The following is a 131825-nucleotide window of genomic DNA, read 5'->3' as shown; positions in this document are numbered from 1 at the left end:
CAGGCCACAGGACTACTGCCCGGACAGCCCAGAGACTAGCAGGGACGCCTCCGACTCTCGGCTGGGAATTTACGTCCTCCGCAGATGGGAGCCAGTCCACAGTGTCTGCAGATACCCCACTGGGGTGACATGCCCCTGTGGGCGAAATGTGACGAGGCACTCAAGCTTTGGTTTTGTTTTCTTATTTTTTTAATTTATCTTTATTGTTGAAAGTATTAGAGATGTCCCTTTTTCCCACTTACCCCTGGAGCCCGCTCCCTGCCCCTCCCCAGCCTTCCCCTCACTATTGTCTACCCCTCACACGCATAAACACTATCTTCCGTCCCTCACAGGCATGGACACTATCCTCTGTCCCTCACGGGCATGGACACTGTCATCCGTCCCTCACGGGCATGGAAACTATGGCCGGTCCCTCACGGGCACGGACACTATGGTCGGTCCCTCACGGGCATGGACACTATGGTCGGTCCCTCACGGGCATGGACACTATGGTCGGTCCCTCACGGGCATGGACACTGTCATCCGTCCCTCACGGGCATGGAAACTATGGCCGGTCCCTCACGGGCATAAACACCTGCAAGTTCATTGGTGACTCTTCCCTCCTCCCTCTTCCCTCTGAAACCCGTCGGTCTGACGCTTTATTTCTGAAGCCTTTTTGGACCTGCCTTAGTTAAACATAACTATTACTCACGATGCCACTTCGAGATTTAAAGTTCTCCCAGTGACTCTCCTACTATATTATTTCACCTGTTGTTTGACCCTTTGAGCCCCACGCACTGTTCCGTCCACGACTTGTCTGGGAGGATGTGCTGACAGTCCCCCGGGTGCAGCGCAGCCTTCACCACACACGACCTGGGTACTGTTCATCCTGAAAGGGGGCTGACAAGGGAGGGCGCCCACGGGCCCAGGAGAAAGTCCGCGTCCTGAGCACAGTCTGGCGGCAGGAAGGCCGGGTCCGCCCTCAGGACCTGCGGGCGCTCGGCTCTCCCAGCTCCTGCGGCGCCCGCGCCTCACCCACGCGGGGGAAACTAGCGGGAGAAACCGCCCGCCGCCGAAGGCTTCTTGACAGACACTCGCAGGCCCCAGAGCAGCCAATCACCGCGCGGTGGGGCGGGTCCTTCCACAGGATGCAAAGACCCGCCCACCAGGCGCGAGCCCAAGATCCTGACCGTGACTGACAGACAGGCTCCAGGCTATGCCCCGCCCTTTCAGCTTCTTCTGACCACCCATTGGCCCGCAGGGCCCTGTGATCGCAGCACTGATTGGTGGCTTTGCCTGACGCCTCTATAAGGCGGGAACCTAGCCCCGGGCGCCCTCACTCCTCCTGAGGGCAGGTAGCGCGAGGGGCTCAGAGAGGGCGCTCAGCCAGGGTGGGCAGCGCAGCAGGAGAGCCGGGACACTGACAGGAAAATGGGGACCTTGCTGTACGAAACCCTTAGCCCGAGGCCTTCGAATTCCAGCCCAAGACCCTAGATGCATCTCCTCCTGAGATGCTCCAAGTCCTCTCAGCATTGAAGGACCCCAAGTCTCCTCACCCAGATAAACACTAAACCCCCCAATGCTCACATCCCCAGACACCCTGAAAACCCCATTCCCCTCAGCCGGGGGCATTCTAAATACAGCCCAGAAAGACCAAATTTCCCACAACTCAAACCCTAAATGCCCCCATCCTGGGAACTCAATGTCAGGAAGCCTGAAACCCCTTAATGAGAGACCCCAAATCTCCTCACCCTCAGAGGTCCCAAATCCTGTCACCCCGAACATTCTAAATGTCCTTGACCAGAAAAACCCCAGGTCTTGTCCAAGTCTCCTCAGGCTGAGAAGTCCCTGCCCCTTGGAGACTGCGCCTCGTTATGCGCAGGTTTTTCCAGAATGTCCAGGTGGAATTCCCTCCATTGTCGCCGGCACAGCCCCTCCTAGCTGTCAGCGCGCCTCCAGCCTCGACCCTCAGGACCTCCAGACCCCAACTTTCCCCTCAGGGCCCCTCAGGACCCCACGGTCACCCCCCAGGCCCCTCACACACCCCGCCGCGCCCTCCAGGGCCCCTCAGAGGCCCCAGCTGAGCCCCTCAGGGCCCCTCAGGACCCCCACGGTCACCCCCCAGGCCCCTCACACACCCCGCCGCGCCCTCCAGGGCCCCTCAGAGGCCCCAGCTGAGTCCCCCAGGGCCCCTCAGACGCCCCGCCCCGCCCCCCAGGGCCCCTCACACACCCCTGACCCGCCTCTCCAGGCCCCTCACCCACCCCTAACCCCCGTCCCCAGGGCCCCTCAGACGCCCCTGCTGAGCCCCCCAGGGCCCCTCAGAGGCCCATGAGACAGCGAGGCGGGAGCTGCGGGAACGAGTCTGCTTCCACCGGCGGGTCTGCATGGCCGCGTCCCCGTCCCAGCCGTGCCCTGGTCGCAGCTGGGTCCCACGTCTTCCCCTCTGGACGCCCTGCCCGACGGGGAGACGGGCTGTCACCCTCTCAGCACCTTCTCGTTCCACAGGCACCTTGGCCTCAGGCTCAGGGACTCGGGGTCGCAGCACCATGAACCCCGACAGGTGCTCGCAGGGGAGCCCTGAGGAAGAAGCGGGGAGAGCGGGGTGGAAACCCAAGGTGAGAGCTGGGGGTCCGCGGGGAGCCGGGGAGCAGGGCTGGGTGCCCCTCTCTGCGCATGGGCAGCGCGGAGGCCGGGAGAGCCCCCCAGGGGTCAGGGCCGGGTCAGGTCGCGGCGGGGGCACGAGCGCCAGAGCGGCTCAGGAGCCGGGACGCGACGGGCGGGGCGGGGGACAGAGCGCTTGGTCCCGGCCCCGCAGAGGCCACAGAGGCCTGGCTGCTCCCCGCGCGAGGCGGAGCGAAGGCCCCGCGGCGAGTTCTCCCGCAGGAGTGAGTTGTCGACGGAATCTATTATCGTCTCCAGGCCAGAGACGCCTTCAAAGACATTTCCTTCTACTTCCCCCGGGAAGAGTGGGCAGAGATGGGAGACTGGGAGAGAGCGCGGTACAGGAACGTGAAGAGGAACTACGAGATGCTCCTCAGCCTAGGTGACCACGGTGCTGGGCCGGGGGACCCGGGACACGGCGCACGGGGCTGTCTCTCCTCAGGCGCTCTGCCTGCAGCGCCCTCCCGGGTGGGCACCAGTCCCGGGGATGCTGCTCCTGCGTCAGTGCAGAGCTCTCAGCACCTTGTTCTGGACTCTCCCCTCCCCTCCCCTCCCCTCCCCTCCCCTCCCCTCCCCCCCTCCCCCCCCATCCCATCCAGTGGCACCGGCTTGTTGGTGTTTGTTCCTCCTTCAACCTCTTCACTTTCAGGACCAAGATTTTGTTTCCTTCCAGGTCTCAGAGCCCCTCGACCAGCTTTCATGTGTCACCGCAGGCAGGCCACCAAACCCCAGGCGGAGGACACTGAGGACTCTGATGAGGAGTGGACCCCCAGGCAGCAAGGTGAGGGGCCTGGAGAACTCAGAGGTGCCCTCCCGGAATGGACCTGGGTTTAGGTCAGGCTGCATCTCAGGAGTTACCAAGGGAACTGTGTTTGCTTGTTCAGCAAACAAGCAAGATGCAGAACTGTTATACAGTAAGGGGCTATTCATATAAACTCTTTCAAGTATAAAAGAATTATATATTTTTATTGTTGGCACTATTACAGAGGCCCCCATTCCCATATATATTGATATATATATATATTGAAAGCACACCCACGTCTTTCTGCCCCCCCCTTCTTCCCCCACAGCGTACATCTCCTAAACGCTAAAGGACCTCAGGGGATTTGCAACTAGGGAGCAATGAGCATCAGCAGTTTGTTCCTGGATAACCCCCTGAACCTGTCTCCAAGGCCCTTTCTCTGTGAATTGACAATGGGCCAAAGCAGCCCCGCCTAGGCTGATTTCTTCGCTATAACAATGAGCCAAGGCAGCCCAGACTAGGCTCTCCTGCTCCTTCTTCTGTCCTAAGCCCTTCCTTGTTTCACGGTGCCCATCTTTAATAAACGTACTCTCAAAATAAAAATAAATACATAGCTCTGGCTGGGTGGACCAAACAGTTGGAGCATCCTCCCCTACACCAAAAAGATTGCAGGTTCGATTCTGGGTCAGGGCACATACCTAGGTTTTGGGTTTGATCCCCAATAGGGGTGCATACTGATCAATGTCTCTCTCTCTCATCAATGTTTCTCTCTCTCCCCTCCTTCCTCTCACTCTAAAATAAATAAAAACATATCCTTGGTTGAAGATTAAAAAACAATAATAATAGCCCTGACCAGTGTTGCTCAGTGGTTAGAGCATCAGCCCATGGACTGAAGGGTCCCAGGTTCGATTCCAGCCAAGAGCAGGTACCTTGCTTCCAGGCTCAATCCCTGGCCCCAGTCCGGGTGCATGCAGGAGACAACAAATCAATGTGTCCCTCTCACATAGATGTCTCTCTCTCTCTCTCTCTCCTTTCCACTCTTTCTGAAAAGCAATAGAAAAAATATCCCCAGGTGAGGATTAAAAGGACAACAACAATAATAATAGACACAGCGTGGAGGTGCAAGAGGGTATAGGGGGGATAAATGGTGATGGAAAAAATAAAAGAAAGAAAGAAGGATAAATAAATATATATTTATAGATAATTAATAAGCATTAACTATATATAAAATACAAAAGTGAGTAAGAACTAACTAATTCAGAACAGCTGTCATCACAGAGGAGGAAGGTCTGGCAGGTGAGCGGTGCTCTAAGACCTGGCTGCCTGTTGGCTTGCATAGGGACATGTGAGAAAAATTATTAATCATGGTGATTAAGGGGGTTGGGCTGTGGGCCAGGGTAGAGAGTAGTTCATCATTTAATCAGGTCCTGATGTCTGCCATGGCGTCATTCTGTCAACTTTCATGAAAGTGTGGTCAGTAGGGTCGTCCCGCTTTCATGGGTCTGGGGTTTAAACACAGCTGAAATCAAGATGTTATCTCTAACTTACCCAAAACTCTGTGTCTATGGCCAACAGCCCTGAGTCTTTGTTCCTAAGACTGTGTGATGCTTACCAGAATCTAATGATTAACAAAGGGGGTGGACAGCCAGTACATGCAAAGGTGGAAGGACAAGAAAGGAAGGAGGCAAAGTAGTCACGGTGCCATTGGACTGGACAAGGCCAGTGTGAATCAAGAAGACAGAAAGGAGAAACAGAGTTTGTGAATGGTTACGTGGCCTTTATTACATTTCTGCCATGAATAGGCCAATTTTTTACCTAAATGTAATAGATACCTTATAGACATAGGAGGAAGTAGAGATGATGCTTTGTCTTTTTTTTTTAACATTCTAAGATAATTGGTTGATGTCCCCAATAGAATCATAGGCCTTAATGAAACCTCAGAAAACATTTTCCAGTTATCCTTGGACTATCTTTGTATTACTCTCTGATTTAGAATTCTCTGTCCCTAATAAGAATCTCCAGATTTTGGAAAAAATTACCAACCAAAACACTGATTTCTCGTCATCTTTTAGTCAAACCTTCTTGGGTGGCCTTCAGAGTGGAACAGAGTAAACACCAGAAGGTGAGTATTTCCCAAATCCTGTTGACAAGAAAATCTTACTCATGGGTGCAATTCAGGTAAGAGTAGGAAAATGCAGAGAGTATCCTAGGAACCGCTGCCTTCCTCTGCTGATCTCCTCAACACAATGTCCGATATTATCATCTTAATAGTTCATGACAACAGCAACAAGAGTAGCTACCACTCATTTTATTTTCACAATGTTTCACAATTTAAGAATTCAACATGAATAAACTCACTTACACCTTACCCCACTCCTATGAGCTAGGTACTATAACGACCACCGTTTCTGATGAGGAAACCAAGGTTTCAGACATATAGAAATGTTTGATTTTTCTGAGATCACAGTATCAGTGGTAATGCAATATAATCCACAGCCTCTTCTCTAAACCACTTACAAGCTCATTAAACCAGTCATAGTTCTATACATTTTACCCTGTCTTATTCATGTATCACTACATCATTCATCTGACTGGTGATTCCAAACTCAGCTCTTTTCTGCTATGCTTCAGTGAGAGGTGCACTAAGACCCTCTAACTAACAGAAGCTCACTGACGTATAGGCAGTTTGTGCAGTGGGTGGTCCCAGATGAAGAAGGGCACAGGATCCCCAGTATCAGAGCCTCCCACTCTAATAAAAGAAAGCATCTCCCATCCCTGAAAAGCTTCAGGTTTGATGACTGAGGAACAACAAATAAATAATAACGTGACTTAAGGACTTCATCTATGTTACACACTATTCAATAGAAACTTATCCATCTGGAACTGATTTCAAAGGTCCACTCCTGTAGGAGGAAGTACCAGTTTCTTTCTCTGACCTCTAATTAGGCCACTCTCATCTTGTTTGGAACCATTTGTTCAGCCTGCCTGGCTCTGCATTGTGAGCTCTTTGAGAGGCTGATTCTTCTAGAAGTCCCAGGCTCAGCTCAGGGTCCCTGAGGGTCCCCGGAATGTTTGCTGAATGAATGATTTCATATTTACAAATTAAACTAGAGGAAGGTCAATGAATACTAAAGATAATTAATGTGCAATTTCAAATATGGAGATGGCTGAGGGGTAAACTGATAACAGGACTGTAATCTCAGTCATAATTTATTAAATAGCTCACAAAACACTTTGGTGTGGACATAATTATATTTCATGTTCACTATAACATTAAGAATGAGCATGTTATCGATCAGGAAAGTGAAGAGAACTAGCTAGTGACACAACCTTACTCAAACATAATTGATGGGAGCAAGCTAATCTAATCACAAATATTCTTTCCAAGATATAGCAATTTGCAAATTTCAACACCACTTTCTTTATTGTTTAGATATGTTTCTGCCAACTATTTCTTTTTTCTCTCCCCAATACCCCTCACTTTCACTATTGTAGAGAAAGCTGAAAGGAAAGAGCCTTAAGGCATGGGTTCCAATCTTGGATTCACTACCCACAATGGCCCTTTCTTTTCCCTCTAATATTCATACTTCCCAGGTATTTCCAAGGGTTGTTGAAGTATTGATTAAAGTCATGCATGTAAAATATATCATAAGTCCTAAAGAATTAAAGAAATGAATGTTGTCTTTTAACGTGTGACTTTTACATTGCAGGCAATGTCCAGGACACCATTAAGTAATGATTCCAGTTTGAAGGAATTGTCAGGAACAGCAAATCTGCTGACCGCAAGTGGTTCAGAGCTGGCCCAGAAACCAGTGTCCCCTCCTGGAGAAGCAAGTACCTCTGGACAGCACTCTAGACCAAAATTGGGTAAGAGACAATAATTTGAAGGTTTCAGTCCCACGAAGTCCTCTAGAAAGGCTGGTAAGTATGGCCTATGTATGTGGGGTAGACTGCAGAGGCCTGGATTGAAGCTGGACTAAGCTGAGACAGAAGGTAGCACTGGAACTTTGGGAAAATCTTATAAACTCTGAGCTCCTGAATGCTCATGTGTAAAGGGAACATAAGGATACATAACTCATATATTGTTTGAGAGCATTACATTATATTTAAAGTAACTGACACATGCAAGTTTTCCAATAAATCCATCTGTGATAATGGCAACCATACTTTCTTGGTGTTGTACGCCCAAGCCTTTACTCAATACCTAACACATAATGTGCCCTCAATAAATATTTTATGAATGAATAAAGACTGGGAAAAATTTTCCCTGCTAATGGGAAAATCTAGAAACTAAAATTGAATCGATCCTCAGTAGTCTTTGTGGAGTCTTAGTCTCTCTTAGTTAACAGAGGAAAATACCAGAGTATATAGAAGAACAGGTAATAATTTAATGGGAGGAGATTTTGTGTGTTTTCTGACAAAACAGGGACCAGCACTCCACACCCCACCACCCTCTCTCACCTGCTCTTATCCAACTTAGAACTCAGGAGGAAGGGGATGGAAGTGCAGATGTACAGCCTACGAGAAAGAAAGGGCCACGTGTACCAAGAGGTCAGCGAACCCCAGGACGACGACTACCTCTGTAAGTGACCCTCACCAAGAAGCATGTTATATCTTGATACAATAATTTCATCTGGTCATTGGGTGCCCAAATCATTCCCTTCCTCTAGTGACCGGGAGTACAGGATTGAGGCTCAATTCTGTGAGTGCCTGGGTTCTCTCTGAAGCTCTTTATGTCCGGGAACATTCACTACACCTTTCCTGATCCCTGTTCCTCTTGCCTCCAGATTGTGAGAAGTGTCAGAACTTCTTCATTGACAGCTGTGCTGTGCATGGGCCCCCTATATTTGTAAAAGACAGTGCAGTGGACAAGGGGCACCCCAACCGCTCAACCCTCACTCTGCCCCCTGGGTTGAAAATCAGACTGTCAGGCATCCCTGAGGCTGGGTTTGGAGTGTGGAACGAGGAATCGGACCTGCCGGTGGGTCTGCACTTTGGCCCTTATGAGGGCCAGATCACAGAAGATGAAGATGCAGCCAACAGCGGATACTCCTGGCTGGTGAGAAGTGTTTACCTCTTCCTCTGTCCTCTGGCTTCACATATCCCTCCTGTGTGGGACCCCACCTTCTACATGCTAGATCATGGGTGGGCATAATATGGTTAGCTCTGTGTACTGAGTGGAGTTTGTATGAACAGGGAGCTCCTGTTTAAGGATCAGATGGTGAGTGGGAGCAAGGTGGTACAGACACAAAGGAGTGGCTCCTCCCTGTGAGACTCCTGCTCTGAGTGGACAAATGGACTCAGACATGTAGATGATTAGTCAGAAAAATATCGTGTGGTCACCATGAACAGCTGAATCCCCAGGCAGGCTGAAAGAGCTTTGATGACAGTAGAGTAAAATAATTCTTCTATTACCTCTCCACCAAGAAAAAAAAAAGAAAGCCTTTAACTTCTTTTCATGAAATGCAGATCACCAAAGGGAGAAACTGCTATGAGTATGTGGATGGAAAGGATAAATCCTGGGCCAACTGGATGAGGTAAGGTCAATAGGTTTCCAGGTGCCAGAGAGGACACTCATCCCTCACAAGCCCATATGTCTTTCCATGTCATCACACCTCCCTCAGTGGTCTCCCTCAGTCCTCTCTTCCTCTTTTTTCTTCATACAGTGTTCTTTCACATCAAGAGACATTTAGAAAATAAAGAGATAAAAGTATAGCACATGTCCTCAAAATACAAATCTCTATGCTAGTCAAAATTTGGGTACTGGGAAAAACCTTGAGGACCCTGGATTACCCTTTAATTTATCTAATGAACATTAATTAAGCACTTACTATGTTCCAGTTTAGACAAAGGAATTCATTGCTTAAACCTATCACACAGCCCATGTCCTTATTGCAGACAGACATGAAAAAATTTATTTTAGAAATATTTAACTGTAATTTTCCTATTTTTTGAGAGGTACACACTGCCAGCATAGCTTAAACCAAGCATAGCCTAAGCCTGCGAGTGCAGCAAATCATCCCAGCCTCAGTTCTAGAACCGAGTTTTGAAGCCTGCAGAGTTATAATGTCATAGGCCCCTTTTCTGAGGGGCTCTCTTCTATCAGGGGATACAGGTTGTAAATAAACTACTATCGTTCTATGTTATTTTTCTAAGACAAGGAGACCTCCGGGTTTCTGTGAGAACCTGGAGGAGGCACGTGAATGGTGCCTTAAATAAAGTGTGGGAAGACAGGAGAAAGGCCTCTCCAGAGGAGATAGACTTGGGGCCGAGTATTGAATGATATGAGCTAATCTAGAAGCAGAGTCCTAGATCAAGCACCAAGCTCTGTGGTATGAAACAGAACCTGATTTAGAGCTTATAGAAGCTAGAGGTCACTGGGTTAAGTCTGGAATCGAGCTTTGGGAAGTGGTATTAGGCAGGATGAGCATCGACTGTAAGCAGGACTTGAAGATAGGAATTCACATGACCTTGTGACAGAAGCTCAGACATTGGACAGAAGGTTCCCCAGGAACATTTGGGAGAGTGGATGACATCAGAGTCTGAGGGCCTTAAGCATCAGGTGAGGAGCTGGACATGAATCTAACAAGTAGTGGGAAATCATCACCTGTGGTTTTCTTTCCTTTCATCTGCCTCAATCCCAGGTATGTGAACTGTGCCCGGGATGATGAAGAGCAGAACCTGGTGGCCTTTCAATACCACAGGCAGATTTTCTACCGAACCTGCCAGGTCGTCAGGACAGGCTGTGAGCTGCTGGTCTGGTATGGGGAGGAGTACGGCCAGGAGCTGGGCATCAAGTGGGGCAGCAAGTGGAAGAGAGACCTCGTGGCAGGGAGAGGTAGGCACACTCTTCTTCCAAATGGAAAGACAGAAAATTCTCCTTAGAAATTTTCATGGTCCAACTCTTAAGTAGAATATATATATATAATGTTTTTATGGATTTCAGGGAGACGATGGATTTCAGGGAGAGGAAGGAAGAGACAGGAACATTAATGTTGACAGAGATTGATCGGCTGCCTCCTGCACGCCCCCTACTGGGGATCAAGCCCAAAACTCGAGCATGCGCCCTGACTGGGAATCAAACCCTGACAGCCTGGTTCATGGGTCAACACTCAACCACTGAGCCCCACCAGCCGGGCCAATTTGTAAATTTTTAATTTTTGTTCTAATTTTTCTTTTTTTTACATATGTTTTTGTGGATTTCAGAGAGAGTAAGGGAGAGGGGGACAGAGATAGGAACATCAATGCACAACCCCTGCTGGGGTTCGAGCCCGCAACTGAGGTATGTGCCCTTGACCAGAATCGAACCTGAGACCCCTTAGTCCAAGAGCCGATGCTCCAACCACTGAGCAAAACTCAGTGGTTGTTTCTTCTTAATTTCCTCCATATTTCTAAATGAAATGTGTATGTTAATATGTATTCATTCATTACTTCAGTTAATTGTCATGTGAGTTCCTACTCTGTGCCACACAGGGTTCCAGGAGCTGAAAATACAGATTAACATGATGATCAAGTCACTGCTGTTGAGCAGCTGACGGGTGAAGGAGAGAAAGCCAGGCATACACGCGTGCATGTGTACAATATTACACAGTGATTAGTACTTTGCAGAAAACAGATTCAGGACAAGTGCCTGGGGATCAGTGTGAGGGAAGGGTACATGTGGCAGATTGTCAGGAAAAGGTTCTCTCAGGAGATAACATTTACAAACATCCCTGTGGGCAAAGGTTCCCAGCATAGAGAGCAGCAAGCACAGGTCTTGGTCCCAGTAGAGGGTAAGAATGGAGGTCAGATAGATGCCTACTAGCCTGGAAGTGCAGTGCCTACAATCCAAGCTGAGACAGGGGAATTTCCTGAGTGAGGTGGGACAATTGTGCAGTTTTCAGCTGCAGAGTGGCATGTTCTCTGTTTTAAGATTGTTTTGTTAATTTTGGGAAAATAAACTTCAGTGGGGAATCCCCTCAGAGATCACTTCATCTCCAAGTGAGAGAAGGTGCCAGACTGGCTGGAGAGGGATGGGAGCCAAGCATGTAAGAAGTACGGTTGGGGAAATATTTCTAAACAGGACTTCCTATTGTATTTGAAATGGGCTAACACTGAATGGAATCAAGCATGAATACTTGGTGTGAGGCTTGAGGAAGGATATATTTTCATTTTATGATTTGTGGAAACTGAGAGAGAAGTGATTTCTAGTTGGGGCCTGTGATTTTTATCTTTAACATGACAGAAGATACATGTATATAAAAAGTCACTGCAGGTCCATCCATAGAAGGAGTGAAATGGCCCCTGATGCTCCCTGAAAGTCCCTACCTAGTCTGGCAATACGTAGAAAAGACCTTTGATATGGGCTTTCTGGATTCCTGAAGAAGATGCAGTGCATAAAAATGAAAAGTAGATTATGAAAGAACCCTTTGTGGGAGACTGAGCTTGCATTGTCAGCACTATAAGAATGATTTGTGGGATGGGTCCTATCAGGAGACAAAGCCCAGGCAACCTTGTCAATACTTGCCCTGACTAAAGCTTACTCTTTCAGCAGAACCAAAGCCAGAGATTCACCCATGTCCCTCCTGCTCTATGGCCTTCTCCAGTCAGACATTCCTCAGCCAACATGTGAAATGCAATCACCCCTCTGAGATTCTGCCAAGAACATCTTCAAGAAAACACCTCCAATCAGAGGAACCCTGCCCAGAGGATCAGAATCAGCAGCAGCAACATACAGATACACAGAGCTGGAATGACAAAGCTGAAGGTCAAGAGGTCAAAGGAAGGTCCAAATCTTTGATAAAAAGAATCAAGCAAAGGAGAATTTCAAGGGCCTCTTTCCAACCTCCCAACAGACAAATGGGGAGCTCTAGTGAGCATGAGAGAATAATGGAGGAAGAGCCCAGCAGAGGCAAGAAAGTGAATCCAGAAGACACAGGCAAATTATCTGTGGGAGTAGGAATGTCAGGAATTGTAACAATCAGGTATGGAGGGTGTGGTCAAGGCTGTGAGGATGGGTCGCATCTCATCAGGCACCAGAGGACACATTCAGGGGAGAAGCCCTATGTTTGCAGGGAGTGTGGGCAAGGCTTTGCATGTAAGTCCTATCTCATCAAACACCAGAGGACACACTCAGGGGAGAAGCCCTATGTTTGCAGGGAGTGTGGGCAAGGCTTTGCATGTAAGTCCTATCTCATCAAACACCAGAGGACACACTCAGGGGAGAAGCCCTATGTTTGCAGGGTGTGTGGGCGAGGCTTTGCATGTAAGTCCTATCTCATCAAACACCAGAGGACACACTCAGAGGAGAAGCCCTATGTTTGCAGGGAGTGTGGGCGAGGCTTTGCACAGAAGTCAGCTCTCAACAGACACCAGACGACACACTCAGGGGAGAAGCCCTATGTTTGCAGGGAGTGTGGGCGAGGCTTTGCACGCACGTCACAGCTCATCACACACCAGAGGACACACTCAGGGGAGAAGCCCTATGTTTGCAGGGAGTGTGGGCGAGGCTTTGCACAGAAGTCAACTCTCATCAAACACCAGAGGACACACTCAGGGGAGAAGCCCTATGTTTGCAGGGAGTGTGGGCGAGGCTTTGCACAGAAGTCAACTCTCAACAGACACCAGAGGACACACTCAGGGGAGAAGCCCTATGTTTGCAGGGAGTGTGGGCGAGGCTTTGCACGCACATCACAGCTCATCACACACCAGAGGACACACTCAGGGGAGAAGCCCTATGTTTGCAGGGAGTGTGGGCGAGGCTTTGCACAGAAGTCAACTCTCAAAAGACACCAGAGGACACACTCAGGGGAGAAGCCCTATGTTTGCAGGGAGGGTGAGTCATTAGCATTAAATCATGTCTCAGCAGCTATAGGACAAATGTAGCCACCACACACTTTATACCCCAGCTCTGAGGAAACTTCAGAGGAAGTCTCCTGGCCCCTTACCCTCCCCGAGTGCAGTCAGTACGGAAGTAACTGGTTAAACAAATCCGCCACTTTCATGACAAGAGATGAGACAGACAAACAGTTCCTTAAGTGCTACAGGGAGGTCAACACCAAGCTCCTCCACAGTTATTTGGGTTTTTTTGCCTCCTGTTTTAATAAATTTTGTATCCATAAATATCTGAAGCCCACGTACTTCATTCCCCTCTTATCACTGAAAGCAGAGAGTTCCAGGAGGGCCACAGAGAACTTGTACTCACAGCCACAGAAACTTGACCCCTGAAAGGTGTCACTCTGGAGTCAACCTAGTTAGGTTACTGCCCAGAGAGAGGGATTTGAGACAGACTCACCAGGGAAGGGAATTCCCTGGACTCCTGGGAAGCGGGACCTTTTTTCCTACTAGGTTCCCCACCCCCTCCCATGACTTCTCTTGGCTCTCCTACTGGTTTCCTTCAACCTCCGTAGCCTCAGAGGTGAAAGTCAGGGAGGGACCGGGGTGTGTGCATGTAGTTGTGCCTGGCTCAGCCTGGGCACCTGGTCTCCCTCACACTCTCCTTGCTGCTCCTTTAGGGCCAGCATCTCGTGGTACATAGCATGTGGACTCCAAATCAGTCCACAGTGGGTTTGAGTCTCAACTCTCCCCTTACCGGGTGTGTGACCTAAGGCAAGATTCTCAACTTCTCTGTGCCTGTTTTCTAATCTATAAAATCAGAACCCCAGCCTTTTGGGTGAACATTCAAAGTTGAGTCAGCACAGGCAGAATCTGGCAGAGGATGCCTGAGAACACAAGTTTCTCCCTGAAGAGCTTTCAGTGCCCACATCGCCCAGGTCTTTAGTGGTGGACAAGGGGAGATAGAGAGAGGATGGGGCCTGGGACCCAAATTCAGCGGCTGAGCACACACTACTTTCTCCGCTTGGACTCAGCTGCCCTAAGATAAGGAGGCATGAGGTCAGGGATGCACCTCCCTACAGATCACCTCCCTCCCACTGAGCATGGGCAGTCTCAGGGCCTACCTCAACCCAGGCCAGTGGCACTGAAAATGGCTATGAAACAAGACTGTCCCCCACCCCTTGCTGAGAGCTGACTGCGTGCACCTCATCTGCGCACGGTGCTTGTGAAGCCCACCACACAGCAGCTTCTGCAGTGGACTCACCTGGTACGTGGGCCAGTGTGATTTGACACCACTGACACCATCCCTAAATTCTTTTTTTTTTCTTTTAAAATATGTCCTTATTGATTTCAGAGAGAAGAAAGGAGAGGGAAAGAGAGATAGAAACATCAATGATGAGAGAGTCATTGATGGGCTGCCTCCTGCATGCTCCTGGCTGGGGATGGAGCCCACAACCTGGACATGTGCCCTGACCCGGAATTGAACCCCAACCGCCTGGATCCTAAGTCGATACTCAACCGCTGAGCCATTCCCAGCCTGGCTCTAAATTCTTAATTACCATATCGTTAATCTTTGTTAAGTGAAGCCTGATGGGACAATGGACATGCTATGAGCAGAGCAGATATGCAATATTGGTCATTCCTGGGCCACCCATTCACAGCTAATGTCCACAGTGGCCCAGGAGCACAGAATTCCCGTGGACCCAATGGGTGGGAGTCCGGTGAGATTCCAGGGAGAACAGGGTAAACATCTCTGGGGAAACGAGGGTGCTGACAGCTCCCAGAGACCCCACTTTTCTTAGAACCAGAATGGACTTCAGTACAGAGAGAAGACAAACAGTGAGGGACCCTGTCATACCTTCTCCTGCCTCAGGGAGACCTAAGTATAACACCGTTCCTGCTGGTGGGTTCACGAGAGGGGGACGCCCAAACTCCATGACCTTTCTGTCCCTCCTCCGATGCCAGACTTGTGAGGAGTCTACATAAACTTTGTGGATTTCAACTATATCCCCCACTTTTTTTCATGCTTTTTTAAAGGAAGGACAGTGCAGATTTAGCTTTGTTTCCCTCCCCTGTGCAGTACCCCCCAACCACCCGGGAGAGAATGCTATAAACTTTCAATATTCCGTGGCTTCTGCAATGGGCCACGGGACAGGGGCAGATCCTGGCACAATGCTGGCCGAGAAGCTGGAACTGCAATAGCGTTGGGAGGGGAACCCACACACTGTCCGTGGTGGTCACCTGCACCCCCAGCAGGACTGACCCTGGGCCTCTCCAAGGAGGATGAGAAATTCAAGACAGGTAGAGACAGGCCTGTTCCCTCTCCCTCCCCTTCAGCAACAGACCACATTCCCGCTGTGGCCAACAGCCTCCAACATGTCCCCAAAATTCCACCTCCTGTCACCTATGCCCCTGTACAGTCAGTCCCTCCCTCACAGAAAAGGGCTGACCTTGCTGTGAAAATGGCGGGTGGCTCCCAAAGCTAAGTCATAGAAAGGCACTGTTGCTTCAGCCTTGCTCCCACAGCTCACATGGTCTCAGGTTACCTTCTGTGGGGAGCTGGGAGTTCACACACCCCTGGTTTTGAAGAGGAGGCTTCCAGGAGTGAGTACAGCCTGACTTCTGCTGGATTCTGAGTCTCGTGTCCCCTGACAGGCAGCTGAGGTCACTGTCCTGTCCTTATGACATCTGGTGGGCTGCCAAGGCCACTCCAACTACACCTGCTGGCTTCCCAGCCCCTCCACCTGACAGTGTGAGTGCCTGGAGCAGGACGGGCTGATAGTCTGGGCAAAAAGGACCTCAGCAGCTGAGGCAACAGGATAGCCTGGCCTGAGGCCTCCGTCACACACTCCACCCTGTGACCCCAGCGGAAGATGCAGGTGTTGCCAGCTCCGCCCGGCTTCTGCTCAGCTTGTCTACCACCCAGGTTAGGGGACTGCTGGCTTTCTTGGGGACCATAGTAGGGCAGGTGAGGGGTCACTCCCCAGAATGGTCAGCCAAAATCCAGAACAGCTGACTGCCCTCCACAGCTGGGGTCAGATAAGCCTTGTCTGAAACTTGGCAAATTTGTCTTGATTCCCTGACCCTGTCCCGTCTGCCCCCCATCTGACACTGGTCCTAATTACCCTGGACAGCGTCTGACCCAGCCTCTGAGAACTGCCCTTGGGGAGGTATGTCATCCACAGACGCTGTCTTCAAAGACTGGACTTCTTAAAACTTATTGAAGAATGCTTTTTTTAAAAAAAAAAATTTTTTAAAGAAACAAGATGGTGTAGGTAACAGCTGTACCTGCCGCCTCCCACAATCGCATCAAAATTACAACTAAAGAACAACTATCACTCAGAACCTCCTGAGATCTGGCTGAACAGAAGCCCTACAACCAGGGAACTGAAGAAGCATCAAGGCCGGTAGGAGGGGTGGAGACGCAGGTGGTTCAGGGCTGAATCTTGGAAACGGGGTCACGGGCCCACACCCGGGGCCGCGTGTTAAACCCGAGAGGGAATTTCCGCAGCGCAAGTCTCCCAGAGGAGTGAGGGGTCCCAGCCCCACATCCCAAGGCTCCAGGGCCGGGAAGAGACGTCTCCACAACTTGGGGCTGTGAAAACCAGTGGGGACTGTGGCTGAGGGTCTCGGAGGCTGTGCGAGCCCCAGGCAGCTCCTCTTAAAGGGCCCGCGCACAGACCCACTCAGACGCGCTCCCTCTGAGCCCAGCGCTGGGCAGCAGCTTGAAAGAAATGTGGGACACTTGGCGAGGAACTGACTTGCCTGAAATCGGGCGAGAGGTGGAGGGGCAGCTTTCTCCCAGGCAGAAGGGCTGGCGGAGGTCATTGCTCCTTTGAGGAGCCCTCCCCACACAGAGCTGGCAGGCACCACATTTGAATCACCAGCACCTGACTGACACCTTTGGCCCCGCCCCGTGATTCCAGGAGGCCCCGCCCCTCCCCACCTGCAGCTCATCCAGGCCCTTTCCAGTGGATTTCCTGTGCAATTGGCCTCCTGAGCCTTATGCTTAGGACTTTCCTAAAATCTCTCAAACAAGCAGCAGCTGCCCCATACAGCTTGCTAAGGGGCCCCAGGCCTGGCACTAGTGGCAGCCTGCATTGGCTCATAACTTGGCCTCAACTGGACAATGCCAAGCCCAGCACAAGTAGCAGCCAACTACAGTTTGCTGTGTAGCTCATGCTGGGGGGCCCTGGGCAGGGCACAGGCAGAGGCTGACTTTGCACCTCCCAGGAGGCCTCAGAGACAATGCACCCAGTGGTCAGACTCTACCACACTGGATTATAACCCTACCACATCCACGACTGACACACTCAAGGGGCGCACTTGGTGAACACCAAAGCTCCACTGAAGTAAATCCTGCTCCATAGGAGTGTCTCCAGCACAGCAGCTCTTTGGCTGTAGTTGCAGCTGGTCCTCACAGCCAATTGGCCAGTGGGTCAGTTCCTCCCAGGGACACCAACAGCAACCAAGGCTCAACTACAACAGGACAGTGCACACAGCCCACACAGGGGGCACCTAGAAGGCCCAGCTCAGGTGACTGGGGAGGCTGAGCCACTGGACCCTACAGAACACCTACTACACAAAGCCACTCTACACATTCCAGGAGACATAGCAGCTCTACCTACTACGTAGAAACAAACACCTGGAAGCAGCCAAAATGTGGAGGCAAAGAAACAAAGGAAAGAACAGAAGAAATCTCTAGAAGAGGAACTAAATGAAATAGATCCAAGCAAGCTAACAGATACAGAGTTCAAAATTTTGTTTATAAGGATGCTCAAGCCTATTAATGAGTATTATGAAAACAATTGAGAAAATCGATGACATAATAAAGTACCAATTTGAAATGAAGGCTACATGAACTGAAATGAAGAATAATTTACATGGAATCAACAGTAGAGTAGAGGATGCTGAGAATCAAATCAGCAATTTGGAACATGAGGAAACAAAAAACACCCAACCAGAAGAGCAAAAAGAAAAAATAATACAGAAATATGAAGATAATATATGGAGCCTCAGGGGCAACTTCAAGAGGTCCAACATTTGTATTATTGGGGTGCCAGAAGGGGAAGAAAGAGACCAAGAAATTGAAAACCTATTTGAAAAAATGATGACAGAAAACTTCCCCTACCTGGGGAAAGAAATACACTTATAAGTCCAAGAAGCACAGAGGGTCCCAAACAAGAGGAACCCAAAGAAGCCTACAGCAAGATACATCATAATTAAAATGCCAAAGGTTAAAGACAAAGAGAGACTCTTAAAAGCAGCAAGAGAAAAGCAATTAGTTACCTACAAGGGAGCACCCATATGACTGTCAGATGATTTCTCAACAGAAACCTTGCTGGCCAGAAGGGATTGGCAAGAAATATTCAAAGTGATGGAAAACAAGAACCCACAACCAAGATTGCTCTACCCAGCAAAGCTATCATTTAGAATTGAAGGTCAGATAAAAAGCTTCACAGAGAAGAAAAAGCTAAAGGAGTTCATCACCACCAGACCAGCACTACAGGAAATGTTGAAAGGTCTTCTTTAAGAAGAAGCTAATGAACAAAAGAACCTGACAAACGAAATAGATCCAGAGACATTCACGCATGCAAAAGATGACCATATTTCAGAGGGAAGAGGGAAGGGGAGGTGGAAGGTGGGAAGAGATTAACCAAAAAAGATATATGCATATATGCATAACCCATAGACACAATCAATAACGGGGTGAAGGCCTGGGGAGGGGGTGAGAGCGAGATGTAGGGGGTCAATTGGGGAGAAAAATGGGACACCTGTAATACTTTCAACAATAAAGATAAATTTTTAAAAAACAGAGATTGTTCATCTTTACCCAGAGAAAACTCTTGTAACATTTTGAAATTTGCACTAATATGAAGTTGTTGTTTAAAAAAACAAAAAACAATAACTTTGGGAAATAAAGAAAATAAAACCATAATTCAGAGGCTCCACCCCTACACACACACACACACACACACACACACACACACACACTTTCTCAGCTGCCTCTTTCCGATACAAAGTATCTCAAATACCTTCCCTTCAATTTTCAGTTACATTGTGTCCCACTCCAGGGTTGGGCTGTGGTTTAACCAACCCCCTCTCCTTGGACATGAAAGTTGTTTCCAGAAAGACTTGGCATAGCACGTTTTGGCCCAGTTGTAGTACAGATTAAAATGTGCAGTGTGTGCAATGCATTCAGGGCTCAAGAAAGTTCTCCAGTTTCCTGGATTTAGGGAGAACACGTACATTCCACCTTCAGGCCTTGCAGGATGTCAGTGTCCTCCTTTCAGCCATCTACTCCAGAGGAACGGGTTTTGAAATCCTTGAGACCATGGTGGGGGGCATTGTTTTCTGGGTAGCAAAGGAGGAACAGTACAGACTGGTGGCATAGGCATTGTACCAGAGCCTGTCCTCTGTGTCCTAGACTACATCAACAGCTAAATTCACCCACAGCAACACCAATCCGCCCCACCCCACCCCCCACAATCTTCATCTAACCTTGTATAGCCGAACTGTGTTCCCTCAGCCTGATCTTGTTCAGCTGGGGCCAGTGCATGTCTCATGAACTGTATTCCCCCAGCCCAAGCAAAACAGGCTGGAAAGTGCTGGGGGGGGGGGGGGGGCGGAGGGAAACTTGGAATAGAAATCTGGGCAAGTGACCAATAGCTCCTGAATATTCATGATGGATAGAAAGAAAGCGAGTAAGGGAGTGACTGAGGAAAAGCCTAGTCAGAGAACATTTTTTAAAATATTTTTTATTGGTTTTAGAGAGAGAGGAAAGGAGAGGGAGAGAGAAACATGGATCAGCTGCCTCCTGCATGCCCCCTACTGGGGACCGAGCCTGAAACCTGGACATGTATCCTGACCAGGAATCAAACCAAAGACCTCTAGGTGCACAGGATGACACTCAACCAACTGAGCCATACCAGCAAGGGCGCAGAGAACATTCTTTATTCAAGCAGACACGTGGTACCAGAGAGAAGATTTTTTTATGCAATGAATTTAGGAAAACCTTCAGTCGAACTTCTTCCCTTATTGACCATCAGAGTCCACACCCAAGAAAGGCCCTTTTGAGTGCAATGAATGTGGGAAAGCTTTTACCGCAGCTCACTGCAAGCACCTCCTTCCCCCCTCCAGAAAAGCAGCCATTATTTGGAACATGCTAGATTACATGTATGTGGACAAACTCCTTCCTGCAGGGCTTCCTCAGAGCTGGCGATGTGCCCTGCAGTTTCAGTGGGGCGTGGAGGGGATATAAAGGTTGGGTAAAAAATGCAACATTTCCCAAACATATTTAGAGAATCATTGTTTTAGGAGCATCCAGAGAGCCCTTTTGGAATGCCAGCTGGAGGAGCCATGCCCATCTTTGAACCGGCTGTCCACTCAAGACTGCATGTCCATGAGGTCTACCTGGCCCCACCTCCAGCCACCATGAATGCCACAGCTTCACCACATTCTTGTACTTTTTGTTCAGCTCAGCCAGGTCCCTGTGCTTCCCACCAAACCCAATGCTGACATGGGCCTCATGCAGCACATGGAGCATGTCCTCCCACCTGACAGAATAGCAAAATCGGGTGTTGCCTTTCCACAGGGGCACAGCAGACGACACCCAATCTCTTCAATCAGCAGAGCTACAGGGAGGACTGCCTCTCCCCAAGTTTGGCATATCTCACTTCTCGTTATCCTTGTCTCTTGTGAAATACACAGATTCCTCTTCTTACTTTTTAGACAGTAAAAGGTTTAAATGATGATAAAACTGTCGGTTGACGTCATACACATGCTCCACTCCGGACAGGTTGGGAGCTGCGGTGATGGTGGGAAGCTGTACCCGCTGGAAACTGTAACGCAGGTGCAGAGAAGGTTCCAGTTGCCGACAGTGCTCAGGTCTCCCAACCAGGGCAGCTGGAGGTGGGCCACACACCCCATGGTCATCTACTGTCATGACTCTTCCCTTATCTGATTAATAGGACCAAAGGTGGTGTTTAAAACCTGTCTCTCATCTGACTCCAGTTCTACACGGATTAGTGTGAATAACCAAACAGGAGGAGCTGACCAACAACCCTGGGATCCTAAGTGGCCCATGGTGGCCACTCCCTGCAGAGCCCAAAGCTTCGCGTCACCAAAACAGCCCGGGAAGAGTCACCTGCTAAGGTACATGAGGCCCAGCCAGCAGGAAATGCTTGCTTCATGTGTGATCTGAGATCAGGTCTGGGTGTACCTCACCCAGGTTGTCAGGAACCAGCCTGAGAAACGAACAAACCTGAGTTCAAGCGGTGGGAATGAAAGAGACAAAGTTATGGGATCAGGAGGACTGCCCTCTGATGAGGAGCAGCCCCAAATGGCTTCAATGCCTTTATTATATAGTAAGAGACAAACAATTGGTAATGAGGTGAGCGTGATACAAAGTAGTTCCTTCAAGGCTGCCTGAACACCCTTTCAGAGTAAAAACCCTGCCTCCTCAAGGGTAATTGTGGGGAGGAGCCAGTCCCTGACTCCAGACCCTCAGGTGGCGTGGACCATGTCCAGACACGTCACTGGCTCCCAACATCTCCCCCTTCTTTACTTTTTCTTTTCTTTTTTTCTTTTTTTACATATATCTTTATTGATTTCAGAGAGAGGAAAGGAGAGGGAGAGAGAGAGATAGAAATGTCAATGATGAGAAGATTATTGATCGGCTGCCTAGCCCACAACCTGGGCATGTGCCCTGACCAGGAATCGAACCCTGATCGCCTAGATCCTAGGTCGATGCTCAACCGCTGAGCCACGCCTGGCCGGGCGCCCTTCTTTACTTTTTAATTTGAGCCAGTGGACTCCTGTCTGCAGCTCTGAGATGCTCCGCATTCCTGCTCGGACACAGGCTGGGAATAAACAGGAATATGAACACTACAGCCAACAACATAACACCAGAATAGAATAATGAGGATAATCTATGGCCAGAGATAATATTAGAAAATTTGTCAAACAGTTCTTTTGCTAAGTCCGCGGGTGAGGTATCCAGAGGAGGAGCAGACTCTATAGCATTTATATCAGCATGTAAGCGGCAACATCAATAGATACATTGTCTTGACTCCATATCCCCATAAGATGGTTTTTAATCCTATCCCACCCCCATTCAGAGTTAGTATATGGTTTCTTAGTAACACAAATCCATTGAAACTGAGCATGACACTGCAGCAACATTCTAACCTTCACACTTTGAATTTGATCTCCTATAAGTAACACAGCTTCTTCTAAGGCATTCAACTTATCCTCTAATTTTTATCAATTCTTTCTTGAGCTCCCAAAGCATCAGATACATTTTTTTGCTAACCCATTAACAAAATTCGCTGTATGTATTTCTTGAGTAAGAGCAACTCCAGCAATAGCAGCTGTGGCAATAATAGAAACTAAAGCAGCAATACCAGCTATCAACAGTCCCAAGAATCTTTCAGGGCTCTCCAAAAGTTCATTTAATTCTTGCGATAATTCAAGTCCTTCATTAGTATACCAATGTCCTTGCATCTTAGCCGGAAGCATTACAAATGCAGGTTGGTGCAATACCAACAAATCTAGGTTTGTATTAGCACTAGATACACAATTTGTAAGGTTACAATTTTCACAATTAATAGTATAATAATCAGCTAATTTCTTAATCAAAACCTTACCTACCAATAATACGTAAGGAGGGACACAGGCTAAACCTCCTTTAACAGAATAGTTCTCATCTGGATGGTTTTCATCTTTATGTCTCACTATGACAATGTCCGTGTTTGCTACTAACTTCCATACATTAGGTTGAACTCGTCTGTGCTCTGTTGTTAGTAGAGTCTCTACAAATCCTCCAGGAGTTTCGGTCAGTTCAAATGTGAATGTCCTGCAGGGTTAGGCTTGGACCAGTCATAAACTGCCAAAGAGTTCCTTCTATGGGATGTTTCACGGCCATACCATAGCTACATTGTCTCCAGCTTGGACAGTCTTTCATTCCATGGGCAGCAATTCCACATGTAGGAACTTTATTTCCTCAAATGAGCACCAGCACAGATTGGAAAGACGACAGAAACAATGCACTTTTCTCTAATACTGAATCACTATGTACACATATAGGAAAAGGTGAAGACAAATTATTTTGAAAATAATTATCTTTGTTATTAAAGCAAAGTGACCTGAAAAATGCCAACAACAACAACAACAAATATATAAACAAAAGAAAGAAACAAAATCCAAACCCAACAAATAGTCTGTAAACACGAGCATAAACAGGTTCTGTATTCAAAGAGAGTCTCTGCAGGTTGGAAAGGGAATTCTCACTCTCCCTGAAATGTTACACAAAGACATCTGGGAGATAAAATTTGGTAAAATGAGAAGAGCTTGCTGCTTCTTGGCTTTACCGTTCGCAACTGGCAGATTTCATGCCTGTATTTTAATTTTAAAAATTAAACATCTCTTTCCTCTACTTAGACCATTAGCAAGTTTTCTCACTTGAGGCAAACTTTTAAAAAAACATGTGAGTTGATTGTGTTCAAGGTTTGATATCTCTGCCTTTTCCTGAACCTGAGGCAATCTGACCTTTAAAAAAAACAGCTGTTTACCAAGGTGTGTGCGTTATTTTATACCACATTATTTTCAGCCCAAACCAGTCGATGTTTTCACATGTGGCTTCTATGACTGGAGCCCTGGGGTCTCACATCTCAGAAACACAGATTTGACTCTGCCTGATCTCCGCAAACAACAGATTTCCTCTACAGTGTGGAAAAGCTGAGCACACAAAGAAAGAAAACAGGATAAACCAGCAGCAGCTCCACGCTCAGGAAAACAAGGCCCTCGAGGTTTGTGTTGCTGGTCCACTCGCATGAAAGAGGAGATAAATCCTTCTGTGCCCAAGGTGTAAACCACAGGTATAGTGTCCACAATAGAAAAGAACACATGAGACACAAGGCAAAGTGCTTCACACACACACGCACTCACACACACAGACAAGATTCCAATTTTCCAATTTGTTTCACTCCAAGTTGTTACTAAATTTATTTGACTATATTTCTTTTCTTTTCTAGCCAATACTGGTGCAAGAAAAGAATTCGGATTCTCAACCTGCCAATGTGTACTGTAGTGTCTACTCCATTGGGGTTACAGAGAGGCACCACTTCACTGCCTCCAGACTAATGTGCTAGAGGTCTTTTTTTTTTTAAATACATTGGTGATCACTGTTTCCCTTAAAATATACTTCAAGATATGCAGAAAAAAACATAAAATTTAAAAATGAAAATTAAAAGTGCTCTCAGAGAATCTGAGAAAACAGCACCAAATATATTATTTAAAAAATTAAATATTATTTACAAAAGTATAGATTCACAAGCAACTTTCTTTTATATATATCCACTTGAAAATCTTTTTATAAAGGGGATGACTCTTTTTCACACTGACCCATCCTATTTTACTCCTGAATATAAATCAAAATGTTCCTCTTACCCCAATTCTTTTTCTGGAGTGCGCCACTCACATATAGAGGAGTTCCTCACCTTACCTTAAGTTGCGTCTCGAGTACTCAGGCTCCTGTTTGGGCGCCACGTGTCAGGAACCAGCTTGAGAAACGAACAAACCTGAGTTCAAGCGGTGGGAATGAAAGAGACAAAGTTACGAGATCAAGTTTGCCCTCTGAGAGGAGCAGCCCCAAATGGCTTCAAAGCCTGTATTATATAGTAAGTGACAAACCATTGGTAATGAGGTGAGTGTGGTACAAAGTAGTTCCTTCAAGGCTGTATAAACACTCTTTCAGAGTAAACACCCTGAGCCCAGACCTTGGTATTTCCTTATCTCGGATAGCAAACCTCCTCAAGGGTAATTGTAGGGAGGGTCGAGTCCTTGACTCCAGACCCTCTGGTGACGTGGACCATGTCCACATGCGTCACTGACTCCCAACACCAGGTGTTCACAGATGTGTATCACAGGCAGATGGGAAACATCTTTGCTCCCCAGCAAAACCTTCAGACCAAGTTTAGCCCCTGACCAATCCCGGGAGCTAGCCGCCCCAGGTAGGCTCAGGTAAAGGCCTTCTCCAGCAGGGATCCACTCACCTAAGGGCCAACACAAACCCAAAACCCACGTCCTCACCCAGACACGTCACACCTCCTATGGGGCAATGGCACCCCCAGTCTTCCCACATGGGATCCGGAGCCTGGTCTCAAATGCCACCAGGGCCTGGAATGAACCTATGTCCAGGGGAAGAAAAGAGTACAAGGGGCAGGAGCCAAGTGGAAACCAGTGGAGAGAGGACGCGCAGGGTGGACAGAGAGAGAATTAGCCCCAGGTCTGCCCAGGAGACACCTGCATACATGAGAACGCCCCACATAGGGGCTGCTTCACTAGCCCACACACCATGAAGTCTCTCCCTCTCCCCACTCAGCCAGGCACAGCCTCATCTCAGAGGACAGGACAGGGTGACAAGAAGCACCCAGGGCCCTGGAGGAACAGAGCTGAGAGGTGTGTGGGCAGGAACCCCTCCCACCCAGGCCTACTCTCTAGACGGGAGGCACTTTGGGGCTCCTCTGGGGTCGGCCTTTGCTCTATGCAGGGCCTGAAGCCCAGCTGAAGGGTGAGAGGACCAGAAGAAAGCAGAGCCCCTCTCATGACTGGATGTCCACCCGGCTCCAAGACCCACCTCTGAACACAGGGACAGCTCAGTGCAGCGAAGACAGGTGCCAGGAACACGGGTGCTGGGGAGGGGGGCGAGGTTGCCGCACAGTGAGCCTGGCTTTCTGACGGGCTTCCATTAGGAAATTGGGTTCACTTGGTCCAAAGGGCCCAGGATGCAGTAAAATCACACCTGAGGGTTCATCAAGAATTTTAAAACCATGTATTTGAGAAATTCACTTGAGATAATAAATTACTTGCTGATAAAAGGTAACCGGGGGAAGACGATGAAATGGAAACATTCCGACCAGGGCACGCCCCGCGTGAGAGATGGCACAGGAACCGCTCCGGGTGCCGCAGCCCCAGCGCCCTCGCCCCCGCCCACCGCGGGCCGCTCCTCCTGGGGAGGCTCCCGGGAGCAGCCGCGCTCCAGGTGGAGATCGTCGGCCCCGCCTCCGGCCAGCGTCCAAGTGCATCAAGGCCTTGCCCAGTCGTCCCCGACTCCGGCCAGCGTCCAAGTGCGCCAAGGCCTTGCCCCGTCGTCCCCGACTCCGGCCAGCGTCCAAGTGCATCAAGGCCTTGCCCCGTCGTCCCCGACTCCGGCCAGCGTCCAAGTGCGCCAAGGCCTTGCCCAGTCGTCCCCGACTCCGGCCAGCGTCCAAGTGCATCAAGGCCTTGCCCCGTCGTCCCCGACTCCGGCCAGCGTCCAAGTGCGCCAAGGCCTTGCCCCGTCGTCCCCGACTCCGGCCAGCGTCCAAGTGCATCAAGGCCCTGCCCCGTCGTCCCCGACTCCGGCCAGCGTCCAAGTGCATCAAGGCCCTGCCCCGTCGTCCCCGACTCCGGCCAGCGTCCAAGTGCATCAAGGCCTTGCCCCGTCGTCCCCGACTCCGGCCAGCGTCCAAGTGCATCAAGGCCCTGCCCCGTCGTCCCCGACTCCGGCCAGCGTCCAAGTGCATCAAGGCCCTGCCCAGTCGTCCCCGACTCCGGCCAGCGTCCAAGTGCGCCAAGGCCCTGCCCCGTCGTCCCCGACTCCGGCCAGCGTCCAAGTGCATCAAGGCCTTGTCCAGTCGTCCCCGACTCCGCCGGCCAGCGTCCAAGTGCGCCAAGGCCCTGCCCGGGGCTCGGCGGGGAGCCGTCGGGGGCTGGAGCGCTGTGCTCGCCGCTGTCCCCCGCGTGGCGCGCCTGCTCCAGGGCCATCTGCCGTCTGTGGACAGGTCGGCCCTGTGCCCCACCGGGTCTGCTTCCGCCTCCGCCCGGAGCCTGCGCTGTGCCACAGCGCCAGTGTCGCGCTGGCCTGCGGGGGCTTCCACGCGCGCACCGCGGGCGCGGTGCTGGACACACTCGGGCCGGTTTCCACCAGGCGGTTCAGTGTGGCGGGCGGACCTCCGCCCGGGGCTCGGCGATGTCCTAGCGGCGTCGAGGACACTGCAGTCCCGCCAGACGTCGAGGACCGCCGACTGCTCTGGCTCGCCCCCTGCCCGGGCTGCCAGCAGGCGGAGGCCCCCGGAGGCAGGCCTTAGGTGGCAGCAGCGTCCTGGCTCACCGGCTGGTGAGGGCCTGGTGTTCTTGGGCAGGTACTCTACATGCACATGGCCTGAGAGGTCGTCCAGGCTCCTGGGGTGACCAGGGCACTGTCCAGGACGAGGGGTGCCTCCTGCAGAAGGCCGTGCTGGGCGCAGTACTTCCCCACAGCCGACCTCAGAAGTGCACCAACCGCTCCTGGAAGAGGCCCGTGGTCACCCCGGCTTCTTAGGCGGGCACCACCGTACCGGCAGGTTGGGTTCTCCGAGGGGCACACCAGCAGCAGCTCCGGCCCAAGTCACCAGCTGGTTCTGGGCCTCGACCCGCAGGCTCTGCCTCCGCTCCACGTTCCCCATCACCAGGCTGCAACTGCGGGGGGGCCGCCTGAGAACGCCCTCGGATCTTGTCCCTGTTGTCACGAATGGTGGCTGTGGTGCACATGGACAGCCCAGCGCCTGCCCAATCCTGCTGAGCTTCTCTCCAGCCTCAAGGTGCCACAGCACCTCCAGCTTCACCTGCAGGCTGATGGCCTTGCAGTCACGTTTGGTGCCTCCTCAATGGATTGCTCCCCGCGGCCTTTTCAGGCTGGAAACTGGAGGCAGGGCACCTCTGTCCTCACCATTCTCTCCCGACATCACGAAGGAACATTTCTGTTGCTGCCCTGAGCCTGCTGTCTTCAGTGCCGCTGCTGGGGCCCTGACCCATTGTAAACCCAGAAGACAACGCTTACTGGTGTGAAGTGCCCACAGGCTTGGGTAAAACCCGTGAGACCCCTGTCCAGTCTACCTTCAAGTAGGACTGCAAGGCCACATTGGGCAGGAGCTCACCTGCTGCTGTGTGAATCCTGGCCCCCACACCCTCAGGAACCAGTAGGGGCTCCCAGGTCTTGCAGTGTCTTAGGAAGCCGCAGGACGGCCAGGGTGTGAGCCACTTCCTTACACACCAGGGGTAAGATCCTTGGCCAAACCCTTGGTTGGTCGGCCCTGTGTGTGTTCCTGGGGAAGCCCTTGGGTTACCCACCAGGACCACACACACAAAAGTGCCCCATGACAGACAAAAGGCTTTGGTCCCTAACTCATGGGCAGGGCCATCCCAGGGGAGACTGCATGGCACCCAAGACCCAAGAGGCCCCTGCATGAAGGAAACCCTGGTGGGAACGGGAAGACAGCTATTGCTGTGACGGCCGGGGCTCCCTCCCTGGCCAACAGGAACACCTCCACAGGGCTACCATGAGGCCTGAAGGTGACACAAGCTTCCCACTGCCCAGCACCAAAGCAGGGGCCCCAAGGACACCCTCGAAGCTGGAGGCTGCAGGTACTGCAGAGCACAGGCAGGCCCAGAGGTGGGGGAGGTGAAGAGGGCCCACAGCTGGGACAGGGCTGTGTGCCACAGAGGAAAAACAGACAGTGGCCTACATGCTGCAGAGGACCCAGGAAAACAACTCCTGCAGAGCCCCTGAGGAGACAGTGTGGAGCATGACCTTTGAAATGACCAGTTTCGCGATTGTCAGCAGCACCCCCAAAAGATGGAACATCACCGCAACCAATTGAGCCAAACCTGCTGGGAGTTCCCTCTCTTCTTGCCATCCCTCTAGTCCCTCATTTCAGGAAAGCAAATGGCCTCATCTAACCTTTTCCCCAGCACCCATACCTGTCATGTGTTGACAGCAGGCCCATCTACTACAGGTGTTAGCTGGGACAGAGGTAGCAGAAATCATTTCTCGCGTCTTTATTTCTTGGCATGTGTGCACATACACAGACACATGCAAGTACCCATGTTGAATGGAATCCACGAAGCCAGACATCCCTGTCTTACCACCTGTGGCTCATCCAGCTAAAACACAGAAACACTTTCCCTTGCTGACATTTTGGTAGCCCATGTGGTGTGTAGGCAAAGTCAGGTAGACACCTTAAAATGCCTTTATCTTTTAACTATATCTTTATTGATTTTGGGGAGAGAGAGACATCAATGATGAGAGTCACTGATCGGGTGCCTCCTACACACCCCCTACTGGGGATCGAGCCCGCAACCCAGGCATGTGCCCTAACCGGCAATGGAACCGGGATCTCCTGGATCCTAGGTCAATGCTCAACTGCTGACCCATGCCAGCCAGGCCAGGATGCCTGTTTTTAAAGTGTGGGGGGACAGGAGAACAAGCTGGAATGAGGAACCTATACAGGGAACTTGTCCATCACAATCAGAGCTGTGGGTCTAATCTCAGGGAGAGGCTGGCCTGCAGGCAGTGTACTGAGCTGATTCTGAGGTGCCCACTGAGCCCTTAAGAGTGGATCAGATTTCCCAAAGAGAGCTAGACCCAGGAGACCATCAGTCAAAAAGGTCCAGCCTTAAGAGGCTGGAGAGATCCACAGAAACCCAGGAAAGAAAACACCTCCAAATTAAGGAACTGGACCCTGATATCAAAAGCCACAGTGACTGCCCTGGGCAGATGGCTGCTGGTCGGGGCATCGTCCTGTTCACCAAAAGGTTGTGGGTTTGATTCCCGGTCAGGGCACGTTTCTCTCTTACATCAATGTTTCCCTCTCTCCCCCTTTCCCTCTAAAAAGTCAATAAAAACGTATCTTCAGGTGAGGATTAAAAACAAGAAGTTAAAAAAATAAAATAAATAAAATAAATAAATAAATGATAAAGTTGCGTAGGACAGGTCACCAGAACGGTACACGGAGTGGTTAGGGTTGGCGAATGGGAGAGGCTGGTCTCAGCCCTGGCCCCTCACCACAAGGAGGATGGCCCTGGTGGGTTGTGCTGGGCCACTAAGGTGCTGCAGGGTGTGTCTGTCATGGGCGAACACTCCTGGACCCTGCAGCTCATCTGCCAGTAGAAGAACACCACTCTCCTTCTCCCCAAGCCTGGTGGGCTAAATGTCACTGTGAAAAAAGAAAAAAAGAAAGAAAGAAACCACAGAGCATAAGATATGAGAACCATGGTGAAGAATGTCCTCCAGAAACAAAAAATCATCAGATGGGTCATCTGAGGTCAGGCCCAAGCCCTAAATCACGCAGGATGGCTGCAGAGGTCTGTCCTTCAGGGCCTGTGACCTTAGCCACTCGCTCACCCTCTGTAGGCCCCACCTGAGGTGAGCACAGGCCTCCTGCCAATTTCCTCGTGGCCACCATCATAGGGCCCCCTGAGGATGCAGCCAACCGAGCCTGTTGCCTCCTTTCCCGGTGCAGTTCTCGGAGGCGGGCAAGGGCACAGTGGACACCCCAGGACACCCTCAAGCTGCGCTCCTGGTTGGGATCATTCTCTATGAGGATCCGCAGGCCAGTGGTGAAGTGGGACAGGGCCTGGGCCAGGTGCTCAGAACTCAGTGCATCCATACCGGCTTCCTCAGTCCCTGTACCCACCACAGCCTCAGTGAGACCTGGTTCTAGTATTTTGCAGGCCAGGCCTTTCCCTGCCTCCCAGGGCATCCCAGAGCCACTGACATCTCTATCCTCAGCATCCTGGGGGATTCCACAGGGTGTGGGTTCCACATGGGCCTGCAACAGGCGGGCAACACTGGCTTCTGCTACGTCCCCAAGGCCCACGTGGCTGGCCAGTGCCACAATGCTGCAGTGGAGCTGAGGCACAGTGTCAGGCTCCGAAGTGCTGGTGGACACGCACTCAGGCCAGAGCTTCCTCCAAGCACTGTTCCTGATGGTGGGCTGCAGCTCTGCCCAGGCCTGGGCAATGTTGTCTGCTGCGGTCATGACAGTATAGCTGTGCCAGAACTCCCGCATGGAAGGCTGGTCTCTGCCAGCCTTCTCCTGGACCAGCTGGCTAAGTGTTCGGCGCAGGTAATGGGCCTTGAAGGTGGCAATGATGCCCTGGTTCATGGGCTGGATCAGGGCTGACGTGTTCTTGGGCAGGAACTCAACGCACACGTGGGCTGAGAGACTACCCAGCTGGGCAGGGTGGCAGGGTGCACCGTCTAGGAGCAGCAGGGCACGGTGCGGGAGGCCATGGCTGGTGCAGTAGCTCTCCACAGCAGGGCAGAAGCAGCCAGTAAACCACTCCTGGAAAATGCTGGGCGTCAGCCAGTCATTGCGGTTGGAGCGCCAGACCATAGGCAGGCTGGCCTTGGAGCAGCCCTCGAGGGCACACGGGTTCTCTGAGGGATACACAAGCAGGGGTTTTAGCTTGAAATCACCAGCTGCGTTGCCACCCAGCAGCAGGGTCAGGTGGTCCTTAGGGGCCTTGGGCCCAGATGCCCCCTCCAGTGCCAGCAGCATGCGCTTGGGCAGCCGCTTCCAGAAAAGGCCCGTCTCGTCCACATTGAAGACTTGGCACGGTGAGTAGCAGCCCTCCTCCAGAATGGTGCGCAGCACTGAGGAGTAGCAGGCAGCGGCCTGGACATCAGCCACAGCTGGTTCATCTGTCAGCAGCACATTGTGGCGTGCCTTGAAACGGGCAAACCAGCCATTGCTGGCACCAAAGGTCTCAACCTGGGTGCCATCACCCTGCTCATGCTGCACCTGTGCAAAGAGCTGCCGTGTCTTGTCCTGGATGAGCAGCGTGCTGACAGGCAAGTTCCGATGTTTCTGCTCCTCAATCCACAGGCTCAGGAGGCGTTCCATATGACCCATCACCACACCCCGGCAGCGGGTCAGCTGCTTGGCACTGACAGGTGTAGATGCCTGAGAATTGGCCCAGATTTTGTCCTTGTTGACATGGATCGAGGCAACTGTGGAGGTGGCCCGCCCCAAAGCCCGGGCAATCTGCGTCAGTTTCTCACCCTCTTCAAACCTCCGAAGCACCTCCAACTTCATGTGGAGAGTGATGGACTTCCGGTCCCACTTGGCACTGTGGCGGAGGCCAATCCCACCAAGGGGTGCCTTCCCCAACACCGTAAGGTGGGGGGTTGTCTTCATTTCGCCTCTTGTGCCATGCACCTTGATGAGCTCTGTACCCCTTGCCCCTCCACAGTAGTTACCACTGTGCCCACAATGGTAACCTCTTGACCTTTCTGTAAGAGGGGAACATACAGGTATTAATATGTGAACACATGGGAGTCCCAACCAATGCCCTGCTCAGAGGCATGCCTGGCCCTTCCCTCCCTACTGCTACAAGCATTGCACAATCACTTCCAAGCATTCTTTGTATCTAAAAGAACATGTCGCCAGGCTGAGCATGGCTCAGCGGTTGAGCCTCGACCTAGCATCCAGGAGGTCGGGGTTGGATTCCGGGTCAGGGCACATGCCCGGGTTGCGGGCTAGGCTGCCAATCAACGACTCACTCATCATTGATGTTTCTATCTCTCTCCCTCCTTTCTTCTCTCTGAAATCAATAAAGATATGTTTAAAAATTTTTTTAAATAAATAAAAGAACATGTCACTTAGTTTTAGCTCATGAAATCAAAACACAGATGAGATTTCACCCTTCCTCCCCCTCCTCCCACAAACCTCCTACAACCACAAGTGGAAGCCAAGAGCATCTAGAAGCCATGACCCACCTCCCAGACTTGCTAACTATTCTGGCACACCTGTCTCCCAGGGTCTGGCTTCTTATCACGTACTCTCGGTCTGAGCAGAGATCACTCTCCATTGTCTTTCTTTCCGTCTGTTCGCATCCTGGTGGAGTCTCTACCCTCGCAAGCTCTGGGTCCCCCCCCGCCCCGCCCCGGAGTCAGTCACTCCTCTCCCCCCGGCCTCCTGCCCTCTACCCCACCTCTTTGTCCCCACTCCCTCATCCCACTGCCCCAGAGCTTTTCGGACGCCAGTAGGTACCTCGGGTTGCCCTGGAGGAGGTGCTGGAGACCAGAGAGCCGGCCCCACGGGTTGCAGGCGACACGCACAGGCCCGCCCGCCGCCCGCCAGCACCCACCGCCGTCAGGATGCGCGCGCCCGCGCCCGGCCGCGCCTCCCAGCGGGCGCCCGGCGCAGCCTCGCTGTTCCGCGGTCCCGGCGGGCGTGAAAGGCGCTCCTCCCCCAACCTCCGCGGTTGCCATGGAGGCCCGCCGGACCGAGTCGTAGCCAGGGCCGTGATTGGTGCGGAACCTGCTAATCCTGAGGCCGGGGCGGCGGGAGGGAGCGGGCGGGAGGCATGCGCGGTCGGGAGGCGGCGCTGCTGTCCGGGGCCCCGAGAAGCTTGCGCAGGTCGACGGGGGCCCCGATGACTGGGTCAGAGGCGGGGAGCGCGGGAAGAGGCGGCCGGAGTGTGACCGGGCCGTTGGGAAGAAGGCCACCCCGGGGAACAGGGTGCAAACAGGCGAGGGTTGGGGAAGGGCAAGGAGGCGCTGCGGCTGCCGCACGGAGCGTCCCGAGACACGGCCCGGCCGGGGAGGGCAGGTCGGCGAGCGCACGGGCTCGGGAGAGCGGGAGCGGCCCACTGAGCCGAGGTGAGGGCGGAGGCCTCGGCACCGGGAAGGCTTGGGCGGGGACCGGGCGGCGGCTCGGACTCGTGGGGTCCGGCTGCCCTGCGAACGGGGAACGCAGGACCGGGCCCTGGGCACACTCCCTGCAGGCGAGCCCGGCGCCGTCGCCGGGGCCCGTCAGTCCCTGCGCATCGCCCCGGCCACAGGCTCTAGGGGCCCCGCCCCCGGTTGCCACGGCCGCGCCCGGACCTGCGGAGCTCCCTAAAGCGGAAGTTACCAGCCAAAACTTCTGGTAAATGTGGTTCAGGAGCCTCCGCGGGGCCCTACTTTCTCCGAGTTTCGGGCTGACCTGGAGCCTCGGGGAGCGGAAGGCTGGCTCACGGGACTGGGCGGCGGCCTTCGAAATCGAATGCGCTCGCTTATGGGTTCCTTCTCAAAGCCCGCGTCTTACAGCTGCGGGAGCAGCGGAGTGGGCGGGGTCGTTCTTATTTGCATGTGAGGAAACTAAGATTCACAGAGACACAGCGACCTGCCAAGGTTACGTGGCAAATAGGCGAGACCAGACTCCCGGTCCAGTGGTCGCAGTACCTTTATGGCCCCTGGAAGCTCCCCCATCACCTCCTAGGCCCACCTAAGTCAGGAACCTGAGGAGGCGATGATTTGCATGGTGTGATAGGCAGGGCCCAGAGGATGGGGCTGAATTGGGCAAGGATGCCACCTGGTGGCTGAGCCACGCACATGACTTTGCACGGGTGATAGGGGATGCAGGGAAACTGCCTTGTGGAACCAAGATGGCAGGGGAACGGTCTGAGACCGCGTGGAAGAGTGTATGGCCCAATAATGGGCTGGCATGGGGGGATGGTAGTGGTGCTGATGCCCAGGTGGTGGGTCTTGTAGGTGTCATTCACCTGTGAGGGGGAGAGCTGCAGGGCAGGGATGAGGTGGTGAACAGAAGAGCAGGACTTAGGGGAGAGAAGTGACTTCTGAGCCTAAGAATTCTTTGGGGCTGGGGCTACCAGACACTCTGTAGACCCAGCCAGAGAGACCAGGGTCAGGTGGCTCATCCAGGGCTTACCAGCCCCACAGGTCCCTGGCCTGTGATCACCTCTCTGTGCTTCAGTGTCCTCATCAGCCTTGTCCCCAGGCAGGTCTGAGGATAGGACAGCAGAGCATACGGTAGGCACTCAATAAGCATCCACTCCACTGTCCCATTTGTACCCCAGGGTCAGACACTAGCCTTAGAGCCCAGGCCATCTTTCCAATGAGGCCCACAGCACTGGGCTCCCCAGGGCATGCAGTCCTGGAAAACAAGAGACCCATCACGGTGAAGTTGGAGGACTCTGAGGAGGAGGAGGCCACCCCATGGGATCCCGGCCCCGAGGCTGCACGCCAGTGTTTCTGGCATTTCCGCTACGAGGAGGCAGCGGGGCCCCAAGAGGCCCTGACTCTGCTCCGGAAGCTGTGCCGCCAGTGGCTGCGGCCCGAAGTGCACTCCAAGGAGCAGATGCTGGAGCTATTGGTGCTGGAGCAGTTCCTGGCCACACTGCCCCCTGAGGTCCAGGCACGAGTGCGGGGGCAGCAGCCAAGCAGCCCTGAGGAAGCCGTGGCCCTAGTCGAAGGGCTGCATCAGGAGTCAGGAGGACCCCGGAGATGGGTGAGTCAGTTGCCCTGAGTAGGTATCAGGGTTAACCTGGGCGGTGCCATGCTCAGCTAGACACTTGTCCCTTGTGGTATGGAAGTAGTCACCTGCAGCAGGCCCTATGTGAGGGTCATGCACACAGGGAGGGATGCAGGGTGGGTGTCAACACGGGAGCAACTGTAAAAGGTCCCTTCACCCCCTACTCATTCCCTGGGGGATGGGATCCCTAGACCTAGTCAGTCAGAACCCCTGGAGTCCTGCAATGGGGTCCAGCCAACTCCCTGCCTGGGCCCCTGATGGAGAGGGAGCACCTCCCCAGGTCACAGTCCAGGTGCAGGGCCAGGAGGTACTATCAGAGAAGATGGAGCCTTCCGACTTCCAGCCCCTCCCTCAAACCAAGCCTCGGAATACAGAACCTGGGCCTGAGACAACCTTTGGGGCCATGCAGAGGTCACCACTGAGCCTTCAGGTGAAAGAGGAGCCCGAGGTTACAGAGGACACAGGTGAGGACAAGCAAGGTAGGCAGGGCCCAAGGCCTAATTGGATGGACCACAGGAGCCTGGCCTGAACAGCCTAAAGCCCACTAGGCCGGTCACCTAATGGATGGAACCATTCCCAAGCACTGGGGCCCCCATCCCACCCAGCCAGCAGCTGTCACAAACCCTAGGACACCAATCCTGACTGTCACAGTTTTCCCATGCTCTCCCCTGGCAAGAAACAAGCTGCTGGGGTTTCCATGTGTGGGAGGCATATGGGGTTCATTCCCCAAGGAGATCCATTGGGGACGTCAGCCAGACACTGGGGAGCAGACAGCAGGCTGGGGTATGGGTGGGTGCAGATGAGGGAGAACACCAAAGTGTTGGAGGCCTGCCCCTCCCTTGTATGCCTCCTAGGCAGGTACCACAGCTGACCACCTATTCCACCACTCCAGTGTGGTCCCTTGAGAGATGCCCTTCTCCTGCCCTCACTGCCCATATCCCAGGTCTGATGCAGACATGCAGGGCACAGGCCTGAGCCGCCACCTCCTGCCACAGCTCCTTCTTGGCCTTCCAGGGGCCATCCTTTGCTCCATCCTTGAGCTGGGCCCTTGGGAGCTACCCTGCCATGCCCAGCCCCAAGCCAGCACTTAGCTCTCACCCCACCCAAATCCTAGCATCTGGCACACCACTGAGGAGGGCAGTGGGGTGGGGACAACCTTGGGCCACCTAACCCTATCCTTCCTCTCCAGAGTTCCTGGATTCTGGGCCTCTAGCAAGCCCCCATGAGGCCACTTCCACTTTCCTGCCTGAGGAGGCCCAGGTGAGCCACACACAGGCTAGGAGCCTTCATGGGTGGTCGGGTAGGTCCCTCCTGGGCCTAGCAGGGCAGACAAGCAGGGACCACTGTGGTTTCAGGGCTGTGGGATGTTGCTGGACCAGGCCTCTCCCCACAGCAAGACTGGGCCTGAGTGTCCCTCATGGAGCGAACACCCTGGGGCCCTGTGGCAAGAGGAAGCTGGAAGCATGTTCTCCCCAGGTAAGACGGGCATGGTGGGGCTGCGTCCTCTGCAGTAACATATCTGCCTACTCCATTCCTAGCCCTGCTCCCCTATTCCCTGAACCATCCCTTGCAGTGTCAACCTTCAGCATCTCCTGGCCTCAAAAACTAAGCTCTCCACTGACCTCATACCCCTCCAGCTGCTACTCCCCACCACAGTGACACCTTTCAAGATGACCCTATGTTTCCCAAATCCACACCTCCCAGTGGCACCTAAACTCTGGGTGTCAGCATAGGGAGGGTCAGGAATAGCAAGGAGAGCAGATTAGTAGATGGGGTAGGTGGGTAGAAGGGGCCTTGATAGTGAGGATCAGGCAGGACAGCAGAATTCTGACCAATCATCCTGGGTGACTCAGCCCTACGCTGGACATAACCCTGGTCTCTCTTCCTCCGTTCCCTGGACCCCTCCTTCTTGGTGGTGGATCTTCCTCTGAACTCTGGTGTTCTGAGACATCTGAGACTGAAGTTTGGCTGGATAAAGAATTCATTTTAATAACTCAGTCACAAACATTTTTTATCACATTGTTGGTGAGCCTTTTCCATTTGGAAAGTACATTCAGTCTTGGGAAACTGCCTGGAATGGTTTATTTCCTTCATTATTTTGTTCTGATTTCTAGAATGCCTGCTCCTTGGCTGTTAGTCCTCTAACGTTCTTTTCACACCAATCTTCCATCCCTTTGTGTTCTGTTGTCCAGAGAAGTTCGTCAGCTGTACCTTTCAGACCTTCTGTTGAGATATTCATATCTGCTAGCATACTTTTAACTTTCCAGGGGTGTTTCACTCCCTGAACATTCATTTTTTATAGCTACTTCCTGTTGTCCTTACAGTTATAATGTCCTTCCTTATTTCTCTGAGAATAGCAATAATTTGTTTAAGTTTTCTTCTCTCAGTATGGTCTCTTGCCTCTAAGTTTTCTGCTTATGTGTAAGATGGGAGACCACCAATCTGGCATCTCTAAGCAGGTGGGTGATGGGCTGGGAAGGACTTGGGGGATCACTCTCCAAGTAGACCCACATCTTGGGGTATGTGAGTGGGTGGGGAGAGTATGTGCCAGTGAAGGATCTATAGGGTACTCTGGCTGGGCTGTTTGGGGCATCCCTTGCTGTGAGCCTCTTCAGGTCTTTCCCAAGCCCTCCAAGAAGGCCCTTCCAGCCTTTTGCCAGTATCCTGGGAGAAAGGCTGCTGTCTCAGCACAGTGACTCCACTTAATCCCCCAACTTCCTCAGTGTGGTCTCCTGCCTCAACCCAGACTTTTGCCAAGATGGGAGGAGACCCAGAATCCAGGCTACAGCAGTGCCCACCATTTGCTCAGTATTCTGTGCAGACAGAACCCAGGCCTGGTCCGTGTGGTCGCCCTGACCAGCTTCTGCTTCCAAAACAGCCTCCCCCACCTGCGTGGCACCCCTACCCCTGCACAGCCAGAGGTACCCAGCATGTCTGACTCCTAAACTTTCTGAGTCTTCTTTGGGGTAAAACACATTGATTTTTATTTTTTTGTTTCCCCACTGCTGATTTAGTGTTCACCTTCTCCAACAGACTACACAGTCACCTGACCATCTGCTTTCCAGAGTAGACAATGTCAGGGGCCTATTTGTTTCCTCTTCATCTTTGGGGATTTTTTGCCTTTTAAAAAAAACTTGTCTTATTGCTGTTTCAGAATGGAACAAACTTAAATACTATAGATGCCATGGTTTCCCATAAGTCACCATTTGCTGTGTTATCAATAAGGATCCTAATTTATTCTTTTTTCATAATGTCTCACAAATGCTGGTCCCTTCTTTGAGGATTTGGAAGTAATTTAGTTTCCCTCCAAGACTGGTCATTTAGCTCCATTTGCTTGGCTGTGAGTTCTCCCACTGGCAGCTTGCCCGTTTGGGCTGTAGGAACTTGTTTGTCCATGAACTAAGCATCAACCCTAGCTGAGGGACAGCCACAGGGTCCTTCAAAACCCTAAAGTGAAGGTTCATCTGGACCCCAGGCCATTCAAGGAAGATACCTCTGCAGCTCAGCCAAAAGCAAGCAGGTCATTCCTGCCCAGGTCTGGGGGTGGTATGGACTGACCCAGCCCTTACTTATCCTCAGCCCCCAGCTTCAGTCCCTACGATTTAGAGCTCACTCTACCAGGCTGTAGATCCCTGAATCTTACCAGCTGGCCTTTCTTACTTTGGAGTTGCCCAAGGTATTTTTAAATAATGTTCTGCATGTTGGAGCGGAGAGCAGGATCTGGCATGTGGCCCTCTGCTATTTAGTTTTTAGCTGCCAGCCAGTCCCAACCTGTGCCATGTGGCTGACTACTCCCTCCAGCTGGGGCCTGCTCCTCAGTTCACAACCCTTCTTTCTCTAGCCACACTGGCAGCACCACCTTGGGTTCCCCGGTGGGTTCCTTCTTTGCTGCTCCTTTCCCTCCTCAGGCTCCACTCCCTATAGACAACCACAGCTCCCATCTTCAAACACTAATCCCTCAGTCACCTTGGTCCCCCCATCAGGTCTCTTGGCTGCTCCCCTTGTACCTCAACTGAACATTTTCTGTGTAGCCTGTGTTTTCATCATGAGAATATTCTGAACTAATGCACCTGTTAGAAAATTCAAAAGGCACGGAGGGAATACACAGTGAATGTCCCTCCCTGCTCCCTCGCAGCCAGCATTACCAGTTTGTGTCCTTCGAGAGCATGTGTGTACAACAGCAAACACAACCAAATGCATGCTCATTTCCTTTCTTTACAGCATCCTGCTCCACACTTGACATTCCCTATGTAGCAAGTGCCCTGTCCTTGGACAGCTGCAGAGCCCCACCGCATATACACTATTGTTTGTCCATCCAGGCTCCTGCTGTTTCTTTGGGTTCCTTTTCAGTGAAGAACTGAGAAACCTCATATGTAGCTCACTTCACACAGAGAGAAACACAATTATTAGACAAGTACCTAAAGAATTGCTGGATCAAAGTGTGGGAAATTTGCCATTTTGATGTATCTTGCAATACTGACCTCCCATTTATGTTCACCAGCAACGCACACAAATGCCTGGGTCCCTGCAGTGAGGGTGTGGAAGTCACAGGTGAGCATAGCTCTTATGTACAGTGTTCTTCCTGGGAAAGGACTATGCATATTTTATGGGATTTAAGTGAAATTTCCTATCCTGTCCACATCCTTTGCCCACATTGGTCAGGTTGTTGGTCTTCCTCGTTGGTTTATCGGAATTCTTAGGTAGTTAATTAGACCTTTGCCCCTGGAGAGTTTCTCATTTGTTTTTTTGACTCTTAAGTTACTTTTGCTGTGCACAACTTATTTCCTTTGATATAATTTATCTGCCTTTCCATAACTTAGGATTTTTCTGTCACCCTTTGAAGCCACTGCTATGTCCCCTTGATTTTACTTCCTCTGGGCTTCCTATTCAGCCCTGCTTCTCAGTGGCCTTTGCTTGCACCTACTCGGTCGCCCAGCATCTACTGCTGAGCTCACAATGTGGCTGGGGACTGCTCCTTTTCTCCAGACACCCCTCCACCCCACCCTGTGTGATCTCATGCAGGCCCAGGGCTCCATATGCCATGCATGTCACAGCACCCACGTTCATGTTTCTATGAAGACTGGGCCCGAATCCTGCACCCCACAGCCTGCATGTACTCACTGTCCCTTGGATGCCCCATAGGCACTGAGCAAGGCACATCAGACCCACCCACTTCTGTGCATTTGTGGAAATCACTCTCACCTACCTGGACAGTGCAAGAGCCACCTTGCACTATAGCCCTTCTAAAAAGGTGATTTTATTTTTTCTGCAAACTTCAGTAGGACCTGGGAAGCTTGTCCCAAGCTTCTAAGTCTTCCTCTTCATGCAAGATTCTGTCCGCCCCCCATCACCTCCTGGGCAGGCCTGCACAGATACAGTCCCTGTCCTTTCCTCTGCCCTTCTGTTTCCCTACTTGGTCGCTGTCAGGAGCCTCCAGTTCACACTGCTTACCCAGGGCTGGAATTCTCCAGGCATACAGTGGGTTCTGTCACGAAGGAGTGGATCCCTTTGTGCAATGCAGGGTTTGCGCTCCAGGTGGACAGCATCTCTGCTAGCCCGGACACTGTGAGCTCCCACCTCCACATCCCCTGGGAGTTCCGTGTGGCTGGCCTCAAGGGCCAACTCCAGTCACCCTCCCAAGAAGGTGGCTTCTCACATACGCTCGTGCTCCCCAGCGACCCGAGAGGTGACCAGGACTGCACAGACCAGGATCTCCGCCAGGACGCGGGCCACATAATGGCCACTGCCCACTGGCCAGCCCCCAGGGGTCGGAGCCAAGGCCGAGGCCGTCCCAGCACAGGCGCCGGGGCAGTGAGAGGTGGCCGTTGTGATGTGTGTGGAAAGGTGTTCAGCCAACGCAGCAACCTGCTGCGGCACCAGAAGATACACACAGGAGAGCGTCCGTTTGTGTGTGGCGAGTGCGGCCGCAGCTTCAGCCGCAGCTCACACTTGTTACGCCACCAGCTCACGCACACTGAGGAGCGGCCATTCGTCTGCGGTGACTGCGGCCAGGGCTTCGTGCGCAGTGCACGCTTGGAGGAACACCGGCGCGTGCACACGGGCGAGCAGCCCTTCCACTGCGCTGACTGTGGCCAGAGCTTCCGGCAGCGCTCCAACCTGCTGCAGCACCGGCGCATCCACGGCGACCCTCCAGGCCCCGGAGCTGGGCCCCCCACGCCTCCCAGTGCGCCCGAGCACCCAGGCCCCTTCCCATGCAGTGAGTGCTGCGAGAGTTTTGCACGCCGTGCCGTGCTGCTGGAGCACCAGGCCGTGCACACGGGTGACAAATCCTTCAGCTGCGTGGAGTGCGGTGAACGCTTTGGCCGCCGCTCAGTGCTGCTGCAGCACCGGCGAGTGCACAGCGGCGAGCGGCCCTTCTCCTGCACCGAGTGTGGCCAGAGCTTCCGGCAGCGCTCTAACCTCACGCAGCACCGGCGCATCCACACTGGCGAGCGTCCCTTCGCCTGCGCGGAATGTGGCAAGGCCTTCCGCCAGCGGCCTACGCTCACACAGCACCTGCGTGTACACACTGGGGAGAAGCCCTTTGCCTGCCCTGAGTGCGGCCAGCGATTCAGCCAGCGTCTCAAGCTCACGCGACACCAGCGGACGCACACTGGCGAGAAGCCCTACCACTGCGGTGAGTGCGGCCTGGGCTTCACGCAGGTATCCCGGCTCACAGAGCACCAGCGCATCCACACTGGCGAGCGGCCCTTCGCCTGCCCCGAGTGTGGCCAGAGCTTCCGGCAGCACGCCAACCTCACACAACACCGGCGCATCCACACAGGCGAACGGCCCTATGCCTGCCCTGAGTGTGGCAAGGCCTTCCGCCAGCGACCCACACTCACTCAGCACCTGCGTACCCACCGGCGCGAGAAGCCCTTCGCCTGCCAGGACTGTGGCCGGCGCTTCCACCAGAGCACCAAGCTCATCCAGCATCAGCGCGTCCACAGTGTAGATTAGCCAGCACTCACTGACCCCCTGTGTGCGTGCACCTCGGTCCTCTGTGCGTGGGAAGAGGGGGACATAACACCTACCTCACAGGGTTGTTGTGAGGCCTGCCATTGCATAGGCACAAGCAGGCCCGACTCAGGGCCTGACCCCCCAGCAGATGCTCAATAAAACAGAAGGAACCTGGGTCTGGGTCTCCACACACGCAATGCAGCCCCACCTGCGTGGGTCCCTCTATGACATCCGCACATATCCACCACTTCCACTGCAACTTCGTGGTTCCTGAGAGCCATGACTCCCTGAAGAGGTGACTCCTGGCAGCACCTGTCACCTGAGTTGGGTGCCCCCTCTTGTTTTGATTCCTGTATAGTTTGTCTTCAACGCACACATCCATGGGCCAAGCCAACTGCCAGGAGAGGACCTGGTTCTCCCTAGCCAGCAAAGACCATCGGATGCGATAGAAGTAGCAAACTGGTGCCCAGCAGGCCAGATATGGCCTGGGATGTGTTTGTAAAACTTTAAACCTGGGAAGACATTCATTAGGCATAAGGGTTGGAAGGTTTTATCCAGAAACAGGCATTCTTTCAGGACTTTCCCCCATTCTCGCACATTTACCACCAACAGGTGCTGAGGGTGGGACCCCTTCTGATAGAACTCAAGCCAGTCTGGGAACAGAGGTCAGTGGCAGGCCCAGGGCCAGTTCCCCAGCCCTCTAGTGATTATTCCCATCCCATGGGCTGTATTCTCCTCCCACCCTGGACCCATGCACACTGGGAGGTCTCCATGAGGAGTGTTTTCACTGGCAAATCACAGGAAACATCCTGGCGGGTCCAGCATCCTGCATCCTTGAGGGTCAGCCCTTTTCCCATGGCACTGCCTCTTTTGCCCTAGCTATCTTTCCCTTCCATCCCATTGTCTAGGCCCTTGACATAGCCCCCACCACATAAGAGGGGATGCCAGAAACATGGGTTGAATGGCAGTGCCAAACAACAGATCTTCATGCAACAGGGTCTCTGACTTGGGACCTAATCACACTCTGGGCCCATGTCGGCAGCCTGCCTTTGGCCTGGAGGTTCCACGCCTGTGAGACTTTTATAAACAGAAATAAAGAGAACAAGAAAGCTCTCATGTTTTGAGGCCTATGTGTCCAAGCTTCTTCCAGAGGTGCAGTTGGACTTTCTTCTACTACTTTGAGTCACCCTCATCTACCCCTGCCCCCCGCGCACACACTCACACACACACACACAACTGGAGGTCTGGTATCAGGGAAAGAAGACAAGCCAGCCTGTGCCAATGGCTTCTCACTACCATGCTAGAAAAGGCATGTTCCCTGCCCTCACCCTCTTTCTCCTCTCCATTACTCCTCCCCTCTCCCCAGCCAGGACCAGGGCCACTCTGGCATCCTCCACATCTGGCAAAGTCAGCAGCTCTCCAGGAAGGGGCACTCCTGAATGGCACAGTCAGGGAGGGGAGTGTCCCCTGGGCCCTGTGACAAAACTCACTGTCCTCTCAGACCACAAAGGGGACTCTGAGGACCCTGGTCTGGGACCTGCAGAATTAAAAGAGAAGGTGGTCAATGGGCCCCTAGACAGAAGCTAGGAGAGTCAGGTAACGGAAGGCACTGGAACACTGAGGTGGCCAGTGCTCTCAGGTTGAAGGAATGTTGCTAGAACTTTATAAATCCTGTAAGAGATTTTACAAGCCTGTGTAACTTTTATAATCAGAAATAAAGAGAACAAGAAAGCTCTCATGTTTTGCTCACGTTAGTGTTGTGAAGAATATGCAGGAACATCTGTACAAACACAACTACATAAAAATACAAAATTCCACTCAAAAAAATTACAACATGAAAGGCCAGGGCCCCAAACATGAAGCCTTGAGAAGTGTATAGACCCACCTGCCAAACCAGCCTTCCAAGAAGAAACGTGAAGAGCGATGTGAGAGCCACCCCTGAAAGAAAATTTCTGCAATTGGCTGGAGATACAAGCCGGCGGTGAGAACCCAAGTGTTACCGTACTGCCAGCAAGGCTGAGGGCCTGGACAGAATGACCACTTAGCCACATTTGGCCGGAGCCAAAAGAGGAACCCAGGAGAAGAAAGTCCAAGGCAATGGTCAACTGGTGGAAGCTACAATGCCCAGCCAGCCTGTCCCTGGATCATCTGTGCCTGAGCCCATAGGTCACTCCCAAGCCCAGTCTTCCCATGCCACATCCATCCAGTTATTCCAACCCCAACCCAGCTTCCCAAATCTGTCCACTTCTCTCCCCATTACTGCTGATTCCAGCAGCAAATCTCCACTCTGGAAGTACACAGCACTTAGCCACCTTTCCCTTCCTACTCCTGCCCCTGCCATCCCAAAATGGAAACTATCTTTCCAGTGCCAGCTCCCAGGGGCTACACTAACAGCCCCCAGATGCACTTCCACCCTCACTCCTCACCCGTCATGTTCTGCCCAATCCCTCCAAAGCTCTGACCCCAGCTTCCCTCAGGGCCTTTGCATATGCCAAGCCCTGTGCTGTCTCCCAAGAGTCTGCAGGCCCAGGGGTTACAGGCTCCCTCAACACAAAAACCACCTTTGCCCCTCTGTCACTTGGGTGGCCACAGGGTGACAAGTCACAGCTGCACCATTGCCAATCCAGCCCCCTGCCTCAGTTCGGCCATCCTCTCCCTCCTTGGTCCAGCCTCCATGGCTTCCATTTCCCAGCATTTTTTGCAAAGTTAAGTCTAAGACGTTAGAGACCACGCAAGTCCAGCTTTCGCCAATCCAGCGTCACCTCTCCAAAAAACCTATACCCTATGCCTGGATGAGCCCTCAGCTGATGGGCCTCAGCAACTGGCCTGAAGATGGACACATGGGGCAGGCTGGCGAAAAGGATGGTAATCAAGCCTCGTTGGAGACATCTTTTACAAAAGTAACCAGCAAGAGCAGAGCAGTTGACAAGAAAGGCAAGGAAGGGTTAGAGAAAGACAGAGCTGAGTCTGGAAGGCCCCCCTGACTCCCAGGACCAGTCACATCTAAAGCCTGAGAACGCTGGCATGGCTGCAAGTATGTCAGTCCCAAACCTGACCTCTTCGAGGCTTCTGAGGCCCCATCCTCACCTCAGCACATCTCCAGCAATCAGCTCTCTTGGGACTCAAGAAAGAATGCTGGGAATGTAAGGCTAGGACAGCCAAGGGGTTGAAGGGGGCATGCGGATTGGCAGCATTGAGGATGGAAAGGCCGGAAGGGGGAGCAGTTACAGAAATACAGCTGGGCCCAGTCCACGGAGCCCAGGAACGCCAAGGGTACCTGGCACTCCCACGGCAGAGCCTCCGCGGAGGCTGGGATCGGGAAGGACGCCAGACCACGATCGGATGAGGTGGAGGCGACTCGCTGGGTTGAGGAAGGTGGCTGGGGTGGACCCCAGGTCCGGTCCAAGGAGGCGCTGAGGATGAGAGGGCGTCAGGGTGACTCGCGGTGGTGAGAACCACGGGCCTGGGCAGGGGTCCACGGCGAAGAGCACGCCTGCCCGACCCCAGCGCGGCCCCAAGTAGACCATCCGAACTGCGTCTCCCACAATGCTCCGAACGGTTATCCCAAGTCTAGTCAGTGGCCGGAGCGGACAAGCTGCGGGAGCCGCCCTCAGACGCAATAGGCCAGAGCGTCAGAACCCCCGCTGCCTACACCCGCCCTGCCCTCGAGACCTACCTCCTCCGCGGCCAGACGGTTCCCGCGGTAACAGCCGGAAACGCAGAACCGCCCAACGCCGTTTCCTCCCGCCCTCGGGAGAACGCTGAGCTGTGACTGGAGGAAAGGTTGGACCCGCCCACAACGTCCCGCGCGCCGCCGCTGGAACGCCGGACCCACGCCGAGAGCGGTCCCGCCCCCCCAAGTTCCCCCAGCATAACTCTCCGTAATGCTGACCGCCCTGTGAGACATGTTTTGTTTACCTCAAATAGAATCTCCGCGAGTGGGCTGTTGGGGTTTGCGATGGGACAGGAGGGTGCTCCACCCAGTATTCTCTAGACGATCCTGGCCTCATCCCAGGATCCGACCCGCCGCAGTCCCCATGCCTGTCTGTCACCTCTGGGACAAGAGCCTCATTTGACCAACCCACGCCGTGGTTTGCAGTAGGGCAATTGGGAATGGCTGGACCGCGAGCGGAGCGGCATGCATCTGCCCCACTTAAACATGGCGGCCGCACCGTACACTGCCTGGACCCACGGGTTCCCGGAAGTGACCGAGGGACGCCCCGCACGAGCGGAAATACTCGAGCCCAGCCGAAGGAGCCCGAAGTCTAAGCCCTAAAGCTGAGCAACGCTGGGCGGAGACGGCTGCGCAGGCGCACAGCGCAGGCCGGGCGGGAAGAGCCGAAGCTGACTGGAGGCGGAAATATCCGAAGTGGTGGGGCGCCCGAGGCCGTTGCGGACCTCCGCGCCGAAGCCGCTGCTGCCGCGGAAGCCGAGCCTTCTCCAGTACACGGCCGCCACCACTGCGGTCGCCACTGCCTCCTTCCACCTCAGAAGCCGCATCCTCTTCACGGAGGGAGCGAGTGAGCGGGCAGGCGGTGCGGCCCAGGGAGCCCGCAGCCGCAGCCGGGCCTGAGAGACCAGAGCGGGCGAGGGGGCGGAGGGAGCGGCTGGGTGGGGGCGGGCTGAGCGGACCGAGCACAGCCGAGTCGGCCCGAGTACAGCCGAGCGAGGCCGAGGCGCCCCGCCAGGCCGGAGCCGGACTACGGGAGCCGACGCGGGCCGCGCGGTGGGCGCGGAGCGGCGCGGCAGGCCGGACGGGCCGCGGCAGCAGCGGAGGAGGCCGCGTCGGCCGGTCCGAGTGGCGGAGGCGGCGCGGGCGGCGGCGGGGGGCCGGGTGGCCGGGGTCCCGGGCCCCGCGGCGGCGGCGGCGGCGGCGGCAGCAGGATGATCAAGCTGTTCTCGCTGAAGCAGCAGAAGAAGGAGGAGGAGTCGGCGGGCGGCACCAAGGGCAGCAGCAAGAAGGCATCGGCGGCGCAGCTGCGGATCCAGAAGGGTAGGGGGTCTGGGGGGTGGGGGTAGGGTCGGAAGTCAGGGCCTGGGGTGGGGTGCAGAGGCAGTCAGGAGTGTGGTACTGCGCTCGCCGTGGGTCAGCGGTGTCAGAGATTGGGAGGCCATGGATGTGGGGGGTCGGAGGTCAGGGCGTGAGCTTAGGGGTGATGGAGGATCAAAGGTGGGGTAATACAGTCACTGGGGGTTCAGAGATTAGGGGCACAGGATGGGGCATTTAGGATATTCAGAAAGTCAGGCGTCTGGTATTAGAGGCTGGGAGCTGAGTCTGTTGGTGAAATGGGAACCTGGATGGCAGGCAGAGGAGATGGGGATAGGAGTGGGAGAGAATTTCAGGTATGATGCTGGGGTACTGGGAATCTGAGAGTCAGGTGGGGTGCAGTAGGTTTTGGGGCCTGGGATTCATGAAGTTTAAGAGTTTGGGTGACAGGTGGAGGAGGAAGGGATAGTGGGTGCCAGAGAGAATCAGACAGGAGTGGTATAGGGTGGCGGCCTGGGGATTCACGGGTTTGGGGTGACAAGGAGAAGAGGGATGGTTGGGACCCAGGATTGGTGAGGGGATGACTTGGGGTATGGGGGCCAGGGTCCTTGAGTTTGGGTGCACAGGTGGGAACTAGCAGAGTCCACTAGATAGTGGAGGTCATGGCTGGGGATCCTGGGGTTTAGGATAGTCAGAGGTTCTTGGGGACCACTTTGGAGAGGGGCTGTTAGGAGCTGGGTTAGGGGACCTAGCTGTTGGTTAAAGGGATTTGGGGCTGTGGGTTCAGAAGAGTTGGAGTTTATCCTGGGGCAGACACTAGAGCAAAGGCACAATTGAATTTGCATGTTTGGGGTGTGCTGTGGATCCAGAAGATCCTGCTTGGAGACCGGGGAGCCGAAAGCAGGGAGAGGGCTGGGGATTTGGAGCACAGTCCAAGACAGAGCCCCGGGTTCTGCTGATCCCTGCACCTGCTCTTGAGCCCCCTCCTCTCCTACCCCTTACCTCTCTTTGTTCCCCTTTGCTGTGCAAAACCAGACATAAACGAGCTTAACCTGCCCAAGACGTGTGACATCAGTTTCTCAGACCCGGACGACCTCCTCAACTTCAAGCTGGTTATCTGTCCTGATGAGGTGAGGGTACACTCAGCTGGACTCCTGGGCACTGGCTAGGCTGTGGCCCCATCTTGAGGAGACCTGCGGAGATCCTCCACAGGATGGGAGCCTAAGGCCTTCCTCTTCTCTCCCCTCACAGGGCTTCTACAAGAGTGGGAAGTTTGTGTTCAGTTTTAAGGTGAGTGCCAGGTGGGCAGGGATCCCTGGGCTGAGTAAGCAACAGTTGAGGACCCAGCCAAGCACTGCTGGGGCACCTATCCACCTCCCCTCTTTTCCCGGAGCCAGGTGGGCCAGGGTTACCCGCATGACCCCCCCAAGGTGAAGTGTGAGACGATGGTCTATCATCCCAACATTGACCTCGAGGGCAACGTCTGCCTCAACATCCTCAGGTGAAGGCACTGGCCCTCCACTGCTTTCCCAAGCCCTGCCTGCCAGGCCCCTTCATGGCCTTGCACTCAACCAGTGTCCATCCCTTTCCTCCCCCTGTGGTCTGTGTTCCTGTGTCTCTTCATTTCTACGTGTCCTTCCTCATGGCTTGACCTTGGCTTTCTCCCTGGCCTGTGCTGCTCTGTACCCTCCCCCTGGCCTCACATCCACTGTCCTGGGCCTGACCTGTCCAGTCCCAGCAGAGCCTGTGGGAGCCACCCACCTACCATCCCCTAAACCTGATGCTCTCTACCCACAGAGAGGACTGGAAGCCAGTCCTAACGATAAACTCCATAATTTATGGCCTGCAGTATCTCTTCTTGGTGAGTAGGGGTGGGTGGGTAAGGCTTGGAGAGGTTGGCCCCTCTGACCCTGGGGCCTGTTGACCCCCACCCGTACTGGCCACAGGAGCCCAATCCTGAAGACCCACTGAACAAGGAAGCTGCTGAAGTCCTGCAGAACAACCGACGGCTGTTTGAGCAGAACGTACAGCGCTCCATGCGGGGCGGCTACATCGGCTCCACCTACTTTGAGCGCTGCCTGAAATAGGGTCAGCGCGCACCCACCCCTGCCAGGGCCACGGCCCTGGCGTCCCCTGCAAATATTTATTGGGGGCCACAGGTGGGGGGATTGGGGCAGCAGGTGAGGTAATCCTATGCCCTAGCCTTGCCTCCCCTTCCTGCCACCAGCTCCTAGATATTTTTTTTTTAACCACCATGTGATTAGGTCGGCGCTGCCTCCTCCCGACCCGCTCAGCAATGGGAAATGAATTGGCTTGTCTAGCCCCCTGCTGGGTGCTGTCCAGCCTCCCACTCTGGGCTCTGGGGTGGGTGGCCACGGGGAATGGGTGGCTGGGGCCCCGCCACCGTATTCCTCCACCACTGGAGGTCCCACCAGGCTATTAAAGGGGAATGTTACTGCATGGCCTTCGCCTCTTCCTTCTGTGGAGTGGGAGGGGCTGGTAATGTCCACCAGGGCTTCTGTGACAAGAGTGTGGTCCCAGGTGGTACTGGGGTACCCCTCAGCAGGGTGCCCAGGGTTGGAAGCTGGGTGGGACAATTCCACTCTTGGTGAGGAAGGAGTGGGATCCAGTTACCAGTGGCTTTCTGGCTGGCAAGCCAGTTTAGGGGAAGATCCACACGGACACCCCCTTTTGCCACGGGTAGGCCAGTGGAGAACCCAGCCTGATGCTACCAGGTGCCTGAGACATGTGAACATAAGGGAGAAGTCAGAGCCCCTTGAATGAACTGGGCCATCCAGTGTGTGAAGTGGTGGGATGTAGGACCTCCGGGTTCCCTGGGGCGGGACTGGGACCTGTGCGCATCGCCGGGACTGCCGAGGGCAACCGGGTACTACTGCGCATGTGCCTGGGCTCCGGCCAGTTGCAGGGCGCATGCGTATGTGCGTTCTCGCCACCTCCCCGGGTTCCGGGTGCAGGCGGGGCCTGTGACGTCAGGCCGTTTAATCCGGAAACGGCGGCGACGGCAAAGGCGAAAAAACCAAGGGGCAGTCGTCGGTGGGTGCGCCGGGATCCGAGCGAGTAGCTCGTAACCCGGAAGCGGAAACGGGCCCCCGTCCCAGCTTCGGTGAGTGGACCCTGCCAGGCCTCGGGTTCCGGTGGGCGCGTGGGCAGCCAGGTACGAGGGGAGCCTCGCCCTTCCCGGGATTCTGGCCTCACTATCAGGGTCCCCGTCGCAGCTTTGCTCTCGGAGCGCGGGACCCCCACCACCCTCAGACCCTGGCCTGGGTGGACAAGCGCCCCGCCGCCCATCCTCCCGTCGGTGAACAGGGGGTCCCCGACGGCGCCGTACCCAGGTTCCCTCAGCGTTCAGGGTCCCCCGATCCGAATGCCGTCCATACACTGTCAACTTGGAACTCAGGGCCTCCACGTATTTTGCTCTCCTGTAAAGAACCCCCACTACTGCCCTGTCTGTGGCGCTCAAGGTCCCAAGTGCCCCAGTGGACCCCAACCATCCACCTCCAGTCCATCAGAGACAACAGGGCGTCACCCCCGTCTGGAGAGGGAGTCCGAAGCCTTGAGCCTCCGTGGGGCACGAAGGAGATGGGGCTGGTGTGGGAGCGCTGAAATAGCTTTCAGGCCTGGCTGTCCCCACTGTGTCCCTGGGGCTATCCCGATATTTCGGGCTGCACTCACGCCTTTCCCTGTTCACCCCTTCCCGTTTTTCACACCCTCGCCTGTCCCGCCCCTCCACACATGCTGCCTCTTGCCACCTTCCTGGGCCCCATGCCGACCCGCAGCTAGGCTTCGCAGTTGTCCCAGGCCCACCGGCGGGCTCCTGCCGCCATGGACCTATTGTTCGGGCGCCGTAAAACGCCAGAGGAGCTGCTGCGGCAGAACCAACGGGCCCTGAACCGCGCCATGCGAGAACTGGACCGTGAGCGGCAGAAGCTAGAGACCCAGGAGAAGAAAATCATCGCAGACATCAAGAAAATGGCCAAGCAGGGCCAGATGGTGAGCTCAGTTGGGCCGGGGCTGGGACACAGGGACACAGGGCTAGGTGCTATTACGTGGTCAGGCACTGCTATGAGAGCAGCAAGCAGCACGGACAGGACACCAACACATAGGTGCTCTGAGGAAAATGGGATAAAGGGTGAGCAGGGCCCCCCTAGTCTGGGGTTCCATAAAGGCTGCCTCCCAGGTGATATCAGAGGTAAACCTTGAGGAATGAAGCTAGTGGAGACGCAGGGAGAAAATGTTAGAAAAGTGATAGGTGAGCTCAGAGGAAGGGGAGGTGAAGCCTTTACTGCAGGAGACATGGCCTGGAGTACACCGACGTCTGGGCTGAGGAGAGAGCCTGCCTGAACCAGTAGTGAGCACAACCTGGGGTGGGTGATGAGTTTGGGCCTAAGCAGCTGGGTTGAGGTGGGTGGTGCCATTTCCTGGGATAGGCATGGCCAGGAAGAGGTTTGGGGAGTCAACAGCTGAGGTTTGGGTATGTTTAAGGCTGTCAGGCCTGTGGTGAGGTGGAGGGGGAAAGGTATATTCTTTGGCCAGGATGGAAATTCAGGAATGGGTGTCATCAGAGGAGGGACTCAAGACAACAGTCAGAGAAGTGAGCAGCTTGGAGCCTGTGGAGTGGCTGGAAAGAGCACTGGGCACTGGGTTTAGCCACACAGAGGTCTCTGAAGTTCTCTGTGGGAATGGCGTTTCCCTGCCACCTTTGTCCCCTCAGGATGCTGTGCGAATCATGGCAAAGGACCTGGTGCGTACACGGCGCTACGTGCGCAAGTTTGTGCTGATGCGGGCCAACATCCAGGCTGTATCCCTCAAGATCCAGACACTCAAGTCTAACAACTCAATGGCGCAAGCCATGAAGGGCGTCACCAAGGCCATGGGCACCATGAACAGACAGGTGCGTCTCTCCCATACCCTTCCCTAACGCCCAACCTCAGGGACCACACTCATTCTCCCGCCTTGCAGCTGAAGCTGCCCCAGATCCAGAAGATTATGATGGAGTTTGAGAGGCAGGCGGAGATCATGGACATGAAGGAGGAGATGATGAATGATGCCATCGACGACGCCATGGGAGACGAGGACGATGAAGAGGAGAGGTGTGTGGATGCGGGAGGGAGGGTGGGCACAGAGGCTTGGCCCCCAGGGGACTGACCCACCCAGTTCCTCTTCTCTTCTCAGTGATGCTGTGGTGTCCCAGGTCCTAGATGAGCTGGGACTAAGCCTGACAGATGAGCTGTCCAGTAAGTGCTTCACACCTTGGGCCTTGGCCCCACCCCCGCCCCACCCCCTCCCTGCACTGCTGCTCCCACAGGGCCTCTAACCCCCTCCTCCCCCTGCAGACCTTCCCTCCACTGGAGGCTCACTCAGTGTGGCTGCCAGTGGGAAGAAAGCAGAGGCCGCAGCCTCGGCCCTGGTGGACGCTGACGCAGACCTGGAGGAACGGCTCAAGAACCTGCGGAGGGACTGACTGCTCCAGGCCCCCAGGGGCCCAGTGGATGAGTTTTCACTGTACCCTTTCCTTTATGTAATAAAAGAGATTGAACACCAGTTCCTGGGCCTGTGTGACTGGCCTTGTGTAGGCGACTGGGGTCCCTTGGGTAGGAGTCACTCAGGGCTTCTGTGTTGGGCCAGTCAGCATGGCTGTCAAGGGACCAAGTGCCAGAGAAGTTGGGTATGGGCTGGGGAGAGCAGGGATGGATTACCCTTTCCCAGCCTCCAGTACCTCAGCCTCAACACTACCACCCCTAAGGTGGGTGACTGGGTGACTCTAGAGAGGAATTCAGGCCTTTCTGCCAAGTATATATAGTGCCCAACTCAGCTTGGCCCAATGGGGGGCTCAGCCCATCAAGCAAGCTCACAGAAATGATTACAACCATGTGCAGGAACACAGCCTCCAGTGTGTGCACCCTCCCAAACACCTTAAGTGCTCCCCATATCACAGGGGCCCAAGCAGGGGGCTCCTCCCCACTCCCTGGACACCAAAATGTCTGTGAACAAGTGGCCCCAGCCCTACTCAGCTCACCAGAGCTTGGGGAGGGATAGATGCAGGCAGAGACCAGACCCAGGAAAACTGTCCCCACCAACCAAGGCCTGAGGAACTCGTGAAGTTTTTATTAAATCCACAGAAGTAAAAACCATATTGTGAGGGGCTGGGGAATGGGGCTACCAAGGAATGGGAGCCAGACCAAAGGGGAAGGGCAAGGGGTGATAGGACACACCCAGGCTGAGCTGGCTCAAGGGGCCCAGCTTCAGGGACCATCACCAGGGCCACTGGACAACTCCTGGGCACTCAGGCCAGCACCAGGGAGGTTCAGTGGCGGGGGCTCCACCAGCACAGCAGAGAACTTGGTGTCACCAAAGGCCTCATTCATGCGAGTCTCAAAAAAACGCTGCAGGCCGATGATTGACTGCACATCTGCCTTGTCCTGGACAGGCAAATTCAAGAGGTGGGTTCCCACTCTACCCCAGCCCCAGCCCCAGCCCCAGCCTATCCACAGACTCACCTCCGTCAGCTTGTTAAACTGCTTGAACATCCGGCCCACATCCTGGGCAAACTCTTGAGGAGAGCTGTAGGGGGGTGACAACTTCTCCTGGAGGCGGGCACGGATCAGGGTCAGGTCCAAGGTGCCACCAGGCTGATCCTACAGGCAGAAGCCACAGGCTGAAAGTGAGGCCAGGCAGCCACTGCCCCTGACACACACACACTCCCAGGTCCCAGGACTCACCACAGAAAAGCTGGAGTCGGTGGCCAGCTGATGCAGGGGCCGGCAGGGCTCATGGCAGAACAGGGCCAGCAAGACACGCTCACATTTCTGTGGACAGTAGGAGTAGGACTTGTCAGGGCTGCGGGGGGGGGGGGGGGGGTGTGCAGCTGCTGGGCAGCGAAAGGAATGATCCTACCCTCACCTGCTGGTTGGCTGGTGAGAGCTTGGCCACCACACCACTGCTGTCACCACCATCCAGGCTCAGACTGCCATCCTCTTCCTTCAGGTCAGGCAGTACGTGGCAGAGCGAGCAGCTCCACTCCTCCCTACAGCAGGCAAGAGTGAGGAACTGTGCAGGACCTGTTCCCCCCTCCCCCCACATTCCACAGCCTCGCACCCTGGCACATCCTGCAGGGCCGGCAAGTGGCAGTCCAGGTGGAAGCAGAACTCGCACTGGTTGCACATGACCAGATCACCTGGCTTCTGGCAGACGCGGCAGATGGTGGCACTGTCATCCAGGGCACCTGGGCCGCCAGAAGAGCCTGAGGTGCCCTCTGGAGCCACCACCTCCAGGCCGGAGCTGGTGCTGCCACTGGGTGAGACCAGGCGGGGGCCCTCCGCGCCAGGGCCCTCCGCCAGGGCCATCAGTACAGGCTTGGTCTCAGGGCCCTCAGTGGCAGCAGGCGGGGCTCCGATGGCGGCCTCTGTCTCTTCCTCCTGAAAGGAAGTGCTGAGGGCTCAGCAAGGTGCAGGCTTCAGCAGATGTCATTTATTTACCAGCCATTACCAATTGGGGACAGACTCACCTTGACAATGGCCATGCCAGGCAGGGGCTGGGGACCAGGGGCCCCAGGCGCAGTCCCAGGCTGTCCAGCAGCAGCAGCTGCAGCCCCACGCTCAATGACAATCAGGTTGTAATCCTCCGTGGTGCTGCCTGGGAAGACTTTGAAGACTGGTGGCTGGCTGTCAGCCGTGAGATCAAGATCCAGGCGCTCGAGGCTCACACGCGGCACCTTTCTCATGAGGCCACTCACTTCGCCCTCACTTGAGCGGGACCTGTGGGTACACCTTCGTGTGAACACCCTTATCTCTATGCCCACCCGGCACCAAAGGACAGCCACACTCACCGTTTCATGCCTGACACATGGGGCTCTGCACTCATGTAAGGATCATCTGCTCAGAAGACAGAGGAGACAAAGGAGACAGTGGGTAGGTGGGTAGGTGGAGCTAGCACACTGGAGTCCTCCCACCTACCAGTGGACCAGACCCACTCACCTGACACAAAGCCATAGCCTTCCTGAACATCCATGGGCTGCGGACAAAGCAGGTTGGACCTCAGTGGGCAGGTGTCCCAGAGGACAACCACCCTCTCCCCGCCCAAGGGTCCCCTTCCCCTGCTCACCTGGCTGCTGCCAGAGCCCTGCTTGCTCAAGGGCCCTGGAGCCCGTGGAGGGGCCATGGGTGCAGGTCCCGTTGAGTTGGTGCCAGGACGCTCTGCCACGATCTTGCCTGCAGGAAGACAGACATAAGGCACAGTTCCTGGAGGGATGGCAAGGTGCAGCCAGTGGAAGACAAGGACCCACCGAAGGCCTCGGCGCTCTTGGTCCAAGCGTTGAGGTCCCACTGGAACTTCATCTCTCCGTGTGGTTCCACAGGGTCCACGATCATCTTGAGGGCACGGTGCAGCTGGAAGTAGATCTGGGGGAGGGGCAGTGCATGAGCTCACAGGTAGTGAAAAAGGTGCCTGCAAGTCACCACCGAGGCGCCCCAACACACACCAATTTCTTGGAAAGCAGGAGAGCTGTGTTGTTGTCGCTCTCCAGGGCCCACGAGGCAAAGCGCAGAATGTGCTCCTGATGCTTCTGGATCTTGGTCATGGTCCAGTGCTGCCGCTCCAGGCGCTCCTGCTGCCCCTCGGTTACCTTCTGCAGGTATAAAGGGGAGGTGTCGTCAGGAAGGAAGATGGCCCAAGGGCCCCTCTCCATTCAAGGACGGCATGAGCAATCAAAAGAGGGTGTCAGTCCCCAGGACCCTCCCCACAGGTGTACCTGGGCATCATTGACCAGCACTCGGCCTCGCTTGTTGAGTTCCTTCATGATCTGCAGAATGGCCATCTTAACATCCACCTGTACACGCTTCTGCACATCGGACACTTGGCGAATCCTGGGGGAAGGGCGTGCCAGATCAGGTCAGGCAGGCACTCACCTGGGGACACCCCCATGGCCCTGGCATCCACTTACGAGCTCCGAACCTCCTTGGTGTTCTTCTGCAGTGTTGCATGCTTGTCGCCAAGGCGCTTCACCAGCGAGGCCAGGAGCTTACGCTGGTTCCTCACTGCATCCTCCAGAAACTGGTATCTGAGGGCAGAAGGAGGTAGGCCTGGGTGCTGAGCATGGGAACAGACAGGGCCCCCGTCCCTGCCTCAGGACTCACTGGTGGTCCTTGTGGGCGTTGAGCTGGCAGTCCCGGCAGGTGAGGGTGTCGCAGCTCTCACAGAACAGCACGAGGGGCTCGTGCTTATGCACGTTGCAGTACACTGTGCGCTCGCCATCTCGGGACTTAGCCGGCCCTGGGGAACAGGTACTGTGAGGACAGAACCCATCCCCAACACCTCCAACTCAGGGGGCCTCACTCCCTGCTTGTCCTGCAACCCTGGACCCTACAGTAGTGGCCAGGGAAGAGCACAGGCCCCAAAGGCCAGATCTTTGCTCTCAAAACCCTCTGCCCCGAGCCTAACCAAGAGACAAAACCCCAATACCACCCATGTCCATCCCACTTCCAGCTTTGAAGCTGACAAAGTGTGAGGATAGATGATATTTGGCAGGAGACCTCCCCCTGCTGTTCCCTCTACTGGAACCTTCTCCAGGTGGACACTGTAGAGCTCCTCTGCTTCCAAACCCCCCACTTGCTCCCCCCTCCTTTCTCCTCCACTCACACCAGGTTTTGTCCAACAGAAGAGGGGCTTCTGGCTACTGTGGCATCTCAGCACAAAGAATATTTGCTTTCTGGCACACACAGAAACCAAACCAGTGTTTCCTCAGGAGGCATGCCTGGTGACTTCCTTTCTCTCCTCTGAAGAGAAGGCCTTGGACCTTACAACCCATAGGCCCACAAGCAGAGCCTCTCATGCTGGGAGAGATGAGATATCAGACCAATATCCTCAGAAAGGTGTCAGGCCCCCTTCCTGTGAGGGAGGGTCCCAGTGTTCAATTATACCACCCAAACAACAAATATACCATATGGACACCCTCCTGTCCCAACCCCAGAACCTGTCACCATTAAAAAGTTGCTTAGGAGTCTGTTCCTCCTTCCTCCCCAAATCCAAAAACATCCCAACTACACCAACCCAGCCTGAGACCAGGCCTCCAATATTGCCTCCTCCTGCACCTTGACCTCTGCCTAAAACACAGGATGCCCTGCAGACCTCTGCCCTTCCCTCCTGGCACCTCCTGCCCCACAGCCACCACCTCCATTTTCATTTTCCCACCAATAATGTCCTCCAGGCTGAAGCAGCCACAGCATAACTACCAAAAGGCCACTTGTGAGGAGGCACATACCAAAAACCAAGGTAAACTCAGAAAGCTATCAAACCTGTCTTCATATCTAACAGCACATTCACAGAAAGCTACAGAAACCCAGCTGAACTTTTAGACTTCTAAAACCAAAAGATAAAACACTTCCAGGACTCATCGTCCATAACGGCCTGAGGGCTCTCACAACTTGTCAAGACACTGTGTTATGGCCCTGAGGCCTCTCTCCTAGTTTTAAACCAGGTGCTAGGCAACCCCAGGTCAAGGAGGCCCTTCACATCCTTTCATTGTCTGCACATGCCAGTTCTTCCACCACTGGGGCCTAACTCCTACCTGGGGGCTTCCCTGAGCCTTGTGTGCACAACACTAACACACTGAGGTCCCCTTGTGTACTCCCCAACCCCCTGCCTGTGGCTTTTCCCCTCCACCTGGCCTAGCAGAGCCTGCATACCAGAGCCCCACCATACCCAGTTCTGCCACATAGCCTTCCAGGTAGTGCCCCTAGGAAGGTTCCAGGACCCATCCACCGTCTGCAACCACATCATAAACAGCTGACAGCACATGTACAAGGGCAGTCAGAGCCTCCCCTTCCACTTCTCGTACCAGTGGAGCGCACAGTGTGGTCCTTGGTGTACTTCACCCGCTGGTGTGCCTCCACACAGGTCTCACACAGAGGCTCCGAGCATTCCACACAGTAGCTGGTGGCTGGGGCATTATCCTCACAGCTGGTGCAGCACTGCTGGGCAAAGGCAGAGTCAGGAAACCCCCACCAGAAAGGTCTGCATTTACACCCCAAAAAACTTAAGATAAGGTGGTTCCTTCACAGCCTGCCCAGCGCCTCACAGTGCAGGGACAGTAAAGCCTGGAGTCGGTAACATGTCCCTGAGCTGGTGTCCCTCCCCATGGCCAAGGCCTCCTGGGATTGCTAAGGCAGGACATACCTGATTCGCATCCTGGGAGTCCGTGGGAGCCTTGCTGCCACTGTCCCGCATAAAATAATTCTCCACAATGTCTTTGGAGAAACACTGCTGCTTGCACACAGGACAGTCCACGACTGCTAAGAGTAGGAACGAGTGAAATCATTGCATGCTCGCATACAGGATATAACCCCATCCCCCCACTGGACCCCAACCTCGGTCCCATGCTGGGCCAGCCCCTCCCCTCCCCTCCCACAGCTGGACCCAAAACCTTTTACCAAACTGGAAGCAAACATCCCATCTCAGCGCACACCCGATCCAACCCAGCGCTCCCTGGTCACTATCACTACCCTCTCCACCAGGCGACCCCCACCAACGCCACGCTAAGAACGAGCCCCCAAACTGAGCGCATAGAAATCGAAGGCCGCCGGTGGGGGAGGGGCCGAAAGGACTTACCGGCTCCGTCGCCCGCCGCCCCGGCGTCCCCCGAGCTGTTGGCGGTGGATGGCGCCGGGGGCCCGAGGCAGGCGTTGCAGGCCGAGTGCAGGCAGGGCAGCAGGCGCGGCTCCCTCTCGGGCCGCAGACGCTCCCGGCACACGCCGCAGTGCTCCAGCAGCTCTAGAGCCTCGCCGCCGCCCCCAGCGGGCGACGACGCCGAAGCCGTGGCCGAGGCCGAGGCCGAGGCCGCGGCTGCAGTCGAGGCCGCGGCCGCGGCCGGGGCGCGCTTTTCGCCGCCCGCCGAGCCCTCGCCCGGGCTCGGGCTGCTCGAGGCGGCTGTCGCCGCCGCCGCCGAGGCCGCTGCCGCGGAGGCCGCCATTCACTAGCCGCCGGGGGCGCCCGGGGGGAGGAGGGGCTCGGGGCCCGCCGCGCAGGCGCAGACGCGCTCGCCGCCAACGGCTGGGTCGCCGCCGCCGCCGCCGCTGCTGCGAGGCCGAGCGCTGCGGAGCACCGCCTGGGCCGCCGCCCGCTGCGCGCAGGGCGCTGCCGAGGCGCGGTCGGCCGCTGCCTGCTCGCGTCCCGCCGCCGCCGCCGCCCGCGCTCCCTCCTCAGTGGCCGCCGAGACCCACTACACGCGCCACGCTAACAACCGCTCGCCCGCGCGCCCACTCGCAGAAAGAGCCGAGGCCGGGGGGCGGGACAGAAATAACTGGCGCCGCCGCCGCCGCGCACGCGCACAGGGAGGCTTGCCGCCGGGGGCGGACCCCAGGCCAGGCGCGGCGAACCAACGCGCGAGTACGCACGCGCCTGGACGGGACCCTCCCCTTCGCCTACACCACGTCGGCGCGGCCGGGAGGCGGGGCGGGGCGCCTGGGACGTCACCGCCGCCCTGGCCCGGGGGCGGGTGCGCGCGCCGCCGCTAGTCTGGAGCGCGGTGCCCCTCGGCTCTGCCCCGCGCCCCCCGCTGTTCCGCGCGCGCCGGCCGGCGGTCGGGCTCCCCTTCGCTCCCGCCCCTGCGGCGGCCCGGAGCGCCCTCCCGTCCCTGCGTCTCGGGAGCGGGGCCGAGGCCCGAGGAGAAGCCGAGAGGGGCGCGGGGGCCCCATCCCGAAGGCAGTGCGGTCCCAGGAGGCTGACTTTTGGGCTTTAACCTTTTTGTCTTAGCGTGAAACACACTGAAACCTGCGTTAGCCCAACAGTTCCCTAGAGGCGACAGAGCAGCGGGTCTGCTATGCTTTCTCGGGCGGGCGAACCGAACCTCCACGCTGGCCCAATTCTAAGGAAGGAAGAAGGTCGAGGGAGACTCCGGTCGAGGGGTCGGCCCTGGGGCGGGTGCAGAGCTGGGGACCTGCGCGCCCAGCCCCCGGCCCTGCCCGCCTTCCCGGGCTTGCACACGCCGAGGCCGCGGCGGCCCCGCACGGGCTCCCAGGGAGCCCGCAAGTGGCGGCGGAGGCGTGTCCCGCGCTCCAGGGCCGGGTGTGGCCTTCGTCGCGGGCGGGGCGGGGGGCCGCGGGGCTTTGTCTCCGCGCGGGCCTTTGTTCCAGCCCCGGCGCGGCCCCGCCCCTTAGGCAGCGGGCCCGCCCCTCTCGGCGGCGGCCCCCGGGTCCTGGAGGGGCGCTGGCTTCCTCCCTCGGATAATTAGGGAGGAAAGGGGATGCCTGGCTCCGCACTGGGGGAGCTGTGGCGTCCTTTAGTAACATAGGCTGGACTCTTTCCACGGCCCCATCGCGCACTTGGCTTCAAAATCACGGAAGGTTGGAGGGGTCAGGAACCAGAGTGTCAAAATAAGTAGGTAATAGTAAAGAGTGTCCGAGGGGACTCCCCTAGGGGCTTCCCCCAAACACCGGCAGGAAGGACGGTTCAGGCAGAAAGACAGAAGTGCAAAGGCCCTGAAGCTGACCAGGCACTTAGAGAGCAGTGCAGTTTCGAGTGGTAGAAAGTTCGTCGAGGGGGCTGGACCCCAACCTGGTTTCCCCTATTACAGGCCCTTCACTAGACTAGCAACTGGTCCTGTGGTTTCAAAAACCTGCCAGGACGCATGCTCCTCTCTAAAACACACACACACACACACACACACACACACACACACACCACCCCCCACCCCCCACCCCCCACCCCCCGTCTAGGCCCAGGACCTTTCCTTCCCAGTGCACAGCAGCCACACAAGCAGAGTGCCAGCAGCAAGCCTTGGAGAGTCTTCTTACCACCCAGTACTGGGTCACTGCCAGGTCTTTGTCTAAATGGGGAAACCAAGGCTTCTGGAAATGCCAAGACAGCATTAGGGAAGGGGTGGGTCAACTGGAAACCAAGCTCAGGCAGGCTCAGGCGCACAAGGGGGCATCCCAGGACTGGCTGAGCTAGAGTGGGCATAGCCAAGGCAAGGCCAGGGGAGAAGCCTTGCTGAGGTTGTCTCTGAGGAGTCAGCCTATCCATACAGCCTATTGTAGGTGTACTGCGCCACTCAGGTACATCTTGGCTCTGCCCCTGTAGTAGGCCACACTGAAGAGCAGTCAGTATCACTTTATGCTCTCATTCCCCATGCTCCTGTCCACGCTTTGCAGCATCTCACCCTTCCCAGTCCTGGACAGACTAGAAACAGTCTATATTCTTGCTTTGCAGGCAAGACTTCAGGGCTGAGACAATATACAGGAGTCACTCAGACGGAACCAAGGTCCTGCCCACCATCCCTTCTCTGCTGCAGGCACTACCCTCAGGCTGTCTTCCTTCTCTACACTCCCCACCTGCACCTGGCTCTCCCGCCAACCTTTGGGTGTCACCCCCAGAGCTACTTCCCAAGGAGGTATTGTGACTACATCACTCCAATCTCTTACTCTGTCCACACAGATTTCATTCACGAACTAGACAGGTGTGATAGTTGCACATCAGGAATGTACTGATTGCCACTAAATTGTACACTTCAAAATTGTTAAAATGAAAATTCATGTTGTATTTTACCACACACATCAAAATCAGGTCTTGATGACACCCCGACAGCTATGAGGTCTGTCCACTGGGCTCCAGCCATGAGGGCTAACCTGTCATTCCCACCTCAGCGCCTTTATACTTGCTGTTGCCTCTCCCCAGATGCTTCCTCTCACCTCTCTTTCTGGCTGGCTCCTCTCTTTCTTCATATTGAACTACAGAGAATCACAGAGATGGGAGCTCCAGATTGCCTGCACTCACTGCTACAGCTGCCACACCCAGCCCGGCCACCCCACAGCAGGCACTCAGTAAATGTGCAAAAGGAAAAACAAATGCTTGGGGATGATGACTGCCTTGACCCTGCCAGTTCTGGGTTTTTGCTTTTGTTTTTTAATAGAGGAGTTTATTTGAGCCAAACTGACAATTGCCTGACAGCAAAATCTCAAATGCTCCCTTGACCCTGACAGTTTTGTAGACTACAAGATGAGATTCGGATTCTACTACTTTTAAAGCTTTTTTTAATAGACTTAAAATTCACATAACATCAAATTAATCATTTTAGCTCTTTTAAAGTGGAATTTCGGTTTTTTACCTGGTATTTTATGCATTCACAATGTTGTGCAACCACCACCTCCATCTGGTTCCAGAACAATTTCACCTACCCAAAGGAAACCTTGTATCCATCAGCACCACCCCATTCCCTCTCCCACTAGCAACCACTGTTTGCCTGTTTCTATCAACTTTTTAAGCTTTTTTTCTATCTCTAGAACACACTCCTGAACTGAGCACTGCAAACTAGGGGCCCACATGACTCTAAAGAACTTTTTAACCTTTTGATGGAAGTTTATAATACATAGAGAAAAGCACACCCATCTTACATACAGGGAGCACCCTAGGTAATCAGCTATGATAGGAGAAACAAAGAATGTCTCTGGCTCCCAGCAGCCCTCCATGCCCCTCATAGCCAGGGCCATCCTGAGTTCTCCCACCCCAGATACACAGCGGTGCTGTTCTGTACTTGGAATCACACAAGGTTTGCACATCAGCATCTGGCTGCTTTCCTGCGTGTACATCCGTGTGGCTCTGTGTGGCCATTCTTGTGTGGGCCCCATCACACAGATACCCTTCTGCTTGTGCACACACTGCCTTATGGGTTCGTGCAGGAGGCAACCACTCCCTGTGTCTCTCTTTCCCTCTCTCTCCCTTCTACTCTCTCTGAAAAGCAATGGAAAAAATATCCTTAGGTGAGGATTAAAAAATAAGCAAGTATTCCTGGGGGGAATGGATGGGTGAGAGATGGAAGGCAGAAAACAAGCTTTTTTCAAAATTTTATTTATTGATTGATTTGAGAGAGAGGAGAAGAGAGAAACATGTATTTGTTCCACTTATTTATGCATTCATTGATTGATTCTTGTGTGTGCCCTGACCAGGGATTGAATCCCAAACTTTGGGGTATGGGGATGACGCTATAACCAACTGAGCTACCCGGGCAGGGTAGAAGGCAAGCTTATATGCAGGCAGCGTAGAGAAGGCACCAGATCCTCTCAGTTGCCCTTTAAAATCACTATGGTCCCTTCATCAGTTTCCTGTGGCTACTGTAACACATTACCACAAACTTGATGGCTTAAAACAGAAGTTTAATTTCACAGTTCTGAAGGCCAGAATTCTGAACTGAAGTGTTGGCAGCTTCCTCTCTGGAGGCTGCAGGAGAGGACCCTTCCTCGCCTCTTCCAGCATGTTGCCTTTGCCTTTCTCTCCTAAGCTCCAAGGGCCTTCTTTTGCCTCTGTAACTTGTTTCCAGAGCCCATGCAGCCCTGCCGGGCGTAGCTCAGCGGTTGAGCGTTGACCTGGGATCCAGGCGATCGGGGTTCAATTCCTGGTCAGGGCACATGCCCGGGTTGTGGGCTCGATCAATGACTCTGTCATCATTGATGTTTCTATCTCTCTCTCTCTCTCTCTCCTTTCCTCTCTCTGAAATCAATAGATATATTTAAAAAAACAAACAAACAAAAAAAACCAGAGCCCATGCAGCTGGCTCACTTCTTTCTACCTCTGTAGCTTTCTAAACAAACGTTCACTGCCGGCCAGTGTACTCAGTGGTTGAGTGTCAAACTGTGAACCAAAGGTCCTGAGTTCGATTCCTAGTCAGGGCACATGATTGGGTTTCGGGCTCGATCCCCAGTAGGGAGCGTGCAGGAAGCAGCTGATCGATGATGATGTTTCTCCCTCAAGATGTTTCTATCTTGCCTGGCCAGCGTGGCTCAGCGGTTGAGCATCGGCCTAGGATCCAGGAGATGGAGGTTCGATTCCCAGTCAGGGCACATGCCTGGGTTGTGGGCTCAATCCCCAGTTGGGAGCATGAAGGAGGCAGCTGATCAATAATTCTCATCATTGATGTTTCTATCTCTCTCTTTCCCTCTCCCTTCCTCTCTCTGAAATCAATAAAGATATATTTAAAAAAAAAAAAAGATGTTTCTATCTTTCTATCCCTCTTCCTTCCTCTCTCTCTAAAAAATTCTATTTAAAAAAATATAAAAAAATTAAACATTCACTTATAATTTGGGGCAGGGGAAGGCCAACATTTTCACACAGACTTTTCCTCTGTGTGCTGTTGCTATGGACTGATTTGTGTCCACTGCAACATTAGGTTGCAGCCCTGCCAACGAGATAGTATTTGGAGATGGGCCCTTAGGGATATAATTAGGCTTAGGTGGGGTCATGAGGGTGGGGCCCTCATGATGGGATTAATGGTCCTCCTAAGAAGAGATACCAGAAAGTTTGCTGTAATCACAAACAGGGATCCTGTGAGCAAACAGCAATGTGACATCCTCCTATAAACCCAGAAAAAAGGCCTCAGAATGTAACCTACCTGGCTGGCGCCTTGACTTGGACTTCCCAGCCTCAAGAAGTATTTCGCTTATTTAGGCCTCCCTGTCTGTGGTATTTTATTATGGCAGCTGAGCAGACTAAGACAGTTGTCAAATTTGCCTCTGCCTTGCTCTTTCAAGGGTACCTGTGCATTTACATTCAGAGCCCACCCATGTAACTCAGGATAATTTCCCCACTCCAAGATCTTTAATTGCTAAGAACCTTTTTCCTTCTAGGAAAGCACTTCCAGGCTCCAGGGGTTACAATGTATATAGCCTTGAGGACCATTTGTCAGTTTATTGCAATCCACGTTTCACAGAAGGGAAAACAGATCCCCAAAGAACAGAAGGTGCTCTCCAGGGCCCCACAGTCTGTGTGGGTTCAGCCCAGTCCTGGGCTCAGTGAGTGCCCTCACCCCTTCCATTTGCTGCTTCCCAAGAAATCTGTGGTCCCCAGGAGTGACCAGGAGGGAGAGGATGGGAGATATCCAAAGCCCAGAGGGCTATTCCTTCCCCTGTAGAGAGAAACCAGAGGAAATGGCTGATTCCAGAACCACAAAGGGGAAGGCCTAGGCTCACCTGGAACACCTTGTTATGCCGCAAAGTGAGAAGTGCCCAGCCTTGGCTGGTTTGGCTCAGTGGTTGGAATGTCAGCTGGTGGCTCCCTCTCTCTCTCTCTCCACCCCCTTCCACTCTCTCTGAAAAGCAATGGAAAAAAATATCCTCGAGTGAGGGTTAAAAAAAAAGAAGAAGAGTGACAGGACATACTACAAGGACACAGGAGCCAAACCTGATGACATTCCTGAAGCATCAGGAAAAACAATGACAGGCCACAGCCGGGTGCCGCAGTTGGTTAGAGTGCCATCCTGATACACCAAGGTTTCGGGTTCAATCACTGGTCAGGGTACATACAAAAAGCAACCAATGAATGCATAAATAAGTAGCACAAAACAACAAACAGGTGTTTTTTTCTCTTTCTCACCCTCTCCAAAAAATTAAAAGAAAAAGATAAAACAATGACAGTCACTGTTCTTCCAATGAATCCACCCTATCCATGAATCTGTAAAGGTTCTCAGAAAAGAGAGAGCCAGAAAAATAAGGCCATCTGTCAGCCTATGACGCCGCCTTCAAGCCAGCCTCTTGCTCTGAGAATTCAGCACAGATCCTGTCTTCCCAAGGGGAACTGTATTTCAGAGGAACACATGGTCCCAGTTCTGGTTTAGATAATTACATGCTAGAATTTCAAAAACATCATTTCCCAACCTATAATGAGATTCCTGAACAGCCCAGGATTATCTGTGTAGATATTCTGGGGTGAATGGGGGGTGTGGTGTCATGTGGCCATCTGAGAGTGGACTCATGAGTGGGCAGTGGACAGTCAGGCTGTTACTGCCCCCATATTAGGGTTAGCAACACTGAGATCCAGATGGCACCCACCCAACCCCCTTGTGAGGGATTCTAGCCTGAAAGCCAAGTTCTTAACCTAACTTTCCATTAACGGGCTATAAGGAGATGTTGGAGGGAGGGAGAGAAATAGCCAGCAAGTCCATCCTGAATGGGGATGTCCCTTATTAAGGGTCCACTGTCTTCCACCAGACACCAGATTACTGACTGCTGGGCTGGAGCAGAAGCGGACACAGATGGCACAAATGTCCTAAAACTGGACTGTGCTGATAGCTGCGCAACAATGAATGTTATTTTACTAAAAGTCTTTCAAGGGTACCGCAATGGCTGTATTTCATGGCATGTAAATCAACTGTTAGAAAAGGGGGGGGGGGCGACCAAAGCAGATGTACAAACAGCCTGGACAATAGCACAGGAAGGGGAGGGGGTGGAAAAAGGGTAAAGGGGGGATAAACGTGATGGAAGGAGACGTGACTTGGGGTGGTGAGCACTCAGTACAGTGCACAGATGGTGTGTTGTGGAGCTGTGCACCTGAAACCTGTATAATTTTGTTAACCAATATCACCCCAATAAATTCAATAAAAGGGGAAAAATCAGCACATGAAAAAACACATCATTCCTCACCAGGGAAATACAAACCAAACACTATGAAAATGATCGATACCCACTTAGGATTACTTTTTATTCTTTTTAAAAAAATATATATATACACATACATATGTATCTATATATTATTGATTGATTTGAGAGAGAGAAAGAAAAGAGAGAAAGGAACATCAATTTCTCACCCCATTCTTTGATTGTTTCTTGTATGTGCCCTGACCGGGGATGGAACCTGTAGCCTTGGTGTATCAGGAACCACACTCCAACTAACTGAGATACCCAGTCAGGGCCCATTCTTATTTTTAAAAGCTGCACGTGTCCGGCTGGCACGGCTCAATAGTTAAGCATCAACCTCTGAACCAGGAGCTCACGGTTCAATTCCCAGTCAGAGCACATGCCTGGATTGCTGGCTCAGTCCCCAGTAGGGGGCATCTGATCAATTACTCTCTCATCATTGATGTTTCTATTTTTCTTGTCCTCTCTGAAATCAATAAAAACATATTTAAAGAAAAAAAAAGCTGCACAGAATGTAAATTGATAATAATAATAATAATAAAAATAAAAATAATAATAAAGCTGCACCCAGAGGTTAAAAGAGGAGTTCGTCAGTGTCTTGAACACGAAGAGGGCTGGGTGGAGCAGGGCAGTCCTTATCATGGGGGATGGGACTAGGTCAGGGTGCGGCCAGCATGGAGAGCAGGGCTGGGGGGAATTCTGCCTCAGTTGCCCACCCAGGCCAGCCAGGAAGTGTTTTTCAGACCAGAAGCCAAGGACAGAGCTCTGGAATGGAAAACAATCTAACTAGACATAATTCACAATCTCTGGGAGGTACAGGAGCCAGAAGCACAGTGACTGAGACCTCATACAGTGGGAGGCCATTGGTATTAACTGTGCAGCACAGGCAAATCTATATCGACCTTGGGTTAGCTGTTGCCTAGAACAGGGGAGGGGGCAGGGGATCCCAGTGAATGGTCGGGTCTCACTGGAGATGATGGAAATGTTCTAAAAATGGAGGGTGCTGCCCTGGCCGCTGTGTCCCAGTGGTTAGAACGGTTAGAGCGTGGGCCCTGCACACTGAAGGGTTTCAGGTTGGATTCCTGGTCAAGGGCACATACCTGGGTTGCAAGTTCGATCCCCAGCCTGGTCGGGGCACATGCAGGAGGCAGCCAATGTGTCTCTCTCACATCAATGTTTCTCTCTCTCCCCCTCGCTACCCCCCCATTCCATTCTTTCTAAAAAAAAAAAAAAAAAAAAAATCAATGGAAAAAATAACCTTGAGTGAGAATTAACAAAACAAAAAAAAGGAGGGTGCTAAGGGTCACAACATGGTAAATTTACTGAAAACGACCACACTGTATGTACACTTGGAATGAGAGAATCTTTTGAGAAACTTGGTGTCCAGTGACAGGAAAGGCTTTGAAAAAGAGTGAAGGTGTGGCACTCATATCTGCTCCTACACCCAGGGCCCAGCCCCAGGATGCCCAGGAGCAAGCAGTAGAGGGGAAGCCACTGAGCAACAGGGATTAGAACAGAACATTTTAATCTGGTTTCAGTGGATTTTTTATTTATTTAACCCTCACCCAAGGATATTTTTCCATTGCTTTTCAGAGAAAGTGGAAGAGAGAGAGAGCGAGAGCGAGAGAGACATCAATGTAAGAGAGACACATCAATTGGTTGCTTCCTGTAAGCACCAGGGATGGAGCCTGCAACCGAGGTACATGCCCTTGGCCAGAATAGAACCCTGGACCCTTCAAGTGCACAGGCCAACGCTCTATCCACTTAGCCAAACTGGCTAGGGCTTCAGTGGATTCTTACACCCCAGAAGGAACTAGAAGGCTTAAGGAACAAAAATGCCCAGGCATGCCACCTTGAGAGGCTTTCCTTTTGCCTATAAGCTTTACTTTAAAAAATAATGTTTTAGGCCCTAGCTGGGTAGCTCAGCTGATTAGAGTGTCCTCCAGATATACCAAGGTTGCAGGTTCCATCCTTGATCAGGACACATACAAGAATCAACCAAAGAATGCATAAACAAGTGGAACACCAAACTGATGTCTCTCTCTCTCTCTCTCTCTCTCTCTCTCTCTCTCTCTCTCTCTAAAATCAATAAATTGCCTGGCCGGCGTGGCTTAGTGGTGGAGCATCAACCTAGGATCCAGGAGATCGCTGTTCGATTCCCAGTCAGGGCACATGCCCAGGTTGCAGGCTCGATCCCCAGTCAGGGGCCTGCAGGAGACAGCCAATTGATGACTCTCTCATCATTGATGTTTCTCTCTCTCTTTCTCCCCCCTCTCCCTTCCTTTCTCTCTGAAATCAATAAAGATATATTTTTTAAAAATAAAAATAAGATCAATAAAATAAAATCAACAAATAAAATAAAAATTTTTAATGTTTTTTTGTTTAAACTTTGTCTTTAGTATACTAAATACATGACACACACACACAGAAAGACAAATTTAGAAAAAAAATGACTAGTTTGGGGATGAGTGTGTATGCTGCATTGTTCTCTGTGCTTCTTGGGCTTTTTCACTTTTCATAATCAAGGCAAAGGCCCTGGCGTGGGGACCCTGGGTTACAGAGTGCTTGTCACCTTTCAGTTTAGGTCTCCTTCCAACCTAGTTTCCTCAGGCTGGTCTAGGAGGCTAATAGGAAGGTGTCTGTATTTTACATATGAAAGCAAATTAAGCCTCCGTGCTGCAAATACTCCTCATCGCAGCCCCACCCAATTCCCTCCTTGGCAGTCACTGACACCTCTCTGGATGTTTCTTTTTTGCTAAATCCTTTCTTGCTCCTAAACCGCTGTAGACTCCACTGGGGCCTAGACAGGCCTTTCAGGTGCCTGAATGGGATCCTGCCGCGGCCCCTCTCCCACTCCAAAGGGCTCCTCATTTCCTGTCAATTCAGTCAGGAAGGCTAAATGCCCCACTGCTGGTGCCTGTTCAGGGACCACTCTCCGTGTCAACCCTATCCTGGTACCAGGATGCCTTTGTCTGGGGATGTGCTTAGTGTCTGACCCCTGGGCCAAGGGAAGCTCCAGGCCCACTGAGGTATGTGTCTGGGATCTGCATCCCACACCAGGTGCAGCCCAGATTCGTTACCATAGAGCTTGGAGACACCGTGGCCTGAGTGCTGGGCTATACCCATGGACAGTGGCTGCTTCAGAGGTGACCATGACTGGAAAGCCAGCCTCATAGCAACGGAAGGTGGAGGGAGGTTGGGGACCCAGACTAAGCTGGGAGCTGGGAGCTGGGAGCTGGGAGCTGGGAGCTGGGAGCTGGGAGCTGGGAGCTGGGAGCTGGGAGCTGGGAGCTGGGAGCTGGGAGCTGGGGCTGAGCCTTCTGAATTCTGACCTAAGCCCTGCAAAGTCCACATGGCCCTGCAACAGAGTGAGGTCTAGAGCAGCACGGTGTCCCACTGGCGCCCCAGGGGCCTGGGGTGGTGTAGGGATGGGGGTCCTGAGTCCACCAACTGAGGAGGTCCAGCCATTCAGGAGCTCAATTTCTTTTTCTTTATCTTTATTAACCTCAGAGAAAGGAAGGGAGAGAGAGAGAGAAAGAGAGAAACATCAATGATGACAGAGTCATTGATTGGCTATCTCCTGCATGCCCCCGACTGGGGATCAAGCCTGCAACCCAGGCATGTGCCCTGACCAGGAATTGAACCGCGATCTCCTGGATCCTAGATTGACGCTGAACCGCTAAACCACGCCCAGCAGGGCAGGAGCTCAATTTCCAACGCTCTTTTTCTGTGTCCGGGATCCTTGGGACCTCCCAGGCTCTTCCCTTGATGGTCAGCCTTGTCCCCAGTCCCTTCTCATCCCCCCCTGCCTTGACGACTCTAGCCTTTGGTGGGTGGGTCTGCCTAGGGCCAGGTAGCTTGTGATCCTGACTTCACGCAGGAAAAATTTCACAACACGAGTCCAGATGACCATGAGGGGACATTCATTAAAGGTGGTAACGTGAAACAAGAAGGGGCTCAGCATAGAAGAAGCAATAAGAGAGCCTAGCCTGGGCTGCCCTCGCTCTCTGGGAAGTCAGAGAAAAGGGGGCCTTGGGCTCAGGTTCAGGGGTTAGCCTGTGACGAGCTGCTGCTGCCCATTGCTCCCCTGGTTGCAAACCTGGTGGAGTCCTTTAGGGTTTAGAGATGTATGACTGTGGGAGAAGAAAAGAGGAAAGGAAATGAGGACTGCTCCCCAGAGGGAGAGCATGCGCTGGGTCTTTTGTCTTGAGGCTTTATCTCTTTCTCCAAGGTGAAGGCGGGAATCTTAGGGGAGGTCTCAGGGGAGGGTTTCAACAGAATATTCATCAGTTTTCTAGGTGTCCTCCTTCAGGGTGATTGTCTTCACTGATTGGTCAGTGTAAGGGCAGGGGGTCATTAGTCATTGCAACTGGTCCTGGTGTTGCCCACCTGGTTTTGCTGCTTTTCTGGGTCTGGAGCTGAAATACAACTGAGGCCTAGATGTTATCCTAGGGAGATGACCTGTATCTGCTGTAAATTGTTCTGTTTGTTCAGCTATCTGTCTCAGTTTCCCTATTTCATTTGTCCTGGCTTACTGGCCTGTCTCATCCCCACCCCTTTTCCCCAGGTGCATTTTTCTTCTTTAAAATATATCTTTATTGATTTCCAGAGAGGAAGGGAGAGGGGGAGAGACAGAAACATCAATGATGAGAGAGTCATTGATCAGCTGCCTCCTGCATGCCCTGGACTAGGGATTGAGCCCACAACCCAGGCATGTGCCCTGACTGGGAATCGAACCACAATCTCCCAGATCCTAGGTGGATGCTCAACTGCTGAGTCATGCCCGGCCTGGCCAGGTGCATTTTTCTTCCCTCTCTCTTTCTCATAAGCTCAAAGGGCCCTTTTTTGTTTTTGCCTCTGTAACTTGTTTCCTGAAGCCTATTTTTCCTATGACTCATTTCTACCTCTGTGATTTTCCTTTTTCTTTTTAAATTCTCATTGATTCTAGGGAGAGAGGTAGATAGAGGGAGAGAAACATTGATGTGAGAAAGAAACATTGATTGGTTGCCTCTTGTATGTCCCCAACTGGGGATTGAAACCACAACCTAGGTATGTGCCTTGCCTGGGAATCAAACCCAAGACCCTTCGGTGCACAGGATGACACTCTAACCAACTGAGCCACGCCAGCCAGGGCAACCTCTGTGATTTTCTAAATAAACTTTCTCTTATAGTTTGAAAAAAATTAAAACAAACATAAACCTGTTCCCCAAAATGCCCCCATAACTACTGTGAGAAAGGCCTTTGGAGAGAAAAGCAAAATATGTTTTCTCAAGGCCTGAGAGGGTTAGGGTTTGGGTTTTTCCCTCCTGTCCCATGCCCTCCCTCCTCAGAGTCCTCACACATGCCTTTCCACCTACCTTGATGTGGTTCCAGCCATGTCTGGACAGTTGGCTCCCCTCTTGCCCCCAAGTCTCCTCACAGGTAGGACCTTGTAGGGTAGGGGAATGAGACCCCCTATGGTGTCTGCTGAATGCTGGGAAGGCAGAAATGAAGTATTTGGCATGAGACAGGCAATGGGAAGATATTCATTCTATGAAATCAGTGGCATTTATCAGACACTTACCAGGTGGAGGCCCTGAATCTCTGGCAGCTGTAGTATTTATTTCTGAGAGAGGGGGAGAGGGAGAGAATGAAACATCAATGGGGACCCTACTGCACGCCCCCTACTGGGGATCCAGCCCAAAACACCGGTATGTGCCCTGACCAAACTCAGGACTTCTCTGTGCATGGGACAACGCCCAACCAACTGCACCACACCAGCCAGGGCTCTGTTGCTTCTTAACAAATGACCACAAACTCAGTAGCTGAAAACAACACCCATTTATTAGGTGTAGGTCAGAAACCCATGCAGCAGCCTAGCTCCACGTCTCACAAAGGCTGCAATCAAGTTGTGGGCAGGACTAAGCTCTCATCTGGAAGCTCTGGGGAAAAATCTGCTTCCCAGCTCATTCAGGTTGTTGGCAGAATGAATCCAGGTCTGTGTGGTTGTAAGACTGAGGCCCCTGTTTTCTTGCTGGCTGTCATCCAGGGCTCTGCTCTTCTCAGATTCTGGACCCCGCATTCACCCCGGCATTCCCTGTCACATGGCGCCTTCCACCTTCAAAGGCCCCAGAGTCTTTTTAATTCAAGTCTCTCTGCTTTCCTCTTCTGCCTTTAAGGACCTTGCTTATTGCCTTGGGTCTACCCAAACAACCCAGGATCATCTCCATATTGTGAGGTCAGCTGATTAGTAACCTTAATTATATTTGCCAAATCCTGGAGATTTGGGCAAGGAATCTTGGAGGGGGGCATTTTTAGAATTTTGTCCCCCTACACAACATGAGATGACTTACAATGCATTAGAATCTAGTGGAATCAGGTATGGAGCAGGGAGAAGAAGCTATTGGCACCTCCAATCCTGTTTAGCTTGTAGGGGCAGCAGCTGTCTGTCAAGATGAAGGACAGAGATGACCTCTGCCCTCACAGGCCCTGTGACTGAGGACGGGGGAAACTGGAGGTCAGGGAGGTTCCCTGAGGGAGGTGGTGGCAGCTGAGCACTGTGACAGGGACCTGCACAGGCTGGCCTTCAGGTGGGCACAGCAAGGGCCTGCGAGGCCAGAGAGGGGTCAAGAGGGGCTGTTGAGGTTGAATGGAGCAGACACAGTGGACTAGGCAGGCCATTGTGAGGGGCCTACATTCTGAACACAGACAATGAAGCCATTAGACATGGGTATTAATGAGCTTCCTCAGGTCATGGGCCACAGGACAGGCTGCTGGTGGGGACAGTGATTCCTTTCCCGGCACATTCCCCTCCCCTCCACGACCTTCAATACATTTACAATACAGCTGTGGCAAGCAGGCACTCTGACCTTGTCCCCACACGGAGGCTGAGAAGTCAGGCACCCTGACGCTGGGCTCCACGCCTGCTGCATGAGGCATGGGATCTGCTGAGGTCCTGGCCCTCCTGCCTCCCTCCAGCCCCCATGAGCAGAGCACAAAGCCAAGCCAGCTCCGTCAAGGCCCTTGTAGACCTAGATGTTCCCACAGACTCTGCCCCTTGTGACTTCGGGTCCTTGGGGTCTGGCTGCCCACCGCCGTCCTGCAGAGGCACCACTCATCTTTCTCCCTCTCTTTTCTGAGCTCCGGGCCGCGGGGCGCTGCCTTCATTTACTCGTCACGACTCGCCCTGGGGCAGGTGGGCCTGGGGCAGGAGGGGGTCCGTAAAGGGCGTCCAATCAGCCACGTCCACCTTCCACCTGGGGCGCAGGCTCAGGTGCGGGGCAGAAGGTGGGTGCCAAGGCCAGGGCGGGGCCCCCTCCCCCACCGCACTCGCGAGCCCTACTCCTGCCCGCACGCGTGTGGTCAGGCGGCCTCCTCCCGGGGTCGCAGGGGGTTCAGGCCGAGCGCGGGCTCCGGCCCAGGCGCCTCCCGACGCTTCCAGGCTGCGCTCCACCGCCCGCCCGAGACAGACCGTGCAGGCCCCGCCTCCGCCCCGTCTCCAGGGCGACGCCGGAAGCGTGCCGCGGCCCAGAGAACCCGAGCGTCCGCGACTTTGGTTCCTCCGTCTCTACGGCCTCGCGGCGGCGGCTGATCTCCATAGAAACACCGGAAACGTGCTCCCGTCTAGCGCTTCCCAGCGCCGCAGCGGCTGCCGACTTCGGTTCCGCCCAAGTCGCGGCCCGGAAGTGCGGCCTCGGCGATGGTAAGCCCGAGGCGGCCAAGGCCGCGCCCGGCGCCCGAGGAGCAGCAGGAGGTGGAGTCGGGCGGGCAGCCTCCTGCCGCAGGGCCCGCGGGAGGCCGCGGCGCGCGAAGGGCGGGGCCCCTGCGGTAGGCTTGGAACGCCCCCTGCGGACGTGAGGGGGCGCTGCGGGACGCGGGCGGGGCGCGCACGCAGGAGACCCGGGTCGGGGCGGGCTGCTGCGGGTGCAGCCGGCGCGGACCGGAGGGGCTCTGGGCTCAGGGTAGGGTGCGCGCCGCGGCGCCGAGCGCGGGAGAGGGCGGTCGGGCTCCGTGTGTGGCGCGGGCACAGGCGTGGCGGCGGGAACGCGGTGCGGGCCGGGAGGGAGGGCCTGGGGGCCGCGTCCTCAGGCGGCCTTTGTTCCGAGGCGCCCGGAAGGCCCTGCCGCCTCTGGACCGAGGAGTCGGGGCCTGTCCGGGAGCAGGGCGCGGGTGGATCGGGAAAGGAGGGGCGGATACCCAGCGGGTTGATACACGGGTTTCTGCCCCAACCCCTCGTCGCACAGTTGAAGTCCTTCAGATCCCGGGGGAATGGAAGCGGAGGGATGCTTTTGGCAGAGGCAACGGCACGTGCAGACTCGGCTTGTTGGAGGCATTGCCAAGAATTCGCTCGGTGGTCTTTGACCAGAGGAGGGTCCCCGCGTTAGGAGTGAACAGGCTCCCTCTGGCTGTCGCCCGGGGAATAGACCGGGAGGTGGGGGACCAGGGGAGGTCACTGCATCAGCCCAAGCCAGCGGTGTGGAGGGCAGTGGAGGTGTATGAAGTGATCTGAGGGGTCAGATGTGGGGCGTACAGGAACGGGGTGGGGGCTTTGGTTCCAGCAAAGTTAGTTTGGACTTAAAGAGCCAGCGGGGGTGAGTCTGAGACCTCAGTAGGCCCTGAGGGTTAAGGCAGGCCTCACTCTGGGGCTGTGGGGCTTGGTCCCGACTCTCCGACCCTAGACTGGAAATGTGTGGCCTGGGTGTGGGATGAGCCAGGTATCCCTTTCGTGTTTGATAGAGGAGAAACTGAGGCTGAGTGAGCATGGAGCCTAGTTGGTGGTGAACTAGCTAGCAGAGCTTCTCAGATTCCCAGAGTCCCTTGGGGGGTGATAACCCCTCTTTCTGGTGCCCAGGAGTGGGAAATGCTGGGATTATGAGGTTACAGTTTGACAAGCATCCGGGTTGCTCAGCCATGCTCCACTTGCACCCGCCCAGTCACACACCCCTGTGCAGGCCACACAGATCCCCTCTCTGTGCCCACAGGCCCCATCCATATTCCAAGAAGCACCATGGAGTGTGCCAGAAACCACGTGTTTTCTTCTCGTGGGGCACCTGCCAGGCTAATGTCCAACCTACTCTGAATCCTTTGTGACTATGCACACTCCTGATCGCTTAGTCCAGGGTTCACGTTGTGCCACCCCACTCTGTGAAGACCTCCGTGTACACTGGTTAACAACCCGGTTCTGAGGCAGCAGAAGGGTGTGCACAGGGCCTTGGATGTTCTAAGGTTGGGCTGTGTGGCAGGAGCAGACCTAAAGGAAGCCAGGAGTGGAGGGAGTTGCTGCTGTAGGGGTGAGCAGTGAGCCAGTTGTGGATGCTGGTCTCTGCCCTCTTCTTCACAGGGCTACCCCCTAGAGGGGTGTGTGGGGAAGGTTGATAGGTATTGGATTTGGGGGAAGGATGGGGGGGTGGGCCAAGACAGAGAAGCCAGCCCTGGATCCTCCCCTGGGTAGTGAGCAGCACTGGTGGGGAGGCAGCAGGTACTTTGATAACCCTGCCCCTCTCCCAGCGGTCTGCAGGGAACTGCGGAGATGGCTAGACACGCAGAAGTCCTGGAGGGTGTGGAGTGTGTAGGGGGAGGTCACGCTGAGTCCTGTGTGCTGGGCGGAGTGCCGCAAGGGTCCGTTGGGGAGGGCTGAGATTCGCCCTTGGGCCCTGTCCTGCGACAAAGGCTGAAGGGACAGGGACACTAGGGTCGAGGGGCGTCCCTGGCTGACCTCCCCTTCACCCCCCTCGTTCGGTGTAGATGGCGGCGGCGGAGGCGGTGCATCACATCCACCTGCAGAACTTCTCCCGTTCGCTGCTTGAGACCCTCAATGGGCAGCGGCTGGGTGGGCACTTCTGCGACGTGACAGTGCGCATCCGCGAGGCTTCGCTGCGCGCACACCGCTGTGTGTTGGCTGCGGGCTCACCCTTCTTCCAGGACAAGTTGCTGCTCGGCCACTCCGAGATCCGCGTGCCGCCGGTGGTGCCCGCGCAGACGGTGCGCCAGCTCGTGGAGTTCCTCTACAGCGGCTCGCTGGTGGTGGCGCAGGGCGAAGCCCTGCAGGTGCTCACGGCCGCGTCGGTGCTGCGCATCCAGACGGTCATAGACGAGTGCACGCAGATCATCGCGCGCGCCCGCGCCCCTGCCCCAGGCACCCCCGCGCCCCTGCCCACGCCCGTGCCCCCGCCGCTCGCGCCCGCGCAGCTGCGCCACCGCCTGCGCCACTTGCTGGCCGCGCGCCCCCTGGGCCATCCCGGCGCGGCGCATTCCCGCAAGCAGCGCCAGCCCGCGCGCCTGCAGCTGCCGGCGCCCCCCGTGCCAGCCAAAGCGGAGGGGCCCGTCGCTGACCCCGCCCTGCCTGCGGCCCCAGAGGAGGGCGGTGACGACGAGGAGGAGGAGACCGAAGAGGAGACCGATGGGGAGGACGGGGAGGGCGGTGGCCCAGGCGAGGGCCAGGCGCCCCCTTCCTTTCCTGACTGCAGTGCGGGCTTCCTGGCCGCGGCGGCTGACAGCGTGCGCGAGGAGCCCCCTGCGCCCGCCGGCCTCTCGGACTACGGCGCTGGGAGGGACTTCCTTCGGGGGCCTTCGGCGGCTGAGGACGCGTTCGCGGACAGCTATGTCTCCGCGTGGCAAGAGGAGGACAGCACAGCCGCGGAAGGCTGTCCCCCAGAGGCCCCGTCCCCACCTGACTGCGTCCTGTCCGGACCCCGCCCACCTGCCGTGAAGACCCCAGGGCCGCCTGTAGCCCTCTTCCCCTTTCATCTGGGCGCTCCAGGGCCACCAGCACAGCCCCCCCCGGCACCCTCAGGGTCAGCCCCTGTACCCCCAGCCGCCTTCTACCCAGCGCTCCAGCCAGAGGCAGTGCCCAGCGCGACGCTGGGGGAGGCCCCGGCCCCCCCTGCCGCTCCCGCCCCGGCCCCTCTGGGTCCCCCCGCTCGCACCGCGGGCCCCGAGCCACCTGCCTATGAGTGCAGTCACTGCCGCAAGACGTTCAGCTCGCGGAAAAACTACACCAAGCACATGTTCATCCACTCCGGTGAGCCAGGGTGGGTCTCAGCCTGCGGGTCATTGGAAATTCAAACGTGAGGCAGGATTGGGTACTGGGCGGGCGGTGGCTCGGCTCTGCTGCTCTTTGGTGACTCCAGAGGAACCTGGAAATTGAGCCCCCAAGTGCTCCGTGTGTGGGCAGCAGGCACCCTCGCCGGTCCTTTATCGCGCTTTGGTGGGTGGGGTGTACCCAAAGGCTGGGTTGTGGAGCAGGAACCTACCCAAAGCCTTTAGAAACTGGCAGTAGAGCCGAGCTGACGCTGGGGATGGGCAGTGGGGGTGGAGCTTGGTGGTGGGGCACGGCCAGGGGGGGGAGCAGTGCTGCCCGAGCTTTGCTGGGTCCAGTGACTGACTATGTAAGAGAGGGTGGTTCGCATGCCTTGGGAAAGTGTGGGAAGCAGGCAGAGAGGCGGCCTGGTCAGGGCTGGAGGAGCGACACAGAGCTCCCCAAGGCTGCAGGGAGGTCCTTTTCGACCTCAGCATGTCAGGGAAGTGGCTCCAAAGCGGCTGGGGGAGAAGTAAGGAGTGTGGGGATTGTGGAGCGAGGGTCCAAGGGGGCGGCTGGCTGGTCATGAGTGTCGCAGGGATGGTGCAGCTGCTCCCCAGGGTGTGGAATGCCAAAGGCCGAGCTTGATGTTAAGAAAAGCAAAGATTTTCCCTGGCTGGTTTGCCTCGGTGGTTAGAGCATCAGCCCATGGACTGAAGGGTCCTGGGTTTGATTTTGGCCAAGGACATGTACCTTGGTTGCAGGTTCAATGGGGCAGGAGGCAACCAATCGACGTGTCTCACATTGGTGTTCCTCTCTCCCTCTCCCTTCCTCTCTCTCTGAAAAGCAATGAACAAAATACCCTGGGGTGAGGGTTAAAAACAGGAGAAAAGCAGAGATTTGTCTGGAATGCCAGTGGGAGTGGCCTGGGAGCTCTGCTGGGCCAGGAAATTGGGATTTCACTGTGAATGGTGGGGAAGGCATCAATGTTCTGAGATGGGATATGAGATCTGAGATGTGATTTACAGTTTAAAATCTCTTCCCTTGAGGAGGAAGGGGAGAGGGCAGGCGCCCCAAGGTAGTACCAGCCAAGATGTGCCAACTTTGTGTGGCATTAGCCGGGTTGGTTTGGGAGAACCCCCTCCTAGGCACTGCCCTGCAGCCACCTGCTGCTAAGAAAGCCTCTTTGTTTATACCGAATGACTCTAAGTGCCAAAACACAGCCTACCTCCTCTTCTCTGATCCATGTGAGGGGGTCAGCCTGCTCTGTCACCCCGGGGACATCATAGTGGCCAGCAGGTTGGGGTCTGGGCAACCAGGGTTCCAGCAGAAAGGGGGTAGGTATGCCCAGGTTTTTTCCAGTGTAAGGGTGCTGGGCCTTGCTAGACTGTCCCCAGAACAGTGGCCAGAGATCAGAGAGTTCAGAATCCTCTGAGGGCATGGTAGGAATGGGTGGAGAGGAGGTCCCTTGATGTGGGCACGGGACACCTGAGAGGCCAGTCCCATTGAGCAACAATGCCCTTGACAGTCAGTGGTATCCTGGTGTGATGGTAAGGGTCTGGGAGAGGGGTGTCCCAGCTGGGCAGAGGGAAGGGGATGTACCAGGCCATATGTGGGGGTCCCTTTAAGGCAGTATGGTTGGGGAGTGAAGGGTGGTCCCGGAATTTCCCTGTCTGGCACGGGAATTCCGGGGTGATGATTATTCCCGGAGGGGAGGGAAATCCCTGCTGGGCAAAGGTGCCGGGAGTCTCCAGCTGACACACGTGTCCCTTGTGGCCCACAGGGGAGAAGCCCCACCAGTGCGCTGTGTGCTGGCGATCTTTCTCGCTGCGCGACTACCTGCTGAAGCACATGGTCACGCACACGGGCGTGCGCGCCTTCCAGTGCGCTGTGTGCGCCAAGCGCTTCACACAAAAGAGCTCGCTCAACGTGCACATGCGCACGCACCGGCCTGAGCGCGCGCCCTGCCCCGCCTGCGGCAAGGTCTTCTCGCACCGCACGCTGCTGGAGCGCCACCTGGCCGCACACCCCGCGCCCTGATCCGAGCCAGGCTCTCCGCGGGTTTGACCACGCCTCCACGGTCCCTCACGGCCTTTGTGGGGGTCTCAGTCAGTGGGGCTAAGCCATGCCCACGGCAGGACCCCTAACATCCCCACCAGCCGGGCCAAACCACCACGGTACCCTGACCACAACCAGACCACCACGTTGACCCCGGAGCGCAGGTACTACCCGTGTTCCACCGACCAGGGCCAAACCCCCACATACTCAGACCCTTCCAAGTAGTGGCGACCCGACCACCCCTGAGAACTGGATCATCAGACTTGGGGCAGGGCTCAAGATTCGTGGCTCCAATTCCGATTCACACACCGCAGCCTTCCCAGTGGGGTGGGGTCTAGGGCTGCTTCCCTCCTCCGGTGTCAGGCTGGGCGAGATCCCTGGCGCCCACCCCAAGCCACCCCTCATCTAGCACCTAAGGGGTCGCTCAGATGGACCCATCACAGACTGTGTAATAAAGGACTGGCCCATGGGCCCAAACTGGAAAGTTGAGCTCTCTGTCTCCCTTCCACTCTGAAAAACAATGGAAAAAATATCCTCGGGCGAGGATCCAAAAAACACAAAACTGGTGGTGGTGAGCTGGTGTCACCAAGCCCTGCATTAGTTTGGCTGGCACCCCAGAGGGAGGTTGTCCCTCTCCTGTCTCCAGCGCACTGGGCGTCCTGCCCTAAGAACTTGGGGCAGGTTGAGGGGCGGGTCTGACCTGGAGGATGGTGCCTCAGCAGGACCTGCCAGCTCCTGGGCCAATGGCAGCGCCTCTGAGCTTCCCCTGTGACTGCCTGCCAGAGGCGAGGGTCACACCATGCCTATGATCCCCACTGATGCCAAGGGTATGGGGGGGGGGTCAGAGCTGGATTTGAATTCAGACACTGCAGGTATTCCTTTCAGTAGTTACTGAGCACCTACTGTAAACCTGGCTAGAGCCTCAGTCAGGCCAAGCCCCACATCCCTGAGGATTAAGTGGATGTTGCTGGAGAACCTGCAGGTGAGGTGTGAAGAGCAGCAGGCTGTGCTTGAAGCCCACTGGCCTTGCTGACTCTGTGGCCCTGGCCTGTTTCCCAGGTGCCTGGTCCACAGCAGGTGTCCACAGAGGCAGAGGGGCCACAGAGTGCCAGGCAGAGCTAAACAAACAGGCAGGGGCAAGACAGGCTGGGGACAGAGTTGGGGGCTGGGTGAAAAAGGTGAAGGGCTTAAGAAGTAACTATTAAGGTCTCTGGCGACACCAGTCCAAAACTCCCATCTTGGGATGACCAGTCACAGAAGCAGGAACTTGGCAACCTACAAACCACATGAGCACAAGCCCTGCCAAACCACAAGCGACCAGTGAGAACACCTGTACCCGATTCCAGGCACAAACAAGACTGAATTCTTTACCCAAACCCCACTCCCCGCTCTGCCTCCGGTGGGACTGAGCCCTATAAAAAATGCTCTACCTCCCCGGGGGTGGTGACTGCCCATCGAGCCTCACCCCACCGGCACCCAGGTGGTTTTCAATAAATCTGTTATTAACTCTCAACAAGCCTCACACTTGGCAAACCCCCTAACAGTGACAATTGTCAGTGACAAAATAGGGAGATGTGAAGTACAGTATAGGGCATAGAGTCAGTATTGTAATAGCTGGGTACTAGGTTTATGGAGGGGCCACCTCCTAAGGTATATAAATGCCCAACCACTGCGCTGTACACCTGAAACTAATCTAATACTGAATGTCAATTGTAACAAAAATAAAAAGGCGGCCTGGGGGCAGAGTCCTGGGGCTGGCAGCAGGCTGTCAATACCCACCTGGGCCATCGCCAGGGGCCAGAGGTCGAGGCGTCAGCCTGTCGCTGGTGAGCGGTCCGCGGGCAGTTCTCTGAGGACGGAGCTGGCGCGATGGGCGCCCGGGCCGGCCTGTGGCTGCTGCTGCTGCTGCTGCTGCTGCGCCTGGGGCGGCCCGCGTGGCCTGCGGCCGCGGCCCCGGCGCTGCGCTGGCTCCTGGGGGATGCCGCCTGCTGCGCGCTGACGGGCCTGGCGGTGCTGGCGCGGCCCTGGCTCGCCGCCTGGATGCCGCACTGGCTGAGCCTAGCGGCCGCGGCCCTCGCGCTGGCTCTGCTGCCCGCACGGCCGCCCCCGGGGCTGCGCTGGCTGCCCGCGGACGTGGCCTTCGTCGTCCGGATCCTTCGCTTGGGCCTGGCCATCAAGGCGCGCTTGAGCCGCCAGCCGCCCGACTCCTTCGTGGACGCCTTTGAGCGGCGGGCTCGGGCGCAGCCGGGCCGCGCGCCCTTGGTGTGGACGGGCCCCGGGGGCCGCTCGGTCACCTACGGGGAGCTGGACGCGCAGGCCTGCCGGGCGGCGTGGGCCCTGAAGCCGGAGCTGGTCGACCCCGCGGGCCGGGGCGTCAGGGAGCCCGCCGCCCTCCTGATGCTGGCGCCGCAGGCCGTTCCCGCGCTGGGCCTGTGGCTGGGGCTGGCCAAGCTGGGCTGCCCGGTGGCCTGGATAAACCCGCACATTCGCGGCGCGCCCTTGGTGCACTCGGTGCTGAGCTCCGGAGCTCGGGTGCTGGTGGTGGACCCAGGTGAGGGCCCCAGAGGCCAGCGGGGGCCGAAGGGCACTTGGGCCTGGGCAGACGTGGAGGGGGTCCCGGTGGGGGCTGGGCAAGGAGCTCCCGCCTCCCCGCTCCCTCCGCCGGCTGGGAGCAATTCTGAGCGCACCAGAGGTCCCCCCCCCAACCCTTTTCGCCGAGCAACACTGACGGTGGGATTCTTTACGGGAGGCGCAGAAGCTCCGTCTGCTGGCTGCACCCCTTGTGGCCGGCAGTGGGCTCCTCCCCCACCTCTGGGTCTCGGGTCGCCCCGTGGGACCTCGAAGGTGGGCCTTGCCTCAGTCCCTCCTCCGGTCATCCCTGCAGACCTCCGGGAGAGCCTGGAGGAGGCCCTTCCCAAGCTGCAGGCGGAGGACGTCCGCTGCTTCTACCTCGGCCTCCGCTCCCCGACGCCGGGGGTGCGGGCGCTGGGCCCGGCCCTCGAGGCCGCGCCCCCGGACCCCGTGCCTGCGGACCTGCGCGCGGCCGTCACGGGGAAGAGCCCTGCCCTGTTTATCTACACCTCAGGGACCACCGGTGAGGACACCCAGCGGCCCTAGCCCCGACCTCTGAACCCTCACACTGACCTGACCCCAAGCCTGACCTCCGCACCCGCACTGCGCTTCGACCGAGCATCTGCCTGGACGCTGCCCGAGCGCCACTTGAGTGGCCAGCGCCAGGGCCTTGCCTTTTCCTAGCAAACAGCCACTGAAACCCTAACAGGGCTTCGGAATTCAACCTCTGAACCCCCGGCCCGGCCCGACCTCCTTGATCTACCCACAAATCCTCACACTTGCCCAGCCTCTGAGGACCGTGCGGCTCTGGCCACGGCGGCGGCGCCCGCCCGCTGACCCCCCCCCCCCCCGCAGGGCTCCCGAAGCCTGCGGTCCTCACGCACGAGCGGGTGCTGCAGATGAGCGGGATGCTGTCCCTGGGCGGGGTCACGGCCGCCGACGTGGTCTACACGGTCCTGCCCCTGCACCACGTGATGGGGCTCGTCCTCGGGGTGCTCGGCTGCCTGGAGCTAGGTGAGCGCGTCGCTGGGGCCGCTCCTGTGCCCGGGCGCCCGACGGGGCGCCAGGGTGGCAGGGCCTCGGCCTCTCCAGCTCCCTGGGTTCTTACCTTTGACAAAGGGCTAGTCCCTAAAGGCTGTGTGGCGGTCAGGAGGCGACAAGAGCGTGTTGGGTCACTCACGGAGCTCTTGTCCAGTGAGGCCGTGCTCCCCAAGCCCTCCATCTGCTGCCTCCTGGACACCTGACTAGGAATTCACATGGGACTCGCCACAGTCGGTTTTTGTTTCTTCAGTTTTATCTTGAAAATTTTTAAACACATAAAAATTTCTACATGAATTCTCATGTACCCACTACCCAGCTTCAGCTAACATCAGCACTTTGCTGTAAGTAGTTTCTTTTATCACCTCTCACTTCTGCTTCTTTTCTATATTTTATTAAAATGCTTTTTATTAATTTATTGAATTGAGAGAAAGACTGATTTGTTGTTCCACTTATTTAGGCATTCATCTGCTGCTTCTTGTATGTGCTCTGACTGGGGCTCAAACCCACAACCTTGGCATATCAGGATGATGCTCTAACCAAAAGTGTTTTTTTTGTTTTTTTCTTATGGGCAATTTTAAACGTACACAAAAGCAGAGCAAATAGTTTGATAAAGTCTCACATGTACTCACCTGGCCTCAACAATTGTTAACATGTTGCCAGTTTTATTTCATATGGACTCCTCTCTCTCGGGATTATTTTAGAACAAATCCTAGAACTGTACCTTTTTGCTCCTAACTATTGGAGTATCTCTAACATACAAGGACTGAAACTGACAGCAACTCCAGTATCATCTGACTCCCACTTCATGTTCAAATTTCCCCAATTACTGAATTGCCTTTTTGCAGTCAGTCTCCTCATTGTTTGGTCCCTGCTGCTCTTTCCCCAGTGCTTCCTGTTAGACTGGAAATTCCCTCTAGAGATGTTGTTAGATCCAGTTCAATTATTCTATTTGTTCGTTTTGAGAGAGACAGATCTGTTGTTCCACTTATTTATGCACTTACTGGTTGATTCTTGTGTGTCCTGACCAGGGATCGAGCCTGCAACCTTTGCGTACTGGGATGATGCTCTAACCAACTCAGCTACCCAGCCAGGGCCTTGGGTTCGATTATTCTTGGCAAGAACCTTGGTGGGGTTCATTGTGCTTCCTAATTCATCATGTTGGAGGCAGCTCATAAATGTTATTCTATATTAGACAGCCTGAGATGAACTGAGAGCTTTAATTGGAAAACTCTACCAACCTTCCCCCTGGTTTTACTAGCTCTGAAGACCTTTCCTGAATCAGGCACTTTGTTAGGGGTTGCAAACAAAGCTGTCATTTTCAAGAGCCCTGCCCATTTTATATTTTACCTTCCTGTCAAAAATACAGCCTCAAAGACACACTTGCTACTAACCAAGCACACAGCAATTGTCCTTTTGGGTGCAGGACTTTGTGGAGGATTAGGGCTGAGTTAGGGAGAGTGCCTTCTACAGAGCCAGCTAGCTGTACAGGTGGGGATCATAAAAAGAGTGAATGTAGTAGCCCCTAAAATTCATTAACCCATGTGAGCATCCTTCAAATCCATCCATCCATCCATCTATCCATCCATCCACTCGCCTTTCCATCTACCTATCTACCTACTTATCCATCTGTTCAGTTAAACATTCATAAAACATTTATCATAATCAAGAATGATTAATTTTCACAGCCCTTATTTAGCAGTGCTCACTTTGTATCAGGTACCAAACTTTCTACACATTCTGGAGATAGGATTCAAACTCAGGCCCACCTATGCTTCTCTGATGAAAGCAGTCCTGGCTGTGCCAGGGAGACAAGATGAGCCTAGTATCATCCTGTGTTTGGGGGGAGTGGGGGGCACAGATCAAAGCAGCTTCTCACAGTGGCTTGGAAGCATGACCTGAAACCCCTTCCTCTGCTGCCTCCTAGGAGCGACCTGTGTCCTGGCCCCCAAGTTCTCTGCCTCCTGCTTCTGGGATGACTGTCGGCAGCATGGTGTGACTGTGATCCAGTATGTGGGCGAGGTCCTGCGGTACCTGTGTAACACTCCCCAGGTGAGGTGCTAAGGTTAGGGCTCTATGGTGAACACCTGAGGTATAAAACCCCAGCTGTCTCCCAGGTATAGGTCTCAGGTATATTCAGGTACAGGATTCAAGTAAGATCCCTCAGGTAAAACATCCCAGACAAGAACCACATATTATAATGAGTCCCACACAAGGTTTCGGATCATGGCTTCTTCCTTGAACAGGTGACTTCACCTCTCTTAGCCTCAGTTTCCTCATTTGGAAAACAGGGATAACATCTCAAGGGGCTAATGTGAGAATTAAACATGCAAAGTACCTAGAACAGTGTGGCTCAGGGAAAACTCATTAGATGTGAGCCAGCCCATCCTTACAGAGCAGTGAGTTACCCCAGGTAACTGTCTCCAAGCAAGGTACCCAGGTATCCCTCCAGATAAAGCCTCTAGGCAAGCCCTCAAGGAAAGTCTCCATGTAACCCCCAAGGAAGGCCCCCCTGGTAACTCCTGAAGATGAAGCTTCAAATCACGCCCTAGGTTACCTCCAGGTAAAGTCCCCCAGGTAACCTTCCCAGTCACCTTTGGTATCCCTCCAGGTGAGGACCCTAGGTAATATCTACAGGTAACCTTCTAAGTACAGATGCCAGATAACTACTCCCAAGTAAGAACCCCTAGTAGATCCCCTAGGTATATACCCCTCATCACGTTCCAGGTAACTCCTCAGGTAAGGACCCAAGATAGTTTCCCAGGAAAGGGTTCCTGGGCATGGCTGATGTCACCTCCTCCTAACCTTCCTTGGGACATCCCTGCAGCGACAAGAGGACAGGAAACATACAGTCCGGCTGGCGATGGGCAACGGACTCCGGGCAGATGTGTGGGAGACCTTCCAGCAACGCTTTGGCCCCATTCGGATCTTTGAAGTCTACGGCTCCACGGAAGGCAACGCCGGCTTTGTCAACTATCCAGGGCGCTGTGGGGCCGTGGGCAAGACAAGCTGCATCCTTCGAGTGAGTGGGTTGGGCATGACAGTGACCCTGATCAAAGCTGAAAGCCAAGGACCTCTGCTGACACCTCCTCACTTCCACTCAGATGCTGTCCCCCTTTGAGCTTGTACAGTTTGACACGGAGGCTGCGGAGCCTGTGAGAGACAAAGCAGGCTTCTGTGTGCCTGTGGGGCCAGGTATGGGGCTCAGGGAACCTTCCCTGGTGTGGGAAGGGTAGAGACCCCGTCTTCTCCTTGCCTGGAACAAGCTCCCCAAAGCCTTGAGGCTGGTGATCTTTGGTAGTGCCTGCAGTTCTCACCCCAACCCTAAGCCCCCGGCCCATCTGGCCAGGGTCTGGGACCCTCAGCCTCTCAGCTATGTAGGGCTCCCCTGCCTCAAGCTCCTGTCTGCTGTGTCTGGGTGTCCACTGGAGTTGTTCTCTTGAGCTTTCTGTGGAAGCCACGTCCTCCCAGACGTCAGTTTCCTGTCCTGGACCTTCTGCTAGGGTCTTCTCTCCTGGGCCTTGCAAGGTCCTGGACACATCCCTTTCTTTCCGCCACCATTTGTCTCTGTCCCTCGTCCGTCCTTGGTGCCCTTTTCCTATTTTCAGTGGGCTCCCCAAGCCACCTTCTCGCTCCGTCTGTATCATCTTCTGTCTCCGTGTCCCCGTGTTTTTGAGTCTGTCTCTCGCCCTGTCTGTCTCTGGGTCTCTCTCTGGCAGGGCCCTGGGAGCTGGTATCTCCAGCAGGAGGCTGGGAGGCTCCTGGGATTCTCGTCCGTGGTTCACGCCCCCCCCTCCTGCCCCAGGGGAGCCCGGGCTCCTGCTGACGCGGGTGCTGGGCCGCAACCCTTTCCTGGGCTACCGCGGGCCCCGAGAGCTGTCGGAACGGAAGCTGGTGCGGAAGGTGCGGCGGCCGGACGACGTCTACTACAATTCCGGGGACGTGCTGTCCGTGGACCGCGAAGGCTTCCTCTACTTCCACGACCGCCTCGGGGACACCTTCCGGTCCTGCGCGGGGCATCTGGGGGCGGAGTAGTCGGCCTCCCTTGCGGATGGAAAGAGGGGCCGACTAAAGAGGCGGGACTTCCGGGCCCCGGGGGGGATGGCGGTCAAGAGGCGGGGCCCCCCGTGGCCAGGGGCGTGGTCCCAAAGCAGCCGCTTCCGCCCGCAGGTGGAAGGGTGAGAACGTGTCCACCAGGGAGGTGGAGGGCGTGCTGTCGCTCGTGGACTTCCTGCAGCAGGTGAACGTCTACGGCGTGTCGGTGCCAGGTGCGAGGTTCCGCTCCCTTTAAGCCTCCAGCCGCTCGGGGCGGGGCTCTGCGTCCCGGGGTCCCGGTGGGGAGCCGCTGGGGCGGCCGCGAGCTGGGCTGCGCCAGACGAGGGTCCGCGGGGGCTGCGAGGGGAGCCGGCCACAGCGACCCGTGTGCCCGCAGGGTGTGAGGGCAAGGTGGGCATGGCCGCTGTGCAGCTGGCCCCCGGCCGGGCCTTCGACGGGCAGAGGCTGTACCAGCACGCGCGCGCGTGGCTCCCCGCCTACGCCGTCCCTCACTTCGTCCGCGTGCAGGTGAGCGGGGCGGCGCGCGGGGGAGGTGCGGGCCGCGGGCCGCACAGGCGGACTCACAGCCCCTGCCCTGCAGGACACCCTGGAGGTCACGGGCACCTTCAAGCTGGTGAAGTCCCGGCTGGTGCGCGAAGGCTTCGACGTGGGCGCCATTGCGGACTCGCTGTTTGTGCTGGACAACCAGGCCCGGGCCTTCCGGCCCCTGACCCAGGAGACGTACCGGGCCGTGTGTGAGGGCACCTGGAAGCTCTGACATCTGGCCGGCTAACAGGACACCTGAAGGGCGGGGCCGAGTGCCGACCGCTGTCAAAAAATAATAAATGTCTCAAGCCTTTTGAATGTTAAAACAGGGCCTAGTCAACCTTATGCCCCAAAGAACTGTTTACAAGGATAACAAGCAGTTACGATGACTGCAGGACTGAAAAAAACAATCGCATCGCCTTCCGTCTATGGATGTAATTGTTCCCTGTCCCTTTCTCATGGATACCCCTTGCCTTTGTCTCCTAATCAGAACACTATCTGGGCCTCTGTCTGAATCAGTGATTCTTTTAAGCCCCCCCGCCCCCCCCCCCCCAATTCCAAATAAACTCTAGTTTCCTCTAGCTTTGGAAGGCCTCTTTTTTTTTTTTTTTTTTTTTTAATGTTTTTATTGATTTCAGAGACCCTACAACCCGGGCATGTGTCCTGAATACAACCAGCGGCCTTTAGGTGCATGGGACGGTGCTCAACGACTGAGCCACACCAGCTGGGCATTTTTAAAGTTTCCAACACCACCCGCACTTGCAGTGTCACCACCTCCTCCCTGGACCTTCACGGGGTCCTCTCCAGCCGCTCACGGGTCCTCGGGCCGGTGGCTCTTCCTGTGGATGACCAGCTGGGACTTCCAGTCGAAGCCGCGGCCGCAGTCGCTGCAGAAGTGGCGCTGCTGGCCAGCGTGGCTCTTGCGGTGGATGACCAGCTGCGACTTCCAGCTGAAGCTGCGCCCGCACTCCTCGCACGCGTAGTTCTTCCGAGCTGCCGGGGGCGCGTGCCGGGGGTGGCGCGGTGCGCCCGGCTCCCGGGGACCCTGCAGCGGCTTCTCCGCGCCCCCGACGGCCAACGCCGGGGCCCGCGCGCCCTGCCCGCCCGCGTGCGTCCGGTGGTGGATGACGAACACCGACTTCCAGTCGAAGCCGCTGCCGCACTGCTCACACGTGTAGGGCTTGCTCCGCACAGCACCCGGCACCGGTGGCGGCGGGGCCGGCGCGGTGGACCCAGACGGGCCCTCCCAGGGCGGCGGGGGCTCGGGGCGGCTCGCGCTCTCGCCTCCTGGGGGAAGGACGGGCGCGGACCCCGTGGCCCGGGCGCAGGACCTCGGCCCGCCCTCCCCCGGCGCCAGACAAGCTACCACCCGCCTGAGACCCGGTGTCCCGCGTCACACGGCGCTGCACTCACCAGGGCGGAGGCTTCCTGGGCCCTCAGGCCCCGCGCTGTTCGGCGCCCCCGGCTCTGACTCGGCCCGCGCCTCCGGCTGGGGGGATGGCAACCCTGATGCGGGGCGGGTCGGTCAGGCGCCACTCCTGGCACTGCGCGGGCAAGGGGCTGGCACAAATGGGGGCCTCGGGTGCCTGGGCGCCCCTTGGGAAGGAGGGAGGAGGGGGCGCGCACGGGGGAGGGCGGGACGCACGCAGCAGAGGGGCGGGCGCGGCGGGTCCTCACCCAGGGACACCACGGTGCCGTACTTCTCCAGCATCGCGTCCCAGTACAGCTCCTTCTGGGACGGGTTCAGCAGCCCCCAGTCCTCCTGCCCGGAAGTGGCCCGTCACTGCCGAGCCCTCCACGCCCGCCCAGCCCCGGGTCACGGCCTCCATTCCGGAGGCTCAGATGAGGCTGAGACGGGGGTGTGAGTACTGGGGAAGCCAGGCAGGGAGGGAGCGGCCAACAGCTGACCTGGCGAAGGCTGCCCCACCCCAGGTTCTGGCAGGACAGACTGAGCCGAGGACCCCTGGGCTTCGGGGGAGGCAGGGACAAATGTAGCTGGCCCCACTCCTGTGCCTCAAGCAGTGTATCCCCAGCAAAAGCCTGGGGGACTCAGGGCACCCCAGTCTCCTCTCCTAATAAAGGCCCTCTTTGGGGGAGCTTTGAAGGGCTGTCAGCATTCCCGGCTGTGGGCACCTGGCTGCGGGAGGGCTCTTGATAGAAGGTGCAGCCCCACACCTCGGGAGCAGGTGATGTATGTGGGTAGTTGGCTGGGCGGTGGGCTGTGTTCCTCGTATGGACAGGTGAGCTCTTTCAGGCTTTCCGGGGGATGCCCTCCTCGCCTCCCAGAATCCCGTCATCTGGGTGAGGCTTTGCTGGGCTGGGAAAAGTAGTCTCCACTGACAAGCCATAGGGGAGGCGGTAGCCACACAGCGCCACAGCCAGGAGGGTGCCGGCTGGAGATGAGGCGGCTCTGAGCCCTGTCTCTCCACTGGCCTCACTTCCCTACAGTGCCTGGGGCACTCTGCAGCCTCTAAGCTCATCTCAGCCAGTTCTTCTACTGGGATGCTCAAGTCGAGTGGATTAGGAGCAAAGAGGCTGGGAGGGGACAGGACTCCTGCTACCCACACTCAAGAAACAAGCACTCCAGGTAGCAGGGGCCTCAGCTGAGCTTCCACACCCAGCTGGAGAGAAGGAGCTGTGGGCATTTCCCACAGAGAGCCTCTGCATTCCGACCTCAGCTGTGCTGCGGAGACGGGGCTGCTGCGTGATGCTCCGGCTTTCCTCCCAAGATTGGTCATCTTGTCCCCTCCCCACCTTAACAGGAGCATGAAAATCCCCGGGTGCCAGCTCAGGACTGCAGGGAGCCGCAACCCCCTGACTTTTCTGTGTGGAAGTAAACCCCTAACAGTTCCTGTCACTATAAACCAAATTTCTAAAATCCTTCCCAATTGTGGAGACCACCAGTCTGTCCCTCTGTCCCCCAGGACCTGTAGGGCACCCTGATACCAACTCCAATCTGGGCGGCAAAGAGCACAACAGTGGCTGGCCAAGGAGCCTGGAAAACTGGCAGGACAGAGTGGACACCAAGGACATTCTCCTCCCACCTGGGGTTGCTCACCTGAATCCTGGGTGGGTGGAAGGAGGCAGAATCTGGTCCCCCAGGTCCAACTGGCCCCTCTTGGGACTGGGCTGGATTTGGGGGACTGGCGGGTGCTAGGAAGTGAGGCAGACAGCGGTCAGGGGCTGCTCCCGTGAGCTAGGGCAGCTGGGCTGGTGCTGCAGCCTCCTCTGCTAGCAGGCAGACCACTGTACCAGTCACCTGGCGTGCATGGAGCCAGCCCTTTCCTCCTGCCTCCCAGGGGCCCAGCTCTGCAGTCTGCGGTCCCTCCCGGGTCCCAGCCCCAGCTGTGGATGTCCATACTCCTGCCAGGAGGCCCCCAGTCTCACCCATCTCCTGCCCATCGGCATCAGGCTCCTTCTTTACACTACAGCTGAGCTGGGCAGAACCCTCCATCTGGGCATCCTTCGGCCCCTCCCCAGCGGCTGCCCTGAGGGGCTCTACTATCCCTGGAGGGTGGAGGCTCCCCAGTGAGTCCTCTGCCTTCTGTGGCGCTGGGAGCACTGCTTGCTTCAGGACATGGGCTGTGATCTGAGGGGGAGAGGAAGTCACCGGGGCTCTAGTCTCCCTCTGTCCCTCCACAAAGCCAAAGTGGCCATACTCACCCAGCCCAGTAGCTGCCCGGGGTTGTGCTGCAGGCCCTCCACCAGGGCTGCAGCCTCCTCAGGGCTGCCTGGCCTCTGGTCCCGCACCCAGGCCTGGATCTCAGGGGGCAGCGCACCCAGGAACTGCTCCAGCACCAGCAGCTCCAGCATCTGCTCCTTGGAGCGCACCTCCGGCCGCAGCCACCGGCGGCACAGCTCCTGAAGCCGGGTCAGGGCCTCTTGAGGACCCGCCACGTCCTGGTAGCAGAACCCCCGGAAACGCTGGCGCGCTGCCTCAGCGTCCCCTAGGGTGGCCGAGGGGTCCGAGGAGGGCCGGCGCGGGGGGCCCGGTGAGGAGGGCATTATTGTGCCGGGGGTCTTCTTGGAACCACCAAGAGGGACCTGCGGAAAAGGAGGGGTCAGGGTGCCGGCCAAGAGGCCACCGCCAGGGTAGGGCAGACTCGTGGACAAGCGCGTGGAGGCGGGTTGTCCGACGGGCTTCCCGGAAGCCGCCGACATCTGGGTACAGCAGGGGCGGTGGAGAGGGGGGCTGCGGGTCAGGCCGTGCGCCGCGGGAGCGCCCCCAGAGGCGGCGGGGCGCCGCCGGGGCCGAGGGGCAGGCGGCCAGGGAGGCGCGGGCGGGCGGGCGCCGGGACCGCAGTGGGCGCCCTGCGGGGCTGGCTGCGGGGGCGGCACGTCGGCGCCCAGGGTGCGGCTGGGCCCGGGGGCTCCGTGCCCGCGACCACAGCTGACTGGACGACTCGCACCGTCCGGACCGTGCGTGTGAAAAGCAAAAGCGAAGCGAAACGGAACCCCGGGCGGCGCCGAGTCCTGAGAGCGCAACCCGGGCCCGGCCCCGAAGAGGGTCCGGAGTGAAACACGCCCACCCGAGGGCCCGGTCCGACCCGCGAGACTAGACTCCCGAGTTTGTCTCCGCAGCATGGAAGGAGGGGGGAAGTCTTCCGGGCGGAGGCGGAACCACGGGTGGGAGGGGCGCGCAGGGCGCCTGGGGAGGTCGGCGGGGGCTCCCGAGCGCTGGGAGGGGGTCCGGGTCCTGGGAGGTGGAAGAAGCCGCGCCCAGCCGGGCCCGCGCTCACCTCAATCCCCTCGCCAGCGCCCGAGGCCACTTCCGGTCACTGGCAACGCGCGGCCCCTCCCACCTTTCGCGGGACGCCACGCCCCACCCCGCTCGTTGCCTTGGCGACGCAGCTCTGGCCAATCAGACCCCTGCCCCGAAGGCACCGCCCCCTCCCTCCGGACTACGTTTCCCATGAGCCTCAGCAGCAAGGACAGGCGCGGCGTCCGCCAGCGGAGGCTCATTTTCAGAGGCCTCTCACGACTGAGAACCGCTCCGGTCCTCGTAGAAAAACCTGTGGAGTAGCTGAGCTTGGGGAGACTCGCTTCCCTCACTGGCGGCTATCCTTCTTTGCATCCGGGTCCTAGGACTCACCAAATGCCCAGATGGGCCGTTAAAATCCTGCGCATGTGCAAAGCGGACAGAGAGCCTATTGGTAAGCGAAGTGAGAGACGGTGACGTTTCGGCCAATCAGAGCTGGCACTCTGCCCAGGCCCCTCCCCCAGCGCGGTGCTTGAGATGTTTCTGGTCTCCTAGTGGTCCCCTTGGTAACCACTAGAGCCCGCCCGCCCGCCTGTTGCAGTTTCCAAGGCAACAGCTGGAGCGTCCCCCTCCCCTGCGCCGAGGGCTGGGCCGTGTACTAGCCCCGCAGACTCTCCTCTGCGTCCCGCTGGGGAGGCCCGCCTGATCCGCGGGCTTTCTCCAGCGAGGAGGGTGCTGGGGCTTCACTCGACCTCCGCTGAGCGCCCTCCCGGTGGGCACCCGTTTACACCGATGAGGAAACTGCCCCATGGTTTATATACCGAGTCAGACACGTCTTCAGATGCCAGTACTGCACTGCGAAATGATGTTTTTCTCCAGGCTTATGGGACGTGCTCAACCTTTTACTTACTTTGGGGGCCAGAACTAGTAAGGTGGCCTTTATTTTTAGTTTATCTCAATAGGCAGTGTTATTTTTTAAATCTGACTGGGATGAGGTCCGTTTTCCTTCCACACATCAAGTGCCTGAAACATGACTTATTTACTGAATCCTAAAATGCATCTACCTGTATGTTTTGGTTCCTTCTGATACCTAGGAACCCCTAGCTGCCAGCTCGCGATGATCTGTGTCTCGCTGGCCAGTGTTGCTCAGTGGTTGAGCATCGTTCCATGGACCAAGAGGTCCCCTGTTCGATTGCTGGTCGGGGGCGTGCAGGAGGCAGCCAATCAGTGTTGATGCATCGATGTTTCTCTCTCTCTCTATGTAAAATAAAAAACAAACAAACATACAAAGCTGTCGTCTTCATCACTGATGGGAAGGAAGCTCTGAGCATGTGCATGGCTGGGGCTTGTCAACAATTCCCAGTAGCATCGTTAGACTGGGCTGTTCTGTGGGGGCTTAGGCCTTTTCTCAGGGACTCTGGATTCCCCAGAAATGACTCTTTCACCATCCACCATGTGGGGAGACCTGGGGCTCTAACAGCTTCTCCAGTATCTCTCCCCGTCTCAGGAGACCTCTGGTTTTCAAGCCTTCTCAAGTTTTGCAGCATAAGCCTGGTCACCCTAGTGCCAGCTCGGTTCTGACTCTGTCAGTGGCAGCTGCCCTCCCCTCTAGGTGCAGAATGCCGGTGCTGTGGGCTTTCTGCCTCCCTGTCCTCAGAAGTCCACAGGGCTTGTCATACACTCTCCTCTGGTCTCAGTGGGCTTTTGAACCAAGTAAGGATGGGTTCAGTTCACCATCTTGACCCGAAAGACCAGGGACACTTACAGTCACAGCCTGATCAGGATTAAGAGTGGGGGAGCCAGCCTGGCAGGACAGGACATAACATGACCAGAGGTTTGGGGGAGGGCAATTTAGGAGCTAAGACATGAGGGGAGGGTGGTCATGGTTGCCCTTTCTGTAGGAGCAGGGCGGAGGCCACTGATCATTCCTTAGTGGGAGGGGTAGATTTGTGGAGGGACTGAGGGATAGCAGAGGCCACACCAGTGGGAAGGAGCTCAAGGAAGCAGGGAGACTAGGGGGAGACAGGATAGGGCATCAGGTTGAGGGCTCAGGAGGGCTCAAAGTGGAAGCTGGGATCGTGGAGGAGTTTCTGTCCAAGGTGCAGAAAAGGTTGCATGTGACTCTCTGGGTCTCCACTGGCTCCCAGGAGTCCTTAGGGTGGGAAGGCCAGCCTGGGGAAAGGAGAGATGGGGGCAAGGCCAGGGTGTGGACCAGAGCAGATAGCAAGAGCCAAGGAGGGGCAGACAATGGCTCAGGGGTCCACAGGGTATCAGGAGGCCTGGCACGGAGGACTGGTCCTGAAGGGTCTTGGGGAGTTGGGTCTTGCATGACTCTTCTCTTCACCCGTCTCCCCGCTTTGTAGGAACCTTGAGGTTGCTGGGGCACAAAATAGGACTGGCTCTGCTGGTAGGTGGGGAGTGGAGACCATGTCTGTGCTCACTGTGTATGGCAGATGGCTGCAAGGTCTTGGATGTGATGGAACAAGAGCACCCACAAGACGGGTCAAATGTGGCCCCTGTCTCAGATTCCATGGCTTGGATCCACAAAGGCCCAACTCCTAGTAGAGCTGCTGTTTGGGGCAGCCCCACCCCATCCACCCCACCTAGGTCTCTTGACTGCCTCCCACCCACCTCTGGCTGCCAAGGAGACACAGGTGTCCCCACCCCTCAGGGAGCCACAGACAGGCTGCATCTCTACCCTGTGGCTTCTCAAAGGGACCAAGGTTGTAGCCAAGTCCCCCCAGCTCTATGGCGATGACACGCCCTGATGGCACATCTGCACAGTGCTAGGGTGAAACCAGACTGCTACCATGCACATGATTTGAAAAAGAAACCTTTATCAGGAAGCCTCTCTGGACTCGGTGGGAGGAGAGGCTGAAGCTGTGGACTTCCACAGTGCTGTGCAAGAATTTACAATCTATGTCTGTTCCAAGTTAGTTCCATGGTGTAACTTCTAGCATTTTTTTCCCAATAAAAAGACCATTAACTGCCTGGCAAGCATGGCTCAGCGGCTGACCATACAACCTATGATCCAGGAGATGGAAGTTTGATTCCCGGTCAGGGCACATGCCGGGTTTGGGGCTCCATCCCCAGCAGGGGGTGTGCAGGAGGCAGCCGATCAATGACTCTCCCATCACTGATGTTTCTCTCTCTCTCTCCCATTTCTTTTCTCTGAAATCAATAAAAATATATTAAAAAAGGAAAAAAAATCATTAAATTCCCTGGGAGTGAGGCTGGAGGTCGAGATGGGCCCCAGTCTGCTAAAGGGCCATAGGAAGCAAACTGGGCCCCTACCCCACCCGCCTGCCTCAGTGTCCTCACCTTGCGGGGGCCTCACACTGAGCGGGGATCTCGGGAGGATGCCACACATGGGGAGAGATCCTGCAGAAACGAGCAGCCCCATCGCGGCTCCTCTGAACCTGTTATTTCAGGCACCTCCTGTCAGGGCAGTGGGATGTAAAGGCTCCTGTAACACTGACTTTGGCAACAGCAGGACATGGGCAGTGCTGAGGCTTGGATGTGACTGTGCGGACGAGCACGGCTGGCGAGCCATCACTCTGCACCCCCGCCCCGCCCCAGGACCTCTACCTCCGCGGGTCAGCCGTGTGCTGGGGGGGCGGGGGGGGGCGGGGATGCCAGTGCCTTGTCGGCCAGGATTCCACCCCCGATTTTCTCCAGAGAAGGAAGAGGCCCAGCCACCTGCCCAACCCTCACCTGCCCGCTCGCCCACGGTGCCCACTCCTGGGAAGCCTAGCACGGACCGGCCCCCGGGGGGCGCAGCCTAGCTGTCGGGGAATCGCCAGTTTGGGGTGGCCATCACAACTTATCTGGACCGCCCCTGCCCTTTAGCGTCCGGTCATAGCCCTGACAAGCGGCACCGCCGCGCCGGCCTCCCCTGGCTGACCGCCGGGCGCCGCCCGCCACCGTCCCGGCCTCCACGTCCATCCTGGAGACCTTTCCGCAGCGTGGCCTCCGGGAAGTGGAGTCGTGTGGCTGAGGGTACATCTCGTCGCCACGCGCAGACGGGGCTTCAGGGCAAGCGCGAGGCTTCGCCGAGTGAACCTGCAAGGACCGGCCCGTCGCCGGGGACGGGCGCACGGGGTCGCCAAGCGCAGAGCTGGGAGCTCAGGCCTCGGCGGGCTTGGGCACCACGGCCGGGCCAGAGGCGGCGGGAGGGGGCTGGGGCCCCGGAGCGACACCGGACGACGCCCCCGAGGGAGGCGCGGGCGGGGCGCGCTGGCCGGAGGAGGCCCTGCGGCGCCGCGCGGGCTTCTCGCCGGTGTGGATCCTCTGGTGGTGGAAGAGGGCCGGGCGCTCGCGGAAGGCTCGGCCGCACTGCGCGCACACGAACGGCTTCTCGCCCGTGTGGATGCGCCGGTGGCTGAGCAGCACGGCGCCCTTGGCGAAGGCCTTGCCGCAGTCCCCGCAGCGGAAGGGCCGCTCGCCCGTGTGCAGCAGCTGGTGCTGCGTGAGGTTGGAGCTGTGGCTGAAGGCGCGGCCGCACTGCGCGCAGGTGAAGGGTTTCTCGCCCGTGTGCACCCGCTGGTGCTTGAAAAGCGAGGAGCCCTGGCTGAAGGCGGCCCCGCAGAGCGTGCAGGCGTAGGGCTTCTCCCCGGTGTGCGTGCGCTCGTGCTGGATCAGGTGCGAGTTGCGGCAGAAGCGGCGGCCGCACCGCGCACAAGCATAGGGCCTCCCGCCCGCGTGGATCTTGCGGTGCTGGCTGAGGTTGGAGCCGTGGCTGAAGGCCTTGCCGCACTCGCCGCAGCGAAAGGCCTTCTCGGCCGTGTGGATGCGCTGGTGCCGCACCAGCGAGGAGCTGTGCCGGAACGCCTTGCCGCAGGCCGGGCACGCGTACGGCGTCTCGCCGCTGTGGATGCGCTGGTGCTGGGTCAGGTGCGACGTCTGGCTGAAGGCCTTGCCGCACTGGGCGCACTCGTAGGGCCGCTCCCCTGTGTGCGTGCGCAGGTGCTTGAGGAGGTCGGAGCTCTTGAGGAAGACTTTGCTGCATGCCCTGCATTCGAAGGCCTTCTCCCCAGGGAGGATGCCGGGGCCGGTGTGGAAGGCCTCGCCCAGCTCGTCCCAGGTGGGGGGCTCCTGGCCAGCGGGGAGTCTCTGGGGCTCGTGCCAAGCTGCCCCCATTCCTAGTTCCCCCACAGTGTGCCTGGCCTCAAGGTCTGGGACACTCTGGAAGGTTCTCCCAGGGGGCTTCTGCACCATGGGCTCCTGCGGCTCCGAAGGCCTTGGCTGCTTGCCTGGCTGGAAGACGCCTGTGAGAGTTTTCTCCTTAGGTGGGCCGCCTGTGGGAGCCCGCAGTGGGGAGGTCAGCCGCAGGCTGACACTGGCCTCACCACTGCCAGGGCCTAGCAGGAGCCTTTCCCAGTAGATCACGGAAACTCCGGTGGGTTTTCTCTCTCGAGATGAGGAAGTGCCCCTACGCCCCTTCAGGCGGTTGCCAGGTTCACAGGCAGCAGCGGTGGGGAGGACCCCAGCAGGCGTTGGAGGGGGCCTTTCCTGGAAGGTCCTTGGCCATGCTGCCTCCCCAGAAACACCTGTGCCCTCTGCCAGACGTGGGGAACCTGAAGGACCAGAAACAGTGGGTGCTGGGGTCATCCTGACCAGGAGGAGGTGACCTGGGCAGGTTGAGTATGTGGGCAAGGGGGACCCCAAGGTCTGCGTGTGAAAGCTGAAGCGAACAGACATCCTTTCTCTGTGTAGCTCACCTGTCTGGGGGACTCCCCAGCCTGCCTACGTTCCTTCCACTGGTAGATATCTGATGCCAGAGTTTTATTTATGAACTCCATTTACTGACTGCCCCTCTCCCCTAGCACCATCAACTCCATGAAGGCAGGACCAGGAAAGTCTTGTTCAAGGCTGTGCCTCTGGTGCTGACAACTGGCCTGGTCATTGCAAGTGCTCAAGAAACAATGAAGGCATAAATGAATGAGTTAATGGCCCCACAGACCATGCAGTGAGGTAAGACAGGGAAGGTTTGAGGCCATACACCTTGGCTGAAGGTGGGGTTCTGAGGTCTCACCACGGCCTGGAGTGCCCTCAGAGTTCCCCCTTTAAGGGCAGCCAAGGCTGCAGCCTCCAGCAGAGGCTAATGATAGAAGGAGAACAGGAGGGAATCAGGTGGGAGGCAGGAGAGGACAGTGTCCAGGAGAAGCGGAACCTTCCCGCCCCTGGAACTCCACTCACCAGGGCTGGGCCTTCTCTGGGCATTCCTGGCCAGGGTCACATCTGACCCACTGAGAACCCAGGGCTCCTCACCACATTCGAGCTGGATGACTATATCAGGTCGGGAGGCAGAGAAGCCTATGACAAAGGACAAGCAAGTGAGGGGCCAGCCCCAGCTCATGACAAGGAACTACCCAACAGAGGGCAGGAACTGTGCAACTAAGAAAACCCAAAGGTTGCATCACAGGTCAGGGCTCACAGGAACAGCTAAATGGTGACTGTGAGGAGAAATGTGTTGGCAATGCCAAAGGAAGGGTACTGAGCCTAGGCACAGAGGTACCACAGCCAGACAGGGACATTCAGCCAGTGGGTGTGGGGCTGCTCACAGGCCACCAGGAGATAAAGGGGTTAGTGCTGGTGGACCAGTATGGCAACAACTGAGCTTTCCCATGGAGGACCCACAGCCTTACCCAGTGAGGCCACGAGTGCGAAGTTCTCCAGCATCACGTGGCGGTACAAGGTCCTCTGGGCTGCATCCAAGAGACCCCACTCTTCCCGGGAGAAGTACACGGCCACATCCTCAAAGATCATCAGACCCTATAACAGTGGGCAGGGGAAGATGGGCATGATCTAAGTTATGGCTGTGTGACCCAGGACTCAACTCCCTGTCCCAATGGCTACTTGTCCTGATGTCCCTCAGACATTCACCCTCCTCCCCCAAGGTTTTGCAGATTCAACTTCCCTCACCTGTCTGGGCTCCCTCTTTGTCTACGCCTTAGGTGCGTCCTCCGCCTGCCCACTGGCCACTCTAGACAAGGCAGCCAGAGTAAGCCCCTGGCCTTCTGCAGGCTGCCACCCCAAAGGCAGTCCCAGGCGTCCAGTCACTCTCAAGCCTTTGCTTAAGCTTACCCTCCCCAGACGTGCCCCTACTGCTCTTGCAATAAGTAACTGTATAGTCCCACCTACCCAGCCCTGCGGAAATTGCCTGATGTTTTAAGGCTGCTTGATCCCCTGTTTGAAGGACTGGCTGATCCCCTCCAGTCTCCACAGGAGTGGACCAAAGAATCTGATGGGCACACAGGAGCCAGCTCCTCCCTCCATAGTCACACCCCCTCTATTTCCTTCTCACTTGGCTGCCACCTGCCAGACTTCCTGAGAGACCAGGGGACTGCCAGCAGCTCTCCATCTCCCTGGAGCACTAACTGCCCACCTATGACTGAGTTGGTGAAACCCCCTCCTCTACATTTGATTCCCAGGCCCTGCCTTGGCTCAGGATACCAGAACTCTGTCCCTAAAAATCAACAATTCCAGGTGCACATGATGCCTCCACTGTGGGGCAGACTCTTCCCGACATTCCCCTGAAACCTGCTTACCCTTCAAATTTCTGATTTTGTCTCCAGCAGCTCCATTTTTCTAATGCTCAGACTAAGAAACTTGTGAAGGTCCTTCACTCAGGACACACGCACACACACCCCGAACCTGATAATAGGCATCTATGTTGGGCATTCAACCGCTTTCCTGACTTCAGTCTGGTCCACATGCCATCATCGCCCCCTCCCCGCACACCGCGCCCCGCCTCTGCGTCTGTCTCCACTCGGGAAAGGGCGGGATAGGTTAAACTTCCTAACCTAAAGCATGTCCAAGATCTTCCACAACGCCCGGCGCCCTCGGGATAGTGCACTCCCCGGCCTGACCCACTATCTTCTCTCCCCGAGCTCCGCGTGAGAAGCTCTGGTCCGGAAGCACCCAGGCTGCGCCGACCCCCGCTGCTACACGCGGGACCCCCACCCCTTGGCTGCCAGCGGTGGGGGCCCTGCGCGCGCGGGGACTCCGGGCCAGGGCACACCCGAGAGGGGAGGCCAAGACGTCCAGGTAAAGTCCCTGCTAGGCGGGGCTCTGGTCCACGGAGGGGTCCGGGCGGCGGGCGGTGCTGGGGCTCCCTCTACTCACCTGCGCCGCCGCCGCCATCAGGATCAGCGCTTGGGCGGCCGACCCAGGCGCCCCGGCTCCTGGTCTCGGCCTCCCGGTCCGTCAAGGGGGCGGACGGCCAGGGCACCGCCTCCGCAGCGCCACGGAGGCCGCGGAGCACGTGGGTCCAGGCGCCGCCCGAAGGCCCCAGGGGGCTGCCCACGCTGCACCGGAGAAACCGAGGCCGGGGGGCGTGGCCGGGGCCCGCGGCCGCGGCGCGTGCGGAGCGAGCCCTGCGCCCGCGCCCTCCTCCGGCCTCGCCTCGGGCCTCCAGAGCCTCCTGGAAAACCAGCCCCGAGCCCGCTCCAGCCCGACACCGGTGCGGCCCGAGGCTCCGCGGCGCAGTGACAGCCCCCGAGGCCGGAAGTCCAGCCCCCGCCAGCCCTCATTGGCGCAAAGCGGCGAGGCGGCTTCCGCGCAGAGCCTTCTGGGAGGGGAAGTTCCCGGGTGCTTTGCCTGAGGCCCGCTTTTCCTGATCTCCGTGGCAACGGCCAAGCGTCACCGCGTGGGATGCTGGGAAGTGGAGCCCCAGTGCGCCTCCGCTGCGCGGGGCTAAGGCGCGGGTGGGGCTCTGAGCTGGGCTGGTGTGGAAGAGGCAGGTTAGTAAGAAGCTCGGGTAATTTGGCAAATGTAATGGGAAAAGTGAGACAGTTAAATAAGGCAAAGCAATTTATAGCCAGAAAATAAGTTGCAAGGGCTTACTTTCCCTAACCAAGGATACTTAGGAGCAAATGGTTTTCACATTGCAGACCTTGAGGGAGTTTGGGGGAGTCAGGCCCACCTCAGTCCTGTCCCCCCTGTGGCAGTCTTTGAAGATGAAGCTGACCAGAGAATGACCCTGATCCCTCTATACTTCATTTTGATGAATCAGCATATTAAAGGACACACCCGGAAAGCTGATGAATATTCTATTAAGATCCTCCTGGAGACGGCTCCTAAAATTCCCACCTTTGGAAAATAGATAAAAGCCTTCAAGATAAAGGAAGCCACAGCTTGGAGCACACCCAGGCCTTGCCCTTTCTTTCCTCAGGGGGTATATGTTTGCTCTTTCTCCAAAGCTCTAAGAGTCCTTACCAGACTTGCAACCAGGGGTGAACCAGGCAGCGGCACCCTGTCTGGGCTAACCCCCTGAACCTGCGTCCAAGGGCCCTCCTTTTGCCTCTGTAACGTGTTTCCTGAGTCCAAGCAGTCCAGCTGGCTCACTTCTGCCTGTGTGATTGTCTAAAGGGTCCAGGCAGCCACACCTAGGCTTTCCTCTTCCTCATGTTTCCAAAGGGCCAAGGCAGCTTCGCCTAGGCTCACTCCTGTTGCTTTGATCTTTGCCTCTTTTATCTTAAGCTCTTCCTTTATTTCACTGTCCCTGGCTTTAATAAACAAACTCTTAAAATCGCCTGGACTCTTGTTGTGAAATCTTTCCTGCACAAAGTCAAGAACCCACACAGTCCAGACTATGTCGGGGCAGATCCACCTCGGTCCTAGCCCCTTTCCAATGTACTAGTACATTCCTTGTGCAGCTCACATACTGAAACATAGAAAGTCATCCTTTACAGGCTGATGGGCACTTGGGGCTTTGGGGCCCTGGTATCACTGACTTCCCACATAGTTTGGCACTCCTATCACCAGCACTGAGGCTGGGAAGTATCCCACTTGCAGACAGGCTCATGGCAGAAGCAGGCCCTCCTTGTGTGTAGGGCTCCCATGCATTATTTCCTGGTCAGGCTCTCCTGTGCTGTGGCCTGGCATCCAAAGCTACCTGGCTGCGCATCAGAGACACACTCCTGGCTGTTCATACAGGGGACACAGGAGAGGCTCCTGGTTCAGACCCAGCCTCCACCAGTCCCTGAAGCAGCCCAGTGGGAACGCTGCAGCCCGGCTAGGCGTGGCTCAGTGGTTCAGCGTCGACCTAGGATCCTGGCGATCAGGGTTCAATTCCCAGTCAGGGCACATGCCCAGGTTGTGGGCTCAATCCCCAGTCGGGGGCGTGCAGGAGGCAGCCGATCAATGACTCTCTCATCATTGATGTCTCTATCTCTCTCCCTCTCCCTTCCTCTCTCTGAAATCAATAAAGATATATTAAAAAAAAAAAAAAAAGACACAAGGTACTTCTGTCCTAAAATAAAATAAAATAAAATGTTTAAAAAAGAAATGCTGCAGAAAGCCGGTAGGAAGGCAAGAGTCTTTTGTTTATTTTTTAAATATATTTTTGTTGATTTCAGAGAGAGGAAGGGAAAGGGAGAGATAGAAACATTAACGATGAGAGAGCATCATGGACCAGCTGCTTCCTGCACACCCCCTACTGGGGACTGAGCCCGAAATCAGGGCATGTGCCCTGACTAGGAATTGAACCGTGACCTCCAGGTTCATGGGTTCACGCTCAACCACCCACTGGGGGAGTGACTCTTTTGATTCAGGCTGCAGCACCCGCTCACACAGACCTCTTCTCCCCACAGGACGTGTGGAAAAGAAAGTCCTTGTGACAGATCTGACCCTTCCAGGGAAATCTCCAGAGGAGAGAAGCCTTAGGGGCCTTAAGTGTGTGGTGGCTGAGAACTGACCTGCTTTGGCCAAGGGGACCCGTGAAGTGTCTGCAGGCAGCTCAGGGGAAGCTCCCCTGCTTCATGGACGTAGTTAGATCTGCACGTGGCACCTGCGGTGTCCTGGAAGGTGGCAATAAATGGACAGAGATGGGAACTCAGGGAAGGTAAGGAGGTGGGTTTTGACCATGTACAGGGGAGACGTCCCAGAGACTCCCAAGGGGGGGTCATGGATGGGCAGCTGGACATGTGTGTCTACATCACGCTGAGGGACCTGGCGAGGGGAAAAAGCCTCCACCCCCTGAGGGGGTCACTGTAATCTGAGAATGGGACTGGTGGGCAGTGACGCGAGGGCGTGCTTCCTGGTCACCTAGGCAACGACCGAACGGCACCGCGATTGGCTCAAAAAAACAGTTACTGTCTGCGGCGGGCCTGGAGCCAATCAGACTCGGGGCGCGCAGGGTGGGGGCGGGGTTCCGTCCTCGCCGCTGCGCCTTCCTTTCGCCCGGACGCTCCCGGCTGCGGGGCTGGAGGAGGCGCCGGGAAGTGCCGGACCTTCGCCGAGACTTTGCGGGCGCTTTCACCCCGCGAATGGCTCCTTCCTGATCCTCGGTCCTTCCGGATGCGGAACTCACGCGACGAGTCTCCGCACTCCGCCTTCGTCCCGAGGCCCCGGGAGGAAGACCCCAGGTTCCCGGGCCCGTTTACACCGGGAGACGGAGGCCCCGAGTGCGACCGTTAGCCCGCGGTCGTCCATCCCGGCCGGCAGCGTCGCGGATGGACTCCCCGCAGGCGAGCCGAGGGTCCCGGCCCTCATGATCGCGGAGGTGCCCTGGGCCTTCGCCTACACGAGTCTGGGGCCCTAGTTGTCACTTTCCCGAAGCGTCCTGAACCCCAGCCAGAGGTTATATGGCAGGACCTCATCTCTGGACGCCAGTGGGAAAAGGCCTGGAAGGGTGTCCTGGAGTTGCCGGAGAATGTCATAGATTCTCTTGTGGTGACGTGAGGAAAGAATCCAAACGCGCACACATGGAGAAGTTCAAACGGGAGGTAAGCCCTGGCCGGGTTGCTCAGTGGTCAGGGCGGCCCGCAGACTGAAGGGTCCTGGGTTCCATTCCAGCCAAGTGCACGTACCTGGGTTGCAGGTTCAATCCGGGCCCTGGTTGGGGTGGCTGTGGGAGGCAACCAATGATGTTCTCTTCCCCCCCATCCCTCCCTCCCTCCCTCCCTCCCTCCCTCCCTCCCTCCCTCCCTCCCTCCCTCCCTCCCTCCCTCTCTCTCTTCCACTCTCTGAAAAAGCAATGGAGAAAATGTCCTCGGGTGAGGATTAAAAAAAAGTAAACATGACTTTACTGCGAATTAGGGGCAATTAATACACCCTTAGGAATTTTAGGGTGGGCAGGCTCTGAAGCACTGCCACCAGGCTTCAGTTAACCCTCCATATCTCTTCTTGGCGCCGGTAAAGGATGAGGAACCATTCCAATTATCCAACCCAAATTCCTAGCGTTTCCCGGGTCTGGATTGGACCCTCCTCCCAGTAAATTCTATTGGGGTTTCCTGCCCTCTATCCGACTGTTCCCAGGCTAGGCCCCGCCCCTCTGTTTCGTCACCGATTCTCATTGCGCATGTCCAAACGGTCATTACAGCGTCTAGTTCCTATCGCGCATGCGCCCAGCAGAGGCCTCTCCTCCCCTCCCTCCTGTGTTGGGCTTTCAGCACCTTGGGGAGCTTTTCCTGTCCGGTTCTAATAAGTCTCCTGGCCTCCTGTCAGCAGTCCCCTAGGGTGTGCTAATGTGTCTGTTTACCAGTAAACTAGATGGAAATTTTGCTCTTTACCTGCTTCTGCTTCCCAGTTCATTAAGATTACTTGGTTCTCTTTTGCTTTCTCCCTTATATTAATAACTAATTATTTTCTCATATCAATAACTAGCTACCTATTCTGACACAGGCACAGGGATCAGCATGTGCAAATTGTTTGGAAGTGAGTATGAGGTGGAAGTGTTCAGGGAACCACATATCTCCATTTTGTCTGGTGGAAATAAAGAGCCAGGGGTACCACAGTCAAGCTTGGATGGCAGGCTGAGGGGCTCGGCTTCTATTCAGAGATTGTGGAAGTCAAGGAAAGTTGGAGCAGAGGAGGAAGGTGATATGATCAGGTCTTAACCAGCTCCCTCTGGATGCTGGGTGGAGTGAGGTTGGAGGTAGGAAGACCATCAAGGAGGTGACTGCAATAGTCCAGGTGTATGCTTTTAGTGTCTGCGGAAGTAGGAGAAATGGCTCTTGATCTGCTTTGCAAGTCGATGGACTCAATTTCCTGGTGTGGGGCAGTAAGGTAACATGGTTGACTGATAGATTTTTCAGATGTAGAAGTTGGTGTGAGGAATAGATTTCAGAGTGAAGATAAAGAGTTGGGTTTTGGCCATATTGTATTTGAGATGCCCCAGAGACTGCCAAACTGTGGTGCCAAGTGTGCTTTATGCCAGGTCCAGACTGGTGACATCCAAGGGATGGAGGCTTGTCTGTGTGGACACTGTGCAGCTGTGGGTCGGGGTCAGGGTGGTGACCAAGCCTCTGAGCAGAGAGTAGACCTGGGATAAAAATATGAAGCATACAAGCCTTACAGGTAGGAGTTTAGGGTGGTTTATGTCTCTACAGCTCATCAGGTTTTGGGGTCCTGGGGATTTTGTCAGTCTGGTGGAGTAGCAGTAGCCAACAGGGTCAGGCTGAGTCCCCAAGCCAAGGATTTGTGTGTTAAGATGAGTGAGGACAGCCCAGCTGGCGTGGCTCAGTGGTTGAGTATCGACCTGTGAACCAGGAGGTCACATTTCGATTCCGGTCAGAGCGCATGCCTGGGTTGTAGGCTTGATCCCCAGTAGGGGGCGTGCAGTAGGCAGCCCATCATTGATGTTTCTCTCTCTCTGCCTCTCTCTCTCTGAAATAATAAAAAAAAAGGGAGGGGGTGAGGACAGCCCAGCTGGTGTGGCTCAGAGGTTAATGCATTGGTCTGTGCACCAAAGGGTCTTGGGTTCTATTCCCAGTGAAGGGTATGTACCTGGGTCACAGGTTCAATCCCGGACCCCAGTCTGGGCACTTGTGAGAGGCCAATCGATGTGTCTCTCTCACATCGATGCCTCTCTCTCTCCTTCCCTTCCACTCTCTAAAAATCAATCTCAGGTAAGGATTAACCAAAAATAAATTTAAAATTTTTAAAAAGTTAAAAAAAAGAGGAGTGAGGACAGAGGACAGCTATGACTGGTGAGGGCATGTGCAAGGGCAGAAGTGGAAGGAGCTGAATATTGAAGCAACTGGGCAAGGAGGGGAGGCATTTACTAGAGGGGTGATGACTGTCTCTGGCAGTGGGGGTTTCTGGAGATCTGGGGCAGGCCAGTATTGGATCCTGGGACTCTAGGGAGATGCCCGTGGTATGGACAAGGTGTAGAGGGGTGGGAAAATGTGGATGGTATGGTTCCTGTACAAGGTGAGGGAATGTGAACCAATGGTCCCTGGTGCTAGAGGCTTAAGGGAGAAAGGAGAGTCCCAATTTTCTCATATCTGGGGAACATAAAGGAAATTGGCTAGTGGGGGAGGCAGGGCAGTGTGCCAGCCCAGAACTCAGCATCCATCTGCCCACATGCCTTTTGTCCTGAATATACAGTGGCCTGTGGGACTACAAGGAGAGAGGGACACCAATGGTGCCAGGGCCTGTCATCTCCTCTCAAGTGGGGGCCTGAGGAGGAGGAACTGCATGTGGGTGAGGGGAGGATGAACTAAGGAGGTCATGAGAAGAGGATATGACAGTGGTAGCTGTTGTAGAACTCTGAGTCATAGGTCAAGGGCCTGGATGTGTCCATTTGAGTATTTTTTTGTTTTTCAGCCCATCTTTTGGCCCCCTGGCTCAGCTGTCCCATCGTTGCAGAGCCCAGTGACCTTTGAGGATGTGGCTGTGTACTTCTCCAAGGAGGAGTGGGGTCTCCTTGATGAGGTTCAGAGGCATCTGTACCAAGATGTGATGCTGGAAATCTTTGAGCTCATGACCTCACTTGGTAAGACCCTTATGCCCTATTGCACTATGGTGACCAGCTTCTGCCCTGTGCCTTTTTCCCACAGAAAGTTCTGTTTGTCCCAAAGCCCAACCATGGGTGCTGCTTCCTTCCCACGTTTCATGTTGTAAGAGCTAGGACTGGGCTGCATGTACTTCCCTGTCTCTCACTGGACAGCCTCATGAGTGATCCTAATAGCTGTTGAGTATTTTGAGGATCCTTGTGGGAGCAGAGGTTGGGGACCAGGTAACTCCAGTCTGCTTAATGGCTCCCACTGAGCTTGAGCCAGTGTGGGGCCTGCCCAGGCTCTGCCCCTTCTCCCATAAGATGTTTTTCAAAAACAGCTTTATTGAGATACACCATAAGTTCACTCTTTTAAAGCATATGTTTACACAGGTATATGAATATCACAATCCAATTTCGGAACATGTTCATCTAAAGGGAGATTTGGTACCCATTAGCAGTCATTCCCTATCCTCCCTCATCCCTTCTCCCCAAGTCATGGGCAACCTCTAATCTACTTTCTGACTGTACAGATTTGCTTATTCTAGACATTTCATGTAAACGGAATCACACAATACATGTTTTCCTGTGAGTAGCTTTCATTTAACTTATGTTTCAGAGGTTCATCCGTGTTGTAGCATATACAGCATTCATTCCTTTTTATGGTTGAAAAATATTCCACTGTATAGAGTTTGTTTATCCAGTTGATGGGCATTTGGCTTGTTTCCACCTCTTGGCTACTATGAACAATGTTGCTGTGAACATTCACATACAATTTTTTGTGTAGATATGTTTTGATTTCTCTTCGGTAGATATATAGAAATGGAACTTTCCAACTGTTTTCCAAAATGGTGGCACCATTTTACATTCCCACTGCAGCGTATGAGTGTTCGTTTCTCTGCTTCCTCAACAACACTTGTTTTTTCCTTATAGCCACCCTAGTGGGTGTGAAGTGGTATCTCCTTGTGGTTTGGATTTGCATTTCTCTCATGACCAATGATGCTGAACATCCTCCATTTGTGTGTATGCACCTTTCTTTAAGGAATGCTTATTCGCGTCCTTTGCCCCATCTCTGTCCTGGTCTCTGGCAAAGCCTCCTTTATTCTGTGGCATGGCTGGGTACTGTCCTACACAGTGGACCCTTCACTCTTATTCTGTCAACAATCCCTTTAACCCCTTCCTGTATGTGTCAGTTACACATTTCTAATGAAGTCACCCTTTGCGCCAAGTGGAACACTGAATTAGTGAGAAACTTCTCTGATTTTAGGTTGTTGGCATGAAGCAGATGATGAGGAGGCCTGTCCCAAGCAGAATGCTTCTATAGAAGGGGTGTGCCAGGTCAGGATCCCCAATACACATCCTTCCACCCAGAAGACTGATTCCTGTGACATGTGTGGTCCATTCATGAAAGACATTTTACACCTAGATGAACATCAAGGAACACATCCTGAGGAGATCCCCTACACATGTGGAGCATGTGGAAGAGGGTTTTGGTTCAATGTAAACTTCTTCCAGCACCAGAAGGAGCCCAGTGGAGAGAAGCCCTTCAGATGGGACAAGGACAGGGACTTGTTTGTGAAGAGCTCTATAGTGTACCTGTCAGAGAAGCCCTTCACTTGCAGGGAAGGTGGTAAGGATGTCTCAGGCAGCCATGACCTCCTCCAGCACCCAGCCATCAACAGCAGCGGGAAGTCACATAGGAACACAGAGTGCAGGGAGGCCTTCCCACACAGTTCCAGCCTTGAGCAGCTCCTAAAAGTCTATACCACACATAAGCTCCTCAAGTGCAGTGACTGTGGCAAAGCCTTCCAGGAGAGCTCAGCCTTCCTCAACCACCTGAGAATGCACTCTGAAGAGACACCATTTAGATGCCCAACAATTGTAAATTCCTTAGAGGAGAAATCAACCCTTGTTAATTACCAAAAATTTCACACTGGAGAAACATCACATGTGTGTAAAGAGTGAAGGCCTTTAGTTACCCATCTAAGCTGAGGAAGCACCAGCAATTTCACACTGGAGTAAAATACTATGAGTGTAGTGACTGTGGGAAAACCTTCAGCCACAAACTCACACTTGTCCATCACCAGAGAATTCACACAGGAGAAAGGCCCTACGAGTGGAGTGCATGTGGGAAAGCCTTTAATAACAGGTCACACCTCATTCAGCATGAAAAAGTTCACAATGGAGAAAGACCTTTCAAGTGCAGTGAGTGTGGAAGAGCTTTTAAAAAAAACTCCGAACTTGCTAAGCACCAGAGAGTTCACAATGGAGAGCGGCCTTTTGAATGTAGAGAATGTGGAAGAGACTTCAGGCAAAGCTCCCATCTCCTTCGCCATCAGAAAGTTCACACTGGAGAGCGGCCTTTTGAATGCAGTAAATGTGGGAAAGCCTTCAGTGATAGCACCACCCTCATTCAGCACCAGAAAGTACACACTGGGCAAAGGCCTTATGAGTGCAGCAAATGTAGCAAAACCTTCAGCCGCAGTTCCAGCCTGATTCAGCACTGGAGGATTCACACTGGAGAAAGGCCTTTTGAGTGCAGTGAGTGTGGAAGAGCTTTTAACAAAAAATCCAATCTTGCTCAGCACCAGAGGGTTCACAGTGGAGAGCGGCCTTTTGAATGTAGCGAATGTGGAAGAGACTTCAGGCAAAGCTCCCACCTCCTTCGACATCAGAAAGTTCACACTGGAGAGCGGCCTTTTGAATGTAGTGAATGTGGGAAAGCCTTCAGCAATAACACCACCCTCATTCAGCACCAGACAGTACACACTGAGCAAAAGCCTTATGAATGCAGCAAGTGTAGGAAAGCCTTCAGCCGCAGTTCCAGCCTGATTCAACACTGGAGGATTCACACTGGAGAAAGGCCTTTCGAGTGTAGTAAGTGTGGAACAGCTTTTAACAAAAGCTCCAATCTTGCTCAGCACCAGAGAATTCACAGTGGAGAGCGGCCTTTTGAATGTAGTGAGTGTGGAAGAGACTTCAGGCAAAGCTCCCACCTCCTTCGACATCAGAAAGTTCACACTGGAGCACAGCCTTTCGAATCTACAAAGGCCTTCAGATACAGCACCACCCTCATTCAGCACCAGAAAGTACACACTGGGCAAAGGCCTTATGTGTTCAGCAAATGTAGGAAAGCCTTCAGCTGCAGTTCCAGCCTGATTCAGCACTGGAGGATTCACACAGGAGAAAGGCCTTATGACTGCAGTGAATGTGGGAAGGCCTTTGCTCACAGTTCCAGTCTCATTAAACACCGGAGAATTCACACAAAGGAAAGGCCATATGAGTGCCGTGAATGTGGGAAATTCTTTAGCCAAAACTCCATTCTTGTTAAACATCAGAAAGTTCACACTGGAGAAAGGCCTTATGGGTGCAGTGAATGTGGGAAATTCTTTAGCCAAAAGTACAGCCTCATTTATCACTGGAGAGTTCACACTGGAGAAAGGCCTTTTGAGTGCAGTGAGTGCAGGAAAGCCTTCAGCAGCAACTCTCACCTGGTTCGTCACCAAAGAGTTCACACACAAGAAAGGACCTACGAGTGCAGTCAAAGTGGGAAAGCTTTTAGTGAAAGGTCCACACTTGTTCCACACCAGGTAGTTCTCAGCAGAGAAAGGACTTATGAGTGCAGAGGGTTTGTATCCAGCCTGACATTGAGGCATGGAGGACACAGAAAGGGAGAAAATAACTCTTTAACAGGGCAGTGAGGGGATTCATGAGGAGGGGGCATCTTGGCCCAGTTGAAGGGGTGTTACTTGGAGAGAGAGAATGAGGGTCAGGCAGGCATCCCTGACGAGCTGAGGGCACAAAAAAAGTGCCCAGGGGCCAGGAGCTGCTGTGTGGATTCTAGAAGAGCTACCACTGGCTGGGGAAAAGACATTCCCTGGGGAGCCAAGACAGAAGTTGTGACCATGGGCTGCTGGCACTGGCTTGCCAGGTGAGGTTTGGGCTAACATGATGGTATTCTGGCAGGATAGTAAGAAGCTAGGAAAATTCCTGGGCAACTAGAATGGGGAAATTGAGACAAGAAAATTAAACAAGGCCAAAACTTAACAGCCAGCTTGTGATTCTCAAGACCTTATCCAAGGACTCTTGAGAACATATGGGTTATACCCTATTCCCTAACCAGAAAATACAGAGCTTAAATCACCCTGGCCTGGGAAAATAGAGAACAAAGACCCAATCAATGCCATCAGCTAAACCCAAGGGCAGCCCGGCCAGGCGTGGCTCAGCGGTTGAGCATCAACCTAGGATCCAGGAGAACGGGGTTCAATTTCCGGTCAGGACACATGCCCAGGTTGCGGGCTAGGCAGCTGATCAATGACTCTCCCATCACTGATGTTTCTCTCTCTCTCTCTCCCCCTCCTTTTCTCTCTCTGAAATCAATAAAGATATATTTAAAAAAAAATAAACCCAAGGACAAGTGTAGAGCATTGGCCCATTCATCCTAGGATCACAGGTTTGATTCCCAGTCAAGGGCATGTGCCTGGGTTGCATGTTTGATCCATGCATCAGTTGTAGGGCATGTGTGGGAGGCAACCAATGATGTGTTTCTCTCACATTAATGTTTCTGTCCTGTCTCTCCCTCCCTCCCTCCTTTCCACTCTTTCTGGAAAGCAATGGGGAAAATATCCTCTAGTGAGGATTAACAACAAAAATTTAAAATGTCCCTGGCCTGGCTGGGGTGGCTCAGTGGTTGAGCATCATTGACCCATGAACCAGGAGGTCACCAGATCCATTCCCTGTCGGGGCACATGCCCAGGTTGCAGGCTCAATCCCCAGTAGGGGGGTCATACAGGAGGCAGCTGATTGATGTTCCCCATCAATGTTTGTATCCTTTCCTCTCTAAAATCAATAAATAAAAACCATTAAAAAAATTTTTTTAGCCTGGCCGGGCAAGGCTCAGCAGTTGAGCATCAGCCTAGGATCCAGGAGATCACGGTTCAATTCCTGGTCAGGGCACATGCCTGGGTTGTGGGCTGGATCCCCGGTAGAGGGCATGCAGGAGGCAGCTGATCAATGACTCGTTGATGTTTCTCTCTCTCCCTCCCTCTCCCTTCCTCTCTCTGAAATCAATAAAAATCTATTTTAAAAAAAATTTTTTTTTAAATGTACCTGGAAAGCTGATGAGTGTTCTACTGAAACCCTTCCCTAAGGTCCTCACCTGCAGAAAAATGAAAGGATAAAAAGCCCTCAGGACAGAGACGCAGTGCAGGCTCGTAGAGCACACCCATGCCCCTTCCAGGCATGAACTTTTATTTCTTTGCTGCAGGAACTGCAACCAGGGGAGCAGTGGACAGCAGCAGCCTGACCTGGAATCACTCCCTGATCCTGTCTCCAAGGTGGAGCTAAAGCAGCCCCACCATGGCTCACTTCCATCACTGTGATCTGAAGTAGCCCCACCTTGGCTCACTTCTTCCCTATAACACTTCTAGAGAACCAAAGCAGAGCACTGTCTAGGCTCTCCTGTGGCTTCTACCCTAATTCCTTCCTTCGTTTCACTGTTCACGGCTTTAATAAACATTCTCTAACCCATCTAGACTCACGTGAAATCTTTCCTACATGAAATCAAAAACCCACACACTACGGGCTAGGGTGAGGCACACCCGCTACAGGTTGTCTCTGCCCAGTAACGAAGTGAGTCGTGCCCAAACTGGCATGTTGGGCAGGTCAAAGGAACAGAGCCACTCGCTTTGTTCTAGATGTCCCAGCATCACCAGGGAAACAGCTTTCCACCCACTCCCCATCAGATTGGCTGCTGTATATGGAGCCCCAGTGAGAAACCAGATGCAGGGGAAGTGCAGAGGGCCCTTCACCCAGAGGCCATCCTGCAAGATCTAGCTAAGGCCACCCACCTACACAGGGTAATTGAGCTCTAATGACCATTGTCTACCCTACCTCCATTTGCTCAGAGACCTGAGCTCCACCTGGCTCAGCTGGTCTTTAAATTGCTCACACAGACCCCCATGTTGGAGGCAGACAATTATTACACCCAGGGAGGAGGACCTGAGCAGACTTGGAGGTGGGCATACACTTTATGGTGCTGGGGAGAAATTGAGCATACTCCTCAAAAACTCCCCTGAATGCAAGCCTGCCTGGGGTTCTTCCCTGTTATGGTCATCAACCTCCCGCCACCAGGAGGATGTGCAAGAGGAACCAGCCCAGTGAGGCAGCAGCGGTGGTTTCCAGCCCCAACACGTGGTAGGATGAGCACTGTGGCCCAAAGCCCCTCAAGTCGGGTTGCCAACTCTCTAAACACAATTCCAGCTAACAGGACGCACTTTCAGGACCAGGGATACAGCTAGCTACAGGCAGCATATAAATTTTGCTGAACTGACATTTTATTTACCTTGTGGCAAAAGCGTTGCAGCATTTTTTAAATCAAAAGGACCCATGCAACAGAAGATCTGGAGCCATATGTTGATTCAACCACTTCCCTGTGCCAGAGATAGTGGCAGCAGAAACAGTGAAGGCCATGGTGTGCAGACACCAGGAACACTGACTGGGTCACAAAAGACATATCCCAAGACACCCAGGGTGATGGCCATGAGGTCAACATGCCCAGTAAGGCTAGGAGAATCCAGAAGACCTGTAGATAATGTGAGTGTGACCTCGGTCTGCAATTCCAGAGAAATTCTGCAACCCTTGGCCCCTGAAACCACAACTGCCGGAACACTTGTGGAAGCCTCCTTACAACCAGCTCAGATCCCCTAGTGTACCCAAGACCCCACTCATTACTGCAGCGTTTCTGTGCCACGTGTTTTCCAACAGGCCCCTGTAGGTTTTATGGTTAGTCCAGAACTTACTTCCACAATCTAGATTTCAGAGGACACGGCTTCTGAGCTGATTCTGGAGCTTCCTCTGACCAATGCTGGAGATTGAGGAACATTCCCTGGGAACAAGGGCCCTCGCTCCTGTTGTCCCTCGACACATGGAGCATCTTATAGCAACTCTGCCCTTCTTGACCCACCAATAACTCTGACACCCAAATGACACAATTCACCCACCAAGGCTTCCCTTGTCTCTCTGCAGGTCTCGGCACCCTGCAAGTCAGGCCGACCAACGAGAACTGTTCTCTGCCTTTCTGCAGTCTCCACCCAGGCAGATAAAGGTGAAAGAATCTCCACAGAAGCCATTCCTTCTATTCATGAGCCCAATTTTGTTATTTATTCCCTCATACAGAGATCAGAACCCCCAATATTAAAGGTAACTTAAACAAGGGTTAACAACTTTTTTTTTTAATGGTTATATTGACTTGAGAGAAAGAGAAGGGAAAGGGAGAAAGAAAAACATCCATCGATGAAAGAGAACCATCGATCGGCTGCCTCCTGCACGCCCCCTACTGGAGATCAAGCCTGCAACCTAGGCATGTGCCCTGACCAGGAATCTAATCAGCGACCTCTGGTTGCAGGGGATGACACTCAACCAACTGAGCAACACTGGCCAGGGACAACGACAACGCCTTTATTGCTATGCATTCCAGAGCCGTGTGACAGTTTCAGGGTTGGGTAAACCCACAACAACAGGTGCAGCATGTAGTGTCAACCATGTACATGAAATCAGCTCACCTTCCCTGGACACCCCGACTGGACACTGCTTAGCTACTGTTGGCCACAGCTAGGTTGTGTCCACACCTAAACCAGTCAGTGGGATATAACGCCCAACATGGGCTCCACCACTCATGGAGAACAGGAAGCATGGAGGTCTGCTGTCCCTGAGCACATTGGGGTGACGGATGCATACCATGGGGACTGCCGGATGGCAGAAGTGTGATGAGTTCTGCCATAGCCTGGGCAGGTCAGAGCGCAACACAGCTCCTGAAAGCTTCCCACATACCTGGCACCCCTCCCAGCCTGGGTGTTGGGGTGTCCCTGGTTCAGCTTTCAAATGGCTCCTCTCCTGAATCTCCTTTCTGAAGAGAGGTCTTTCATGTTGAGCAAGGTGCCAGCTATGGCAAAAGGCCTTCCCACATCCTGTCCACCTACGACCTTTCTGCAGTGTGGACCTTCTTGTGCTGAAGGAGAGTAGAACTGTGTTTGAAGGCTTTCCCGCATTCTGTACACTCGTAGGACCTCTGCTCCGTGTGGAACTGCTGGTGCCGGTTGCGGTAGGACCTGGTGGTGAAGGTCTTCCCACACAGGCTGCACTCATAGGGCCGTTCTCCAGTGTGGACTTTCCAGTGCTGGTACAGGCCGGAGCGGGTCACATACGCTTTCCCACACTGCTTGCACTCGTAGGGCTTTTCTCCAGTGTGAACTCTCTGGTGGAGAATGAAGCTCTGGTTGTATTTAAAGAACCTCCCACACTCCTGGCACTCGTAGGGCCTGCCTCCAATGTGAACTTTCCGGTGCCGGATGAGGGTGGACAGAACACTGAAGGCTTTGCCACATTCGCTGCAGGCGTAGGGCCTTTCTCCAGTGTGAATTCTCTGGTGTAGGACGAGGGCGTCTTTGCGGTTGAAGGTCCTCCCGCATTCACCACACTTGAAAGGCTTTATGCCCGTGTGAACCTTCTGATGCTTCCTCAGTTTAGATGGGTAACTAAAGGCCTTTCCACACTCGTTACACACATGGGATGTTTCTCCAGTGTGAATTTTTCGGTGATTAACCAGGGTCGAGTTCTCCTTGGGGGCATTTCCACCTTTTGGGCATCTAAAGGGTCTCTCTTTACAGTGAGTTACCAGGTGGTCAAGGAGCGTGAAGGCCTTCAGGAAGGCTTTCCCACAGCTGCTGCACTTGAAGAGCTTCTGTGAAGCATAGACTCCCTGCTGCTGCTGGCGACCAGAGCTAGGACGGAAAGGCTCCTGGTGGCCCGTGCTCCTGCGTGGCTTCCCCTCATTGTGGGTGGCCTGGTGCTGGAGGTGGCCTAATAAGGCAGGGACGTCCTTCCCAGATTCCCCACACAGAAGGTGCTTCTCTGACAGGTGGACCCTGCAGGTCTTCACCTGTTGAGGAGGGGCCTCCCCATCGTTCAGTCTACAGGGACAACCTGAAACAGAAAGGTCAGTCACCGAGAGCTGGATTAAAGGGAGGAGGCACCTTTACCAGCAGTGCATGTGGAACACTCCCAGAAAGGAGTCCACAGAATTGCCAGGAGGTGGCTGGGAAATGTCTGGGTGAGAAAGGGCTGACCCAGCACAACAGGGCTCTGCCAGGTCACAGAACAAGGAAGACCTCAACAGGGACGAAGCGCAGTGGAGGAGGAGAGCTGGGGCCTCCGAGTCATGCCTCTGCCTCAGGTTTCCAGTGGGGCCTGAGCTGCTGGTGACAGTGAGCATTGTGAAGAGGACGTGTCTGCTCCGAGGAAAAGATGACTGTAGCACAGTGAAGGGTAAATGACAAGACACAGGCCAGAGAGGTGGGTCATCCAGGGCCTGAGTCACGGTGGAGATGGCAAGATCACACAGTGTGTCCAGAGGGAAAGGAAGGAGGGAATAAGTTGTGGTCACTGGCCTTAGCACCAAAATGCCAGCGCACAAAGACACCCCAACCAGCATGCTGTGAGTCCATCACTGAGAACAAGGCACTTCCAGCCCCACTCACCAAGACCAGGACCCCTCCTGGCGCCTGTTCTGCTGACCAGAGTCACATCCACCATACTGGGCACCCAGGGCTCTTCTTTACCCTCCAGCTGGGCCACCACATAGGACCTCGAAGGTACAAATCCTAGGAGGAGAAAGTTTAAGAGGCCAGTCCAAGTGAAGGCTGACGCAGCTGGCCACACACACCACAGGAAGCTTGTGTCACCATGGCTACCAGAAGGAAACTTAGTATTAGAAAACAAACCTCCCACGTACATTTAAAAATTCACTGAGAGGATAGATCTCATGTTATGAGGTTTTTTAAAAATGTTTTTATTGGTTTTAGAGAGAGGAAGGGAGAGACAGACAGACAGAGAAACACTGATGTGAAAGAGAAACATCCACTGGCTGCCTCCCACACGCACCCCAACCAGGGATCAAACACACAACCTGGGCACGTGCCCTGACCAGGAATTGAACTGGTGATCTTTTGGTACACTGGGCAATACTCAACCCAGCCACACTAGCCAGGGTTCATGTTATGAGTTTTGCCACAATTTTTTAAAAAAGAATCTCTGAAATCAAAATTACCCTCATACTCAATCCAAACAAAGACATTACAAGAAAACTGCACCATTGATAACTCTTATGATTACAGATAAAAAACACTAGCAAACCAAATCCAGAAATACGCCATCTTAATAGAACAAAGGACAAAATTGCACAACGATATACACGGGAAAGTATTAGACACAATCACCGACTTCTTGCCAACTGCACTCAACAAACTAGGAAGAGAAGGAAACCCCCTCACCTGGGAAGGGCTCCTGGGAAACCTACAGCAGCATCCTACTTACTAGTGACAGCCTGGATGCCTTCCCATTAGATTAGCAGCAAGGCGAGAATGTCTACACTCACCAATACATTCAATAAAACCCTGGAGGTTCTAGCCAGGTCAGTCAGGCAACAGAAGAAGTAAAAATATTTGTAGGTGCCGTTACATTATATATATGGAAATTCACTGGAAAAAACTATTACAACTAATAAGGGAGTTTAGCAAGGTTGCAGGATACAAGATCAGCATACAAAAATGAATTATATTTCTATACACTAGTAACAAACAATCCAAAATAAAATTAAGAAAACAACTCCACTTAAAATAATATCCAAAGAATAAAATCCTTAAGAATAACTTTAGCCTCGTATACAGAAAACTACAGAACACTGTAGTCTTGTACAAAACACTACAAAAAAATTATAGAATAGCTAAATAAATGGAAAGACATGTCATGTCTATGGATTGAAAGATATTAAGATGGCAATACTCCCAAAACCGATCTACTGATTTGACTTCATGGCTCAAGCCTGGCCCAGGGAAGGCCCTACAGGATTTCTTTTGGTGGAAGACGGCAAAACCTGGAGCACAGACTGGCCATGGCTTGGGCAGGGTCACAGAGAGAGGCAGAGCTGGGTGGGATTTGTTGGGAAAACTGTAAACATCTGAAGCCCAAGCTGTCCCCCAGAAGGCCACTGGGGTAACAGGTGTTGAGGCTGCTAACAGGGCTGCTCAGAGAGAGGCAGGGACAAGCACATGCCCAGTGCCCGTCCCCATACTTGGCACCAACCCAGGAAATCTGGGGAGAAAGCAGCCTCCCTGGTGGGGCTTTAGGATGAACAGAAATTCCCATGGAGAAAACTCAGAAGTGGTCAGTTTGCTGGGGGAGCGTGAGGGTCTTACCCAGCGAGACAATGAGTGCAAAGTTCTCCAACATCACATCACGGTACAGGCTCCTCTGGATGGAATTAAGGAGACTCCACTCCTCCCGGGAGAAGTAGACAGCCACGTCCTCAAAGGTGACCAGACCCTGTCATGATGGATCAACTGAGCCTTAGGGTCAACAGTGGGCAGAGAAGCCAACCAAAATGTAGACAGAGGAACACATCCAGGCCCTTGATCTGTGGCTCACGGTCCAGCTACATCTTTCCCTTTGAGCCGAAACGCCCCTCCATACTGTCATCCCTCCCTCTTCCTAAGACCCCCCCCACCAGGCCCCCCAGCACCACTGGTGCCTCCTCCTCATGTTACTAGGGGGTTCTGCATCCAGCCCGCCGCAGCAGGCTGGTGACCAGACGATGCCGTCTACGTTCCGAGCCAGGAGCCCAAGCCGCACCCCATCTCCTGCCAGCCGGTTCCCCGAGTCCCAGGGATCACCTCGGAGCTCATCCTTCTCTCAGGTACAAGTACCTGGCTAGGGCCCTCCAGCTGCCTTTGCCCCGACGGGCACACCGCCCAGCACAACCTCACGTCTGCCCCAGGGGCAGGTAACGAATGGCCCCCACATGCCAGTTCCGCACACGGTGTCTCCCGAGTGACACCACGCGGAGCAACCGCCATCCCGCCGCCCGGAACCACGCACGCATCCGCCGGCCTGGCTCGGCTCCCCTGCCCGCCGCAGCCGCGCTCCGGGCTGGGCTCTTGCGGAACCGGACCCCTTCCACTCACCTGCGCCTCAACGGCCATCGGAACCCGTGGGCGAGGCGTGGCCGCGACCAGGACACGGGCCGAGAGTCGCGGACTCGGCTGAACGTCGCCGCCGCTGCCCGGGCGCAGCAGCCTCCGGCCGCCCAGGAAACTTGGAAGCTCGGCGTCCGTCGGGTGCGAGGTGCCAGGGGCTGGGGGGCGGCCTCGGGGGCGCGGGACAGGCGAGCCCCGCGAAGACCGAGCCACTCGGCGGTGACGGCACGTGCGAAGCCCCGGCCGGGGCCGCCCGCCTTTCTCCTTCGCCGCCCGTGCGGCTCGAGGGAAGGCGTCTGGTCCTCGACAAACGCCCGGGGCGGCCCCGACCCACCGCCGGCGTCCGACTGAGCCCCGCGGGGCAGCGCCGGAAGTCCCGCCCCGCCCGTGCGGCCCGCGGCTGCCCGCACCGCGCGCCCGCCTCACGCTCGCACTTCATTTCCCAGCTCCCCCCGCGGGGCCGCTTGCTGGTTGCCACGGCGTCGGGCGAGAGAGCACCCAGTTGAGGTCTGAGGCTCTTGAACTACATTTCCCATAGTGCCTCGCGGCGCTTGCGTAAGGACGCCGCGGAGGACGGCGCGGGAGAGGGGCGTTTCCTGGGAAGCTGCGCGGCGGGGCGGGGAGAGGTTTTCTGCGAGCGCTCCCGCCCCGCGGCCGAGGGGCCGGTGGCTGCCCGGCTGCGCTGCCCCAGCGTCCGGGGGCCCGGGCCTTCGGATACCGGGCCGGGAAGGCGGGAGCGCCGGGCGGTGCCGCCACGCCCGAGGCCTGGTCCGCCCGGGGTGTTCGCGAGAACTACGGCGGAGAGAACTGCGCTGGGGGCTGGGCTGTGGCTTTTATTCTTTTTAATTTTTTTTTATTGACTTTTAGAGAGAGGGTCACATTGAGTTGTTCCGCTTGTTTATGCATCATTGGTTGATTCTTGTATGTGCCCTGACCAGGGCCAAACCCACAACCTTGGGGTATCCGGGCGATGCGCTAACCATCTGACACCAGGCCAGGGCGAGGGGCGGTGTTTTGCACACACTCTGGCCCCTGTTGGAGTCCACTCCCTCCCAGCTGGTCAGCCTCAGGTCCCCCACCCCTCAACCTGGACGCTGCCGCTCCCTCTGGGGACAGAGGCAGGAGAGCTGGGGGAGGTCCCCGAAAGGCTTGTTGGGGGGGGTAGGTCCCAGGAGCATGGCAGGGGAGGCGGTGTGGCCAAGACGTTGGTTCCTCTGCTTGCCCCTCTGGGCATCGCTTGGCCTTTGAGGTCCCTCCTTGTGCCTGAGGTGTCCCCAGCAGGTGCTCAATAAATACTTGTGGATTGTCAAAATCTCCTTGCAAGTAGAGTGTTTACTGTCGCTCATTTTACAGATGAGAGAACCAAAGCCACCAGTACAGGCCTCTCTGGCACCATGCCAGGCACTGGGGGTGACCTGCTTTCTGGGTGACCACAGGACCTTGGAGGAGCAGCAAGCCCGGGGCAGGTGGGGGTGGTGCCAGCAGGGATGGAGTTGGCAGAGGGAGGGCTGGCAGGGCACCAACTCCAGGTGGCCAGAGAGGCTGAAAGGCAAGGGTAGAGGGGACGCCCCCATGATCCTGGCCCCAAAATGGTTTCAGGCAGCCCCTTTGTTCATGGGCAGGCACTGAGGTAGTAATCAGCAGACAGGGATGCTCACAGTCCCTGGGCTGTGTCATCAGCCACATTTTATGGGAGGAGAGACTGAGGCCTCAGGCTCCCAGCTGGGAGGGTGGAGAAACCAAGCTTCCTTGTAGCCCCCAGGAGAAAGCTGGTTAGTGAAGGGAGGGAGGGGCCAGCCCTGCCCAGTATCCTCAACCATCGCCTCACTGACCCACCTCCCCCTGACTCAATGCCACCTGTTATTTCCCCTGAGTGTCCTTGAAGATACAGTGAGAGAGGAAGGCAGGAGGGTCAGAGAGAGATTTGAAGATGCTAAGCTGCTGCTTTGAAGATGGAGGAAGCCAAGGACAGGAATTCTCCCCTGGAGCCTCCAGACGGGACTGGCCTTGTGAACATCTGGACTTTCATCCAGTGAGACTGATCCCAAGACATCTGCCTGCAGAACTGTGAGATAGTGTGTGTTGTTCTAAGGAACCGAGTTGGTGAAAATATGTGGCAGCAGCCAGAGAAAACTACAGATTGCCAACCTTGCTCCTGCCTGATCGGGTCCCCTCCCTGTGGGGCTGGGCTGTGTGCGACATTGGCACAGAGGTAGGGGTAAGAACTGGATCGTGAAGACACTCCCTTGGATGTCCTGCTATTCCCACTCTGGCTTTCTACCTGGAAGCAGCAGCTGGCATCAAAAGGAACTCCGCTGACTACCTAGATCAGGGTGGTTGGCTGCCAGCTGGGTGAGCCCAGGGTGTCCACAGGCATTCCTGGGCTGCCCCTTGGTCACCTGCAATGCTGTCACTCCCCAGAAAACTCTTTGGCACTCACTGTGTGCAAGGTGCTGAGGGCACATTATAAACAAACCAAACAGGAGCGGTCAGCCCCATAGAAGTCACATTGGAAAATGCTGGGTGCCCACCACAACATATAGCAACCGAACCCTGCGCTAAGTGAGGCAGGATGGGGGCTCCCAGACCTGGGGGGTGGAGCAGATGACTCATGTTCAGCTTATGCAGAGGGTGGCTGCCATCTACTCTGCTCTGACTAAGCCAGGAAGGCTTCTGAAAGGACAGGAACCCAAGAGCTGCCCTTCCTGGAGGTGACTGTCCAGAGGGAGGGCTGAGGCTTCACCTGGGGGCCCAACAGGGATGCCAGGAAAGGTGTGTTAATTGGCCCAGAAAATGAGCGGAGATGGGGGTGATGGGGGATCCAGTGGCCAGGGAGGTCCAAGAGCAACCCCCCCCCAAATCAGGTGACGCTTTCTGACCCAGAGGGCAACCCTGGCCTCTTTGAGTTTGGCTGACACAGTGGCCTCACGGCATATCAGGAGGATCCCAGAAACCCATAGGGGAAGTCGAGGCCTCCATGGCAATTTGGTAGTCAGCATCCAGGTGAAAGTCGGTCTTGTTTTTTTGGAGAGAGGAAGGGAGAGAGCGAGAGAAACATGGATTTATTGTTCCACTTACTTATGCATTCATTAGATGATTCTGGCATGTGTCCTGACTGGGGATCGAACCCACAACCTTGGTGTATCAGGAGGATATTCTAACCAGCTGTGCTACCTGGCCAGGGCTGGGAGAGCCAGCCTTTGAGGCTCAGGCCCCATTTGTCCCCCCTCGGTCCTGGCCCCAGCCAGGTGTGCAGGGCTGCAGCCACGGACCAGCCTGGAGTCAGCGGGATCCCACCTGGCCCAGCCTGCAGGCGGCAGAGTAGAAAACCAGCCACCACCGGGGCGGGGGCAGCCGCGCAATGGCCCAGTCAGCCGGTGTTCCAGGGACAGCGGCCCGGGCGGAGCTGACCTTCAGGGCCTGCAGCCCGCGGTGCCCGGCGGATGCTCCCCCGGGGCTCTGATGGCTGACGGGTGCGCTCAGCGGGACCCTTCTGAAGATCCGGGTGGGGGTGCCCCAAGCAGGGCCCCTGCGGAAGGCGGTCAGGGAGGCTCCGCAGCTGGACTCCCACGAGGGATGCGGGTGGGGACTCCCAGGGCACCCCCAGGGGAGCGCTTCCCAGGGGGTCTCCGCAGGGGAGTCGGGGCACCCTCAGCGGTGCCGGCAGCGGTGTCCCCAGGGGTTGCTTCTTGAGGGGTGATGGTCTCAACAGGCCTCCCTCCTGTGCCTCGGGGATGGCGGCGCGTGGTCCGGGCAGAGCCGCCAGGACGACACCGGGGCCCGGGCGCCGGAGGCTGGGCCCGCAGCAGAGAAGCTGTTACCGCGGCCCCCACGCCCGCCTCCTGCCCCGTGCCCCCGGGACCCAGCCGGGGCCGCCCTCCGCCTCCCGCCGGCGGCCCGAGAGCCTGTCCAGCAGCCCTTCGGCCTCCGGCGCCTCCGCCGAGCTCCCCTCGGCCTCCGGCGCGCCCCCCGCGCTCCCCTGGGGCTCCCGCGTGTCCCCCGCAGCCCCCGGCGGGGTGGCGTCCGGGGCCCGGCCCGTGGGGCCCCAGGGCGCGCCGGGCGTGGGCAGCGGCGGGAGCCAGGCGAGGCCGGGCGCGGGGGCCAGCGCCACGAGCTGCGGCCGCGCGGGCCCGGAGGCGGCGCGCGGAATGAGGAAGAAGATGTAGACGCCGGAGACCACCAGGCCCGCGGCCACCAGCGCGGCCAGCGCCACGGCCGCGTTGAAGGCCCAGGTGGGGCTGTCCAGCGTCAGGCGGCGCGACAGCGGGCGGCCGAGGCGCAGCGGCGGCGGGGGCGGCGGGCGCGCGGCGCGGGCCTTGCGCGGCCCGGGCGCGGGCGGCGGCCGCAGGTAGAGCAGCCCCCGGCTCCGGTCGAAGCGCACGGAGCCCTGGCGCGCGGGCGGCGCGCGGGCCTCGCGGGGCAGCAGGCAGGCGTGCGTGGGCAGGGCGGGCAGCCCCCCGCGCGGGGCCAGGCGCGTGGGCGCGCGGCACACCGGGCACGCCACCGCGTTGCCGCCGCCCGCCGTGGCCAGCGACAGGCGCGCCAGGCACTCGAGGCAGAAGACGTGGCCACAGTCCAGGCGCTTGGGCAGCTTGAACACGCCGTCGAAGGGCGACACGCAGATGAGGCACTCCACGGGGGACGCGGGGGGCAGCATGGGGTCGGAGCCCGGGCTGCTGTCCCCATCCCCGTCACCCCCCTGGCCGGGGGACGGGGGCGCAGAGAGCGAGCCCGGGGAGCTGGGGCCTGAGCCCTGAGCGACCCGCGGGCGGCGAAGCCAGGGCGGCCGAGGGCAGGGCATCGGACGGGGCCTGCAGGGAAGGCAGTCAGGCAGCGGGAGGCTCTGCACTCGGCAGGGGGTTGCCCTACATGGAGCAGAGGGCGTCCGAGGGTGAAGAGGCAGGATCAGTCCCGGGGGGCCAGGGGGAGATGGGAAGGGTTGGGCCAGGCAGGGGCCCAGAGATGAAACTAGGGGGCACGGCAGATTATGAGCTAGACTTGGAGGCTCCAGAAACGGACTGAGAGGACTGGATTGGCTCCATGGAGGACAGCAGACAGGAATGGAGAGGGGCAGACAGGGGCTCCCAGGAGCTAGATTTACAGACCCTGAAGCACAGGGACTCTAAGGAGGCAGAAAAAGCACAGCAGACCGAGGATAAGTTCCCAGCAGCACAGAGCAAAGTTGGAAGACTACAGCAGGGGTCAGAGGCTCCCCAATGTCAGACCCCAACTGAGCATCATCCCCTTCCTACCTGCTGGAGCCTCCTCCCTCTGGCTGGCAAGTCAGTTTTGACCCCAATCCTTAGCCTACTGGCAGAGGGACACTAAGTGCCCCTCCCTGTGGGAGGGAACCTGAGGTGGAGCTATGGCCTCTAGGTCCCAAGCCCCTGCCAGACTTGTCTGACTGCTTGTCACACCCACCAGCCCGGATGTCGGGGGTGGTGGGCAGGTGATGGCACAGGTTGACAGAGCAGGGACAGGTGAGTGATAGCGATGCCCCTGCCCTGAACACCTCCTTATGAACTCTTCACCTCAGAGGCACTGGTGGAGAGGAACCTGGGGTGGCAGTGGCCCTGTGGGTGGCTTGGAAGGCAGCCTGGAGCACCCAGGGATAACCTTGCCATAGAGTGGGACTTGTAGAGTCTGCGGGTGGGAGGCACGCAGGGTTGGCCTCTGCCAGCCAGCAGAAGAGCTGTTAGTGGTCATGGCCCAGACCACAGCTTGGCTTCCTCTCCCTGGGCTGCTTCTTGATAAAAGGCTTCTCAGGATGGTGGGCTGCCACCCAGACCTCATGGGCACCCACAAGACCCTCCCCAGGCCAGAGTGACATCTGTGAGGACAACCCCACCCCTTTCATTTCCAACCAGCTGGAACACCCCAGGTGGCTAGGCCTGTATCCTGGGGTGCCATGGTTCTGAGTCAGTGGTGCTTCCCTGGGGAATCCAGGTCCCCACAGGCCAAAAGACGTGCCAGGGATGTGATCAGTTTCTGGGGACTTGGGGCCATCCCGCCCCAGCTCCCAGGTACCCCCAAAGACAGACAGTGGCAGGCGGGCAGTGCTGCCCCAAGGGCAGACAGATTTATTGGAGCTGCAGCTAGTGATCAGCGGTTGGACTTAGCCACTCGCTCCAGCTCATCTTTCTTCTTGATAGCATAGGAGTTGGAGGAGCCCTGCAAAGAGGAACAGGGTTAGCTTTAGATGTGGGAGGACCCCTCTTGAGCCCCCCAGTGTCCTCACCCACCTTGGCTGCATTGATGAGTTCATCTGCCAGGCACTCAGCAATGGTCTTAATGTTCCGGAAGGCGGCCTCGCGGGCACCTGTGCACAGCAGCCAGATGGCCTGGGGAGCACAAGGGTCTGCTAAGCCTGGGGCAGAGGATGCCCCAAACCAGGCAGGGCCACGGTCCAACTGGGCCCCCAACAAATGCTGGCTAACACAACTGCTGCCCAGATGGCACGCTGCCAGATCTGGGATCAGACTGCGGGTCACAGAAATAAGTGTAGACACAAAGGTTAAGGGTTAGGTCTCTGACTACAAGACACTGGAGACTCTCCATGACAGGGAAATACAATGTAATTGTGTGCTCTTGACCAGGACCCTTGACTGAAAATGGAAAGCTATAAAGGGTATGCTGGGGACAGCTGAATAAATGAGACACTGAGGGAACACTAGATACTCGACTGCTGTTAAATTCCTCAGGGATAACAGTGGGAATAGAGTGTCCATGTTCTGAGACATCCACTGAAGTGTTGAAAGGGAAATGGTTAGAATGTCTCCAACTGATTCTCAAATAGTCCAAGAAACCCACAGTGTAAAAATATACACCAGAATCAAATGGCACCTAAGCCTAATATGGCGCAAAAGGTCCAGAGCTAGGACCTGCCCTGCATGGGGTAGGAATCCAGGAAGGCTTCCTGGAGGAAATGACACTCCAGGTAAAACATGCAGACTGGGATGAACCTTCCCACTTGCCAGCCTCTGCCCTGGGTAGGACTCCACCGAGGTCTGATTGCTGCACCTGACCAACCACAAGTGCCAAAAGCCCCAGGCCCACCTGATTCACACGACGCAGAGGAGACACGTCCACAGCCTGTCGCCTCACTGTTCCAGCTCGCCCAATTCGAGTTGAGTCTTCCCGGGGGCCACTGTTGATGATGGCATTCACCAGGACCTGCAGGGGGTTCTGGGGGGGGGGGGGGAGCGCTAATGAGCCTGAGGTCCAGCCAGTAACCTTCTCTGGTCTCCTCACCCTTAATTCCTAGAGGACCCCAGCACGCATACCATGGGTGGCTGCTGGCCTTAAGATTTGCTAAAGGCAGGCTCTGCACACCTGACCTAAGGCCTACCTCACCGGTGAGCAGGTGGATGATCTCAAAGGCATGCTTAACGATGCGCACAGTCATGAGCTTCTTGCCATTGTTGCGGCCGTGCATCATCATGGAGTTGGTGAGGCGCTCCACAATGGGACACTGCGCCTTGCGGAAGCGCTTGGCTGCGTAGCGCCCTGCACTGTGGGGCAGGTACTTGGCATATTTCTCCTTCACCGCGATGTAATCCTGGGGCAGCAGGGAGAGGGGACCTTGGTCAGGAGCAGGATGGAGAGAGGCACCAAGCACCCAGTCAGGAATCCCCACTCACCTATGGGGTCTGGTTGTGAGCCCCTGGCTGCCACAAAAACATAAAACGTAGACAAGTGACTTTATAATGGGAGGGGGAAGGGTGGAGAACTACAGAGAACATAACCAAACTACCCAGTTTTGTTTTCAAAAGTGTTCCTCAGCCCAGCCAGAGTGGCTCAGTTGGCTGAGCGAACTGCAAGGTCACTGGTTTGATTCCCAGTCAGGGCACATGCCCAGGTTGTGTGCTAGATCCTCATTAGGGGGCATGCAGGAAGCAGCCGATCAATGTTTCTTTCACATAGATGGATCTCTCCCTCCCTCTCTAGAAGTTCTGACAGCTGAAACCATTTTTTTAAAATTGATTTGAGAGAGAGAGAAAGATCAATTTGCTGTTCCACTTATTTATGCATTGATTGGTTGATTCTTTTATGTGCCCTGACTGGGGATCGAACCTGTAACCCTGGCGTATGATGCTCTAACCAACTGAGCTGCCTGGCCAGGGCACCAAACCATTGTTTTAAAGGAACCACACAAAAATCATTCCTATACATACATACATTTCCCAGGAAAATGTCTAGAACACACCAAAATGATGGCGAGGGTGCTGGGATCAGGAACTATGTTGTGTATTTAGAGGACCCTCAATAGTCCTGAGACATGCCCAAGGCCATTCTATCACTCACATGAGGATATATACCAACAATGGTTTTCTAAAAATTCAAGCAGTGCCCTGGGTGGGTAATTCAGGTTAGTGTTGTCCCGATACACCAAGGTTGAGTGTTTTATCTCTGATCAGGGCACTTATATGAATCAGCCAATGAATGCATAAATAAGTGAAACAGCAAATAGATGTTTCTCTCTCTTTAAAGTCAGTAAGTAAAAAAATTTTTAAAGTATATTAAAATAAGCAGTGACAGGGAAAAGACACAGGGGATGCTGATACTGGCATGACAGTCTGGTGTGTACATTGGAGGGAACCACCTGCACAAGCAGGCAGATGACTCGGGTTCATCTAGGCTCCATGGTGCAGGAAAACCTGCCACAAGCTTTCCTATTAAGGGTTTGGTCAAACTGCCCTGGCCCAGGGAAGAGCCCTGTACAGCTTCCAATTCAGAGGGAGAACTCTGGACCCAAACTGACTTCTGCTTCCCTGGTCCTAGAAGAGCAACAGGGAAAAGTGAACACAGTTTTAACATTTATAAAGGGTTGTGTAAAAAAAACAAAACCACACACACAAACCAAACAAGCCTATAAGCAAACACACATATGACACGGAGACAAAAAGATTTACTATGTGGCCTTTTAAGTTTGTAGACCTGCCAAATAACCCAGGAAGGAAAACAATCTACAAGGAGAAATCGTAAGTATAATCCAACCTGAATTTTATTCATCTCTATACAAACACAGCCACAAAGACTTTTTTGAGTCTGGAGCCTTAGACCACTTGGCCATCCTGACACTCTACAAAGTTTTTTTTTGTATGTTTGTTTGTTTGTCCTTTTTATAAAGAGCCCACGAAAGTGCTAATGAGGCCAAGTGTACAACTATATGGGGGTGAGATAAAGTGAGAGGACTCCTGTTTCCTGATTTCAAACCTAGTACAAAGCTGCAGCAATCAAGACAGCATGGCAGGCGTGAGGACAGACATATGGCTGAATGGAACAGAATCCAGAGAGCAGGAATAAGCATGTATGCTGAACTGATTTTCAAAAAGAGTGCCACCTGGCAAGCGTGGCTCAGCAGTTGAGCATCGACCTAGGATCCAGGAGATCACAGTTTAGATTTCTGGTCAGGGCACATGCCGGGGCTTCGGGCTTGATCCCCAGTAGCGGGTGTGCAGAACGAAGCCAATCGATGACTCTCATTGATGTTTCTGTCTCTCTCCCTTTCCCTACCTCTCTCTGAAATCAATAAAGACATATTAAAAAAAAAAAAAAAGCCTTAGGCTCAGTGCTTAGAGCATCAACCCATGCACTGAAGGGTCTCATGCTCGATTCTGGCCAAGGGCACGTATCTCGGTTGCAGGGTTGGCCCCAGCCCTGCTTGGGGTGGATGCAGGAAGCAACCAACTGATGTGTCTCTCTCACAATGGTGTTTCTCTCTCTCTTACTCCCACTCTGAAAACCAATCAAGCCCTGCCGGGCATGGCTCAGCAGTTGAGCATCGACCTAGGATCCAGGCGATCAGGGTTCAGTTCCCGGTCAGGGCACATGCCCAGGTTGTGGGCTCGATCAATGACTGTCTCATCATTGATGCTTCTATCTCTCTCTCTCTCCCTCTCCTTTCCTCTCTCTGAAGTCAATAAAGATATATTTAAAAAAAGAAAAAAGAAAACAAATTGAAAAAATATCCTTGGGTGACGATTAAGGAAAAAAAAGAAAGGTGCCAAGGCCATTCAGCGGGGGAACTACTCTTCAACAAATGTTGCTCAGATAAGTGCAGATAATGTATAAAAGAGATTTAAATTACAAACATCCTATAGCCTAAATTTGTTAAATAAAAGACACAATACTGAAAACAAAAACTAGATGTTCCCAGCATAAGTGGATATCCACGTCCGAAAGAATGATGTTGGATCCTTGCACTTTATTATCATTATTTTTAAACATATTTTTATTAATTTCAGAGAGAAAGGGAGGAGGAGGTGTGAGAATCATTGATGGGCTGCCTCCTGCACGCCCCCTACTAGGGATCAAGCCTGCAACCCAAGCCTGAGCCCTGACCAGGAATCGATCTAGACCTCTTGGTGCCTGGGATGACGCTCAACCAGCTGAGCACCACCAGCTGGGCACATCCTTACATTTCAAAATGGTCACAACAGTGTATTTTGGGTTATGTATATTTTACTACAAAACACACACACAAAAATATCAACCCATGGGATGTGATGCTCCTTCTGAGGAAGGAGCCATGTCATGACAAAACCTGCAGCACGCCCCCCTCGTGGCTCAGTTGGTTGAAGGATCGTCCCATACATCAAAATGTTTGCAAGTACATTCCCAGTCCTGGAATGTATGGGAGGCAACCAATCAACGTTTCTCTCTGTCGCTAAAGTCGATAAACATACCCTTGGGTGACAATTAAAAACCAACAGAACCCCTCCCCAAAACTGTAGCAACCTCTGTACAGGACACAAAGAAAAACCGACATGGTGGGTGTGGCTGTCCAGAGATACCCCTTTCAATTGTAATGCTGCAACATTTGACTTAGTAGGGCAGCTACAAGTTTCAAGTGACTCTCCTCAAAGAATCCACATGTGCCCCCACCCCCAGCTGGGGGGCACAACCTCCACTCCACATCCCTCTAACCTGCAAGGAAATGTCATTGATCTGCACATCATCGGTGCTCCACTTCCCGAAGAGCTTGATGTCAGGGGTCTCTGCTACTGCAGGTGCAGCCGTCTCCCACTCGTTCATCCTAGGGACAGAAATTGTCAGAGCCCAGGCACACCCACCACTGATTCTGAGACACCCACATCCTGTGAATTTGGAAGTAATGAGGAACCTACGCAGGCTGTGGAATTCCAGCTCCAACTTTCTGAGCCCTAGAGAAACCACTCTTGAGGTGTCAGCAAGAAGCAAGTGCCTGTCACCCAGGATCCCTGCGGTCAACAGCTGCTGCACGGACCACAGCTGGGCCGGTGATGCCAAATGCCCTGGCATCGCACGCGCTCGAGTTCAAACCCCAGCCACGCCTTTAACGAGCTCCGCGATCCTGGGAGAGGTAACAAACTGCTTTGGGCTCTGCTTCCTCATCAGATGAGCAAAATGGGAAAGTTATGCGCCGTCAAGGGCCACTGCACGAATTCTGCGCAGAACCACGCAAAACCTGCGGTTCGCGTCCAGCCCTAAGGCACAAGGGGCGACTACTAAGGAGAAAACCGTATACAGACCAAAGGGTACACGGAGAACTTCAGAGTCACGGGGACTTACTACCTCAACGTGCAGTTGCAGAAGCCCGTCCCCCAACCCGGAGCCCCGCCGCGGGCTAAGCTACGGGGGCGGCGGGGCTCCAGCCACTTCCCCGCGCCTCCTCCCGGTCCCTCCGCACGTTTTCCAGAAGGAGAGGTGACGACCCACAAGGGTAGCCCCGGGGCTCAGGCTCGCCCTCGGCTCCCCTGAAGACTCTGGAACGTCCATCAGACCCCGACCCCGCGGGGGCCTCACCTGAGCGTGCAGCCGGGGAGTCTCTGTCGCTCGGCGTGGAACACGCGCTGCGCTGACACAGACAGGAAGAGGCCGCAGGCCGCGGGCCTACGCTTTTAACCGGGACGAAGACTTCCGGGTCAGCGAGGCGACCCGCGCGCTAAAGGAACAATGTACTTATGAACCAATCCGGAGCAAGAATATAAAGTCGTCCCCTGCGTCACTCTGATACGTAAACCCTGGACGCATGCGCACTTGCAGAAGCGCCCTCTCCAGCCAGCCTCGCGGCGGCCAGAGGCCCAGCACTTGCCCGGCCTGGGGGCTCCGGCGCAAGCGCAGAGTTCTCCGTGAGGCCAGCGCCGCCATGTCTAATGAGGGCAGAAGTGCCGCTGGCGCTCGCCCGGGTGTTAGGCCGCTGGTTTCACGCCCCACCCGCCGCCGGGTTCGAGCGGGGCCACCGGGCTCGGCACCCTCTCCTCCCTCGTCCCGGTGATGTCCGCTTCACGGGCACGCGCGCTACCGGCTCGGGCGGCGAAGCGGATCCTGCGATCGCGGCCGCCCCCCGCCGGTCCCGGAACCGGGCCCGCGGACACCACTTGGGGGCCCCACCTTCCCCACACTCGCGAGCCAGGGGCTGCTGCGGGCCTGACCCCGGGGAGGGGACATTTTCCGGCTTAACAGCACCCA

At 55.3% G+C, this 131825-nt stretch overlaps 13 protein-coding genes and 1 long non-coding RNA gene across 19 annotated transcripts; 7 read left to right on the top strand and 7 right to left on the bottom strand.

Moving 5' to 3' along the window:
• The first annotated feature begins 2943 nt into the window (after positions 1 to 2943).
• LOC107539362 (histone-lysine N-methyltransferase PRDM7-like) lies at positions 2944 to 12164 on the top strand. Its single transcript, XM_087827087.1, is given in 10 exon segments — positions 2944 to 3025; positions 3317 to 3424; positions 5458 to 5507; positions 7096 to 7252; positions 7866 to 7967; positions 8173 to 8444; positions 8855 to 8922; positions 10030 to 10170; positions 10172 to 10223; positions 11919 to 12164. Coding segments are annotated over 10 exon segments (1263 nt in total). The 5' UTR covers positions 2944 to 2958.
• Positions 12165 to 34823: 22659 nt separating this feature from the next.
• On the top strand, positions 34824 to 43403 carry MZF1 (myeloid zinc finger 1). Of its 2 annotated transcripts, none has more exons than XM_016215874.2 (5): positions 34824 to 35295; positions 35600 to 35783; positions 36509 to 36579; positions 36675 to 36795; positions 40841 to 43403. In XM_016215874.2, the coding sequence occupies exons 1-5, from the start codon at positions 34903 to 34905 to the stop codon at positions 42277 to 42279; spliced, it is 2208 nt and encodes a 735-aa protein (XP_016071360.2). In that variant the 5' UTR covers positions 34824 to 34902; the 3' UTR covers positions 42280 to 43403. The 2 variants fall into 2 exon arrangements, with proteins under 2 accessions (XP_016071360.2, XP_087683165.1); XM_087827039.1 differs by having other exon boundaries at positions 34865 to 35295; positions 40775 to 43403.
• A 3738-nt stretch (positions 43404 to 47141) lies between these two features.
• Positions 47142 to 49728, top strand: UBE2M (ubiquitin conjugating enzyme E2 M). Its single transcript, XM_087827038.1, has 6 exons — positions 47142 to 47272; positions 48302 to 48396; positions 48518 to 48556; positions 48664 to 48767; positions 49064 to 49127; positions 49213 to 49728. The coding sequence occupies exons 1-6, from the start codon at positions 47164 to 47166 to the stop codon at positions 49351 to 49353; spliced, it is 552 nt and encodes a 183-aa protein (XP_087683164.1). The 5' UTR covers positions 47142 to 47163; the 3' UTR covers positions 49354 to 49728.
• Positions 49729 to 50378: 650 nt separating this feature from the next.
• Positions 50379 to 52828, top strand: CHMP2A (charged multivesicular body protein 2A). Its single transcript, XM_087827043.1, has 6 exons — positions 50379 to 50441; positions 51068 to 51277; positions 51999 to 52178; positions 52247 to 52377; positions 52460 to 52521; positions 52621 to 52828. The coding sequence occupies exons 2-6, from the start codon at positions 51110 to 51112 to the stop codon at positions 52746 to 52748; spliced, it is 669 nt and encodes a 222-aa protein (XP_087683169.1). The 5' UTR covers positions 50379 to 50441; positions 51068 to 51109; the 3' UTR covers positions 52749 to 52828.
• Positions 52829 to 53369: 541 nt separating this feature from the next.
• Positions 53370 to 59264, bottom strand: TRIM28 (tripartite motif containing 28). 2 transcript variants are annotated; one of them, XM_016215831.2, is made up of 17 exons: positions 58889 to 59264; positions 58457 to 58572; positions 58119 to 58251; positions 56419 to 56554; positions 56226 to 56342; positions 56034 to 56148; positions 55764 to 55910; positions 55569 to 55683; positions 55388 to 55494; positions 55261 to 55297; positions 55113 to 55158; positions 54792 to 55041; positions 54383 to 54702; positions 54188 to 54311; positions 54007 to 54093; positions 53785 to 53922; positions 53370 to 53706 (listed from the first exon to the last, which is right to left on the bottom strand). In XM_016215831.2, exons 1-17 carry the CDS (start codon positions 59247 to 59249, stop codon positions 53530 to 53532), a joined length of 2526 nt encoding a protein of 841 aa, XP_016071317.2. In that variant the 5' UTR covers positions 59250 to 59264; the 3' UTR covers positions 53370 to 53529. The 2 variants fall into 2 exon arrangements, with proteins under 2 accessions (XP_016071317.2, XP_087683147.1); XM_087827021.1 differs by having other exon boundaries at positions 58457 to 58569.
• A 6107-nt stretch (positions 59265 to 65371) lies between these two features.
• On the bottom strand, positions 65372 to 72280 carry LOC107539400 (uncharacterized). The gene is made up of 3 exons (XR_001603397.2): positions 72242 to 72280; positions 72036 to 72151; positions 65372 to 65551 (listed from the first exon to the last, which is right to left on the bottom strand). It is a non-coding gene; the product is annotated as an uncharacterized LOC107539400 (long non-coding RNA).
• A 2137-nt stretch (positions 72281 to 74417) lies between these two features.
• Positions 74418 to 80562, top strand: ZBTB45 (zinc finger and BTB domain containing 45). Of its 2 annotated transcripts, none has more exons than XM_087827033.1 (3): positions 74418 to 74484; positions 76402 to 77677; positions 79458 to 80562. In XM_087827033.1, the coding sequence occupies exons 2-3, from the start codon at positions 76402 to 76404 to the stop codon at positions 79712 to 79714; spliced, it is 1533 nt and encodes a 510-aa protein (XP_087683159.1). In that variant the 5' UTR covers positions 74418 to 74484; the 3' UTR covers positions 79715 to 80562. The 2 variants fall into 2 exon arrangements, with proteins under 2 accessions (XP_087683159.1, XP_087683160.1); XM_087827034.1 differs by lacking the exon at positions 74418 to 74484 and adding an exon at positions 74573 to 74618.
• Positions 80563 to 81598: 1036 nt separating this feature from the next.
• SLC27A5 (solute carrier family 27 member 5) lies at positions 81599 to 88444 on the top strand. Its single transcript, XM_087827040.1, has 10 exons — positions 81599 to 82283; positions 82617 to 82826; positions 83159 to 83317; positions 85269 to 85393; positions 86169 to 86363; positions 86446 to 86536; positions 87147 to 87345; positions 87512 to 87609; positions 87774 to 87904; positions 87978 to 88444. Exons 1-10 carry the CDS (start codon positions 81602 to 81604, stop codon positions 88152 to 88154), a joined length of 2067 nt encoding a protein of 688 aa, XP_087683166.1. The 5' UTR covers positions 81599 to 81601; the 3' UTR covers positions 88155 to 88444.
• ZNF446 (zinc finger protein 446) lies at positions 83197 to 92136 on the bottom strand. Its single transcript, XM_087827042.1, has 7 exons — positions 91586 to 92136; positions 91310 to 91511; positions 90981 to 91075; positions 89600 to 89684; positions 89320 to 89428; positions 88710 to 89199; positions 83197 to 88204 (listed from the first exon to the last, which is right to left on the bottom strand). The coding sequence occupies exons 1-6, from the start codon at positions 92081 to 92083 to the stop codon at positions 88734 to 88736; spliced, it is 1455 nt and encodes a 484-aa protein (XP_087683168.1). The 5' UTR covers positions 92084 to 92136; the 3' UTR covers positions 83197 to 88204; positions 88710 to 88733.
• Positions 92137 to 96608: 4472 nt separating this feature from the next.
• Positions 96609 to 100910, bottom strand: LOC107539369 (uncharacterized). The gene is made up of 4 exons (XM_016215836.2): positions 100749 to 100910; positions 99269 to 99395; positions 98820 to 98936; positions 96609 to 98197 (listed from the first exon to the last, which is right to left on the bottom strand). Exons 1-4 carry the CDS (start codon positions 100764 to 100766, stop codon positions 96747 to 96749), a joined length of 1713 nt encoding a protein of 570 aa, XP_016071322.2. The 5' UTR covers positions 100767 to 100910; the 3' UTR covers positions 96609 to 96746.
• Positions 100911 to 107079: 6169 nt separating this feature from the next.
• Positions 107080 to 111230, top strand: ZNF132 (zinc finger protein 132). The gene is given in 3 exon segments (XM_016215837.2): positions 107080 to 107343; positions 108611 to 109303; positions 109306 to 111230. Coding segments are annotated over 3 exon segments (2634 nt in total). The 5' UTR covers positions 107080 to 107141; the 3' UTR covers positions 111045 to 111230.
• A 3907-nt stretch (positions 111231 to 115137) lies between these two features.
• On the bottom strand, positions 115138 to 119721 carry ZNF584 (zinc finger protein 584). 3 transcript variants are annotated; one of them, XM_016215869.2, is made up of 4 exons: positions 119361 to 119721; positions 118596 to 118722; positions 116880 to 117002; positions 115138 to 116325 (listed from the first exon to the last, which is right to left on the bottom strand). In XM_016215869.2, exons 1-4 carry the CDS (start codon positions 119376 to 119378, stop codon positions 115319 to 115321), a joined length of 1275 nt encoding a protein of 424 aa, XP_016071355.2. In that variant the 5' UTR covers positions 119379 to 119721; the 3' UTR covers positions 115138 to 115318. The 3 variants fall into 3 exon arrangements, with proteins under 3 accessions (XP_016071355.2, XP_016071356.2, XP_016071357.2); XM_016215870.2 differs by lacking the exon at positions 116880 to 117002; XM_016215871.2 differs by lacking the exon at positions 118596 to 118722.
• Positions 119722 to 123189: 3468 nt separating this feature from the next.
• Positions 123190 to 124182, bottom strand: RNF225 (ring finger protein 225). Its single transcript, XM_087827036.1, has one exon. The coding sequence runs from the start codon at positions 124171 to 124173 to the stop codon at positions 123190 to 123192; it is 984 nt and encodes a 327-aa protein (XP_087683162.1). The 5' UTR covers positions 124174 to 124182.
• A 1242-nt stretch (positions 124183 to 125424) lies between these two features.
• RPS5 (ribosomal protein S5) lies at positions 125425 to 131252 on the bottom strand. The gene is made up of 6 exons (XM_016215873.2): positions 131160 to 131252; positions 130302 to 130410; positions 126721 to 126930; positions 126429 to 126557; positions 125615 to 125713; positions 125425 to 125543 (listed from the first exon to the last, which is right to left on the bottom strand). The coding sequence occupies exons 2-6, from the start codon at positions 130407 to 130409 to the stop codon at positions 125475 to 125477; spliced, it is 615 nt and encodes a 204-aa protein (XP_016071359.1). The 5' UTR covers position 130410; positions 131160 to 131252; the 3' UTR covers positions 125425 to 125474.
• Positions 131253 to 131825: the final 573 nt, after the last annotated feature.

The sequence above is a fragment of the Miniopterus natalensis genome, chromosome 18 (assembly GCF_054644295.1).
Source record: "Miniopterus natalensis isolate mMinNat1 chromosome 18, mMinNat1.hap1, whole genome shotgun sequence".
NCBI classification, from domain to species: Eukaryota; Metazoa; Chordata; class Mammalia; order Chiroptera; family Miniopteridae; genus Miniopterus; species Miniopterus natalensis.
The sequence above is the reverse complement of the archived record's forward strand: the minus strand, read 5'-3'. Positions and strand labels throughout refer to the sequence as shown.

Coding starts and splice junctions, on each gene's coding strand:
- RPS5 (XM_016215873.2), bottom strand. CDS start 130,409: ATGAACGAGTGGGAGACGGCTGCACCTGCAGTAGCAGAGACCCCTGAC. Junction 126,931..130,301: donor TCAATGACATTTCCTTGCAG/GTTAGAGGGATG, acceptor CTGCTGCCCCAG/GATTACATCGCGGTGAAGGA. Junction 126,558..126,720: donor TCCACCTGCTCACCGGTGAG/GTAGGCCTTAGG, acceptor CCCCCCCCCCAG/AACCCCCTGCAGGTCCTGGT.
- MZF1 (XM_087827039.1), top strand. CDS start 34,903: ATGAGGCCCACAGCACTGGGCTCCCCAGGGCATGCAGTCCTGGAAAAC. Junction 35,784..36,508: donor CGAGGTTACAGAGGACACAG/GTGAGGACAAGC, acceptor CTTCCTCTCCAG/AGTTCCTGGATTCTGGGCCT. Junction 36,580..36,674: donor TCCTGCCTGAGGAGGCCCAG/GTGAGCCACACA, acceptor CTGTGGTTTCAG/GGCTGTGGGATGTTGCTGGA.
- ZNF446 (XM_087827042.1), bottom strand. CDS start 92,083: ATGTCGGCGGCTTCCGGGAAGCCCGTCGGACAACCCGCCTCCACGCGC. Junction 91,512..91,585: donor CCGGGCAGCTACTGGGCTGG/GTGAGTATGGCC, acceptor TCTCCCCCTCAG/ATCACAGCCCATGTCCTGAA. Junction 89,429..89,599: donor CGGCACCGTGGTGTCCCTGG/GTGAGGACCCGC, acceptor GCCCCGCATCAG/GGTTGCCATCCCCCCAGCCG.
- UBE2M (XM_087827038.1), top strand. CDS start 47,164: ATGATCAAGCTGTTCTCGCTGAAGCAGCAGAAGAAGGAGGAGGAGTCG. Junction 47,273..48,301: donor GCAGCTGCGGATCCAGAAGG/GTAGGGGGTCTG, acceptor GTGCAAAACCAG/ACATAAACGAGCTTAACCTG. Junction 48,768..49,063: donor GTCTGCCTCAACATCCTCAG/GTGAAGGCACTG, acceptor CTCTACCCACAG/AGAGGACTGGAAGCCAGTCC.
- ZBTB45 (XM_087827033.1), top strand. CDS start 76,402: ATGGCGGCGGCGGAGGCGGTGCATCACATCCACCTGCAGAACTTCTCC. Junction 77,678..79,457: donor GCACATGTTCATCCACTCCG/GTGAGCCAGGGT, acceptor TGTGGCCCACAG/GGGAGAAGCCCCACCAGTGC.
- CHMP2A (XM_087827043.1), top strand. CDS start 51,110: ATGGACCTATTGTTCGGGCGCCGTAAAACGCCAGAGGAGCTGCTGCGG. Junction 52,179..52,246: donor TGGGCACCATGAACAGACAG/GTGCGTCTCTCC, acceptor CCCGCCTTGCAG/CTGAAGCTGCCCCAGATCCA. Junction 52,522..52,620: donor CCTGACAGATGAGCTGTCCA/GTAAGTGCTTCA, acceptor CTCCCCCTGCAG/ACCTTCCCTCCACTGGAGGC.
- SLC27A5 (XM_087827040.1), top strand. CDS start 81,602: ATGGGCGCCCGGGCCGGCCTGTGGCTGCTGCTGCTGCTGCTGCTGCTG. Junction 83,318..85,268: donor GCTCGGCTGCCTGGAGCTAG/GTGAGCGCGTCG, acceptor GCTGCCTCCTAG/GAGCGACCTGTGTCCTGGCC. Junction 86,364..86,445: donor AGACAAGCTGCATCCTTCGA/GTGAGTGGGTTG, acceptor ACTTCCACTCAG/ATGCTGTCCCCCTTTGAGCT.
- ZNF584 (XM_016215869.2), bottom strand. Junction 117,003..118,595: donor TGCACTCATTGTCTCGCTGG/GTAAGACCCTCA, acceptor TTCTCCTCCTAG/GATTTGTACCTTCGAGGTCC. Junction 116,326..116,879: donor CAGGAGGGGTCCTGGTCTTG/GTGAGTGGGGCT, acceptor TTTCTGTTTCAG/GTTGTCCCTGTAGACTGAAC.
- LOC107539369 (XM_016215836.2), bottom strand. Junction 98,937..99,268: donor CGCACTCGTGGCCTCACTGG/GTAAGGCTGTGG, acceptor CCTTTGTCATAG/GCTTCTCTGCCTCCCGACCT. Junction 98,198..98,819: donor CCAGAGAAGGCCCAGCCCTG/GTGAGTGGAGTT, acceptor CTGGTCCTTCAG/GTTCCCCACGTCTGGCAGAG.
- RNF225 (XM_087827036.1), bottom strand. CDS start 124,173: ATGCCCTGCCCTCGGCCGCCCTGGCTTCGCCGCCCGCGGGTCGCTCAG.
- TRIM28 (XM_016215831.2), bottom strand. CDS start 59,249: ATGGCGGCCTCCGCGGCAGCGGCCTCGGCGGCGGCGGCGACAGCCGCC. Junction 55,495..55,568: donor CAAGAGCGCCGAGGCCTTCG/GTGGGTCCTTGT, acceptor GTCTTCCTGCAG/GCAAGATCGTGGCAGAGCGT. Junction 53,923..54,006: donor CCGACTCCAGCTTTTCTGTG/GTGAGTCCTGGG, acceptor TTCTGCCTGTAG/GATCAGCCTGGTGGCACCTT.